Raw genomic sequence first — 144,179 nt, 5'->3', positions numbered from 1 at the left:
TTGCACCATAATAATGCAAATATAGACTAACCCTCACCCTTAACCTAACCTTAACATTAGACAAGTGTTCACTTTAGGATTCCAACAAAGCAAACTGTGTCAAAAGTGTGGAAGATGAATTGCCAGACCACCTGATTGCATATAGTACAATAAGTAGAATTTTGTGGGATACAGAATATTACACAACACCGGTCTACTTTATAACACAATTTGTGATTAACAAACAATTGTGTATTCAATACGCAAACAATTTGTGTATTCAAAGAGTGGAAACTCTTTCTATTTATGTATTCTGCTTCATGCATGGAAGGTTTTATTTATTTTTATATGCGCCCCGTCTATGCAGGCAACAACATCAGGAAAACCAGCAATCTGTAACAGCGAGTAGATTTATGCACCTATATCGAGTCGCCTACCAGGTTTTGAAAAGATCCGGTAGTGAAATACCTTAAAGCGATGCAAACCTGGGGCCATATTTATCATCCATAAAAACGTTACTGAAATTGTTCATATGCACAATTGAATCCTGATTTATCAGTCTTGCTTAAGGCATTCGTACGCACATTTTTAAGTAATAGGTGTTGATAAATCTGTTACTAAATGGGTTTGCATTTGGAATTTGGATTGAAAACACCCCCAATTAATCATATATGGTAAACTTAACTGTATAAAGTAATAATTTGAAGCTTCATGTTTCTGGTTTGACATTACGATGGCTAAGTACCGAAAAAACACAGCGGAAAGGCAAGAAGAAAACATTTTCAGACGCTGAGATAGAGGAAATAATATCAGTTCTAAAAGCAAAAAAACCTGTCCTATCAGTGGCATCATTGTAGAGACAGCGCTGACAGCGGTCTTGGAGGAAGGAGGAGACACAGATCTTCTGCAGGTGTCAAGTAAAGCAGATGCAGCTTTGTCCTCAACGAGCGCTCTCTTAAAAAATGCTAAGCCCTTTATCTTTAATATAAAATGCATTTTGTACTGTTCTTTATGCACTCTGTATATCAGAACATATATGTAGTGTCTTGCTAACATTTTATGTTGACTCCAAATGAAGTGTCTAAAATAATTGAAACACAATAGAAATGATCGGGAGTTGAAATTCTAAATGCAATTTGTATTTATTTGTTCATGCAGAGCAAGAGATGGCAAGGAACATGACATTGACTCCTGTCAAAGCAGAAACAGTTGCCTGTCCACCGGAGATGCCAGCCACGTCCTCTACCTGCCCTACCAGAGTTCTGTCAGACTGCTGAAAAAAGATGACAGTCCATCCGGACCAGCACATGTGTACCGCTCAGCACTGGGAGGAAATGGTGGAGAGCAAGGGACGCTCCAGAATGTTTATATGCAGGGATGTCCAGCGGTCTGACCAGGATCCGTGGACTCCTCTGCCTTCCCAGACAGTTCCCCAACCCAGATTGGAAGCGTCTGTCATCCCCACTTGGTGATTCAGTACTACTCCCATTTGCACACCTTTGAGCAGGTGAGAGGGAAACCTCCACCAGCATAGGGCTGCTGAGCATGCATAAGACACAGTCAGCCGAAGGTGTCTGTCGCGTTTGGCATTGAGGTGAAATGCATTGAGCGACGCTTGTAGCGGGCGTATGCAAAGCAGACCCAGCTGAATGGCCGAGATAGCAGCAACCATCAGACCAAGTAGTTTTTGGCACAATCTGAGGGTGACCTATGATTCTTGTTGAAACAGGGAGAGGCAACCCTGGATAGCTGCAAATCTCATCTGACAGGTATGTGCGCATCGTAGAAGAGTCCAGCCAGAGCCCCCAAGTACGTGGTGCACGCACTGGTGTAAGTCAACTATTTGCATCATTTATGGTGAGACCCAGCCTGACCAGATGCTCTGTCACAACCACCTTGTTGGCCAGTGCTCCCTCTCGTGACTGGAAACAGATTAACCGTTAATTAATCTGATCCCCTGCAGCCGCAGGGTAGCCAGGATAGCGTCCACACACTTTGAAAACATACGCGGAGCTAGGGAGAGGCCGAATGGCAGCACAGCAAACTTGTACGTGCTTCCCTGAAAGGAAAGAAGCAGATTTCTGTGCTCTGGACAAATGGGAACTAGAAAGTACGTGTCCCACAAGTCCACGGTGGTGAACCAGTCGCTCAGCCGGACAGGCTGGAGGATGTGATGGTGCATCAGCATTTGGAACCTCCTTTCTTTTAAGACCCCATTTAGGAGACTCAAGTCTAAGATGGGGCGAAAGCCGTCATCTTTCTTGGGTACCAGAAAGTACCTTGAGTAGTACCCCTCTTCGTGGGAGATGGGGTCTATGAGATGAATGTCTCGCTTGCACAGCAAGGCAGCCACTTTCTGAAGTACTGAGGTTTATAGATAGTCTGTCACAAAAGTGTTTGTGACACCTCAAAAGGGAGGAGGTCCCAAGCAAAACTGAAGTGCATAGCAGTTCAGGCCTGCTGAGGCTTGGGCTGGGCAGTTTGGGGAGTGTTTAGGGCGCTGGCCCTGAAAACGGCTCCTGTGACACTGGTTTGTGGACTGACCATGACCTGCATTCCCTCTGCCTGCTGGTTGGGCTTGGTTACCTGCTGATGTGTCCTGCCTTAGGTTAATCACCGTATGCAGAGGCACGGGGAGGGAGCAATTCCTGGTGTGATTTTTGCAATATCTCCTCCACAGCTGGCCCAAAAGTATGTCCTGTGGATATGGATGCGTCAAGAAGCGTGGCCTAATCTGCATCAGGGACTCTGACTTGTGTTAGCCACAGCTGTCTACGAGCCATGAATAAGCCAGCTAGGCTCCGGCCAAGGGCTTGCCCATGGGGACCGGTGATCTGCAGTAGTGTGCTGGATAGGAGAATCATAAGAACATAAGAACATAAGAAAGTTTACAAACGAGAGGAGGCCATTCGGCCCATCTTGCTCGTTTGGTTGTTAGTAGCTTATTGATCCCAAAATCTCATCAAGCAGCTTCTTGAAGGATCCCAGGGTGTCAGCTTCAACAACATTACTGGGGAGTTGATTCCAGACCCTCACAATTCTCTGTGTAAAAAAGTGTCTCCTATTTTCTGTTCTGAATGCCCCTTTTTCTAAACTCCATTTGTGACCCCTGGTCCTTGTTTCTTTTTTCAGGCTGAAAAAGTCCCTTGGGTTGACACTGTCAATACCTTTTAGAATTTTGAATGCTTGAATTAGGTCGCCACGTAGTCTTCTTTGTTCAAGACTGAACAGATTCAATTCTTTTAGCCTGTCTGCATATGACATGCCTTTTAAGCCCGGAATAATTCTGGTCGCTCTTCTTTGCACTCTTTCTAGAGCAGCAATATCTTTTTTATAGCGAGGTGACCAGAACTGCACACAATATTCAAGATGAGGTCTTACAAGTGCATTGTACAGTTTTAACATTACTTCCCTTGATTTAAATTCAACACTTTTCACAATGTATCCGAGCATCTTGTTAGCCTTTTTTATAGCTTCCCCACATTGCCTAGATGAAGACATTTCTGAGTCAACAAAAACTCCTAGGTCTTTTTCATAGATTCCTTCTCCAATTTCAATATCTCCCATATGATATTTATAATGTACATTTTTATTTCCTGCGTGCAGTACCTTACACTTTTCTCTATTAAATGTCATTTGCCATGTGTCTGCCCAGTTCTGAATCTTGTCTAGATCATTTTGAATGACCTTTGCTGCTGCAACAGTGTTTGCCACTCCTCCTACTTTTGTGTCGTCTGCAAATTTAACAAGTTTGCTTACTATACCAGAATCTAAATCATTAATGTAGATTAGGAATAGCAGAGGACCTAATACTGATCCCTGTGGTACACCACTGGTTACCACACTCCATTCTGAGGTTTTTCCTCTAATCAGTACTTTCTGTTTTCTACATGTTAACCACTCCCTAATCCATGTACATGTGTTTCCTTGAATCCCAACTGCGTTCAGTTTGAGAATTAATCTTTTGTGCGGGACTTTGTCAAAAGCTTTCTGGAAATCTAAATAAACCATGTCATATGCTTTGCAATTATCCATTATCGATGTTGCATCCTCAAAAAAATCAAGCAAGTTAGTTAGGCACGATCTCCCTTTCCTAAAACCATGTTGACTGTCTCCCAGTACCCTGTTACCATATAGGTAATTTTCCATTTTGGATCTTATTATAGTTTCCATAAGTTTGCATATAATAGAAGTCAGGCTTACTGGTCTGTAGTTACCTGGTTCAGTTTTGTTTCCCTTTTTGTGGATCGGTATTACGTTTGCAATTTTCCAGTCTGTCGGTACCACCCCTGTGTCAAGAGACTGCTGCATGATCTTGGTTAGCGGTTTGTAAATTACTTCTTTCATTTCTTTGAGTACTACTGGGAGGATCTCGTCCGGCCCAGGGGATTTGTTTATTTTAAGAGCTCCTAGTCCCTTTAACACTTCTGCCTCAGTTATGCTAAAGTTATTTAAAACTGGATAGGAACTGGATGACATGTGGGGCATGTTGTCAGTATCTTCCTTTGTAAAAACTTGTGAAAAGTAATCATTTAACATATTTGCTATTTTTTTTTCTTCCTCTACGATTTTGCCATTTGTATCTCTTAAACATTTAATCTCCTCTTTGAATGTTCTCTTGCTGTTGTAATATTGGAAAAACATTTTGGAATTGGTTTTAGCTCCCTTAGCAATGTTCATTTCTATTTCTCTCTTGGCCTTTCTAACTTCCTTTTTGACTTGCGTTTGCAGTTCCGTGTACTCTTTCTGCGTACTTTCTTTTCGGTCCTTTTTTAATGCTCTGTAAAGTGCCTTTTTTCGCTGAATATTTTTTTTAATTGATCTATTAAACCATTTTGGCAATTTAGTTTTACATTTAGATTTGTCTACTTTAGGGATATAATTGTTTTGCGCCTCTAGTACTACATTTTTGAAGAACAACCATCCTTCTTCTGTGGGTGTTTTCTCTATTTTACTCCAATCTACTTCTGTTAGTCTCTGTTTCATACCTTCATAGTTTGCTTTTCTAAAATTGTAAACCTTAACTTTAGTCTTTACTTTTGGGGATTTAAAAAACACTTCAAATGAGACCATGTTATGGTCTGAGTTTGCCAGTGGTTCTCTGACCTCTGTTTTAGTTATTCTATCTTCGTTATTTGAAAAGACTAAATCAAGGCATGCCTCCCCTCTAGTGGGTGCCTTCACAAATTGTGTTAGGAAGCAGTCATTTGTCATTTCCACCATTTCTATTTCATCCTTCGCGCTACCCACCGGATTTTCCCATTTTATTTGGGGGAAGTTGAAATCCCCCATTAGTATGGCTTCTCCTTTGCTACACACATTTCTAATGTCATTGTATAACAGATTATTGTGCTCACCGTCTGAATCTGGCGGTCTATAGCATGCTCCTATTATTATGCCTTTTGAATTTTTGTCTGTTATTCTGACCCATATTGATTCGGTTTTATTTTCTTTGTCCAGGTTTAACACCTGGGCTTCAAGACTGTTTCTTACGTATAGCGCTACCCCTCCTCCTCTTCTGTCCTGCCTGTCTTTCCTATACAGTGTATACCCACAAATATTATATTCGTCCCCATCACTCTCAGATAACCACGTTTCTGTAACACCTATCACATCATAGTTACCTGTTAGTGCAGTAGCTTCAAGTTCTAGAATTTTGTTTCTGATACTTCTAGCATTTAGATAAATACATTTAATGGTTGTCTTACCTGAGTTGTTGTTCTTGTTTTGATGCGGTCTCCCTTCTGTTTTTTTGTTGATTTCTCCCCCCTTCCTTTCTAGTTTAAATGCTTCCGAACCTGCTCGAGGATCTTTTCTCCGAGTAGACTAGTTCCCTTGTTATTTAAATGCAGTCCATCCCGTCTATACAGATAGTCCTCGTTGTAGAATGTGGTCCAATGATCAAGATAGGTGAAGCCTTCCCGTGTGCAATCAATTCCATGGCCACCGGCTCGAGGAACGGGGCCTCGTGCTGTACACCGTCCAAATAAGCACACTCGTCATATTAGTTAAGCAAGTTGCCTGAGCTTCTGCTGCGTAAGCTCACTTTAAATGTGTCTCCATCACCCTGCATTAAGGGTTTGGGCACCTGGGTCTCTAGCAAGACCTTAACCAGGGCCACGATGCTGGAGTCTACTGGGGGGAACCTGTCATGCCGAGCTTATCCGGTCCTGTTTTATTACGCTAGGATCCAAAGCTGGGTGATCCCAGGAGGAGAGTACTTCCTCCATGAAGTCTGGGAAAGCTGGGAACCTCTGACACTGAGGAGCCAGCTCCTGTGTCCGGAAAGCAGACTGACATGGTTCTGCCATTGACATCAAGGGGACCTGCTGCACGTCCCATGAGTGCCGAGACTGAGCTGGACAACGGGGTGGTATTGGCTTCTGAGGTACTGTCAAAGCCAGGTTCTTCCTCAGCAAGGGTCTCACCCACTTGCATTTCAGAGGAGAAAGGAGCTTCATCCCCCGTGGCCACTATGGATAGTGTATCCTCCTGCACCAGCTGAGGCAACCCATCCCACTCCCCTGTACTCCCTTGGGGGAGGGGGTGGGGGTATGGCAATTGGGGCTTCAGCAGGTCCTGAACAGGGACTTGTCCCTGGATCCCGGCGACCACGGAAGCCTCGGACACTATGGGCCTTGAGGTCCATAACTCAGGTCTTACAGGGAGAACGCTTCGAATCTTGACGAAGTGTGGAGATGGGGAGCGACTGTGGGCAGTCTGAGCATTAAGAATGTCCAGCAGGGTGTCCTGGGACAGGTCATCTGGGGCATCCAGAGCTGTGGAGGACACAGAGCCCACTCTCATGGTTCTTTCTAAACGAGCCTCTTTCAGTCGGGGAAAGTCAAGAGCCTTTTCGGAGATACTACAGAAGCCATCACATCTCGAGATCACATCCCTCTCGAGGGCCAAGGTGGCATGTCGAACGTCCAAGCACTGCGTGCAGAGGGCATGCTTGTCCTCCTGCAGGATGTTGCTATTGCAGGCCGTACAGCGATGGAACCCCGACATGGGCCTGTCATTGTGCATTAGCACTGAGGCACTGCTTGCACTGTGTTGAAGCACTGATAAGTACTAACGTAGTGTGTACACTCACTATCATTGCAGTAAGAGTATTAACACTGCACACCATGCGTCGAGTACCGTGGGCACCTTGTGCACAGCCTACCGTGCAATACCGTATGAACACTAGTGTAGTACCAATTTATGTGTGCACCATGCACTATGTACCGTGTATGTTGAGCCCCGTGCACACTGAGTATCCTGTTTTTCACTGGGTACCCTGCAGCACTGTGAGCTATACGCTAGGTTGAGAAGTGATTACGCAACGAGTGCAATGTGCACTGCGTGCAGTGCTTGCACCGTGCGTCCCAAGAGGCATGAGCAACAAGTACCGTGTACTGCATGCACTATGTACCGTGCAGCACCATGCGTTACCGCATTAGAGTGGTAGAGGTACTAGCATGTGTGCACCACATGCACTGGGCGTACCGAGCACTGCGCACTGAGTACTGAGAACACTAAGTGCACTGCATACCGTGCAGCATTATTGTGCACTACCGCTGAGGCGCTGGGCACCATGCGTCTCTTACACAATGTACTTACCCTAATTGTGTGGTGAACACACACACCTGGTCAGAGTGTATCATGTACTTGGGGGGGGGGGGGCAAGGCCAAAGCCGTGGTGGGCGAGTTTAAGCAGACTGTAAAACATGGAGAAAGATAGTAAAGGGAGAGAGAATACATCATTTGTTTACAAGGCCCAACTCACGAGGTGCACAGGCCTTCGCGGCCGGCAGGGTGTACTCGACATCGGGGATGCGACAAGGCCTAGCCCAGTGGAGGAAAGCGTGGCTGGAAGGGTCACTGAACAGTGAGCATATGGCAAAGCCTACCCCCGAAGAGGACACGTGTACTCTCAGGAAGAATAGACAATCATTCGCAAATAACTGCTCACATACAACAGACAGATATAAAGAGTGGCCTACAATGCAAGTGGGGAGGCCACTGAAAGACAGAAAGGCAAAAAGGACCTGGTCTTTTTTAAGTTGTTGATTCCAGGAAAGAGGCAAGCCGGCTTTCAGCACGAATGCAAGGGAAATACAACCAACTCAATTCGACTTGAGAAGCGCTTTTCTTGCAACATGCTCAGCTCAACACAGCTTGTACCATCTTGAGAGGGAAAAAGAGGAGGATCTTCCTGTGAGTGATGGTTTTATTCCCTCGGTGGGTGGGACTGAGTGCATCATCCCAGGAAAGGGCCTTTCGGCAGCTCTGGTATAGAGAGCTCAGCAATACCTACCCGAAGGGCAGGAATATCCCATACCTAATGTAGTAGTAGTGGTCATCTTCAAATTGAAAGGGAACGTTGTCACAAAATTAAGTGACATGACAGTTGTTTTGGAAGATTGGAATAAAAACATAAGGGAGCTTGTTAATTGTTTTTCACAGCTGTTACCAAAAAAAAATTAAAAAATGGTCACCAAGTGTTTTCTTTAAGGAAATTGGGTACATGTTTCCTTCTAATTTCAGACTTCTGTCAGTGTTGGTGATTAAATAGCTCTTAAGAAATCATGGATAACCACCGTATAAGGCTTTGGTTGGTGCAACGATACTCTTCACTTCAGAATAGGGGGTGCAATTCCCCTATTAATAGTAAATTGACTTTTAGTAAGGCTTTTTGGGAATAAGGACAATAAGAACCTAGCAAAGTTTTATACAGTGTTTATCTATAATTTAAATACTAGTTAATCACTAACAATACTAATATGCCTATTCCGTAATGTGTTAATGTGTTAAATCCATTGTAGCATACATTTTAAAATCGTCCTATTAATGCCAGGGAATCTGTCTATTGGTCTCGTTCTCAGGCATGGCGTCCTCATTATCCATGGTGTTTGCTGGTGGTGGGTTCAGCCTGTGGCTGAGTGCAATATTATGCAGCACAATGCATGCGAGGAAGCTTCTGCACACCTTCTCTGGCTTTACTGTAGTGTGCCTCCTGAGCAATGCAAACAACAAAACAACGTAATTTTTGAATTCCACAACAGCCCGTGACGAGCATGTGTGAATGATATCTTCTTTCTTAAGGGGTCTGTGGATTCATAAGTGATGTCATCAACCATAGCTTCAGTGGATATCCTCGATCCCCTGTGGGGGGGGGGGGGGGGGGGTTTGCTTATAACTAGTGACAAAGTACTATGCATTGTGACAAAGTAAATGTATTACATATCGTTATATATCACTTGCCAATGAGCCAGCTGTCTATCACTGCTCTGTTTTCTAGGCGATTGTCCACACTGCTGTATTGATGAATGGAGGAAGAATCATGGGTTCCGACTGGCCACTTAGCCACAACATTTTAATAGACAGAGTCGGGCGTCACATACAACCTGCACATTAATTGAGTGGTACTGCCTCCTGTTCAAGAAATTCAATTCATTCAATGTCGGTGCTTTAATTGCTATGTGGGTGCAGTCTACACCACAGATGGTATTGAGGAACCTAGCAATTTAATAAAAGTCTCTTTTTATTTCAATCTGCTGTCTGTCATATAAGGAAACTGAATGTATCTAGGACAGAGGACTGTCACAAAGATGGCTATAGTGGGGACGTCAGACCAGAAGAAACGCACAGTACTGCCAGAGGAAATGATAAATGGATGCGCTGCTGCATGGTTTATTCTTTCCAAAAAATAAAACATTTGTACAAAAACACTGACACCAAAACAGGACACGGCACTTGCGGCCAAAATAAATAGACAAACAAAAAGAGTAGACACTAACAAAACAGGGTGGACGAACGCTACACAAAACAAGTACGGTGCTCGTCCTTCCAGCACTCGTAGCAATTGATATAATTTACGTTTGTCGTTTCTCCTCTCTCTCTCTCTCTCTCTCTCTCTCTCTCTCTCTCTCTCTCTCTCTCTCTCTCTCTCTCTCCCATTCTCCACTCACCGAACACACAACCCCGAGTGAGTGAAAACATGCTGCTTTTATGCAGCTGTACCGAGACTTGATTGCTAATCAATCATTCAATTGGAGTCGCGGTACAACTGCAATTGAATTAATAAAGTGCAATTCCCTGTGCTGACATATTAAATTTTACTTGCACTTTAAGTGCTGTGCAATCCTCGTGCCTAAATACAAATATACATTTTAAACACTTGTGTTACACAGACCCGTTTATATCCCATGTACCGATGACTATACACCAACATTAAAACACCACACACAACATATACAGAAAATACACACAGGGGCGGGCACTTTGTCACATATATATGTACAATATAAATATATATACAATGCTGACAGCGGGGTGGCATACTCCTGCCACTCTTCTGCTGCTGGTGACAATGCTGGCAGCTTCCCAGCTGACAGCGGAAATGCTGTAGTCACTTGGGGGAAGTGATACCAGCAGGCATTCACCCTGTGCTGGTGGAAAGGGACCCAGCAGGCATTCACCCTCTGTTGGTGGAGGTGGCGGAGGCAGAGGCATCTCCTGCTGCTCTGCTCCTGCCGGTGGAGGTGGTGAAGGCGTGTAGTCTACCCTTGTTACAGGGGACTGGTGCGGCTCTCCCTCACTTGCAGGGGACTGGTGCGGCTCTCCCTCCTGCTCTGGAGACAGCGGTGTGACCTTTCCCTCTGACGCTGGAGACGGCAGCAATGGCTCCTTTCCCTCTGGCGCTGGAGACGGCTCCTCTCCCTGTGGCTCTGGAGGCAAAACCAGCAGGCATTCTTCCTCTGCTAGTGGAGACTTGGACGGTGGATGCTCTGCCTTCCTCTTCCCCTTTCGCCTTCTCTGCCTCTTCCTCACCTTCCTCTCCTGGGCAATGTTCCTCTTCTCCATACTGCGTAGGGCATATGGCTAACGTGTGCCCATAAGCCCCACAGCCAGGGCAAAACTCTGTTGCGAGGTTCTTTAAAAAAACCTCCTAGCTGATGGTGGGGGAAGACTGAGGTGGCGGCTGCTCCTCCCTCTCCTGATGGACAGGGCAGTGGGCCACGTAGTGCTCACCTCTGCAGATGGGGTATGGTTGGGGTAGCTGTCTGAGGGGGTACCAGGGGCAGTTGGTCCTAGAATGCCCAGGCTCAGCGCAGCAGTAGCACCTGGGCTGCTGTTCCTCCGGCTGGTGTTGTGGCTGCTGCCTTCTGCCCTTCTTTCCCATTTTTGTCCTCTTTTTTTTTTCACAAAAACACCTCTCCTGGTCTGACGCTTGGAGGCGCTGTTATCCCACGCAGGACACCATGTGTCACAAAGACAGCTGTAGTGGGGACGTCAGACCAGAGGAAATGATAAATGGATGCGTTGCTGCGCAGTTTATTCTTTCCAGAAAATAAAACAGTTGTACAAAAACACTGACACCAAAACACCAAAATAAATAGACAAACAAAATGAGTAGACACTAAAAAAACAGGGTGGATGAACGCTACACAAAACAAGTACGGTGCTGGTCCTTCCAGCACTCGTAGCAATTAATATAATTTACGTTTCTCATTTCTCCTCTCTCTCTCTCTCTCTCTCTCTCTCTCTCTCTCTCTCTCTCTCTCTCTCTCCTCCCGTTCTCCACTCACCGAACACACAACCCCGAGTGGTTGAAAATATGCAGCTTTTATGCAGCTGTACCGTGAATCGATTGCTAATCAATCATTCAATTGGAGTCGTGGTACAACTGCACATGAATTAATAAAGTGCAATTCCCCGTGCTCACATATTACATTTTACTTGCACGTGAAGTGCTGTGCAATCCTCATGCCTAGATACAAATATACATTTTAAACACTCGTGTTACACAGACCCGTTTATATCCCGTGTACCAATGACTAGACACCAACATTAAAACACCACATGCATACAAACACCACATGTATACAGAAAATACACACAGGGGTGGGCACTTTGTCACAAGGACAATGATGGAATCCAAAACCACTGGCATCAGTGTACTCAAAGAGGCTTATGAAATGCCAATTTGTCTCCGATCTGTCTTTGAAAGGCACCAGTGGCCAAAAAGCCAAGAGTAGAAAGGGCTTGTATGGGATGAGTGCGCTCGGTTGGTCTCTGTAGCCCATGACCCAACATATCGCACAATTCCAATGGGACTTCCTTGGGAAAGTGGTATCTTGTAAACTGTTTCAGTGCAAAGAAATCATAATGATCCTGTGTCAAAGTGGCTGCTGATAGTGAACAGGTGTATAGCTGGTGCAGTGCTGGTGCAATAATCCAGAGACCAAGAGACAACAAAGTATGGGTGAAATGGTTTGTTTATTATTTGTTTATAATCCAAGGGTCTGAAGATCAGACAGTAAATAATAATGAGCTTGCAATACACAACCATGTGTACTGGACAGCATTGAAAAAGGGTTGCAGTCCCATAAATAATACGCACAGTACTTAAACACACACAATTACACACGCAGACCATCACCAGTCCAAAGTGAGTGCTCTGAGTGCTTGTGGTGCAGTACAGCGACAGCGAGTGGAAGGCTTCCCAGCGACAGCGAGTGGAAGCGACAGCGAGTGGGAGAAGTACACGTGGAAAAGTACAGAGCAGTTTCGAAGCAGAAAGGAGAAATTGCATCTTGAATTGCTTTAATCAGAAAACAGAGGACATTGGGGAAACACAGCCGCGTGTGTTTTTCTGATAACAAACAAGCTGAAACTCGGAGCAGCTGATTCAAATTCAGCGCCGTTTTGAGACACGGGCGAGGGGAGGAGCCGACAGCACAGCAGAACAACGCAGTTAAACGAGGCAGTCTTCCCAGCGACAGCGAGTGGGAGAAGTACAGCGTGGAAAAGTACAGAGCAGTTTCGAAGCAGTTTGAAAGCAGGTTGACGGCTGCAGAAGAAACTAAACTTCCAAAAAAAAAACCCTCAACATGGTCTTCAGGCCAGTAATCTGTGACACCTGCTTGATGTGGGAAATCAGAGAAAACCCAGCGGAGCTAAACCAAGTGTGCGTAAAGTGCCGCGCGATCCAGGATTTGCATAAACTAGTAAGTATGCTAGAAATGGAGCTGGAAGAAGTGAGACAGCAACAGGATCTTGAGGAACTGGCACACCCACAATTCATGGAAGTCTGCATCACCCCTAACAGACTGAAAGCCACCAGGGAGATAGAAGGTCAGAACAGCTGGGTTCAGGTAGGCAGAAGCAGGGAAAAAAAGAAACTTCGTCAAACACCACCACCAGAAATCAAAACAACCAACAGATTTGAGTCACTTCAGAATTTTGATGAGCAGAACCAACAACAAGAGAATGAAAGGAACAACATCCAGGACCCTATTGACAGTGGTGACCAGACAGCAAAAAGAAGGGAGGTCATGATTGTTGGGGACTCCATATTGAGAAACACAGCAAGTTCAATTCGCAGTTTGGACCCCCTTACTACAACAGTGTGCTGCCTTCCGGGAGCCTCGGTCAAGCACATCACTGAGAACGTGGACAGGCTCCTAGAACGAACAGGAGACGACCCGGTAGTAGTCGTCCACATCGGTACAAACAACATTGGAAGAGACAGACCAAAATCCCTGCAAAATAAATTCAGAGAGCTAGGAAGGAAATTAAAAGAGAAAACCAAAACTGTGGTATTTTCTGGTATACTACCCGCACCTTGCAAAGGACCATATGGACAGCTGGAAATAATTAATCAAAACGCATGGCTGAAGACGTGGTGCACACGGGAAGGCTTCACCTATCTTGATCATTGGACCACATTCTACAACGAGGACTATCTGTATAGACGGGATGGACTGCATTTAAATAACAAGGGAACTAGTCTACTCGGAGAAAAGATCCTCGAGCAGGTTCGGAAGCATTTAAACTAGAAAGGAAGGGGGGAGAAATCAACAAAAAAACAGAAGGGAGACCGCATCAAAACAAGAACAACAACTCAGGTAAGACAACCATTAAATGTATTTATCTAAATGCTAGAAGTATCAGAAACAAAATTCTAGAACTTGAAGCTACTGCACTAACAGGTAACTATGATGTGATAGGTGTTACAGAAACGTGGTTGTCTGAGAGTGATGGGGACGAATATAATATTTGTGGGTATACACTGTATAGGAAAGACAGGCAGGACAGAAGAGGAGGAGGGGTAGCGCTATACATAAGAAACAGTCTTGAAGCCCAGGTGTTAAACCTGGACAAAGAAAATAAAACCGAATCAATATGGGTCAGAATAACAGACAAAAATTCAAAAGGCATAATAATAGGAGCATGCTATAGACCGCCAGATTCAGACGGTGAGCACAATAATCTGTTATACAATGACATTAGAAATGTGTGTAGCAAAGGAGAAGCCATACTAATGGGGGATTTCAACTTCCCCCAAATAAAATGGGAAAACCCGGTGGGTAGCGCGAAGGATGAAATAGAAATGGTGGAAATGACAAATGACTGCTTCCTAACACAATTTGTGAAGGCACCCACTAGAGGGGAGGCATGCCTTGATTTAGTCTTTTCAAATAACGAAGACAGAATAACTAAAACAGAGGTCAGAGAACCACTGGCAAACTCAGACCACAACATGGTCTCATTTGAAGTGTTTTTTAAATCCCCAAAAGTAAAGACTAAAGTTAAGGTTTACAATTTTAGAAAAGCAAACTATGAAGGCATGAAACAGAGACTAACAGAAGTAGATTGGAGTAAAATAGAGAAAACACCCACAGAAGAAGGATGGTTGTTCTTCAAAAATGTAGTACTAGAGGCGCAAAACAATTACATCCCTAAAGTAGACAAATCTAAATGTAAAACTAAATTGCCAAAATGGTTTAATAGATCAATTAAAAAAAATATTCAGCGAAAAAAGGCACTTTACAGAGCATTAAAAAAGGACCAAAAAGAAAGTACGCAGAAAGAGTACACAGAACTGCAAACGCAAGTCAAAAAGGAAGTTAGAAAGGCCAAGAGAGAAATAGAAATGAACATTGCTAAGGGAGCTAAAACCAATTCCAAAATGTTTTTCCAATATTACAACAGCAAGAGAACATTCAAAGAGGAGATTAAATGTTTAAGAGATACAAATGGCAAAATCGTAGATGAAGAAAAAAAAATAGCAAATATGTTAAATGATTACTTTTCACAAGTTTTTACAAAGGAAGATACTGACAACATGCCCCACATGTCATCCAGTTCCTATCCAGTTTTAAATAACTTTAGCATAACTGAGGCAGAAGTGTTAAAGGGACTAGGAGCTCTTAAAATAAACAAATCCCCTGGGCCGGATGAGATCCTCCCAGTAGTACTCAAAGAAATGAAAGAAGTAATTTACAAACCGCTAACCAAGATCATGCAGCAGTCTCTTGACACAGGGGTGGTACCGACAGACTGGAAAATTGCAAACGTAATACCGATCCACAAAAAGGGAAACAAAACTGAACCAGGTAACTACAGACCAGTAAGCCTGACTTCTATTATATGCAAACTTATGGAAACTATAATAAGATCCAAAATGGAAAATTACCTATATGGTAACAGAGTACTGGGAGACAGTCAACATGGTTTTAGGAAAGGGAGATCGTGCCTAACTAACTTGCTTGATTTTTTTGAGGATGCAACATCGATAATGGATAATTGCAAAGCATATGACATGGTTTATTTAGATTTCCAGAAAGCTTTTGACAAAGTCCCGCACAAAAGATTAATTCTCAAACTGAACGCAGTTGGGATTCAAGGAAACACATGTACATGGATTAGGGAGTGGTTAACATGTAGAAAACAGAAAGTACTGATTAGAGGAAAAACCTCAGAATGGAGTGTGGTAACCAGCGGTGTACCACAGGGATCAGTATTAGGTCCTCTGCTATTCCTAATCTACATTAATGATTTAGATTCTGGTATAGTAAGCAAACTTGTTAAATTTGCAGACGACACAAAAGTAGGAGGAGTGGCAAACACTGTTGCAGCAGCAAAGGTCATTCAAAATGATCTAGACAAGATTCAGAACTGGGCAGACACATGGCAAATGACATTTAATAGAGAAAAGTGTAAGGTACTGCACGCAGGAAATAAAAATGTACATTATAAATATCATATGGGAGATATTGAAATTGGAGAAGGAATCTATGAAAAAGACCTAGGAGTTTTTGTTGACTCAGAAATGTCTTCATCTAGGCAATGTGGGGAAGCTATAAAAAAGGCTAACAAGATGCTTGGATACATTGTGAAAAGTGTTGAATTTAAATCAAGGGAAGTAATGTTAAAACTGTACAATGCACTTGTAAGACCTCATCTTGAATATTGTGTGCAGTTCTGGTCACCTCGCTATAAAAAAGATATTGCTGCTCTAGAAAGAGTGCAAAGAAGAGCGACCAGAATTATTCCGGGCTTAAAAGGCATGTCATATGCAGACAGGCTAAAAGAATTGAATCTGTTCAGTCTTGAACAAAGAAGACTACGTGGCGACCTAATTCAAGCATTCAAAATTCTAAAAGGTATTGACAGTGTCGACGCAAGGGACTTTTTCAGCCTGAAAAAAGAAACAAGGACCAGGGGTCACAAATGGAGTTTAGAAAAAGGGGCATTCAGAACAGAAAATAGGAGACACTTTTTTACACAGAGAATTGTGAGGGTCTGGAATCAACTCCCCAGTAATGTTGTTGAAGCTGACACCCTGGGATCCTTCAAGAAGCTGCTTGATGAGATTTTGGGATCAATAAGCTACTAACAACCAAACGAGCAAGATGGGCCGAATGGCCTCCTCTCGTTTGTAAACTTTCTTATGTTCTTATGTTCTTATGTGCTTTTTTTTGTGACAACAGTGATAACAATGTTAATCTTGACTGAAGTGCAGTGTTGAGTGTCGGTTTGTGCTGGCCCTTGGAACAGCTCCGGATTTTTGTTTAGCTGTCTAGTGCTATAATCAGAAAACACAGACAGTTACTAAACAAACATGGACAAACAAACAAAAAACACTAATAACTATTTCCAATATGCTTTCACTGCATCTCTCTTGGTCCTTCCAGTTTCTAACCAAAAACCAAGCGAAGGATAAGATTAGCGTTTATTTGACCCCTTTTATGCTATCCCGCATGACCCCTTGGTAAACGATTCCAGCTGCGTCTATCATTTGCAGCTGCTACCTCGAATACCTTCCAGGTCAATATGTTCCTGCAACAAGTCTCGCTTCAATCCAGGCTGGCCGACTTCCCGACCTCAGAAACGAACTGTCAGGCCAGCCCGTCCAAAGACTTCTCCTTTCGCTATTTAGCACCCTCACAGGTCGAGAGGAAGATTTACAACCAGAACTAATTGCATTTCTGTCACATATGTCATGGAGGAACACTTGGCTGAACCTACCTTTCCCATTACTCTCCCCTCCCAGGAACAATAATCTGTATTTTGATGGTCCTTTCCCGCACGGTGTACCATATGGTACATGAAGGGCTGCAATGACAGATACCACCGAGTTATTCATCGTGCTTAACCACTTGAGTGAGGAGTGGTCTGTGACAAGATCAAATGAATGCCCCAGCAGGTCGTATCATAAAGAGTGAGTAGCCCATTTAATGGCCAAACACTCCTTTTCGACTAAGGAGTAGTTGCGTTCCCAAGGTAGCATCTTTTTACTGATGTACAGTATCGGGTGTTCTACTCCAGCTACCCTTTGGGACAAGACACCATTCAAACCTACATCTGATGCGTCGGTGTGGAGGATGAATCTCTTGGTGAAATTTAGTGTGATAAGAGTAGGGGCCTGGCAAAGTCTGTGCTTAATAGTATCAAACGCACCCTGACACTCAGCTGACCACTTAATTAAATATGGAGCACTCTTTTTGGTAAGTTCAACTAATGGGTTAACCACTGTGGCATACTCAAGGATAAAGCAGCAGTAATAACCAGCTAATCCCAGTAGTTACCTCACCTGAGTCTTGGTTTTGGGGATCGCTGCATCAACTAAAGCCTGGATTTTGGTGACTACGGGTCTCACCCTTCCATTCCCCATTAAAAATCCCAAATACTGAATTTCTATTTTGGCAAAATCACATTTCCCCAAGTTAGCTGTCAGCCGGGCAGCCCTTCGAGACTGAACGATGGCTGCAATCCTAGCCAAATGCTCCGTGGAGCTGTAAATAACCACGTCATCAATATACGCTGCTGCATACCATGTAGCTCAAGCGGCATGATTTTAAAGTGAACAGCCTTTCTGATGTTGAAAATGTTGCTTTCTCTCTAGAATTTTCGGTTAAGGGGATCTGCCAGTATCCCTTTGTCAGGTCTAGAGTGGAGAGAAACCTCGCTTTTCCTAGTCTACCTAGAAGTTCGTTGACCCGAGGCATAGAGTATGCATCGAACTTGACAATAGCGTTTGCCTTACTGAAATCTACGCAGAAGCGTTTGGTGCTATCTTTCTTGGCCACTATGACAATGGGACTGCACCACTCACTCCTGGAAGGTTCAATCACCCCAAGCTCGAGTATGTAGCATACCTCTTTGCGAACGCCACTTCGTTGACTTTCTGGGATCTGGTATGGTCTCTCTCTCACGATGACACCTGTTGGAGAGATAATGTCATATTCAACCAAATTAGTTCTGCCGGGCAAGTCAGAAAAAACATTGCTGAACTCCTCAATAAACTTACGTAGCTCCCGTTGCTGATCTGGAACCAATTGTTGAAATAATTCTTGTGCTAGGAGTCTGTGGACAGGGGCCTAAATCATCCTCTATATTGCCTGGGGCTATAAACCAGACCTCCCTTGCCTGCCAGGACTTTAATAAATTTACATGATAAATTTCACGTTCGTTACGGAGATCAGGCTGTCTAATTTCATAATTCACCTTCCCTATAGCCCAAATCACTTCATATGGCCCCTGCCATTTAGCATATAATTTTGATTCTAATGGGGGAAGTAGCAGCATTGCCTTCTCTTCTGGTCGAAAAGTTCGAATTTGTGCATTTTTGTTGTAATGCTGCTGCTGTCGGTGCTGAGCTGATCTGAAGTTGTCTTGGGCCAAACGACCGACCAAATCCAGGCGATCTCTGAGTAGGAGCACATGCTTCACTACATTTTTAGACGAACCTTTGTGCTCCTCCCACCCCTCTCTCAGCAAATCGAGGATACAGCGAGGCTGTCGGCTGTACAAGAGCTCAAAGGGGGAGAACCCTGTCGAACTCTATGGCACCTCTCTCACTGCAAAAAGGAGGTAAGGAAGAATCGATGCCCAATGTTTTTGCTCTTGCGTTAAAAACCGTCTCAACATCGACTTCAAGGTCTGATTAAAACGTTCCACCAAACCGTCCATCTGTGAATGATAAATAGACGTCCTGATGGGATGTATTTTTAATATTTTATATATTTGCTGTAACATTTTAGACAAAAAGTTGGTTCCGTGACCAGTCAAGATCTCCTTGGGAATCTCTACTCTGGCCATAATCTGCACTAACTTGGTGACTATTGCAGCGGCACTAGTGAATCTCAATGGAACTGCCTTTGGGTATCGTGTTGCATAATCTACCACTACTAATATATGCATACACCCAGAGTGAGAAGGTAGCAAAATTATTAAATGCTGAGCGGTACCAATCACTGAGCTCCGCCCAACTCCACCTCTCTGTCGTTTATTTCCTGGTTCCTGTTTCTGGTCTGATGTCCCCCACTCCAGCCATCTTTGTGACAATGCCACAGTGGTTAACCATGTAGTTGAACTCACCAAAAAGAGTGTGCCAAATTTAATTAAGTGGTCAGCTGAGTGTCAGGGGGAGTTCTGGTTGGAAATCTCTTTCCTGACCTGTGAGGGTACAAAATAACAAAAGTTAAAGTATTGAGACGGGCTGGCCTGACAGTTCATTTCCAGGATCAGGAAGTCAGTCAGCCTTGATGAAGGCGAGATTCCGTTGTAGGAACTTATTGACCTGGAAGGTAAACGAGGTAGCAGCTGCAAGCAATATAAGCAGCTGCAATCGTTTATCAAGTGATGATGTGTGATAGCATAAAGGGGGCAAGAAAATCAGTAATCTTTTCCTTCACTTGGTTCAAATTGAGAGGAACTGGAAGGACCGGGAGAGTTCCCAAAAAGAGAAAATTATTTGTGAGTGTTTGTTTGTTTGTTTTGTCTGTTATTAACTGTCTGTGTTTGTGAATCGCCAGCTAACATGGATCTGGAGCTGTTGCCAAGAGGCAGCACAAAACTGAATCAACCGGATCCCTAGTTAACTCAACCCAATTAAAGGGATAATTAAGGTCAGCTATTTGAATACTTTGATTAACAATCAGGTCTGATTTGGGCCAGCTCTGCTCAATATAAATCTGACTAACTTTGGCCCTTACCATCAGAGTGAAGCTGTCAGCACACAGGTTATAGAGGCACATCATGCCACGATCAAAAGAAATTCCTGAAGAGCCAAAAGAATTCCCCTCAGAGCCATATTCCAAAAGGAGAAAGTTTGGGACAGAGTGAATCATCCCAGGAGTGGCCGTCCTGCCAAAATCTCTCCAAGAGCAAGGTGTAAAATTGTCCAGGAAGTCACAAAGAGCCGTAGAACAACATCCATGGATCTGCATGCCTCCCTAGCCTTGGCTAAGTTCAGTGTTCATGAATCCACCATCAGAAAGAAGGATTTATGGCAGAGTAGGAAGGCGGAAACAACTGATCACTAAGAAGAACATGAACGCTCATCTCAAGTTTGCCAAAAAACACCTGGATGATCCTTAAGAGTTCTGGAACAATGTTCTATGGACAGATGAGTCAAAAGTGGAACTTTATCCAACATGGACCCTGTTATGTCTGGTGAAAACCAAACGCTGTACTCCACAGTAAGAATCTCATACCAATGGTCAAGCATGATGGTGGTAGTGTCATGATTTGGGGATTATTTGCTGCATCAGGACCTGGATGACTTGCCATCATTGAAGGAACCATGAATTCTGCTCTGTATCAGAGAATTTTACCGGAGAATGTCAGGCCATCCGTCCATGAACTGAAGCTAAAGCGCAGCTGGTTCTTGCAGCAAGACAATGATCCAAAACACACAAGCAAGTCTACATCAGAATGGTTGAAGAACAAGAAATTTAAAGTTTTGGAATGTCCGAGTCAAAGTCCAGACCTAAACCCCATTGAGATGTTGTGGCAGGACCTAAAACAAGCAGTTTATGCTCAAAACCCCGCAAATGTCATTGAGTTGAAGCAGTTCTGCATAAAGGAGTGGACCAAAATTCTTCCACAGTGCAGTGAGAGACTGATCAATAAGTACAGGAAGCATTTGGTTGCAGTTATTTCATGCATTAGTTTCTAAAGGTAGCATAACCAGTTATTGAGTCTAAGGGGGCGATTACTTTTTCACAATAAATAAATGAAATAAGTATCAACCTTTTGTGCAATTCCCAGAGATGTAGAGCACTTGTGGGTAGCTTTGCTTTGACTCTTCTCTCCAGTTCGTCCCATACAAGTTCTATGGGATTGAGGTCTGGAGACTGGGCAGGCCAGGTCATTAGATTGAGTTGTCCTTCACTTTCCTTCTTCGCCAGATAGTTCTTGCACAAATTTGAGGTGTGTTTCGGGTCATTATCTTGCTGAAGAATGAAGGACTGCCCAACTAGCCATAATCCTGATGGAATGGCATGCCTCTAAAGTATCCTATGATAGCCATGCTGGTTGAGCTTGCCATGGACTTGGTAAAGATCACCAACTCTGTCACCAGCAAAGCAACTCCCGACCATGACACTGCCTCCTCCATGCTTGACAGTTGGAACCACACATGCCGAACTCATGTACTCACCCTCTCTGCGTCTTACAAATACTTGGCGGTTGGACCCAAATATTTCAAACTCATTGGTCCATAAGACCGACTTCCACTCCTCAGATGTCCAGTTTCTGTGTTTTTTGGCCCAGGTAAGTCTCTTCTTCTTATTCTGCACTCGTTTCACAATGGTTTCTATGCAGCAATTCTTCCAGCTAGGTTAGATTCACGCAATCTCTTCTGATGTTGAAACATCTGTACTTCTATTAGCATTTAGCCGAGCTTGTATTTCAGGGGCAGTTAATCGCTGGTTTCGCAGACTTGTGACTTGAATTAACTTGTTCTCTGATTCTGAGGTCACCCTTGGCTGGCCTGTCCTCATGAGTGCCAGTTTCTTCAAATCGTTTGATGGTCTTGGCCACAGCAGTTACAGACATTTGTAAAGTTCCTGCGATTTGTCTTAAAGATTATCCTTTATTTCTTAAAGTAATGGCACACTTTTTTCTTTGCTTAACCGAGCGTATTTTGTCATTTTCTGCTCCCTTACATTCAGGAATGACAAACTTGTGCCTATGCAACCTATATTTATAGTAATCATGGACCCTCACCTGTTAACAATAATTGGTGACTAAAGGTTAATTAGGTAACATGCTAGTTAACTCAGAGAACATCTAACAAAGACACTTTTATACTTAGCCAGTGTTCTAACACAGTGTTATACACATTTCAGACTTTTAACTGACTTGGGCTTCAGACTGAAATCCCCTTGCTTTGGGTGAACATTTCATTAAAACGGACAATATTTACATTTTCATTCACTTATGATTATCAGCTTATATAAGTACGTGTATCATATAGTGAAATATTAAGTGTTTATAGACAAGTTTATACAGTTAAAAGCATAGATAATCATGAAAAACTTGGTTTCAAGCAGGTGTACTCAAACTTTTGACTGGTACTGTGTGTATATATATATATATATATATGTATATATATATATATATATATATATATATATATATATATAGGATATATAGTGGCGAGAGTGTATTAAATGGAATGTCCAGACAGTAATTTATGTGTACAGAAATAAAATAATTTATTTTTATTTTCTATACACAACACAAAAGGATTAAATAACAAACGAAAAACAAAGTGGTGTGAGGGAAGGAGTGCAGGGGTGAAATCCAAAACAAACTGTGATGACTCGTCTTTAATTTGTCTTCGTGGTGATCATAAACAAAAAAAAAGACAAAAGAAATGTTAGTATTTCAAAAAAACCCGCTGCACAAAACCAGTATCTCCCTTCACCCGTGACTCCTCCTACTTTTACTTTCGGACCAACCCCGAACACAGTAGTACGTTCCCTTTAGTATGTAATGTCCCGCCTCTGTAGTCAGTGGAACACCAATCCCCAACCGACACGTGTCCTTATCCTTCACTTGACTCCAGTGGCTGGAAGTTACATACTCGTACTTCCGCCCCTCACCAAGGTGCCGCCCCTCAAAAGATGACTTTTGCCATGGTCACGAGATCTTGGTAAGGGAAGTCCCGAGTTGGTTTGATGCCACCTACTGTCGGGAGGCTGAATCACAGACCGAAAACCCTTTGACTCATCACAATATATATGGCTATATATATATATATATATATATATATATATATATATATATATATACACAGTGGCTCTCAAAAGTATTCACCCCCCTTGGACTTTTCCACATTTTATTGTGTTACAACATGGAATCAAAAATGGATTTAACTGATCAACACAAAAAAGTCCATAATGTCAAAGTGAAAAATAAAATCTACAAATTGTTCTAAATTAATTAAAGTAAATAATTGATTGAAGTATTCACCCCCTTGAGTCAATTTTTGTTAGAGGCACCTTTGGCAGCAATTACAGCCATGAGTCTATTTGGATAAATCTCTACCAACTTTGCACATCTGGAAACTACAGTTTTTGCCCATTCTTCTTTGCAAAATTGCTCAAGCTCCGTCAAGTTGGATGGGGACCTTTGGTGAACAGCAATTTTCAACTATTTCCATATATTCTCAATTGGATTGCGGTCCAGGTTTTGACTGAGCCACTCCAGGACTTTGACATTTTTGTTTTTAAGCCAATCCAGTGTGGCTTTGACGGTATGTTTGGGGTTATTGCTCTGCTGGAAGATGAATCTTCTCCCAGTCGTTCACAACTCACATTCGACTCCTTTTGCGCACACACAGATCCATAATATAGTTCCCTTTCAAGTGGAATGACAACCAATGGGAAAAGCCTCTGACCGTCGATCACTGAGCATACATAAAAAAGCTGCCCTATCAGGGCCCTGCTGTAAAGAAGAAGTCCCTCCTACCTCCTGTTGAAGACGGACACCCTCACAGTAGCATATCGCCATTTTGTCTCTCACTTCATTGAGACAGGTCAGAGATTGCCTCGTCCTTTCTTTGTTCCAAAAATTGGTTGATTTGAATGGTTTCGACCTACAAATTGATACACACAGTAAGCTACTGTACATCTGATCGAGTGTTTTGAGATTGCCCATTGCCTTAGTCTGACGTCAGTAGTTTCTACTGATTAGAGTTGGTTTCGACCCCTCTATTTCAGATTGGTGATCAGCTTATTATTCTCTTCACTACCTCGTGTAGTTTAAATTTCCATTGCTGGAGCTATTGTGCTGTTTTAGGGTGACCCCGCGAGCTCATGGCACCATCCTCTATGCCGATTGACTTGGCCACATCTACTTTCCAGCTCGGGCCTACACACCCATCTCAAGCCTCGGGCTCTCCTAGAGCTGCCACGCTTCTCCTCGACGCCTACGCCGATTGACTCGGCTATATCAGCCCGGCATCAACCGCGCTCTCCTCGGTGCCGACCTCAACACCGACTTAACTCAACACATGGCTTGAACACCCTCCTCGGCTCCAGTTGAACATCTTCATGGCAGCACACGCTTTGCCTGGTCTGGGCTCTGTGCTGTTATCTCGATAAGACAGCATCCTGGAGACAGTCCAATCAGTTGTTTGTCTGCTATGGGTCCCGCTCTAGAGGTCAAGCCCTATCGAAGCAACGTCTAGCGCACTGGGTGGCTGATGCCATAAGCTTGGCATATGAATAGACGGGCTCCCCCATGCTGGAGGACATTACGGCCCATTCCACCAGGGGCCAAGAGACTTTGTGGGCTCTCTTTTATGACACCTCCTTGGATGAGCTTTACAATGCTGCTATATGGACAGGTAGTCAGACATTTGTGCATTTTTACCGCCTTGATGTTGCAAATCGAGCGAGGCCCTCTCTGGGCTCTAGGGTGTTGCAGGTGGCATGCCCTTAGGCATCATGAGGGCTTAGAGGCTGTCGCTGTGAGGCTGTACTGTCGGTAATCTGAAGCCATGACAGCTTTCGTAGAGCTTCCCATTCAGTAATGGTTGACATTCCACTTGAAAGATAACCCTGGTTCCCTGAAAAGAATGACAACCATTACCCTTCAAGGTTGTGTTCTCAGCTGACCTTCGATTTCGAAAGAAAATGGCCATATGCTACTGTTAGGACGTCTCTCTTCAGCAGGAGGTGGGAGGGACTTTCTCCTCACAACAGGGACTTATAGGGCAGCTTTTTTTTTATACATGCGCAGTGATTGACGGTCAGAAAGGCTCTTCCCATTCGGTAACGGTTGTCATTCTTTTTCAGGGAACCAGGGTTATGGAAATAACCTAACGTTATGCAGTTCACTAAATCAAAGCCATTTGTAAACAAATTTAGCCTTACAACCTATTGTTATGAAATAAAACAGCATGTAAAGACACGAGAATTGCACTAGCGGAAAATGCTCCTGGGTGATATCGATCGGACTCTCATTAAATACGCGTGCGCGAATTTACATGTGTTTGCATACGGGTCCCCAAGGGGGCTGAGACGCTTTGTTTGTAGCTGTAGGGCAGGAACTTGTTGCTTGGAGGGCGGGGCTTCGACTGGAGGTTTAACTCAGTAAAAGGAAGCAGTGGAATAATGAGCCTGGGCGCGCTGGACTGGAGAGATAAGGCATGAGATAGGAATTGATTACGTACAATAAAACCATCTCCACACACTAACACAAAGGGTTCAGAAGCTCAGGTCTCAGCGAAAGCTCCGGCACAGTGGACGTCTGAAGCAGTACCCGCTTGGAACTATTCGAAATTTGCAGAATCGGTGGAAAGCGTCGGGATGGTGGAGAACTCCGCTAACAGCAAGGGTCAAATGGTGAGTTTTTTCACAGTGCTGGAAAAAGAAAGGGGAAATGGCATCGACTCGCTCCCCGACCTTAGCAGAGCGAAATTAACAGGAGATTCGGGATAATAAATACGCAGAAACTCATGAATAGTTTGTGCAATTCTTGTTGAATTTATTTATACTCTCCGAGTTAAGTTTAAGCTAGATACGGTAGGCTACTTTGCATAATGTGTAACTTTTTGACCACCAAAATAATCATCGGGGTGTTGGACATTTATGAACCGCTGTGTGTGGGCTACTCAACAGTAACGTCGATCGCACTAAAATTTCTACAGCAGCAACATGAAATAAGCGCTTGATGAGTGCATATTTAATACTCCTAGCTGAACGAGGGCGTGCATGGAAATACAATGGGAAATGGCTTAAGTTTGGTTGTTAACTATGGAAACCGGAAAACATAAATTACATATAGATCCATATTCACTTGCACTAAGTAGTAAAACGAGTGAAAAGATCACCGACAGCCTTTTGAATACCGTAGACTATATAATTGTATTAAATGCACAATACACTATTTGTTTCCAGCGGTTAACAAACAAGGAAAACAATTTTGTTACAGTTAAAATGTGCATTTACTGTGAAGTGACTGACAGCTGTATTTGGTTCTAATTTTATAATCGATATCGGAGAATTAGATCGCGAAGCAATTTAAATTCCGTAACAACGCTGAGTCAGAGCTGTCCGCCTGATCAAATTGCGAATCATTTGAAGAAATTGGTTACCTGGAAACCACGCACGTTTTTTTTTAAACAATACGCTATTTTATTTCATTTACAATCGCGTGTTTAAAAACACACCTGGTGTTTAAATAATTGTTTGAAGATTTATGTTTTAGTTTAAACTACATTTCAAAACCAAATTGCTCTAGACGGGCATGCAATATACAAGCATATATGCAAAATACAAGCATTTGTTGTGTTTAGGCTTTCCCTTAAATCAGAAGCATGTTTTAAAGATACACCACACGGAAATGTATATAACTATAAAAAGTCAAATTGTTGCTTTGGGCTTGCATGACCAGTCATTTCTGTCTGTGCGTCTGGTGGCCAGTTTAAGAAACGGTATCTGACTGTTGCTGTATGTCGTGAGTCACTCTGCAGGCTTCCAACACTACGTTCGGTCTTATTTTGAAGTCCGCTCTACAGGGATGTGTAATTAAAAAAGTAGAGATTCCTTGAGGTAACATAACAAAGAAACAGGACTGTTTATGTTAGAAATGGAATTTGTAAGTCGTTTCTGATAATCGGCAATAACTACTCTTAATATTCTGTTAGCTCTGTCACTAAAGACAGTCACAGCGTATCGATTTCATGACATAACATAAAATGTAATTGGAATGCTTGCAAGAAAACGAAGCACGTTGTTGTGTCAACACGTGTCAGTAAAATACACAATTATCAACTTGTTATACAGAAAAACAAGTAAAAAAAAAAAAAAAAAAAAAAAAAAAAACGAACGTTGATAGATTTGCACCAAGTGTTTACATTGTACAAAAATACATTTTTGTTTTATGATAATACAAACTGTACAGTTTGTGTATTGTTTTTCAGTAGATAGGTGATAGAAATCAGAAGATTTATTTTTTTCTTTCATTTAACCTTTATCAGATAAGAAGATTGAGAACACATTATCATTTACAACAAGGATCTCGTCATGAGCCAAACATCCCCGCAGCACAAAGCAAACAAATACGACATAAAACAAATTAATAACACATTAACAAGTAAACACATGCATCAAACAATGCATTAAAAAAAAAAAACATCTTCCGAAAAACAAAACTGTAGTTTCAATTTGATTTGAAATTTATTCCAGTCATGAGCAGTCGCAATGTGAAATTAATTACACCCAAAAACAGTGGTCTTTGGGAAGAACCAATCTAATAAATGAATCTGGTCTTAAATTGTAAATTGAAGCAGAGAACTGTAATGGGTTGTGCAGATTTAGTGGGGTTTTCCCAGTCAGGGTTCTATAAACTATTGTAAGCCAGTGATCCAATCGCCTGGTGTGCAATGACGGCCATTCAACCATAATATATAGATTGCAGTGATGAGTAAGATAAGACGCACCAGTTATAAATCTTACAGCAGAATGGTATCCAAAGCAGCTTTCAAGGCCATTTTGTAGACAACATCACCATAGTCCAGTATTGGATGAACAGACATCTGGACTAGAGTCTACCTAGTGGAGCGTGTAAAACATGATTTATTATGAAAGAAAGAACCAGTTCTAGATTTAACTTTAGATTGCACTTTATCAATATGGGTTCTAAAAGACAAAGCACTGTCCAGCCAAATACTTAAATATGTGTAAATGGCTGTTTTGCTCTAATTCAGTCTTACTAGAAGTACAAATTTTGCAAACACTATTAATCATGTTTTTTCTATTGAAATGCTTGTTTAGTTTTATCAGTGTTCAGCAAAAGATGCAAGTCATAGAAGGCCTGTTGAATTTTATCAAAGCTAAGTTGCAAATCAGACATTACTAATGGCCGTGTAGGACCAACTAAATAAAAAATAGTGTCATCTCCATAAAGGTGAATATGAGAGTAACCTATTACCTGAGCAATATTAATATAAATTGAAAAAAGGGTAGGGCCCAATATAGACCCTTGAGGAACACCTTTAGTAAGTGCAGAATTGTGAAACAGATCTCAGATTTTACACACTGAGCTCTGCTTTGAAAATAATTCTGAAACCATACAAGATAATTAATATCAAAACCAATATCGCACAAGTTATTCAAAAGCACCATTTCAAGCACAGCTTTTTATTAACCATTTTATTACATTTTGTTCCTTACTATCGTCCTCTTATTTTTTTAGTACAGTAGCACCCTGTAATCTGATCTGCTGAATGATGTGTTCAGATGTTCAAGCTCGCATACAGTTCATTGTTATAAGTCTATATTGTCCTCATTTAAGAACATAAGAAAGTTTACAAATGAGAAGAGGCCATTCGGCCCATCTTGCTCGTTTGGTTGTTAGTAGCTTATTGATCCCAAAATCTCATCAAGCAGCTTCTTGAAGGATCCCAGGGTGTCAGCTTCAACAACATTACTGGGGAGTTGATTCCAGACCCTCACAATTCTCTGTGTAAAAAAGTGTCTCCTATTTTCTGTTCTGAATGCTCCTTTTTCTAAACTCCATTTGTGACCCCTGGTCCTTGTTTCTTTTTTCAGGCTGAAAAAGTCCCTTGGGTCGACACTGTCAATACCTTTTAGAATTTTGAATGCTTGAATTAGGTCGCCACGTAGTCTTCTTTGTTCAAGACTGAACAGATTCAATTCTTTTAGCCTGTCTGCATATGACATGCCTTTTAAGCCCGGAATAATTCTGGTCGCTCTTCTTTGCACTCTTTCTAGAGCAGCAATATCTTTTTTATAGCGAGGTGACCAGAACTGCACACAATATTCAAGATGAGGTCTTACAAGTGCATTGTACAGTTTTAACATTACTTCCCTTGATTTAAATTCAACACTTTTCACAATGTATCCGAGCATCTTGTTAGCCTTTTTTATAGCTTCCCCACATTGTCTAGATGAAGACATTTCTGAGTCAACAAAAACTCCTAGGTCTTTTTCATAGATTCCTTCTCCAATTTCAATATCTCCCATATGATATTTATAATGTACATTTTTATTTCCTGCGTGCAGTACCTTACACTTTTCTCTATTAAATGTCATTTGCCATGTGTCTGCCCAGTTCTGAATCTTGTCTAGATCATTTTGAATGACCTTTGCTGCTGCAACAGTGTTTGCCACTCCTCCTACTTTTGTGTCGTCTGCAAATTTAACAAGTTTGCTTACTATACCAGAATCTAAATCATTAATGTAGATTAGGAATAGCAGAGGACCTGATACTGATCCCTGTGGTACACCGCTGGTTACCACACTCCATTCTGAGGTTTTTCCTCTAATCAGTACTTTCTGTTTTCTACATGTTAACCACTCCCTAATCCATGTACATGTGTTTCCTTGAATCCCAACTGCGTTCAGTTTGAGAATTAATCTTTTGTGCGGGACTTTGTCAAAAGCTTTCTGGAAATCTAAATAAACCATGTCATATGCTTTGCAATTATCCATTATCGATGTTGCATCCTCAAAAAAATCAAGCAAGTTAGTTAGGCACGATCTCCCTTTCCTAAAACCATGTTGACTGTCTCCCAGTACCCTGTTACCATAAAGGTAATTTTCCATTTTGGATCTTCTTATAGTTTCCATAAGTTTGCATATAATAGAAGTCAGGCTTACTGGTCTGTAGTTACCTGGTTCAGTTTTGTTTTCCTTTTTGTGGATCGGTATTACGTTTGCAATTTTCCAGTCTGTCGGTACCACCCCTGTGTCAAGAGACTGCTGCATGATCTTGGTTAGCGGTTTGTAAATTACTTCTTTCATTTCTTTGAGTACTACTGGGAGGATCTCATCCGGCCCAGGGGATTTGTTTATTTTAAGAGCTCCTAGTCCCTTTAACACTTCTGCCTCAGTTATGCTAAAGTTATTTAAAACTGGATAGGAACTGGATGACATGTGGGGCATGTTGTCAGTATCTTCCTTTGTAAAAACTTGTGAAAAGTAATCATTTAACATATTTGCTATTTTTTTTTCTTCCTCTACGATTTTGCCATTTGTATCTCTTAAACATTTAATCTCCTCTTTGAATGTTCTCTTGCTGTTGTAATATTGGAAAAACATTTTGGAATTAGTTTTAGCTCCCTTAGCAATGTTCATTTCTATTTCTCTCTTGGCCTTTCTAACTTCCTTTTTGACTTGCGTTTGCAGTTCCGTGTACTCTTTCTGAGTACTTTCTTTTTGGTCTTTTTTTAATGCTCTGTAAAGTGCCTTTTTTCGCTGAATATTTTTTTTTATCTATTATTTCTGCAGCATGTTCCAGTATAAAGCTATTCCCACTTCCTGTGTTGTTGTGTGCATAACTGATGAGGTGTTTTTCTATTAAGTATATGTGTTAATTCAGATATTGACATAGAAAATGGTCTAACTTCAAACATATTTGCTAATGGCTTCACCATTACCCTGTCACCTGCTAAGTGTTTAAAACCAGCTCGGGACAAGTGAAATTAGTTTGCTGGTGTCAGCTTAGCAGTGCATATTGGCCCAGCACAGGAATAGGCAGTTCATGTCTGAATGTTGGAGTTCTGGGTTCAGACTTTGTAATTCTTTAGTATTATTTAGTATTCAGCAGTTCTGTTGGTTACCATTCTGCTACGTCAGATACTGCTTGCTACACTTGTCAAACCTCGTAGAGATGCTGATATGTTGTCCCCTTCTCGTTGTTCTCAGCCTGGTCTGACCCCTGAGGGATTGAGCATGGTATTGCCTGGAAGCCCTTCATTCTCCCCCCACCACGCAGGCGTCAAGCTGGAGGCGGTAATGGAGCAGCTCCAAAGGCAGCAGCAAGCCCGTCTGGAGATGGAGCACCAAGAGCGGAATGAGCGGCACGTTCGCGAGGCCCACATCAGATATGCCCAGCAGGTAGCAGCTCAGCAGGCCGTCCAAGCTGCAGTAAGGGCCTCGGGGAATCAGCTGCCTTCGGGACTCCTTCACAGGGGCCTGTCTGCGCTAGTGGTGGGGGGCCAGAGATCCTCAGATCAGAGCAGCGTGGACGAGGAGGTGGACGAGGAGAGGGGCCTAGAGTCTGGGGATGATGAGGAGGAGTTGGAACAGGATGAGGAGCTGGCAGAAGTGAGCGAGGAGGAGGAGGAGGAAGAAGAAGAAGTAGAAGAAGAAGAAGAAGGTAGTGGAGGTGGGGCTGTTGCGTTGGAATACCTCCGGAAACAGACCCTGGCTTTGCAGACGGTCCACAGACTGCTGCCCCCCACCCATCCGTCTCCCCCAGGCCCCCCTCCTCCCGTTGTAGAGGTAAAGCAGGAGCTGGGTGAGGAGAGCCACACTCCGGGGGAGCAGACATCAGGATCCCCGAGCGGGCAGCCAGACTGGAGCTACGATGAGCAGCTCAAACAGGTAAGAGAGCTTTGCTCAGTGTTTGCTCCAGGACTTACGCTGAGGGTCAATGTGGCCCCCTCTCAAAATGTTAGGGGGACATTTTCTTCAGTGAGCGGGTCAATATGTTTGATTCAGAACCAACCATCATTTCTTATTTTTGTTTGCTTTAAATATGCCAACAGAGTTTACTGACCTTTTGTTTCTGAAGAACAAAAAATAAAACTGTAAAGGTGTAGATACAACCAAGATGTCTCTACACTACTTGCTGTCACTTTTGGGGAAAATGTTGGGAAATGTGTCACAGTGATGCTGGTGTATCACTGAGTAAAGAGTATTCATTGTACGAAATCACTTTAGAACAGGGGTTTTCAATCTTTTTAAGCGCATACCCCTTTCCAAAAAATAAAGGCCACTGCGTACCCCCATCTGAGAGAGTCATAATAAAATGAAAACAGAAAAAAAGGTCTGTATAATATCATGATACAACAAAATGCACAAGCCTTGGAGTGTGTGATGGATACTATTATAAAAGTTACTGTATTATAATGGATATATATATATATATTATATATATACCACACACACACACACACACATATATATACACACACACACACACACACACACACACACACACACACACTTTTGGATAAAAGTAGTCCCTCAAACAGGTTTCTAGTTTTTTGAAACATCAACATAATTTTATTGTAATGACTAATTAATTAAAATCCACAAAGCTTCCGTGCTAGCCTCAATCACTCAGAAATGCCGTTTTTAATCTGACAGTATTTTGTCTTGATCGCCGTTTGCTAGTAATGTACTAGTATTGAGCCAACTATCCATGCTTTTTTCACATGATTGAAAGCCAAAAACTCTTACTCTCACACCAGACGTAACGGCTTGTCAAATTAGACCGCATGGCAATGCTTCAGTTTGTGATTGGCCATACATTCTGTATTTTGAAATGACCCAACAGTACTTAAGTTACAATAAACTAATTGGGTCATTGAAAAAAATAAATATTTATTTGCAGGCACAAACGCACACAGGAAATAAAATGGAGTTATGACTAGGCTTTTAGTTTTTTAAAATGCCTTTTTTTATCCCAAAGACAGACTGCAGTAACCACCCAACTGTTTATATGACATTTAAACAGGGCTTATTTCAAACGTACCTTTTTAATATATAAATTAACCATGTGTGCACTGAACGCTCTGTCACAGCACATCAGTCTGGTGTTAGAGATTAAATGTTGATTACAAGACAAATGTTTGCAATAGATTGGCAAGTGGTAACAAATAAAATGCATTGTCTGCCATTTCAGAATTGTTCCCAGTTTGAAAACCGCTGCATTAGAAAAAACCACATTACCAGCAGATACAGTTTAATATTAGTAGTATTTAAAGCCTTTGTCCTGACTGGTAAATTCATTCCTTACAGCTTCCCCTTCATTTTGACCATTTCCATATCAAAAACACACTTTTGTTCTTTGACATTTTTCATTCTTAGCCCCCAAGTAAATATTTTGGACAGGTTTCAAAACAATTTTTGCTTTATTTTTACAACACATCATGATATGATAAACGTGTGTATCTGCTTCAGGTATTGTATTTAATGGCCCGTTTTACACAGAACACTAAAAATAAAATGTCAAGTATACATTATGTATTTCGTTGGTTTTGTGGATTTGCTGTATTTTAACATTTTAATACTGCACATAATGGTAAAGTTTTGAAAATGCTACTTACCAAAACCGTGATTGCATATGAACTGTATTACATAATAATTATCTTTATTCCGATTCTGATGGTGTTTTCTCATTGCAAGATGTGTTGTAGGCATATATACAGTGCTGTATAAAATCGCATACACTGTATACTCTTTGATGTGTGTGCATGTGTGTTTATCATGCCATTATAGGCCTGTTGGCAAAATGGCCGAGAGACAGTTGGTGCTTAGCACATACTGAATTATTTTGGCCCAAACTTTTCGCATTTTTTGTCATAGAAAAGACAAATTTCACATATTTTAACGTTACTGTAGGCTACTTTTTTTTTTTTTAAATCAATTATGTGGTTTTTGTTTCACAAATCAACTGCACTTTGTCTATAAACTGTACTGTAGTACACATTTCTCCCATTCACTTGCTAGGTCATTCCATATCTCCAAACATCATTCAGCTGTTTTGTCTAGCAAATAGATTTAAGTTTACAGCAGGTGAATTTCACAGTATGTTTAAGAACTGATATAATAGCCTACATTTCAACAGTCACTGCCGAAGCTCATTATTAATTCTTCCAGAAGCAATGGTCGGGTGTAACAGGGATACAGGGTTATATTTGCACGGGCCATGTTGTTAACAAGCCTGATGTTGTTGTCCAGGCTTTACTGTGAAACTGACTGAGTGTGACCAGGGAGGGTGTGCACGCATTCTACTGGACTGGAGAACAATGGCACAGGAGTTTAATTATGAAAACGCAAGTGTAAACAAACAAGTAAAAAAGATTAGCCTGTTGTCAGACGTGTCATGTTAATACAAAATGGATTAATTTACTGCATATTGGTATTGCGTCTGGTCTGGGAATGGGGACGCGTTAAGAAAAATTCAGCGGGACATTTATTTCAGGGGCAGTGGCGCGGCCTGGTACGAACACTGTTTACTGAGTCTTCTGCAGGCACTTTGAAATTGTGATGGTAACAATATTTATTTTGACGTATCAGAGGGGAAACTTCGGGTTGAAACAATGAAAGGGTATGATGCAGAGGGTGGTCTTTACTGAGTTTACTAACAGGATTGCTATAATATCATTTGGGGGATAATTGTGTGCTCTTTTAAAGTCAGTAGGCCATTTTACTGTTCTTGTGGAATGATAAAGGCACCAAATTGTAGGCATTGAGTTCCAGTTTGTTTTTTGGTAATGTTTTAACAGAAGCGGAGCACCTCTTGACAAACTGATTCCTTTGAAATTACCGCAGAATTTTTTGTTTAGTTTACAGCTCGGGGAAATCTCTTCCGAGATATCTCATGGTCACCTGCAAAGTGCTTTAGTTGGTTCGAATTATTGTTTTCCATGAAAGTGTTAAATTCCCCTGCTGGGAGGAAGCGCTAATCCCTCTCCCTGTCCTGTCGGTGTTCTTTGTGTCAGGGCCGTGTTCTCCTGGGAGGCTGCTGCCTTTATAGCCAAAATCCTAGAAGTGTGGCTTGGCAGGCAGCCAGTTTGTGCTCTCGAGGTTACGGACCTTCCAGGGAGTGAGGGTACAGCAGCAGACTCCAAAGTACAAGTGAAATGTGGTTGGAGTGGATAGGAAGCAGCCTTATATCGATCAGCAGCAGAGAGATATTGAGGGTGGAGGGGGAATCTTTATCAAAAATTGTTGGTAGCTGTAGAAAAACATGGGAGTTTACAGTTTATCAGAACTCTTGAGTGGAGCATGTCTAGCTGAAACAGGGAGAGCAGAAAGTTTCACATGAGGGTGCTGAAAGCCTTTCCTGAAGGGCTGGGGCTTTTTGTTTAATGTCTATTTAGTAGCTTCCAATTACACTATTTTGGGGGATTGTTATTATATTTCCTTCAGTGCATTGTCAGCATGGCAGTTTAGGAGAAGGGCAACAGATGTCACATGCTTTGTGTCAGCCTCACAGAATGGGGAGGGGGTGATTTTGTCATTGATGTATGTCTTTTGACCTAAGCGCTGCCCTGAACAGCAGAGTAAATAATTGTTAAACAAGAGAGGAGACAAAGAAACCTTAGCGAGATGTTGTCAGTGAGTGCTGTCTGCACTGAGGCGTAGCACTAAAAGGCCTCTGGTTGGCAAGGCCTGATCTAGAAAAGGCCTTATTCTCTGTCCCCCTGGGAGAGCTGGGCAGTCCCTTTAGGTCTGTCTGACAGCCACCTTTCTATCCTTTCCCCTCTGATGAGGAAGAAGGGGATGGACCACGCTAATCCTGGATGATTAATAGGTTTTTAATCAACAAAATTGTGAGGTTGATTGTGTTGGATTTATAGGCCAAGGTCTTAATGTTGGTGGTCAGAGTGACACTTGGCCCTCGTAGTAGCTGTTTTAATTTTGGGAGGGTGATTGCCTCAAATCTCTTTAATTCTCTCCCCCACCCACCTCCCCCCTTTACCAAACTTACCGCCCTTGAAATGCAGTATGGTTTCTCCTCGCCGGTGGACTCCTTCGCCTCGTGGATAACTCGGTGGCTAGAAATGTATCTGTGAAGATTTTTATTAAATTAGATGGCTAATAAATTATTTTATAAAATATATTTGCACTGTTTGTGCAAATAACCATTTGTTAAAATAAAATGTATGTATGAAAAACATAAATTCACTGACAAATGTTCAATTTGATTTAAGATATTTAAAAAAGACTTTGCTGTTCAATTTATTAAGTCTCTTTTTAGTTTTTCTAACTTTAGCACTATTGAGTCTTTCATTGTTGTGAATAGTTTGACTGAAACACTGATTATTGAGGCTGACCTCGCATGCAATTTCACATGCAAATTTAAACAATTCAATCTGGTTCTAAAACCTTTAACACTGTTCATAGCCTCCCTTGTTGTCAGTGTTGCTGCTGGAAGGAAGGGGATGTATGGTATAAACTGTGCTCATGCTCCCCTCCCCCTATAATAAACACCCTGTTTGCAGACAGGATTGCAGGAAGTTGTTTCTCTCTGCAGGGGACAAGTGATTATTTCAAACCCCCCCATTAGCCTGCGGAAGGTAGTTCAAGACTTTTCACTCCTAATATGAAGACTAATAATGGTGGTGCAATGAAAATAACATTTAACTTGGAAGAAACTAATAATATGGCTTAACCATATGAAGACGCTGTGTGCATAATATCCGCGATGGCCATGGCATACCTTTTTTTATATGTCAGTAACACTTGACAATTTCTATTCCATTGTAAAATTACCTTGATGGAGCACTAATATGCGTTGATTGTCTTTAGTCTTTGTATTGTACTGGTCATTGTATACTTTTTTTTCCTTCCCAAGTGTTAACTAGCATCTGATTTGCTGGTCCCGTCCTGACCATTACAGCAAATCACCAGAGCTGGAACGGCAGTGGATGCTGGTATTGTTGCCATGCTCAAAGCCATCTTGCAGCTAATTCCCCCTCGCATTGTTGTGCACACGCGTTTACTTCATGTCAGTGATATTCAAATAATCTCATCTCTTGGAGGGAGGGGGGGAGGGGGATGGTGGTGAACATTGCTGTGAGCGGCACGCAGTACAATTATTGATAGTTTGTCGAACTATTCTATTTTATGTACTTGTGGCAAAGTGCCCGCCCCTGTGTGTATTTTGTGTTGTGTGTTAATGTTGGTGTATCGTCATTGGTACATTGGATATAAACAGGTCTGTGTAACACAAGTGTTTAAAATGTGTATTTGTATTTAGGCACGAGGATTGCACAGCACTTCACGTGCAAATAAAATGTAATAATATGTGAGCACGGGGAATTGCATTTATTATTAATTCACGTGCAGTTGTACTGAGACTCCAATTGAATGATTGATTAGCAATCAAGTCTCGGTACAGCTGCATAAAAGCTGCATGTTTTCACTCACTCAGGGTTGTGTGTTCGGGACTGGAGAATGGGGGGGGGAGAGAAGCGTAATTATAAATATCAATTGCTACAAGTGCTGGAAGCACCAGTACCATACTTGTTTTGTGTAGCGTTCATCCACCCTATTTTGTCAGTGTCTATCGTTTTGTTTGTCTATTTATTTGGGCCTCGCATGCCATGTGCTGTTTTTGTTACAAACCTTTTGTTTACTGTCTGTTCATTAATTAAATGCTGAGTGAGATCATTCGCTCAGCTCCACCAAACTCCACCTCTCTCTCTGTTTATTTCCGGTTTCCTGTTTCTGGTCTGACGTCCCCCACTCCGGCCGTCTTTGTGACACGTGGTGTGTGTGGGGGAAAAAAATAAAATAATAATAATAAAGAAATGGGGAGAAGAAGCGGGAGATGAAAGTGGCAGAAATGTCTGCAGGATGAAGAATAGGAACTAGAGCCCAGGAGGGAGGAGACAGAGCCTTTCCCGTCCTCTGAGGAGATGTTGGACTGGGTGTTGGACCCAGAGTGGAGCGAGGAAGACCTCCTACTGGTTGTTGACCTGCTGTGGGCCAGAGATGGAGAACGTTGGGAATGCTGGGAACAACATTTCTACCCAGTTCGCTTCGTGAATCCGGCAGCCGTGGTGATCAACTACTTGGCTGCTGATATGGGACTGCCCCAGCAGGTTGCATTCCAAGTGGGAGCCACGCCTACCTGCATCCTCATTGGGCTGAAGGGAGACGACTTGCAGCTCCTATCTCAACCAGCGGAGGAAGAATGCCTGCTGGTTTTGCCTCCAGCGCCAGAGGGAGAGGAGCCGTTAAGAGAGGAGGGAGAGCCGCACCAGTCCCCTGCATGTGAGGGAGAGCCGCACCAATCCCCTGCAAGTGAGTGAGAGCTGCACCAGTTCCCTGTAACAAGGGTAGACTACACGCAGCTCCCACTTCCATCGGCAGGAGATTACACACCTCCCACCTCCACCGCCAGGAGCTGCCTCTGCCTCTGCCACCTCCACTGCCAGGAGCAGAGCGGCAGGAGCTGCCTCTGCCTCCTCCACCGCCAGGAGCAGAGCGGCAGGAGCTGCCTCTGCCACCTCCACCGCCAGGAGCAGAGCGGCAGGAGCTGCCTCTGCCTCCGCCACCTCCACCGCCAGGAGCAGAGCGGCAGGAGCTGCCTCTGCCACCTCCACCGCCAGGAGCAGAGCGGCAGGAGCTGCCTCTGCCTCCGCCACCTCCACCAGCAGAGGATAAATGCCTGCTGGTATCATTTCCCCCACCAGCAGAGGATGAATGGCTGCAGGGGTCAGTGTGGCCGGAGCCCCACCAGAGGGAGCTGCCGGCTATAAAGGAGGGAGAGGTCAGGAGACCACCTTCCCCTGCAGCAGTTTCGCTGCCGGAGGTCTTGGGGGAGGTCTTGAGACCACCAACCCCAGCAGCTTTTCCGCTGCTGGACTTGCCCCGGCTGAAGGAGTCAGTCTGGGAGCTGTAAGCACGTCTGCTGACAGCCGTACCATTGGCAGCATTTCCGCTGCCAGTGGTACAGCGGGAGGAGAGATTCACCCCACTGTCCGCACGTCTGCTGACAGCATGGCCAATAGCAGCCTGGCTACTGGCAACATTGCTGGCCATCAACCCCTGTTCTTGGCCCAGGACTTTGAGCGAGATTTTGGGGATTTTAAGGGGGGAGGTGGCCATTGAGGCCATGTGTGCTTTGCACAAGGGAGGGTATATGTGGCAAAGTGTGTATTTTGTGTTGTGTATAGTCATTGGTACATGGGATATAAATGAGTCTGTGTAACACAAGTGTTTAAAATGTATATTTGTATTTAGGCACGAGGATTGCTCAGCACTTCACGTGTAAGTAAAATGTAATATGTGAGCATGGGGAATTGCTCTTTATTAATTCATGTGCAGTTGTACTGAGACTCCAATTGAATAATTAATTAGCAATCAAGTCTCGGTACAGCTGCATAAAAGCTGCATGTTTTCACTCACCCGGGGTTTTGTGTTCGGGAGTGGAGAATAGGGGAGAGAGAGAAGCGTAATTATAAGTATCAATTGCTACGAGTGCTGGAAGCACCAGCACTGTACGCGTTTTGTGTAGTGTTCGTCCACCCTGTTTTGTCAGTGTCTACTCGTTTTGTTTGTCTATTTATTTTGGCCTCACGTGCCATGTGCTGTTTTTGTTACAAACCTTTTATTTACTGTCTGTTGATTTATTAAATTGAGCGAGACCATTCGCTAAGCTCCACCAAACTCCACCCCTCTGTCGTTTATTTCCTGGGTCTTGTTTCTGGTCTGACGTCCCCCACTCCGGCTGTCTTTGTGACAGTACCTTATTAATCAATTGCTATTTGGAGGCTTGTCTGACAGCCCTAATGTACTTCTGTGGCCCATTTGGTCCCAGTTGATTAGGGCTGCTACGATTTTAAATCGATTTTTCGATCAATTCCATTCTTCGTTATATACATTGATATAGATACAGTACAATCGGTTCAATAATTACATTTGTATAATGCGCGTAGTTAATAACATTATTGAAGTTTATCAATGAAACTGCATCAAACGCCCTGCCTTGCTGTTTAAGTATTTCTGCCAGACAAGCGGTGGGTGTGTTCTTATTTTCCTGCTCGTGTTAACTAGCGTCTGGTTTGTTGGTCCCTTCTTGACCATCAGCGAATCAGTTTTGAAAATGTTTTGTAAGTACGCACCTCTGTGTATTCGATGTAAACAAACAAAGAAGCGTGCCACCTTGAATCCAGAGCAGGACGACAGGCTTGAATCCAGAGCAGGACAACAGGCTTGAATCCAGAGCAGGATGACAGGCTTGTATTCCTGGCAAACAGCCTGTAAATAAACTGTGCACATTGAAGAAAACTGACTATATATAGTTTGTCAGAACTGACATTTAATGAATATTTAACAATATTCAATAACGTTAAAAAAAAAAGTACCATTAATGATGTATGCATGTTGTGGTAAGTAAATCATCTTATTATGATTATGATGTTTTAGGCAGGGATTTCCACATTGTGTGTTTCAGAGTGTGAAGGTTAGGTGGTACAATATTAACAAGATGCAATATGAGATGCTGCAGCTGTCGCTGAACAAAAATGTTTTTCATAATCTCGTGTTTAGTTTATATAGATTACATTCCAAAGTACTGTAATATGCTTGGAATAAATATTTTAGTAACACTCCTGTAGTATATTAAAATTGCTTTAGGCTTATTGTGAATGTTGTGGGTTTTTTTTTTTTTTTTTTGTTTGTTTCTTTTTCCCCTCCTGACGCTACCAAGGCGTAATTACAACTCGCATTCATAAGCATTTACTTATCTGCAATGATATTAAAATACTCATGTCAGGGAAAGGAATGGAGCAGAAATATATGTGGGCGGTACAATTGTCCATATTTATTTGAACTATTCGATTTTGTGTGCCCAATTAATCAATTGGTATTTGGAGGCTTAACTGACAGCCCTACACGTGATCCTGTGCCTAGATGTGCCAGTGACCTTCCAGCAGTGGATAGCAGGGCCCTGTGATCTATGCACAGCTTTTAACCCATTAAGTGCCATTATCCTCATTTGAGGTCAGGCTACTTTGTACTTTTTTGGAGGATTTTTAACTGGCATCTACCTGTTATTTACCTTGTCTCTTTAACTCTATTGTTATGATAACTTACTCCAATTCTGTTAACTGCAAAAGTTACATCTAAATGTAATTGATCAAATTACATAAATACAGCTTGTGTTGTGATTTTTTTTTCAAAGAAATACCTTTTTTTTTTTTTTTACTGAATGGGGGAAAAAAAAAAAAAGGGGTTGCTGTATGTGTGTGTGTGTCTCATGTGGTTTGGTGTTTTTAGAGCCACTGTTGGCGTTTGCCTCAGTCTGTCATATCCTGGGCTCTGAGGCCCAGACCTCCCAAGAAGCACTGAGACAGGCCGCTGATGGGTAACTCCTTAATTTTCCTGGCATAGTGCTCAAATTATTGAATAAACTCCATGATCTGGCTGCCTGCCTGCCTGCCTGCCATCAGACATCTCCCAATATGAAAGTATTTATAAAGAGAGGAGGGGGAGCGGTGCTCCACTGTGGCGTACAGTTCTCATGACGGATTATGTAATCCTGGGTAGGGTTAGGGTTAGGGAGGAGGGGAGTGGTGCTCTGCTGTGGTGTATGGTTCTCATGACGGATTATGTAATCCTGGGTAGGGTTAGGGAGGAGGGGGGAGCGGTGCTCTGCTGTGGTGTACAGTTCTCATGACGGATTATGTAATCCTGGGTAGGGGTAGGGTTAGGGAGGAGGGGGAGCGGTGCTCTGCTGTGGTGTACAGTTCTCATAACGGATTATGTAATCCTGGGTAGGGTTAGGGAGGAGGGGAGCGGTGCTCTGTTGCGGTGTACAGTTCTCATAACGGATTATGTAATCCTGTGTAGGATTAGGGAGGAGAGGTAGTGGTGCTCCGGGAGGAGGGGGAGCAATGCTCCTCTGTGATGTGCAGTTCTCATGACAGGGATTATGTAATCCTAGGTAGCTCTAGAATTGGCAGTGGGGGTGGATTTAAACACAAACGAGATACATTATCATCTGCGCTCATTTTGGATCTGATTCCACACACCCCCACCTATGTACCACCCCTCTATCGCAACTGCTCTGACTCCACCTGTCTTTCCTAGTTCTTCATAAAAGGAATTTCTTTCTGAACAAAAATTCTAAAATCCATCCGCATTATATATTACTCCCCAGTTTTATTTTTTATAATACGGGTTACTGGAAGCTTCTTTTTCCATGAACTCAGAAATGATCCATTATGAGCTGTTCTCTGTTGCACTGTGCACAATATTGTAAACCCTCTTGGTAAGTTAGTTTAATGTCTCCGCTACGTAAACTCTTCCATGCTTTGCATGGTCAGGGTCCTAGTTACATTACAGACCTTCTCAGCCCTTGCATCCCTGGAAGACAGTTTAGATTCATCAAACTGTGGACTTCTAAAGTCTTTGGTTCCAAGGTGTGTTACTCTTGGTGGGAGTAGCTGTGTTGCCCCTTCTCTCTGGAACACTCTGCCCGGCTGAATTCGAGATTCCACATCGGTGTTTTAGACACATTTGTTCTCGGCAGCCTTTTTACAGTTATCCTGTGGGTTTGTTCTAAAAACTTTTAATTTTTTTGTAATTATTGATTTTATGATCTTAGCAGTTGGCTTTTATTTGTATTTGACCTGTTTTGAATGTATTTTTGAATTGAGTGTTTATTGTTTTGTTTTATTATTGTTATTACTGTGTTCCCGATTTAGTTTTTTCATATTGTGCAGCACCCTGAGACACCTTGGTGTGAAGGGTGCAATATCAAATTAAAGTTATTATTATTATTACTACTACTAGACTGAATTTCCAACATTCTGCCTTGTAAGTAGACGTAATTCATTAGCACTGACTCTGTCGTGTCAGTCTGTGCATTTAAACCTGAAATAGCACTCCACACAACCTGGCTTGTTTCTGTTGTTTAAAAAATGAGTACACAGCATGCTCAAGGTTCATTGGGCTGTAATAATAAAGTGCTTAATTAAGCTTAGTGGGGGATGGGGTGTTGTCCCTGTTTTTAGATTCTGCTGCCCCACCCAAAGGAAACATTCCAGACACAAATGAAAGCGTTAACTGGCGAATAGTTGGCATTCCCATCTAAGGCTTGATCAGTTATCGGGCACACCTCAGACTTCCTGTGTCTCTCAAGCTCTTGAGAGATGTGGGGGGAGGGTTTAAACTGAACAAATAAATAACAGTGTTAGTTGCGAGAGCTTCACTCAGGTACACCTGTGAACCTCTTTAGGTGTGCTGTTGCTGTGAGACTGTGTGACGGGTGTGTTCTCAATCTTGTTCTCTCTGTGCATCCAGATGGCTTCTGAAAGTCTTCCTGACCCACCGAATCTTAATGGAACATTCCAGATGGTGTTTCAAAATTCCCCAAATGCTCTGTAGGAACATGCACTTTGTAGTTTTCCTGAATTCCAGTTTCTGTTGGGGGTTAACATAAAACATTGGAGTTCTTATAGGTTTGATTAGGGAGTATCCTTTTGAAGGCATTGCCTTTCTCTCCCCTCTAGGCGTAACCTTGTAAAACAATATAAAGCTGGCTTTCAATTGAAAGGCTGGACAATCGTGAATGACTTGTAAATTGTTTTATTGTTTTTTTTAAAGCTTGAACTGCTACAGTCGTGAATTATTATACAAGATATGTGTTTTAAACCCTCTGCTTACTTTGACCCAACTTGTTCAGTACAATATGGTAAAATAGCCAATTATCTCTCATTTTTGGTCATATTTTTAATTGATATAATTCTGTTAAATAAATTTTTATAATTTCCTATAATTGCTGGCTAAAATCTAAAGGTATAGCACCACACAAAAGAAACTTAAAACACAACAGTGAAACTTGTGTCTTGCTGAATTGTCTAATTATTATTGTAATATGACACTGTCTGACTCCTGAAAAGAAAGTATGGACTGCATGTTAATATGTGAACCAGCTAAACATGATCTGCTCCTCCCGTTTGGTCACTGTGTATAATACTAGCAATGTATCTACTTTTTAATTGTATGTTCTATTCAAGTTTTCGAGTGCGTATTGAGATGGATGGGAATATCTTTAGCCTGTTTTTAGCCCAGGGGGATTCTAAAGGTTCTCCCTCAATTATCAAACTTCAGTTACATTTCTCAGATCCTAGTGTGATCGACAAGGTGGAGAAGAAGTTCAGTATCTCTGAGGAAGAGATTCAGCAGGACAAACGCTGGTGGCTGCTTGTTTAGCATAGCTGCCAATGACCAGTAAATCTGTTTGCTCTGGCTTCTGTACTGACACATTCAAAAGCTTCTTCAAACCTGGGCCTTTGTCTTTCTTATTTACAGAGGGGGCAGGGTGTGATGAAGGGCCATTTGGTGTAATTTCTTCCCAAGGTACTTTACTGTGTGGGTGAGGGTCTAATTGCAATGATTAATCTCCATTTTGTTGGTCCTTTGCCTGGGGATAGTAACCTTGGTTAGGCTTCAACAGGTGTGCAGAAAGCAGTATTGCTGCCATAAAAGCTTGTAGCTACATGCTCGTTGGCCAGTCGTCCCTTTGCTTCAGTTTGTATTCTGAAATCATGCCGTTTCATATGCCCACATGAAAAAGAACCCTAAGATACATTGATTGTACAAATGCCTTTAATATACTAACTAAAGTCACTTTTCCTCTAGCATAAATATTTTTTGTAGTACAGTACAATGGTGTTAATGTGTATTCAAGAGCTTTTCAATTTTACACAATCAATATACATGAAAAACTAAATTCTATATGATTGCAGAACTGTACATGTGGTTTGTACAGCATGCTTATTGTGGCACAGTACATCGTAATCATTTTTAAAATCTCCAGTGTTAGTTTTTTGTTTCAGTTCAGTGTTTCCTATGTATTCATCTTAACAAGCGTTGCAGGGCTTGTCTGTGTAAGATGTCTGTCTGGTGCAGCGGTTTTGTTTTCATAAGTTTGCCAAGTGGATTTTCAATACCTTAACTATTTCCACTTATATAAAATGTGGTTTTCTTTTATATGTTCTGTTTTATTCACTGATTATATTTACATAAATTTGCAAAAGTGGGATTTGCTTTAATAGTGCATTCATTACTAGTATGTTCTGCATTTAAAGGCTGATTGGGTGCATTTGAATGGTAGAAGTATATTACATTGTAAACCAGGAACACTGAATTTAAAAACCTTGTTTAAGATGTACAGTACTTCCACCAGCTTGCTCTTAATGAATATGGATACCTGGAGGCCCTGTCTTTCTCAAAGCAATCTCACTGCTTCTATACCAAGTCATGCACTAGTATTTCCTGCTGACTTCATGTGTCCTTTTATTGTCATTAAATGTATCTGTTTTATTTTTTATGATGTATCCTTCAGTTATCAGATAAGGGATACACTACCTCTACCCACAAATTAAATTGAACAGACTAAATGTTTGAACCATTTGGGTAAATGGTTGTTTACCAACTATTGACACATTCTCAATATAAATTAATTTGAAAAAGTATGCTGTTTTAGTATTTATCGTAACACGGTCTGGCATGTGGGTCTCCTGTTAAAATTCTCCAGAGTGGCTCCAAGATGGGTAGTGGAGACTACTGAACTCTTCCTCCGCGACCGACGTTTCAGAGTTCACATGGGTGACTGCTACAGCTCGTGGAGACGCCAGGTGAATGGACTCCCACAAGGCTCTGTGCTGTCACCAACTCTGTTTAACGTCTACATCAATGATATGCCTGTAACACAGTCACGCAAGTTCATTTACGTGGATTATATATGTCTCAGGTCTCAAAGCGGTTCATTCACGGAGGTCGAGTTGGTTCTGAACAAGGACCTGGAGGGCTTGGCGGTATACTTTAAACAATGGCGACTGCAGCCAAGCTCAACCAAGACAGTCTCCAGCGTCTTTCACCTCCACAATGTAAATGCCAAATGTGAGATCAATATCATCTTAAATGGGCAACGCATCTGACATGACCCGACACCGGTGTACCTCGGCGTGACTCTTGACAGAACATTAACCTACCATGATCACCTGAAAAAAATGGCAGCAAAGGTCAGTACCAGAAACAGTCTACTTTGTAAACTGGCTGGTTCAAGCTGGGATGCCAGTGCCCAGACACTGAAAACATCAGCACTTGCTCTGTGTTATTCCTCAGCCGAGTATTGTGCTCCGGTCTGGGCGCATTCATCCCTCACAGAGCTAATTGACATGCAGCTAAATACCACCATGCGCACAATTTCAGGAACTCTACGTCCTACTCCACTTCCATCGCTGCCAGAACATTCCTCCTCTGCATCTTCGTCGTCAGGAAGTGACAACAAAATTGCTGGTGAAAGTACAGGCAAACGACACCCTGCCACTTAACGAGGACATCTCCTCTCGCCCTGAAGTTCGTTTGTCATCCAGGCGACCCATCTGGCTAGATTAACCGCCTCTCGAAATGACAGCTAATTCGGCATGGAGTGTCGAGTGGTTCACAACTGACATTGTTAACCATTCCCTCGTAGCTGAGCCATTTGTCTGTCCCCCTGGCTTCGATCTGCCCCAAAGTTTGTGGACTTCACTGAACCGCTTCAGGACAGGGCAGGGTCAATGTGCTGCCAGCCTCGTTTGCTGGGGTCAAGTCACCGACCCTTCCTGCAGCTGTGGAGCCCGACAAACCATGTCACACATCGTCGACGACTGCCCACTGACCAAGTTCCCCGGTGGACTGCCGGCTTTGCACCTTGCTGATGATGATGCCGTTCAATGGCTTGTCACGACACGCATACGATAGAAGATGATTTATTGTAATATTTCTATTTGACTTCTGACTTCCGGTTGACAGTGGTTTCCACATGCATTATTTCAATTCAGGAGTTTATAATACATCAAGATACTACGAAATGTATTTTTAGGTGTAAGTTGGTTTCAGTCTTCACAGCGTGAATAAGTGATGGATCTATGAAGAAATACTGTTTATATCCCTATTAGTATAGTCTTACTCTAAGATTTCCAGAGCCTTTGACATTCCAGGTGGCGATTGTAAACTTAATGAATGAAAAACAGGCATCATCTATGTTGATATTTGGAGGCCTGGTAGCATTTTGTTAATTGCAAATTGTTTTACCAGATAGCCCTCTGAAGTCCACAGAGACAGAAGCTTCTACAATTTGGTGTTCTAAATCAAGCTTTTAAACTAGAACATCTTGAAAGCTTAGCTGTGCTGTACAAACACTGAGCAGTGGTTACTACTTTGCAAGTGTGATCAAAGGTCAGTTGTTTTCATTAACTGATAAATAAAATCCATTTGTTTTCTACTGTAATTCAGTGCTACAGTATAATCTGCATTTTGACAATATTGAAAGATTTAAGTAGAGTGGACTGTTAATTTATTTTCACTTAAAATAGTGCAATGTGGCAAATTGTAAACTCATGTGGAGGGAGGGGTGCCTGCTGTACACTCACACACCAGGAGTCAGATGGTGCAGAAATTCACAGGAGCCCCTGAATGAACAAGACTCTGGTTTAATTAGCTGGGAGTCTTCACAAGCACATTTCATGTGCTAGTGGCTTGATAGTGGAGGTTTCTGATTTCTAAACCAGACCTGTTCCAGATCCCTTTATTAAAACACTCTCAGGATTCTCCTTCAGAACTATGTTCATGTGTTTGTTTCCATGCACAAGATGCTTGTGAAAGGGGCTCTTTGATCAGGACTGAATAGTAAGCATCAATATTTGGGAAGCAGTTCTCTTTAATTCAGTTTCTATAAATAAGCTCCTTTTTGTTCACCGATTGAAGCAGACTCAGACTTTAGTAATTTGATGTGTCTTGTGCATTTTAGCATTGCCCAATCAGGTCTCTCTTCTGAAAACAACTGGAATTGATTCTCTTAAGTTGTGATGGGTCATTATTTGTGTTCTATGCAGTACTACGGTAGCTGCAAAAACTAATTTCTCTGTCTATGAAAGAAAAAACCACCTGCCCCAAGCACATTTTACTGGCCCAGTATAATGTTTATTGATAGTTTGTGTTACAACGTATGTTTTAAAAGAGGGCATGTAAACGCCTGCTGTACAGAGTTTAAATTAACTTCAATCGATCGGGTGGAAAAGGAAGAGCAGCTTTAAGAACTACTGCTGGACTCCAGTGATTTAACATTCTCAATAGTTGCTTTTGCAAAGAAAGTCTGACTCCTATCAACAGACAGCCACCAAGTAGACTATCGTTAAAAAGAAAATGTGATGAAATCATTTTGTTTCAATTTTACAATTGTACAATGCAACAGCATCATTTCTTTTTTTGTTACCAGTAGCCTATAGGCTAAAGTAAAAAAAAGTGTGCTAGGTATTCATTTGATTTTACTACTGTACTGTGTAGGCCTACTGTACAAATTAATATTTTTACATAATGTAACGTGTACCAGAGTCCTGTGCTGGTCTGAATTTTTTATTTATTTATTTTTCCCAACGCGCTTCCTGCCAAGACCTGATACTACAGGACATGACCCGACGCTGCAACACCGTCCTCTTACCCATAACCCGACCCTCTTTAATAAGACCTGTGACCCGACCCGAACTTGCAAGTGTTTGTCATTTACCTGCTGCCTGTGCTGACTGCCGCTTTCACATTCACACACAGACATCTCTGCCATTTTCCACAATAAGCTATACAGCGTGGTAGCTTTCTGTAGTGGTCTGGATATGTTTTAACACTGTAACATATTAACTATCTCTGCTTATTTTACTATAAAATACCTGTCTCTTCCTTTTATGACAAGTTGAAAGGAAGCTACACCTGTGCTTTCGCAGGGATGATGTACCAATTTTGTGGCTGTCATACACAAAAACGTGGTAGGTTTTACAAGCAACGAATCCAGTCGTGTATTATTTTTATTCGCTACGATTCCAAAATAATTCCATACCTGTCAAACTATTATCCACTACATGATAAAAACCCTGCACTATCTTTTGTTTCACCTCATTCACAAACAATTTTAATATCATAAGTAGACGTGATAAATGAATCTTGTGACATATCAAACAAGCGGCAATACAAACTGAGAACACTGTTTAGTCAGCTGACTCCTCCCTAATCATCTCCTACTTTAGTGCAGGAAATACATTTACCTTCTAATTCGTTATTTGGGAAGGTGTTATAGACGAAAGTTACATTTTCTGACCCGCACCTGAGCCCCAAACCGCCAAAAAAGTTAACTTTCTGTCACAAACCCGATGCCGGAGAACAGAGAACAGCTTCTTGTTTCAGGGACTGCTATACACACATTTATAGTGGGAATTTACATTGCGATTGAGTTTTACCCATATCATTCCCACCCACCAGCTCACCGTGTGTCCAGGATGAGCCTGCCAGGGGTTTGGTAGCCTCAGTCTTAGCACATCATAAAGTGTAACACTCTAATGGAGGGCTCCTCAGGGTGGCTTTTCTGATTGATTACAAGCATTCCCAATATGTTTAAGTTTTTAATATGTTTAATTCTAAAGTTTAGGAAGTTTAAACCCAATCTAACATCCCTAGAACTCCGGGATCGTCTCCTCGCTTTTCCTCTTCCCTGGCCCTTGTCTGAAGGAGCAGCCCAGCCTGGCTTATTCTTCAGAAGCTAAAATAAAAACTTAGTTATAATCGGGGATCCTAGTTTTCTGTAATAAAAAAATTAAATTCTCTGATTAAAAAAAAATAAATAAAAAAAAAATTCTGTGAGTAAAATAAAAGGGCTAAAAATGAGTTTTCCCTGCCACATTCATTATAAGACAACAAACAGTACTACTGGGCAACATTTAACACAGTAAGTATTTATTGTTGTTCTTGTCTCTCTTTTGTATTTTTTTTCGTATTTTAGTTCATAACTTTAATTATTCTTGAACTGTAACCTTCTATTACAGTGTAACATGTGTAAGTTGCTTTAGATAAATGTGTTTGCTAATTAAGTAAATAAATAAAATACAAATGGTTACACTTTCAAATTCTAACGGTAGCATATAAAATGAAAACAACAAGGGACGTAGAATGAAGCCCTGTGGAACACCACAGACAACTTCCGATAATGCCGATTTTACCTCTCCGATAGAGACAAACTGAAACCTATCGGACAGATTTGAACCAGGGTAGGACAAGGCCAGACAGTTCTACTGTGCCTTCAAGACGATTCACTAGGATGGAATGGTCTACAGTATCAAAGGCAGCACTTGGATCTAGAAGAATTAAAATTGAGGGACAGTATGAGTCAGTGCTTATCAGCAGATCATTCACAACTCGGACGAGGGCCGTCTCGGTGCAGCACAAAAACCAGACCAAAATTTCTTGAATACCATAAAGAGTTAGAAATTTTTATAATTGAATTGCAATAACTCTCTCTAGAACCTTATCTAAGAATAAGTAGAAGATTGGCCTATAGTTATTGAGGACTATAGGGTCCAAATTGTGTTTTAAGTATAGGCTTTACCACAGTTACCTTGGGTGCTGAGGGAATTATACCGGAGGAGTGTAACCCTAAATCCTCTCTTTGTAAACTAGGCTGTATTAATGCTGTAGGTGTAACCTCATTGTACGCAGGCACAGATGGAGGATGAATGGATTTAAAACAAAGTCATTAGCTGTAGAAGCTACTTTTAAAAGCGGTGATAAATTATTCAAACATGCAAACAGCTGCTTAGGGCTGGGGGAATCCTGAAGATGGGTTTGTGTGTGTGGAGAGGGGAGGTCCTGAAGATGGGTTTGTGTGTGTGTGGGGAGAGGGGAGGTCCTGAAGATGGGTGTCTGTGTGTGTGGAGGGGGGGCATACAAAGTAAAAGACCTCCCTCTCCCTTGGGTGATTGGAGGAAAGCTGACAAGCCAGGTTGGTGGATACATAAAACTTTAATTAAACACAGGATGTAAGATTGCACAAGTGACCTTTTTTTATACTTTTAAGCCCCTTAATGACAGGCAGGTTTGGAGAGTGTGGCTCCAATGCTTCGCACTGCCTTTACATTGCGATATAGGATTTCAACATACAGTCAGTTTAGTCAATTTAAGTTGCTTCAATTTACATTTCAAGTTTTTAAACCATAATTCTACAATACGATATCATTTAATATGGAAAACAAAATGCAAAATGAGCTCCTTTTTAAGTGTTAAGATCCTGCAGACCACACGATAATAAGACGTCTCTAGCATATTGAAAAGGTGAAGCTAATGCAAAGTCAAATTTACTGAGAGAAACAAACTGATAGAAATGTTTCTTCAAACTGTCTTTGGTTCTGTAGGGGCTTGCTAGGGTATATATCTTGTAGTTGTTGCACTTGCTTTTGTGTGGGTTGAATTGTTCTCTCCTAAGTAAGCTGTGTGGAAAATGTCTGTTCATTAACATTAAATATACTAGTCTATAATAAATGTGCAATATAAAAATATCTATATATTTTAAGAGTATAATTAGAATATGACAAAGGAGTCATTTAGACATTAGTAAAATTAAGTCACTAAAGCACAGTGAACCCCCTATAACATATTTGTAAAAACAAACCACAAACTAGAATTAAAGTTTCTGGGGAAACTTCTTCTGTGTTGTAAAATGTGAGCATTGACGTTGTTTGCCTATTCAACTGGTCACTTTAAAAGTGTAGTACAAGTGAATTCAAAGGCCATAATCAAGTTTTTTTTAAAAGGAATTGTAAGCTGTCAAAACAGTCTCTTGTCCATTTGACCTTGAACCAGAGGTCAAAGGTCAAGACATTTTTAGAAGGCTCTTAGTTGGTTTTCTATACGTGTTCAGTAGTAACCACGAGACTATCTGCAGTGTATAAGGAGATATAAGTTGTTTGTCCATGGAGAGGTCAAAGTCCAATACATTTTTGGGAAGGTCTTAGTTGGTTTCCTATACGTGTTAGTAAACATGGGTTTACATGCATTCTGTAAGGACATATAACCTGTCAAAACAGTGAATTGTTCAGTTTGACCATGAACGAGAGGTCAAAGACCAAGACATTTTCTGAAAGGTCTTAGTTGGTTTCCAATAAATAGTAATCATGGGTCTATACGCAGTCTATAAGGAGATACAGTGCCTATAGATAGTCTACACCCCCTTTCAAATTTTTCACCTTTTGTTGCATTATAGCCTGGAATTAAAATGCATTAAAATAACTTTTGTTTTCATTTATCTACACATCCTACTCACAACATCCAAGTGGAGAAAAATATTCTACAAATGATGTGTAGAAAATTTAATTAAAAATAAAAACTGAAATAGCTTGGTTGGATAAGTGTCCACCCCCTTCAAAATCATACACCAAGTTAAGTGGCCTCCACCTGTGTTAAATTGTAGTGATTCACAGGATTTCAGGATAAATTCAGCAGGTCCTGTAGGTTCCCTCTGTTGGGTAGTGTATTTCAAAGCAAAGACTCAACCATGAGCACCAAGGTGCTTTCACAAGAACTCTGTGACAAAGTTGTTGAAAGGCACAGATCAGGGGAAAAATATCAAAGGCCTTGAATATCCCTTGGAGCATGGTCAAGACGATTATTAAGAAGTGGAAGGTGTATGGCACTACCAAGACCCGGCCTAGATCAGGAACAAGCAAGAAAGAGACTGATCAGAGAGGCTACCAAGAGGTCAATGGCAACTTTGCAAGAGCTACAGGCTTTTATGGCCAAGACTGGCCAAAGTGTGCATGTGACAAGAATATGCCAAGCACTCCACAAATCTGGCCTGTATGGTAGGATGGCAAGAAAGAAGTAATTACTCAAGAAGGCCTACCTTGAATCCCAGTTTGAAGTATGCAAAAAAACACTCTGGAGATTCTACAGCCATGTGGCAAAATGTGTTGTGGTCTGTCGAAACTAAAACGGAACTTTTTGGCCTAAATGCAAAGCGTTATGTTTGGCGCAAACCCAACACAGTGCATCACCCACAGGACACCATCCCTACTGTGAAGCATGGTGGTGGCAGCATCATGTTATGGGATGTTTCTCATCGGCAGGGACTGGGGCACTTGTCAGGATAGAAGGGAAAATGAATGGACAAAGTACAGAGAAGTCCTTGAGGGAAACCTGCTGCCCTCTGCAAGAAAGCTGAAACCAGGACAGAAGTTCACCTTTCAGCATGACAGCAACCCAAAGTACACAGCTAAAGCTGCACTGGAGTGGATAAGGAACAAAAAGGTAAATGTCCTTGAGTGGCCCAGTCAGCACCCCGACCGATGTCCAATAGAAAATTTGTGGCATGACTTGAGGATTGCTGTCCATCAACGCTCCCCAAGGAACTTGACTGAGCTTGAACAGTTTTGTAAAGAAGAATGGTCAGAGGTGTGCAAAGTTGGTAGAGACCTATCCCAACAGACTCACAGCTGTAATTGCTGCCAAAGGTGCTTCCATCAAGTATTAACTCAGGGGGGTGGAGACTTATCCCATTATGATCTTTTCAGTTTTGTATTTTTAATATCATTTTGTTCTCTATAAAAACTTTTTTCCCCTTAACAGTGTGGAGTATGGTGTGTAGAAATCCTCATTTAAATGCATGAAACTGAGGCACTGACACAACAAAATGTGAAAAAAGTTCAAGGGGGTGTAGACTTTCTATAAGCACGTATAAGCTGTCAAAAGAATTTTAATATTCCAGTTTGATCATGAACGAGAGGTCAAAGTCCAAGACATTTTCTGAAATACGTGTTCAACCTGGGTCTGTATGCAGTCTGTAAGGAGATAAGCTCTCAACCATCGTGTGACCCTAAAAACAGGTAAAAGTTCAAAATAAAGGTTTTACATCAAGTTTTACATTTAGATTTGTCTCCCTAAAGTAGACAAATCTAAATGTAAAACTAAATTGCCAAAATGGTTTAATAGATCAATTAAAAAAAAATATTCAGCGAAAAAAGGCACTTTACAGAGCATTAAAAAAGGACCAAAAAGAAAGTACGCAGAAAGAGTACACGGAACTGCAAACGCAAGTCAAAAAGGAAGTTAGAAAGGCCAAGAGAGAAATAGAAATGAACATTGCTAAAGGAGCTAAAACCAATTCCAAAATGTTTTTCCAATATTACAACAGCAAGAGAACATTCAAAGAGGAGATTAAATGTTTAAGAGATACAAATGGCAAAATCATAGAGGAAGAAAAAAAAATAGCAAATATGTTAAATGATTACTTTTCACAAGTTTTTACAAAGGAAGATACTGACAACATGCCCCACATGTCATCCAGTTCCTATCCAGTTTTAAATAACTTTAGCATAACTGAGGCAGAAGTGTTAAAGGGACTAGGAGCTCTTAAAATAAACAAATCCCCTGGGCCGGATGAGATCCTCCCAGTAGTACTCAAAGAAATGAAAGAAGTAATTTACAAACCGCTAACCAAGATCATGCAGCAGTCTCTTGACACAGGGGTGGTACCGACAGACTGGAAAATTGCAAACGTAATACCGATCCACAAAAAGGGAAACAAAACTGAACCAGGTAACTACAGACCAGTAAGCCTGACTTCTATTATATGCAAACTTATGGAAACTATAATAAGATCCAAAATGGAAAATTACCTATATGGTAACAGGGTACTGGGAGACAGTCAACATGGTTTTAGGAAAGGGAGATCGTGCCTAACTAACTTGCTTGATTTTTTTGAGGATGCAACATCCATAATGGATAATTGCAAAGCATATGACATGGTTTATTTAGATTTCCAGAAAGCTTTTGACAAAGTCCCGCACAAAAGATTAATTCTCAAACTGAACGCAGTTGGGATTCAAGGAAACACATGTACATGGATTAGGGAGTGGTTAACATGTAGAAAACAGAAAGTACTGATTAGAGGAAAAACCTCAGAATGGAGTGTGGTAACCAGCGGTGTACCACAGGGATCAGTATTAGGTCCTCTGCTATTCCTAATCTACATTAATGATTTAGATTCTGGTATAGTAAGCAAACTTGTTAAATTTGCAGACGACACAAAAGTAGGAGGAGTGGCAAACACTGTTGCAGCAGCAAAGGTCATTCAAAATGATCTAGACAAGATTCAGAACTGGGCAGACACATGGCAAATGACATTTAATAGAGAAAAGTGTAAGGTACTGCACGCAGGAAATAAAAATGTACATTATAAATATCATATGGGAGATATTGAAATTGGAGAAGGAATCTATGAAAAAGACCTAGGAGTTTTTGTTGACTCAGAAATGTCTTCATCTAGACAATGTGGGGAAGCTATAAAAAAGGCTAACAAGATGCTCGGATACATTGTGAAAAGTGTTGAATTTAAATCAAGGGAAGTAATGTTAAAACTGTACAATGCACTAGTAAGACCTCATCTTGAATATTGTGTTCAGTTCTGGTCACCTCGCTATAAAAAAGATATTGCTGCTCTAGAAAGAGTGCAAAGAAGAGCGACCAGAATTATTCCGGGCTTAAAAGGCATGTCATATGCAGACAGGCTAAAAGAATTGAATCTGTTCAGTCTTGAACAAAGAAGACTACGTGGCGACCTAATTCAAGCATTCAAAATTCTAAAAGGTATTGACAGTGTCGACCCAAGGGACTTTTTCAGCCTGAAAAAAAAAACAAGGACCAGGGGTCACAAATGGAGTTTAGAAAAAGGGGCATTCAGAACAGAAAATAGGAGACACTTTTTTACACAGAGAATTGTGAGGGTCTGGAATCAACTCCCCAGTAATGTTGTTGAAGCTGACACCCTGGGATCCTTCAAGAAGCTGCTTGATGAGATTTTGGGATCAATAAGCTACTAACAACCAAACGAGCAAGATGGGCCGAATGGCCTCCTCTCGTTTGTAAACTTTCTTATGTTCTTATAGTATAACACAATATTGTAGATATCCATTATGCAGAGCTAGTTGTGATGGTACCTACATGCACAAATACAAGTGTCCTACACAACGTGGTTCCTGAGTTATAGCCATTCCAGTTTTTGTGGGTCAGCGCCTGAGACCCCCAAATCCATAAGTCCGATCGCCACCAAAGTAGTAGCGGTGGTAACTACAGATACAGTATAATAGATGTGCAAAGTTTCATATTGATTGGTTAAAAACTAGGAGGAACATGTGTTGACAAATTCATGTCTGAAGTGAATGCCCATGACTTGGTCTGGCAAGCACATTTCTTAGGGACTGCTGCCATCTGGCGGTGAAAATGAGAATTGCAGACAACTTTGAAATGTGTCAGCTTAGTGTATTAACTGAAGCACGTTAAAGACGTGTTAAACTTTGCAGATGCACATATAAGTGCCTGCTTGCTATTTTGGATGGGAGTGACAAATTTGAAACACTCTTGCGCGCCACGTGGAAATCCGTTAAATAGTAAACATGAGTCTATCTTTCAGTCGGTAAGGAGATATAAGCTGTCAAAAGCAGTCTATGTCCAGTTTGACCATGAACGAGAGGTCAAAGGTCAAAGCCAAGACCATTTCGTTATCAAGCTCTTAGTTGGTTTCATTATACATGTCTCAATAGTAAATATGAGTTTACTGCAGTTTTTAAGGAGATTCAAGCTGTTATAGCATTCAGTCGCACGGTCTGACCAGTAACGAAAGGTCAAAGTCTGGGACATTTTAGAAAGCTTTTGGTTGGTTTTCTTAGTAGTTTAATAGTAAATTACGAGTCTATCTGCAGTACTTAAGGAGATTTAAGAATATTAAGTGTTTAATTGTCTAGTTTGACAGAGTAATGAAAGGTCCAAAGGCCAAATTAAACAGTGAAGTTCTTAAAAATAGATTCAGTGAGTAAGTAGATTCAAGAAAATGCACAGAGTCCTTTTCTTCAGTCAGTTGCCAGGTTTATTGAAATATGCAGGGAGTCTGGTCCCAGGTACAGGACAAACAGAATACTCAAAATTACAATGTTTGCGTGACATTAAATACCCTTCTGTATAGATGGTCCACCTCCCCTTTCTCTGACATTAACCAATGGTCAAGGTAATTTAATTTATTGTGTGAGTGTTAATGTGTGTGTGTCTGTGTGTGTGGTCTAGTGTGACAACCTCTGAACTCAGTGCATTCTTCACACTCCTGGAGACAAAAGGTCCATACATCTGCCTTTTGTTATCTCCTTGCGACCCCCTTTGATGCCAGTGGCATTATCTCTTTTGATCTCTCTGAAGTCTTTAGAGCCTGTTCCCTTCTAGTCCACAGCATTGTTATCTCGTTAGCTTGCAGTCATTGTTGGGCAGTTTGTAGACGCATCGTCTCTATCAGTGGTTAGCAGTACATGCAATTTGAACCAAACAGTCTGCTATCTGCAATATTAGTCTCTTTTCAGAAAAGAACACCAGTATAGCTCTGCCAGTCCACATGCGTAGCAAACTGCTAATCAATTCTCAATCCATGTTTTCCAACATACCCTACTTTTAGAATATAAGATGGAGGGGGGTGACCCGCTACAACCATGTTGCTCACGTGATCCCGAGCCCTCAGATGTCCTCTTCTCTGGTTCGGAGTAGTCACATCAAGTAACGTGTTTGTATAATATATTATAGTGAAGCATGTTCCTTTATTCTAAGTCTCTCCATTATGCGTAGGTATCTACCTTGCTTTCTCTGTTTGTAATCTTTTATTGTACTACCTATTTCTCTTTGTGAAGCCAATTCTGGATATTGGTATGTTGCTCTGACCTTACACATTTAGGTGAATCATTGTTATTTTTAACTTGCATATGTCAAATTCCATCATTCTATAATCCAATATTCTAGCTCGACCATATCAATCTTAAAATGCACGTAAGATTGATTACAAACTAAAACTATGACTTAAAAATGATCACAATACATTGAACAAGTACTAAAATAGCGTGTGAATGCTTAACTATCTATATGTAACACATTAGTAGGTAAGTGTTTCTTTTCTCAGTTATAAAAAACCTTAATTATATCTCGTGATATTCTCTATACAATACCCCCACAAATATAATCATTTTGCACAACACTTCTACTGCTAACCTATTACAAATAATGTTAACATGAATTTCCCTTCATTCATTTTAGACATATACAACACTGAATCATTCAAATGTCACGTTCTTTTGAAAATGAATGTCCAGTATAGCTGACAATATTCTTCAGTAGCACAGCAGTTTTCAATGGTCTCATCCCATTCACAGCCCCTGCTGTATGATCAGTTGTTTCACCATTGTCTCCACCTGTGTCCCAATACTTGAATCTCCATCAGAATTATTTATTTTCCAAACCTAGAAGAAAAATCAAGTGCAATATTAATTCTTTTGATAACATCTGATTTCATTTAAACCTTCAATGGGGTTATTCTCTCCTTGAATTTTCTTTATTTCATCTGGGAATGTATAGGCTATTAAAGCAGTTTGTAACAGAGAAATATAATACTCGCTTCTTAAATCCAGTGATCTGTTTAAGCCTTTGTAAGCTTATTTATTTACAAGATCTCTACTGGTGTTTAAGTGCAAAGTCTTTTTATTTTTGTCTTATCACAAAACAGCTATTTCTGAGCACATCACCCAGAATCGAAAAAAAACTTCAAGTTAATATCTTTTATACAATCTTTATTGATTTGCACAAGTTTGTCCATAGTTTCATATGGAACTTTCCCAATTGGCACCCTAGCCATCCCCCATTTTTTTTTTTTTTTTTTATAAGCAACATTTGTTCCCCAATTTTAAATTGTAACCCTTTAGGTAGGGGCTTAGTCCTATGCTAATTGTGCACTACTTCGATTTGTGCTTATAATTGACAAAGAAACCCCTGTAGGGTGATAGTATACTAACACAGACAGCCTAATGTCAACCAAAGATTTTACACTTAGTTGCTGGTCTATTTAGTATACATTATCCCTCAGTGATATCTTGTATATGTAATAAAAAAAAACGTTATTGGTATTGGCTTATTCAATTTTCAATTTAATAACCCACCCTCTTGCAGCTGATAAAACAGTAGCCTATTAGGTAAGTTATTTAGTGTCTCTGTGTTAGTTTATCTGCCTGTAGCAAACAGATTCCTTTCTCTGTTTTTATTGTTTTTTAAATCAAGTTATAAAACCCTTTTCAAAAACATGTTAGTTTGATTAATATCACACCATGCATTTTCAAGAATTTACAAATAAATCTGTTAATTCTTGAAAAATAAGTTTCTAAATAAATCTGTTAATTCTTGAAAAATAAGTTTCTAAAAACTTTCCATAATCAGTGCTGCTGATTATCCAGTACCACTATCCACCAAGCCTACAGTCCTATACTGCACTGTAAAATCTCTTGTGCCAACATTCCTATTTCATTCTCATGTGATCTGTGGTTTCAAATATGTATTCATAGGTGATTCATAAAATTCACCCGTGTCTTAAACATAAAATTCACAAACAAACAAACACTTAACTTGCTTCATGAAAATATTTTTAATAAAATATTTCAAGGTTGATTTACTTAGTTTCAGATTTATTGATCTCCAAAAACATTTGTTTTCTTCCTAAGTGTTTTTTCAAGCAGTCAATGTAGCAGCAATCTCTACATTATCTCTCTCTCTCCCTCTCTGCACTTTCTTTTCTAGTTAACCCTTAGAAAAACAAAAAGCTCTTTGTATATCAATATAATCCAACACAAACTTTTTCATTGTTCCTTTGTATATTTGTGTTACTGTTTCAGTCCAAAGGTTGGCCATTCTTTTGCAGTCAAACAATTCATCCATTAACCTGGGTCTCTTTCCCTTATCAAACCCTCTTATGATCGGGGCAAGACAATAAGTATTCGTGCTGGTTCTTAGTACGTAGTTTTACTAAGAAGTTACTTTATCTCCACGCTTAAGCAAAATCAGAATTACTCAAACAATCATTAATAAACAACTTATTAGTACGTAGTTTTACTAAGAAGTTACTTTATCTCCACGCTTGAGCAAAATCAGAATTACTCAAACAATCATTAATAAACAACTTATTAGTACGTAGTTTTACTAAGAAGTTACTTTATCTCCAAGCTTAAGCAAAATCAAAATTACTCAAACAATCATTAATAAACAACTTATTAGTACGTAGTTTTACTAAGAAGTTACTTTATCTCCACGCTTGAGCAAAATCAGAATTACTCAAACAATCATTAATAAACAACTTCTTAATTACATTTTAATGTGACCTTTTAATTTTATTTTTATTTTTCCCTTTTTGCCATGTTTTAAAACATAGCCTATATTCCATATTCTCCAGTCATCCATTTGATGACTGTCAATATTAGATTTGAACATATTTGGAGTTGATCAGACAGACTCCCAACAAAACAAAACTAACAAAAAAAAAAAAAACACCACTTTTTAGTTTTGTCTTGTTGTTACCAATGTTCTTAACTGGAACTTACTGTCTGATTGTTCCTTATTTGTACCACCTAATGTGGACAGTTAAATAAGAGGCTTATCCTATTGCCCCCTTATCGTGACATATAAACCAAACAGTACAAACAAAGACAAAACAAGTGTAACAAATCTTCTCAAAAACAAACATAAAACATAAATCCGAGTATGCCCGTACCTGTTGAGCAATACAAGTCCGTGTAACTAGTCCAATAAACTCTACTGGCACGTCATAACACTACACGATTTACTCATGACTTTTTTTAGGATTCCAGAGGTCCTCTTTCATACCCAAAGTCCTAATAGTCAATACACTTTTAATTAAGCAGTCTTAACTAATTGTGTCCTCAATGTACATGAATTATCAAGTAGTCAAAAGTCCTCTTTCATACTTTACCCTTGATTCTCACTACATTCTAAAAACTGCATATAAAACAAAAAACCAGTAACTACTCACCAATGTACGTGGTTATATGTTCGATCTGAAGTCCTGATTCAAAGATTCTCCACACCGTCTGAGCTGAAAGTAGAAACAGTCTCCTTCTGTCTGCTTTGTCCTGGTCCTCTTCATGGGATACAGGCTTGCAAAAAAGGTTTCTCCGTAATCAAGTATCAACCCCCCGGTATTTGGAAAAAAAAAGTTTCAGGAAACAGTCCGCAGGTGGCTCGCCAATGAAGTACTTAAAAAAAAAAGATGGTGAGTAAGTAGATTCAAGAAAATGCACAGAGTCCTTTTCTTCAGTCAGTTGCCAGGTTTATTGAAATATGCAGGGAGTCTGGTCCCAGGTACAGGACAAACAGAATACTCAAAATTACAATGTTTGCGTGACATTAAATACCCTTCTGTATAGATGGTCCACCTCCCCTTTCTCTGACATTAACCAATGGTCAAGGTAATTTAATTTATTGTGTGAGTGTTAATGTGTGTGTGTCTGTGTGTGTGGTCTAGTGTGACAACCTCTGAACTTTCTTCACACTCCTGGAGACAAAAGGTCCATACATCTGCCTTTTGTTATCTCCTTGCGACCCCCATTGATGCCAGTGGGATTATCTCTTTTGATCTCTCTGAAGTCTTTAGAGCCTGTTCCCTTCTAGTCCACAGCATTGTTATCTCGTTAGCTTGCAGTCATTGTTGGGCAAGAAGCTTGTAGACGCAACGTCTCTATCAATTGTTAGCAGTACATGCAATTTGAACCAAACAGTCTGCTATCTGCAATATTAGTCTCTTTTCAGAAAAGAACACCAGTATAGCTCTGCCAGTCCACATGCGTAGCAAACCCCTAATCAATTCTCAATCCATGTTTTCCAACAATAGCATTTTTTGTCTGGTAGCATCGACAATTTCAAGTATTAGTGTTCATTGTCTTTTCGTACACTCGAAAGTTTCTTAAAAAGCACAAATAAAAAAAAAAAGTTTTACGGTTTTAAAAAATAGACCGAAATCTCTCAAGTATCCAGTGCCGTTCCTGTAAAAATGTCTAGTATGTTACCAAGGATATACTCAAGTTATGTTGAGACCCGTAGGGGAAGATTGTACTAATGTTAATTCTAGTGCAGAGAACGTCATAGAGACAATACCATACGTATCCGTATATGGGTTATGTATGATACCACATTCTTTTTGAGAAAAACCGATGGCATGGCTACCGTCATCTCTTCGTGGAGATGACATGTCTCGGGAGTGTCCACCCGATCGGCTACCTCAGTTCGAGGGCAGACATGACATGTCTCGGGAGTGTACAGCCCACCACAGGTCATATCTTCACTATAAGGCATGAGTGAGTCAGGTGACGTAAGGAAAGACTTACTATAAGGGTTGAACGAGCCAGTCCAAACTTGCTCGCTCAGGTTGTGACATGTGGGACTGTGTGTTACCGACGTCTAGTCTTTTGTTAGCTTACATAAATGTTGGAGTACACACACTGACAACCTGGTCGTACGGTACAAACTTAATTCCTCTTTCACAAATAGAGTGATGACATTCATGCAAATTTCCCTTTGACGAGATAAGACCAGCTCGACCATCAAGTAATTAAAGGGAAAATACTGTACGCTGGTGAAAATTTTGTTTTAGAATCAATAAAGATATTAAAATTTGTATCTACCGAACGACATTTTACTTTCTAGTAAGTTGGAAGACTTACATGGTAAAAATGTCCCGGTCGATGACCAGACAGTCATTCAACATTGAAAATCGTCACACCAACCTAGAAATAAATTCAGTAGAGTCTAACAGTTAATGACATTTGGTCAGAGCGTCAACTGTGACGAACCTAATATCTACAATGTATGAAACGACCGTAATTTTATAGTCTAGAACATTTGTACTTTGATAGTCCAGAAATATTGGTTTGTAACGTCCAAAGTGGCAGAGACACACTTTCCTTATATTTTGCCAAGTATAATGTGTTGACAAACAAAACATTTTACTTTCCCGCAGGTAACCACGGAAAATTATGTGGACGGGGGTATCAGGGACTAGGGTCCCGAAGTTCACCAGGAGAATATGTCACAGGACCCCCAAACACCGTTTCACGGGCGGGGGGGTCAACAAAAAAAAAACAATAGACAACACAATTACACCCACATGTCTGTAACCAGGTGCCTATCCATTGCCTAGAAACATTGCACATTGTTTTAAAATGTATATTTGTATTTAGGCATGAGGATTGCACAGCACTTCACGTGCAAGTAAAATGTAGTAATATGTGAGCATGGGGAATTGCACTTTATTAATTCACATTCAATTGTACCGAGACTCCAACTGAATGATTGATTAGCAATCGAGTCTCTGTACAGCTGCATAAAAGCTGCATGTTTTCACTCACTCTGGGTTGTGTGTTCGGTGAGTGGAGAATGGGATTGGAGACGGAGGTAAAAATAATAATAATAATTGTTAAAAGAAGCTCACCGTGTTTTGTCTGTATAGTCTGTTTTGTTTGTCTGTTTATTTTGGCTACCAGTGCCGTGTCCTGTGTTTTTTTGTTTGTTACAACCGTTTATTTTCTGGCTGTCTGTTCATTATTAAATGCTAATTGTAAAAAGCTCTCGTTTGTAACAGTAGAGTCGAGGTGGTGGTTGGGAGGTGTCCTGGTAGAGACAACACAAAGGACGCAAGACCAATTGTTGTGGGTGGGTGGAGGCCGGCAGAACACTGTCCCCACGTATTTCCCAATTAACCGCGAAACACTTTAAGATCCATAAACACCGATTATGGGATGTCTCTCGTCTGTGGCCACTAGACACGTCGTCCAGACACAAGTGTCCCTAGTGCGGTGTGTTACTCTTCCTACGGTCTAAGTTGTAGAAATGAGACTGAGAACGAAGATCTACTAAACTGAACGACCTTTACATTTTTGTCTGGATTTAGTAACATGACCTAAATTTTTTTATTGTCCTATGTACCTCTCTGATAGGTTATCTCCGTGTGTGAGCCTATCTGATAGGTTACACTTCGTGCGTGAGTCTCTTACTGTCCTGTCCACTGACTCCGGATCAGTAATTTAGACCCTCCGTCACACCAGATCACAAAGTCGACTCTCTGACCACGGTTAGGTCTAGTGGTTAGAGCTGAGGGACTGGGAGAGGATCAGGTGTGGTCTAGTGGTTAGAGCTGAGGGACTGGGAGGCAGTGTGGTCTAGTGGTTAGAGCTGAGGGACTGGGAAGCAGTGTGGTCTAGTGGTTAGAGCTGAGGGACTGGGAGGCAGTGTGGTCTAGTGGTTAGAGCTGAGGGACTGGGAGGCAGGGGGTGTGGTCTAGTGGTTAGAGCTGAGGGACTGGGAGGCAGTCTGGGCTAGTGGTCGATAGAGAAGCCATACTAATGGGGGATTTCAACTTCCCCCATATAAAATGGGAAAACCCGGTGGGTAGCGCGAAGGATGAAATAGAAATGGTGGAAATGACAAATGACTGCTTCCTAACACAATTTGTGAAGGCACCCACTAGAGGGGAGGCATGCCTTGATTTAGTCTTTTCAAATAACGAAGATAGAATAACTAAAACAGAGGTCAGAGAACCACTGGCAAACTCAGACCACAACATGGTCTCATTTGAAGTGTTTTTTAAATCCCCAAAAGTAAAGACTAAAGTTAAGGTTTACAATTTTAGAAAAGCAAACTATGAAGGTATGAAACAGAGACTAACAGAAGTAGATTGGAGTAAAATAGAGAAAACACCCACAGAAGAAGGATGGTTGTTCTTCAAAAATGTAGTACTAGAGGCGCAAAACAATTACATCCCTAAAGTAGACAAATCTAAATGTAAAACTAAATTGCCAAAATGGTTTAATAGATCAATTAAAAAAAATATTCAGCGAAAAAAGGCACTTTACAGAGCATTAAAAAAGGACCAAAAAGAAAGTACGCAGAAAGAGTACACGGAACTGCAAACGCAAGTCAAAAAGGAAGTTAGAAAGGCCAAGAGAGAAATAGAAATGAACATTGCTAAGGGAGCTAAAACCAATTCCAAAATGTTTTTCCAATATTACAACAGCAAGAGAACATTCAAAGAGGAGATTAAATGTTTAAGAGATACAAATGGCAAAATCGTAGAGGAAGAAAAAAAAATAGCAAATATGTTAAATGATTACTTTTCACAAGTTTTTACAAAGGAAGATACTGACAACATGCCCCACATGTCATCCAGTTCCTATCCAGTTTTAAATAACTTTAGCATAACTGAGGCAGAAGTGTTAAAGGGACTAGGAGCTCTTAAAATAAACAAATCCCCTGGGCCGGATGAGATCCTCCCAGTAGTACTCAAAGAAATGAAAGAAGTAATTTACAAACCGCTAACCAAGATCATGCAGCAGTCTCTTGACACAGGGGTGGTACCGACAGACTGGAAAATTGCAAACGTAATACCGATCCACAAAAAGGGAAACAAAACTGAACCAGGTAACTACAGACCAGTAAGCCTGACTTCTATTATATGCAAACTTATGGAAACTATAATAAGATCCAAAATGGAAAATTACCTATATGGTAACAGGGTACTGGGAGACAGTCAACATGGTTTTAGGAAAGGGAGATCGTGCCTAACTAACTTGCTTGATTTTTTTGAGGATGCAACATCGATAATGGATAATTGCAAAGCATATGACATGGTTTATTTAGATTTCCAGAAAGCTTTTGACAAAGTCCCGCACAAAAGATTAATTCTCAAACTGAACGCAGTTGGGATTCAAGGAAACACATGTACATGGATTAGGGAGTGGTTAACATGTAGAAAACAGAAAGTACTGATTAGAGGAAAAACCTCAGAATGGAGTGTGGTAACCAGTGGTGTACCACAGGGATCAGTATTAGGTCCTCTGCTATTCCTAATCTACATTAATGATTTAGATTCTGGTATAGTAAGCAAACTTGTTAAATTTGCAGACGACACAAAAGTAGGAGGAGTGGCAAACACTGTTGCAGCAGCAAAGGTCATTCAAAATGATCTAGACAAGATTCAGAACTGGGCAGACACATGGCAAATGACATTTAATAGAGAAAAGTGTAAGGTACTGCACGCAGGAAATAAAAATGTACATTATAAATATCATATGGGAGATATTGAAATTGGAGAAGGAATCTATGAAAAAGACCTAGGAGTTTTTGTTGACTCAGAAATGTCTTCATCTAGGCAATGTGGGGAAGCTATAAAAAAGGCTAACAAGATACTCGGATACATTGTGAAAAGTGTTGAATTTAAATCAAGGGAAGTAATGTTAAAACTGTACAATGCACTTGTAAGACCTCATCTTGAATATTGTGTGCAGTTCTGGTCACCTCGCTATAAAAAAGGTATTGCTGCTCTAGAAAGAGTGCAAAGAAAGAGCGACCAGAATTATTCCGGGTTTAAAAGGCATGTCATATGCAGACAGGCTAAAAGAATTGAATCTGTTCAGTCTTGAACAAAGAAGACTACGTGGCGACCTAATTCAAGCATTCAAAATTCTAAAAGGTATTGACAGTGTCGACCCAAGGGACTTTTTCAGCCTGAAAAAAGAAACAAGGACCAGGGGTCACAAATGGAGTTTAGAAAAAGGGGCATTCAGAACAGAAAATAGGAGACACTTTTTTACACAGAGAATTGTGAGGGTCTGGAATCAACTCCCCAGTAATGTTGTTGAAGCTGACACCCTGGGATCCTTCAAGAAGCTGCTTGATGAGATTTTGGGATCAATAAGCTACTAACAACCAAACGAGCAAGATGGGCCGAATGACCTCCTCTCGTTTGTAAACTTTCTTATGTTCTTATGTTCTTATGTAGAGCTGAAGGACTGGGACGCAGTGTGGTCTAGTGGTTAGGGTTGCCTTCATGGTCCTTGCAGTCAGACTGTATATGAGGATATGGGAAGGGGGTGGGGGGTGTATTGCGAGGCATCTTTATTGGAAAAGGACATGTGCCCTTTGCTGAGACATTAATAAAAATGCTTATTTTGATGGAAAGATGGAGGAGGTGAATTCTGACAGTAATTTACAAATCCAATAACAGCTGATTCGATTAAGGGAGTGGTCCTGTTCATAATCTTTCCAGCATTAAGCAGCTTTGGCCAGCAGGATTGATTTTTACAATTTTTCTCTTCCCGTTTGAATTTCTGATTTGCAAATACCTTGTGCCGCCCCTATCCTTTTTTTGTTGGAAAAAGATCCATTGAATTGCAGTCTCCATGATTGACACCTGACCTCAATCTACTGGTGCCATGGTTTACAATCTCGTCAGAAAACAATGGAAGGGGTCCGTCTGTATAACTACTGCTCTCTAGAATGTCAGAGCTGGGCTTGTCCTCACTTGCAGCCTTGACATTTCCATTTCCCTGAACAGGACAAGAGTCTGTGGGAGAGCTCAGTCTCTGTGCCTCTCTTTACAGGGGAGGGAGACTGCAAGAGCTCCAGTCAGGGAGGGAGGGGGGGATTGGAGTAACTGTGGCATTAGATTGAAGTGCTACTTTCTGTACACTTAAATCATTCTTCATCATTCTGCTTAAAATCAATTAAACCACGTAGACCAAACTTCAGATACACTGTAATTCCTTTATCGATGTAAACGATTGTATACTTCACAAACTTAATGTAATAAAATGATAACCTTTTAAACAAATTTGCCAGATTTGTAAATTAAAATGAAGCCTAGAATAGACCTTCAATATTAAGACCTCTCATCATTGACGCTATATGTCGTAGTTATTTTAATGAGTGTAGAGTCTTAACCTCAGTTCCACTGCTCTCCTTCTCTTCGACAATGAACCGTGCCTCACTGAGGCATCTCCTTCTCATAGCTCCATGTAATCTGTTGATTTGCTGTCATGCGTTTGCATGTGTTCCTCCACTCTGAAAGTGTCCTCCTTCTTTTCAGTTCATGAGTTTGCATGTGTTTCTCCACTCTGTATCCTCCTTCTTTCCCATTCAGAATGGGAGTCTGGCATGGAGCGATGAAGCTGATGGGGGCCGAGGAGGAGGAGGAGAGGCATCGCGAGACTTTGCCAAGGTTAGCCTTTCAGAGGATTTTTATTCATATTTAAAACTGTTTTAGCCTCCAGCTTCCTACAGTTCGAACGGTGGTAGTCTGAAATAGACCTTTACTCAGACCTTTGATCATTCATTTTTATTTAAATCATACTGAAAACTGCCGTACTGTACAGAAGAGACACTTTTGTTTGTTCAGTAGAAGGTTGTGGTAAAATTTAGCTCCCAAATCAAACATTCAGACATTTCGGTAGTCTCGGGCAAAAGATTTTTTGTTTTCTTCTTTTTTTTTTTTTTTATTTGTTTTTTATAAGGAAACAAATTTCAGGCACAAAGTTTTGGGTATATAACTAATGTTTCAATATAGTAACTGCTTGTAGTCTGGTTGTGTCAGTGAGTTGCTTTAGTGTGTGGAATATCCCTATTCCTAAAGCACTGATATTGCCTTTTTCAGTCTGACATGGCTTTGTTTTGCTGCAGTCTATTAATAATGCTGTTTCATTCATTACGTAGGTTAGATGGGATTCTTCTGTGCTAGACAAAAAGTCCAACGACTTTGACAGGGAAGGACAGAAAATGGTAAATGAGTTATTGTGTTAAAGAAACCTAACCAAGTCTCTTAAAATCCTCTCCCATTTCTTATTCGCTCTGGCAAGTTTAAAGGGTGCTTCCTGTGTTGCAGGTCAGTTTTACTCTAATAGCGCAGCAGATTATTGAACACAATTAAAGGGGTACTTGTATGAAAGTTGTTCACACGAATAAGAAATAAGGAAATGGATTCCAAAGACTTGGTTAGCACTGTTTGTTTTATATTCTTTTGTAAGAGTATCACTGGATACCCTCTCACTGCCCCCATCCACCAATTTTGAGTCATTTCAGACACATTGATCACATTCTTGTCCAAGCCCTTTCTCCAGCTGTAATGAAAATCCCATTTTTGCCCGAGGGTGTTGCTAACTGTGTCGATCTGCTATGTAATTTTCTACTACTGAACAAAGGGTTCAGGCAGGTATAATCCTTTTGGAATAGCACTGTTCAATTATAGTTCAGAATGAATCTGGGACTATGCATGAGCCCCCATTTGAGAGTTATTGATTTCAGTGCATTGCGCTGGAGCCCCATTGAGAGTTATTGATTTCAGTACAATGCACTGGAGCCCCATTGAAAGTTACTGAGTTCAGTTCAATGCACTGTGCAGCTGGAGACATGCTTCTGCAGGTGTGGAAGAGCTCCCCCTGCTTGTGCTACATTTACATCCTTTTATGTAAAGATTCTGTTTTAATTGTTCTTTAATACAATGTGCAACAAAGCAATAGAAGTCAGTATTCGTTACAGTTGTTTTTCTTTTTTGGCTCTCTGCAGCTTTATGAACTCGACGGCGATCCCAAGAGGAAAGAGTTCTTGGATGATCTCTTCACCTTCATGCAGAAGAGAGGTAGGATCACAAGGACCACTTTGTGCTAGTGGATTCTTATTATCAATGTATGTCCGTAAGAGAAATCCTTGTTTGTTTATTTAAAAAGCTTGGTAGAACCCCCAAAATAGAAAAGAGACGAAATAAAGGAACAATTTAATGGTGGCTTTAAACTAAAGCTGAAGAAAACAAAACACTGCTGGGAATCGTTTTTTAGTAGTAGTTCAGACTTTGAATAAAGGACCCTTCTATTAATGAAAATGGATCTTGAAATTCCTCTTCAGTTGTGTGCTCTTAAGGAGCGTTGTCTGAGTAAATTTTTGGCCAGTTGCAAATCTAATGCTGAGCGCAAACATACCAGACTGAAGAGTCTTTTGGAGCTGTAATTGGCCTGTTATCCAGAAGTAGCCCTGAAGTCTAAGTCCTGCCTGACCCCTGACCTGGTGAAAATTGCTTAATCTGAGCACTAGGGACCAGTCTGCGGGCTGAGTGCGCTTGTCTTCCTGGGATGAATGGAGCTGGCAGACACTACTATGACCAGATAGCATGTTGGGGATGAACACACTCAGTGAAAGCAGGCTGGTTCCAATGACAGCTTTATCTTGGGTTCCCATGTGGCACCTGGGGGCCCCCAGGGACGTATCCTCCTTGTACGGGTGGGGAGTTGGGGGCTGGCTGGAAGGAAGTCTTTGCAGTGGTCAGATTGACTGACAGGGGGCTGCACTTACTGTGTGGGTGGCGGAGAATAAGCACATTTAGAGCCACATAAATATTCCACTGAAACTGCTGCTTCACAGTTTGACACCTTTTGTGTTCTGCCTCATTAAAAACATAAAATTGTAAAAGAAGGATATAGACTATTTCCCCTGTAAATACACAGAAATGATGGTTAGCAAGAATTTAATGCAAAATTCAGAAATTAAGTATTGTAGTGTTGGCTGGCTTCCACCTAGTTCTGGTACAAATGCTTGATTTTAAGGAAGGATCAGAATACTTGCAGTGGTTTCCATCAGAACCACAAATATCTGTCCTATAAAGCAGCACAGCTTTTTACAAATACACAGAATTAATCCTGTCGGTTGAAGCTTGGGTTTTTTCATTTGTAGTCATTCTGTTTTAGCCTGTCTCCTTCTTCTCCTTCTTCTTTTTTTAGTTATTTTTTTAATATAGCTATGGTAAAGGGATTCAAGTGGCAGATGGATTGGTGCAATTAGCCCATTCTTTCCTGACCCCAGTGAGGGTCCCTGCCTTTGTTAGCCCAGGAGGGGTGATTGATACTGTATCAATGAGGAAAGCATTATCGCAAACAACAGAGGAGGCTTGTTAGAAGAAACTGGCCTCATAACTGGGGCCGGCCCTTCTGAGCCATTGTAATGCTAATTACATAATGGGAATATTAGTCAAAGTGACCCGTGTTGATGGAAAGTGGGGACAATATTTTAAGGAAGCGTCAATTTAGGTATTTTATCTTGCAGGTTGTGTTTTTTTTTTTTTTCTTTGCTTCCCCCAACAATCTAAGCATTAAGAGTACACCTACAGAAGTTTGAAAGCCAGATATGAGCAGTGCTTATGTTGTGGGAATTACAATGACAGATGACTTTGTTAGTGGCACTCACTCCGTGGGTATCATGTGTCCTGTACAATAACAAGGTTAACTGAGCTGGGCCTTTTTAAACATTTATTGATCGTGACAAAGAGCCACAATATTCATTTAGATGTCTTGATGGGCCATTTTAAATTGCCCACCCATTTAAATTTGGGTTTGCCATATGTAACTGGTTTAATGAAAATATAATTTGGATTAGAGTTGCTATATCCAGCTAATTACGTAATTACAATGTGTTTGCAGGCATTTGGACGTGATGCAAATCTTCAGTCAGATTTTAATAATTGCGGTAGAGATGCCCAAATCTGCATCAAATTTTAATAAGCACTGCATATTGGTATATATAAGAAACATTGCTTTAGGTCTTAAGCAGCTAAGGTTGCGCTACATGCTTCAGTAAACAATGTGGTCTTTCAGGTTGTTTGTGGAATGGCTAAACGAGCAGCAGTAATAGTAACATGAGTTGTTAATAGTTGAATAGTAACTGCATTGTTTAAGCCTGTTGTCGTGGCAGTTTGCCTTACCAGTGTGTTCATCTTTATCAGCACGTGACAAATCAAGTGCTCAGTCTGTTTGACCCGTTACCTGGAGATGGCTTATTATAGCTGCTCATTCAGACAGGTTTGCTGTGGTGTATGGTTTAACTACTTTCAGTGTATCCTTGGTTACTTTAAAAGTAAATACTTTATACTTGAATTACTTGATACTTTAACTTGAAAACATGACTTCAGTGTGAAGGTGCAGATCCCAGTCTGATGCAATAGGAGTTCGCTGTTCCTGTTAAAATGCTAATATACCAGTTACTCCTCATTCAGGTAGCACATTGGGAATAGCTGACACTATTTTATAGTGAAGACAAAACAATAAGCCTGATCTTTTGAAACTCTTACAATTTATTGACCAAATGCTGTCCTGAATATTTTTGTTGTTTGATTGTGGGCATTTTAAATTTGTTAATGAAACAAAGCATGCAGTTGTACGTGGGTGGAAAGGGTGGTAATCCCCCTGAATGGATTTGAATAAAGCAGAAGGATTCTGTGTTTGAATTGGATTGACCAGCCCCCCAGGCAATGGCAAAGTGAGTGAGGGAGGGGTTTCTCCACTCTGACTACTTCGTAGTCCTGACTCATCGCTGGCCACTTTTTAATGATTAATGTGTACCCAGTCTCCCCCAGTCCTACACTGCGGGACAGTTTACTGAGGCAGTATTGAGAGTTGTGTTTTAGTTACTGCGAGGTAGGAATGGTAATTGATGCACAGTAAAGTGTAGTTCCTTACCCCTCTTTACTTCATGCCTGTGCTCTAGGAAGGGCACTGGAAGGGAGTGGTATAAATGTTGAATATTGGATGCATTTTTGTATAACGTAGGTTTTAATAAAGTTTTATTTTTATTTTTAGTACTGTCTTTTTAATTCCGTAAAATTAAGAAGACAGTTAAAATCATACATCCTTTAGGTTCCTGAGGTTGCGTCAGTGCTCTACAGCAGACATTCTGTCAACACGTTATGTAGGGGTCGCCGCGATGTCCTGCAATACCAATTGTTTTTTTATTTTTTTAAAGTTACTTGTTTCTTCATGATTTAACTTAACTTTTTTATTTGTCCTGTGGAATTATTACTATTCCCCAATGAAATGGCTGTAAACTCAACTGTATACCATCTTCCAACAATTTCTCAATTGCCAAATTCACAAAGAAAAACATGGCCTGACATGATTTCATTACTCAGAGTGCTTCCCTAGTAAGCAATGCTAAACGAACTAAATGGTGCTATCCGACTCGACGCAAAGTAATAATGTACTGAATGAACCCAGTGGCTCAGATCTAGAATTAGTCCCATGATTTAATTTCAAGCCTGAGTATTGTGTTTCTGTGCTCCTGGTCAGTATACTGTAGATCAGGGCAGAGCAATTCTCTTCCTAATCATGGGGAGTGTCCCAACAGTGGCAGAAGCTGAAACCTGATCGCCTTGTTCCCCATGGGGGAGAGGGGGTCGGGGGGGAGCTGTTGCAGTAAGTATTTGAAGGTAGGAGATCAGATGAAGAGGGCCCCTGTCACACAGCAGATGATTAATGTGCCTCTGAAATCTGGCCACTCACTATGATATGGGGAGTGACAGACAGCGGACTATAAATTGAGTGCTGTGCTTTCTGTGTGAGGCTGTTGAAATGAAAAGGGAACGTGGAGGGGTGAAGGACAGTGGAGCCGGGGGAGTGATTGTATTTATATTGAAACCTAACCTCTTAATTTCCCTGTGGAAATGGCACATCCATCACTGAGGAAAGGGAGCCTGACAGCTGAAACCTGTGTAGCACAGGGAAGCTCTTCACTGGGGCAGGAATCCCCTGAACCTGGAGTGTAGCTGAGTCAGGATGGAGTGCGTCACACACACCCTTAGGGGGAAGAGCCCCGATTGTAACCCCCGATTTGTCACTTGATTGGGCTATAAAATAACAAACACTTATAGTGGCTTAGTCTGTCTGCGTGTGTGTCTGTACATTTTTACATATGGGTCCGTTTCCAATAGGCTCTGTAACATTTTTCTTTATTATGAAAAGTTATTTTATTGAGAAATGTTTTTAAGTATTTGGTACATTACACACACACACACACACACACATAAAACATAACTGCATTATATTTACTTTAATTAGGCTGTATTTAAGAGTCTTGACAAGCAGTGCACATGCATGAAGCAAACCCTGGTATTTGTGACATGGTTGCAGACATCATTTACCTTCAATTTAAGAAACATTTTCAATGTGTTATTTTACTGAAAATGAACACAATATGCTGTTTTGTTTTTCTTGCATGTTGGAGCTGCAGATGATCACCGTTCAGGTTGTCAACTTACATACGGTGTCAGTAATTACACTACAAAGGAATCATAATTTTTGCTGAATGTAATTATCTGTACTCAGAATGCAGAGCATCTTTTAAATTGTTTTATAAAATGTGTTTTGTTGATTTCTCATAAAATAGAAGTTTATTTATATCCAAAATAACAATATTTTAATGTACTCCCTGTTTGTGTCAATGTCAAAACGGGAAAGATCTGCACACCAGTTTGTTAAAAATGTCCATACTTAATAATGCTCCAATCCAGGACTTTACAACAGTCACCAAGTTTATTTTTTTTAATGGATTTGTATAATGTCTTTAAGCAGGAGTCTGTTTTACAGAGATACATTCCACATTGGTGTCCAGTGGTTACGCCTGTTGGTTTGAAACCCAGGTCCACAAAAAAAAAAAAATAAATTGGGGGGCGCGGGGGGGTGGGGTGGAGGAGAAGGAGAACAGTTATGTTTGTAATTGAATAATAACGGTAAGAAAAACAAGGGTATTGTCTATGTTAAATGAATACATTGTTATAAATATTGCTTTTGATTTATTATTACAAAAGAAAAGATACATTAAGCCATATTCCCACTGAAAAAGCAGGACCAGCGCTGGGACTGATGCTGCACTTCATTTTCTAAATTCATCATTTACTCACATCAATATTGCCGGTTCAGAGTCTGCAATTTGGAGGCGTACACAGAAGGAGGGCATTCGGATATACATCATTTGCTAGTATTCAGCACTGTGATCAAAACAATGATGCCTTTTGGTACCTGCTGTGGTATGCGTGATATGTTTCACTATACTTTTTGAATATCACAATAGACTAATGAAAAGATTGGAAGACTGTGGCAAAGTGCCCACCCCTGTGTGTGTATTGTGTTATATGATGTATGTTAATGTTGGTGTATAGTCATTGGTACACTGGATATAAACTTGTCTGTGTAACACAAGTGTTTAAAATGTATATTTGTATGTAGGCATGAGGATTGCACAGCACTTCACGTGCAAGTAAAAAGTAATAATATGTGAGCACGGGGAATTGCACTTTATTAATTCACGTGCAGTTTACCGCGACTCCAGTTGAATGATTGATTAGCAATCGAGTCTCGGTACAGCTGCATAAAAGCAGCATGTTTTAAAGGCAAAGTTCTCTGCGGAGATTCATCCAAAGTTACAGGACGCCATTAGTATTTTTTTGAGAAACAAAGACATTTTTGCTTACACATATTGTCATCTTATTTATCAAAGTGTATTGCAGACAGTATTTTTTTGTTTAAAAAGCTGACATTTATCATAATGTTTATTTACGTTTTATTATAAATTTTATCTTCAGGAAATTGCACGTTGTAGTTTTTTTTAACATAAATATTTTAAAAACATTATTTTGTCTGTAGAATTTATGTCTATGCATAGTACAATCACCACTACTTGCCAAATGTGGTTTTCTTTTAAAAAATGTTGTTCGTGAACATACTGTGGCGTAAGCAAATAAGTATTTATGTAGGCTCACTTTAAGAGTTAGATTATTTTCAAGGTAAATTGTTCAGTGACTGAACCTTTTCAACAAATTGAGTGGGAGTTTTACAAAAGGGCATTCAGAATAGAAAATAGGAGGCACTTTTTTACACAGAGAATTGTGAGGGTCTGGAATCAACTCCCCAGTAATGTTGTTGAAGCTGACACCCTGGGATCCTTCAAGAAGCTGCTTGATGAGATTTTGGGATCAATAAGCTACTAACAACCAAACGAGCAAGATGGGCCGAATGGCCTCCTCTCGTTTGTAAACTTTCTTATGTTCTTAAGTTCCCTGGGGAGCATTGATGGTCAGCAGTCTTCAAGTCATGCTACATATTTTTGATTGGATTAAGGTCGGGGCTCTGCCTGGGCCACTCAATGATATTTACCTTTTTGTTCCTTAGCCACTCCAGTGTAGCTTTGGTTGTGTGCTTTGGGTGGTTGTCATGCTGAAAGGTGAACTTCAGTCCCAACTTCAGCTTTCTTGCAGAGGGCAGCAGCCCCATTCTATCCTGACAAGTGCCCCAGTCCCTGCCAATGGGAAACATCCCCATAACAGGATGCTGCCACCACCATGTTTCACAGTAGGGATGGTATTCTTTGGATGATGCGCTATGTTGGGTTTGCGCCAAACATAACACTTTGCACTTAGGCCAAAAAGTTCCACTTTAGTTGTGTTTGCCATATGGCTACAGAATCACTTGAGTGTTTTTTCTTTTGCATACTTCAAACTGGATTCAAGGTGGACTTTCTTGAGTAATGGCTACTTTCTTGCCACCCTACCGTACAGGTCAGGTTTGTGGAGTGCTTGGGATATTGTCACATGCACAATAAAATAAAAGTCTGTTTGGTTCCTAGAGGAACTTCTGAATTTATCCTGAAATCATGTGACTCGCTACAGTTTAACACAGGTGGAGGCCACCAAACTTGGTGTGTGATTTTGAAGGCGATTGGTTACACCTGAGCTAATTTAGGATTGCTATTACAAGGGGGTGGACACTTATCCAACCAAGCTATTGGAAGTTGTGGGATAGGAATGAAAATGAAAAAAAAAAAAACAAACTATTTTAATGCATTTTAATTACAGGCTACAAGGCAACACAAGGTGAAAATTTTGAAAGGGGTATAGACTTTTCTATAGGCACTGTGTTTGTGTATGTAGATGTGTGTTCCGTACTATACACTGTGTTTGTGTATGTAGATGTGTGTATAAATTTATTATATATATTATATATATATAATATATATATATATATATATATATATATATATATATATATAATATATATATTGTAAAGTAAGAATGCTTTCAAAAATAGACATGTTAATAGATTATATTTATCAATTAACTAAATGCAAAGTGAGTGAACAGAAGAAAAATCTAAATCAAATCCATATTTGGTGTGACCACCCGTTGCCTTCAGAACAGCATCAGTTCTTCTAGGTACACTTGCACAAAGTCAGGGATTTTGTAGGCATATAGTCAGGTGTACGATTAAACAATTATACCAAACAGGTGCTAATGATTATCATTTCAATATGTAGTTTGAAACACAATCATTAACTGAAACAGAAACAGCTGTGTAGGAGGAATAAAACTGGATAAAACAAGGCCAAGCAACTCCACTATGCATGAAAACACAGGAACTGGGGTGCAGAAAAATGGCAGTAGGTGCTCTGGACTGATGAGTCAAAATTTGAAATATTTGGCTGCAGCAGAAGGTAGTTTGTTCGCCGAAGGGCTGGAGAGCGGTACACGAATGAGTGTCTGCAGGCAACAGTGAAGCATGGTGGAGGTTCCTTGCAAGTTTGGAGCTGCATTTCTGCAAATGGAGTTGGGGATTTGGTCAGAATTAATGGTCTCCTCAATGCTGAGAAGTACAGGCAGATACTTATCCATCATGCAATACCATCAGGGAGGCATCTGATTGGCCCCAAATTTATTCTGCAGCATGACAACAACCCCAAACATACAGAGAAAGTCATTAAGAACTATCTTCAGTGTAAAGAAGAACAAGGAGTCCTGGAAGTGATGGTATGACCCCCACAGAGTCCTGATCTCAACATCATCGAGTCTGTCTGGGATTACATGAAGAGGGAGAAGCAACTGAGGCTGCCTAAATCCACAGAAGAACTGTTTTTAGTTCTCCAAGATGTTTGGGCCAACCTACCTGCCGAGTTCCTTCAAAAACTGTGTGCAAGTGTATCTAGAAGAATTGATGCTGTTTTGAAGGCAAAGGGTGGTCACACCAAATACGGATTTGATGTAGATTTTTCTTCTGTTCACTCACTTTGCATTTTGTTAATTGATAAATATAATATATTAACCTGTCTGTTTTTGAAAGCATTCTTACTTTACAACACTTTTGCACGGTACTGTGTGTGTGTGTGTGTGTGTGTGTGTGTGTGTGTGTATATATATATATAATGACACACACGCACACTCGCTACCGGTCAAAAGTTTAAGAACACCACCATTTTCCCAGTTTTTATTGAAATTTAAACAGTTCAAGTCCAGTGAATAACCTGAAATGGTACAAAGGTAAGCGGTAAACTAACAGAGGTTAAAGAAAAAGTTTAGGTTACCAAAAACTGAAAAATAATGTACATTTCAGAGTTATACAAAAAGGCCTTTTTCAGGGAACAAGTAATGGGTTAACAACTTACAGCTGTTCTGCAGCAGTGGAAGTGAATTAAGCCTTGAAAGTTGATGCTAACAATTCCTACAGGTGTTCCAACTTTTGTTGATTACTTACTAACCTGTATAAAAGCAGTGTTGGAACAGACTGTGTTACTACACCCTCTTTATTATCTGGACAGTATTCTACTGCAGAAAGTAGTATTTCTGTCATAATGGCGAGAAAAAGGAAATTAACAAAGGAAGACAGACAGACCATTATAACCCTTAAAAAAGTGTAGGTCTTTCCTTTAGAGAAATTGCAAAGAAAGCCAAGGTGTCAGTGAGTACAGTTTCCTACACCATCAAAAGGCACTTGGAAACTGGAGGAAACTCTGACCTGAAGAGGTCTGGCAGACCCAAAGCCACAGCAGAATCAGATGACAAGTTTCTGAGAGTCAACAGCTTGCGTGATAGGCGGCTCACAGGACAACAACTTCAAGCACAGCTTAACACTGATCGAAGTAAGCAAGTCTCAATTTTAACTGTGAAGAGAAGACTTTGAGCTACAGGTTTGACAGGTTACTCAACTGCCACTCGGCAGTAAGAATGCGATTGCTAAATTGGCAAAATAAGAAAAAGATGCTTGCCTGGGCCATGAAGCACTGCCAGTGGACTACTGAAGACTGGAAGAAGGAATTATGGACTGATGAATCAAAATTTGAAATCTTCGGTTCATCACGCAGGGTTTTTGTACGCCGTCGAGTAGGTGAAAGGATGGTTCCTTGGTGTTTGACACAAACTGTCAAACATGGAGGAGGAAGCGTGATGGTCTGGGGCTCTTTTGCTGGATCTAGAGTCGGTGACTTTGACAGAGTGAGTGGCACCCTGAACCAAAACAGCTACCACAGCATTTTGCAGTGTGATGCAATACCCTCTGTTATACGTCTAGTTGGTCAGGGGTTCATCCTACAGCAAGATAATGACCAAAAACATACCTCCAGGTTATGTCAGAACTACCTTAGATAAAAAGAACAAGACATTGTGCTTCAAATCATGGAATGGCCAGCACAGTCTCCAGACTTAAACCCCATCGAGCTGGTTTGTGAAAGGGTGAAAGAAAAGCAACCTAAAAGTGCAACACATTTGTGGGAACTTCTGCAACAGTGTTGGGAAGAACTTTCCGAACAATATTTGATTTCCTTTGTAGAAAGAATGCCACAAGTGTGTTCAGCTGTTATATCTGAAAAAGGTGGCTACTTTGAGTCAAAAATTTAGATTAAATTTTGTTAAACAAAACTATTCTATGATTTATTTTTTATCTCCAATTGTTTATTTTTTCTATGCTTTAATTTCAGAGTACATTGAGACATTATAAATTTCAATAAAAACTGGAAAAATGGAGGTGTTCTTTTGAATGTCTCAATGTACTCATGCACTTGGTCAGGGGTCTGAATACTTTTGCAGGGTTGTGTGTGTGTGTATATATATGTATATGTATTGTGTGTGTGTGTGTGTGTGTGTGTATATATATATATATATATATATATATATATATATATATATATATATATATATATATAATATATATATATATATATATATATATATACAGTACCAGTCAAGTTTGAGTACACCTGCTTGAAACCAGGTGTTTCATGATTATCTATGCTTTTAACTGTATAAACTTGTCTATAAACACTTAATATTTCATTATATGATGTGTTCTTATATAAGTTGATAATCATAAGTGAATTGCATTCAGAAATTTAATTTTTAAATGAAATGAAAAGCCCAAGTCAGTTATAAGTCTGAAATGTGTATAACATGGTGTTAGAACACTGGCCTAAGTATAAAAATGTCTTTGTTAGATGTTCTCTGAGTTAACTAGCATGTTACCTAATTAACCTTTTGTCATCAATTATTGTTAACAGGTAAGGGTCCATGATTACTATAAATATAGGTAGCATAGGCACAAGTTTGTCATTCCTGGATGTAAGGGAGCAGAAAATGACAAAATACGCACAGTTAAGCAAAGAAAAAAGTCTGTCATTACTTAAGAAATGAAGGTCAATCTTTAAAACAAATCGCAAGAACTTTACAAGTGTCTGTAACTGCTGTGGCCAAGACCATCAAACAATTTGAAGAAACTGGCACTCATAAGGACCGAACAAGGTCAGGCAGACCAAGGGTGACCTCAGAATCAGAGAACAAGTAAATTCGAGTCACAAGTCTGCGAAACCGGTGATTTAACTGCCCCTGAAATACAAGCTCAGCTAAATGCTACTAGAAGTACAGATGTTTCATCATCAACTGTTCGGAGGAGATTGCGTGAAGCTGGCCTAGCTGGAAGAATTGCTGCATAGAAACCATTGTGAAGCCAGTGCAGAAAAAGAGGAAGAGACTTGCCTGGGCCAAAAAACACAGAAACTGGACGTTTTGAGGACTGGAAGTCAGTCTTATGGACCGTTGAGTCAAAATTTGAAATATTTGGGTCCAACCGCCGAGTATTTGTAAGACGCAGAGAGGGTGAGCGCATGAGTCCTGCATGTGTGGTTCCCACTGTCAAGCATGGAGGAGACAGTGTCATGGTCGGGGGTATGCTTTGCTGGTGACAGAGTTGGTGATCTTTACCAAGTCCATGGCAAGCTCAACCAGCATGGCTATCGTAGCATACTTCTGAGGCATGCCATTCCATCAGGATTATGGCTAGTTGGGCAGTCCTTCATTCTTCAGCAAGATAATGACCCGAAACACACCTCAAATTTGTGCAAGATCTATCTGGCAAAGAAGGAAAGACCTCAATCCCGTAGAATTTGTATAGGACGAACTGGACAGAAGTTAAAGCAAAGCTTCCCACAAGTGCCCTACATCTCTGGGAATTGCTGCAGAAGAGCTAGGAAGATCGGGTGATTTCCTTCTGAAACTTGTTAACCCACTGCCTCGTGTTTGTGAGGCTGTTATTAAGGCAAAGGGTGGCTATTTTGAGGAATCCAAGATTTAGAGACAATTTTCTTGAACATTGCTTTGATACTCCTTATGTTTTGTTTTGTGTATTGTAACATGTTTTCATTTTCAAGTATTTACAGAAACATATGATGTAAAACATTGTCAATTATTATAAAAATAAAAAAAAAACTAGTTTCCAGCAAGTGTACTCAAACTTTGACTCAAACTGACTGGTACTGTATATTTTTGCGATCTCCGTTCCTGCAGGCAGGCGCCTCGCACAGAACGAGGCAATCCACACACAGGTGGAGGGTGTATATGTCTTTTGTATGTGATTGTTACCTACCTGCCCTGCTGCTGCCTTCCCCCATGCATGCTACACTCTCCCCTATCAGCCTCATGTCCGCCCCGGACTTGCTCACCAGGCTACAGTCCGACGAGTGCGTGCCAAGTACCTGCGTCCACTTCTGACACCAGTGTAGCGTTGTCAAGAAGGACACAGAACAGAGTTGCTTTAAGTAAACACTTGGTTTATTCTCACACAAATAAATGGAACAAAATAACCAGTTTAAACAACAATCTAGATTCTTGTAACAGTTCCTTCTCCAGGCTAACCCGAAGGTCCAGCTCATAGCCCCTTTTAAAGGGGAGCTGGAGGGAGGCAGTGCCCACCCCAGCCATCCGCACATGGCTGGAAATACCCTGCCTGACAGTTGGAGAGGGAAAATACAGGCAGATGGCGATGAGGAAACTTCAGCCCAGGGACCCTGGAAAGTCCCTGCTAGAAGAAGTGGACGGCACCCGCCATTACACAGCCCCCCCCCCCTCCTAGTCCTCGTCGTCCCGAGAGGCTCTTCAATCTAGGAAACTGCAGGGTCTGGTTCTCTCCCTCTATGGCCTTGGTGTAACAGCTCTGCAGGGTAGCTGTTGGACTTGGAGAGTCCTCTGGTGAGGTGACTCCAACAGGCAGGCAGGCCGCAGAGTTGACCAGCAGGTGCGTCCACGGTTCTCTGCACATCGCTGGCCGTTTCACGGTAGGGAGCAAGCCGGTCGCGATGGTGCACCACCCTCCGGCCAATGTGGAGAATCTGGACCCGGTAGATTACCTCTCCCAGAGGTTCCAACACTTGACGGGGCCCATCCAGGTGCTGTCCGGTTTTGGGCAATGGCCCCACCTGCAATGGGGCTGGAATACCCAAATCAGCTCCCCTGCCCGAAACTGCCTCCCCTTTACCCGAGTGTCATAGTTCCGTTTCTGGCAGCAGCCTGTTCCTGGAGTTGCACTCGGGCAAAGTCATGGGCAGTGTCCAGCTGCTTCTGGAGCCTCCAGGCATACTCGGGTCCAGGGGGAAGTACCTTTATGTCAGGTGGCCGGCCGAACACCAACGTGATAAGGGGTTCTCGGCTCCCTACCCATTTGGTGGATTCCTGCACTGAGGGCCGGCACACCAGGAGGACCAGGGGCAGCTGCAAGTCCCAATCCAGCTGGTGCTTGGCGGTGGTGATGGCCAACTGGGTTGCCAACGTCCGGATAAATCGCTCCACCAATCCATCGCTTTGAGGATGTAATGGAGTGATCCAGGTTTTGTGGATCCCCAGCCAAAGGCACATTTCTACTATGACCCAGGACTCGAAGTTCCGCCCCTGGTCCGAGTGGATCTCCAGTGGGACCCCGAACCTGCATAAGAACCCCTCCAGCAGTGCTTCTGCTACCGTCACTGCCTCCTGGTTTGGCAGGGCGTGGCTTTGGGTCATTTCTTTAAGTAGTCCACCGCAACCAACAAGAAGCGGTTTCCTCTCTCAGAACGGGGAAAGGGGCCCAGGATGTCGACCCCAACCCGCTCCACAGCGCTGCCAACGAGAAACTGCTGGAGAGGAGGACGGTATTGAGCCGCTGGTCCCTTCTTAGCAGTGTAGTTGCCACAACAGCGGCAGTAGTCCTCCACATTGCGGCGGCATCGCTGTTTGAGTCACCGCAATGTTTTGTTGACTCCAAAGTGGCCCGTACCAGGGGTGCCATGGTGAGACTGCTGTCCTGTCGCAGCCTCCCATCAGCGCTGCAGCACACCATCTGGGACCACAATGCAGGGCGACTTTGACCAGAACCCCTTGATGGCCATGGAATGCAAGGCGATGGCCTCCCAAGGAGGGTGCACCGCCGTTGATCGCTCCACTGCAACACGTGGATGATGTCGGGATGCCTGAACGTCATCATGTGGAACTGCCACAGACCGTTCCGGGTGAAAAAGGCAGTCTTTGGATGGGCTTTAGGCGTAAGGGCGACTTGCCAGTAGCCACTTCGCAGGTCTAGGGACGTGAATCAGGATGATGTAGCCACCAGGTCCATGGACTCGTCAATGCGGAGAAGGGGGTAATAGTCCTTCCTAGTCGCCCTGTTCAGCCGCCGGCAGTCAACACAAAACCTCCACTTGCCGTTTATTTTATGCACCATGACTATCGGGGCCGTCTAAGGGCTTGTTATATAACCTCATATCTTACACATTTGACAACTAAAGCAATGAATGCAATGAAGTACACTTTAAATTTTGACCTTGAATTTTGTTCCCACTTATGGTACTGAGTATTGGATACTGACCCATATACAGTATTTGTAAAGCTGGTTTTCCATCGTGTGCTGCTTATTCCTATTGTGGCTGTAGGTTATGGTGATCTGCTTGTTTATGATCCCTGTAGGTTCTGGTGGTCTGCTTGTTTATGATCCCTGTAGCTCTAATGTTAACGTATTTGCTATACTGGAAGATGTTTTTGTTTTTTTTAATTTAACTGTAGTTAAGCAGGTTGTTCTTATAATATCATACATAGAGGTAGATGTACTAAGATGGGCCAGTTGCAGTGCAAACATATCGCAGTTTGCTTTATCGTTACGACAATTTGCAAAGAGCACATTTTGTTGTATGTACTAAGAAAAAAATATGTTAATGAAGAGAGCCGCAATATATTAATTTAACTAGTGAGACCTCTAGCGAAGGTTAGTTGAGTTGTGGTTTGCTGCAGCAGAGGGTGCCCGAAGGATAACGTCTATACATGCAAGGGTGCAAGAATCAAAATAACATTTTTTTATCAACCTTTATTTTACTAGGTAAGCACATTGAGATTAATTCAAATTCAAACTGGGTTTATTAGCATAACAGGAGTGTTGCCAAAGCACTTCAACACAAATGTTACATGAAATAAAATATAATATCAAATGCACACAATACACTATATAACACAATTTTTGTTCCAGTACCAGTCTCTGCATGGATTCGAACTCAACCACTCTTCACATGACATCTGCTGTACAGCTGTTCTCTGTCTATTGATTACTTTAACAGACCTAGAAATTGTGCTTCTGAGCTAATGTCTTTATCTGTCAATCTGTGTGGTCATTGATTTTAACAGCTGTAGCTCTGTATTAAATAAGCAGGAGGAGGATTGATCAACAGCTATAGATCTGTATTAAATAAGCAGGGGGAGCACCAGTGACACAATGAATATGCACAGTTCTGGTCACTGGAGGAGTCCGACTCCTCCCACACATGGAATCAATGGGAACGCGTTTTCCTTGTTACAAGCCAGCTTCTATTTTGTAAAGTGAGCAGACCTAGTAGGAAAGGGGAGCAGAGTACTGAATTCTGGTGAAGTAATTAATGGCACAGGGACTTGATTAACTAAAGGTCACCTTCTTAGTCTTGAAAATGGACCACTCCACTCTAAAACCCGTTATGGGCAATGGGTATAAAGATTCACGGTCAAAATCTGAAATTACACGTGCAGTAATAATACATACAGAACACGCGCCACTGAAGTACCATTTCTATTTGAATGAACTCCTGGGCGGTTCTTTTCATTTGGTAGCATTACTGAATACAATAGGCTTTTGAGTTGAAGGCCGTGTTCCTTGTATCTGTTGCGGTTTTAGATCATTAAAATAGATCCAACTATGTAAGATCAACAGAGGGGGGTGAGTTTCAAAACTGAAGTGCTGAACTAGGGATTGTCTGGAACAATTCATCAACATGAATGAAATCCCCTCTCGGCTGAATTGGAAAATGAATAGATTCAAAAATCAAAGGGTGGCTTCCTAGAAATCTTTAAACTGAATCTACCATTCCTAGTATAGTGTGTGTGTATTCTATAATTAGTTTTTGTAGTACTTGCTCTGAACATGATCTGGCTGTTGTGGTTATGGGTGTTTTAAAAGTAGAATGACCATCTCCACACATGAAATAGCAATCCTCTAAAGTAACGATTGAGTGGTTTTTCTTGGCAGACGTTTTTTCAGCATCTCAAATCAACTGAAATGTCTGCCTTGACTTTCTCATCTCTTCTATCTGTGTTCTGATGCATTAGCTTGTAGTTAAGTCTAACTAGTCTGCATTCTGTTTTTCCTATGGTCTAAATGGAGTGTCCCTGTCTTACAGACTGTCTGTAATCAAGTCATTGTTTTCAGTGGGCCACTTTGTTTTTGTGACTTGTTTTTTAACAAAAAAATCGACGTGCATCGGCAAGCCGACTCTACAATTTTGTCTGATACTCAGTGGATTCTGATACTAGATTCTGTTAAAAAAAAAAAAAAAAAAAAAAGTTCAGGACAAAATACGCTTTTTATTCAAAAATCTCTTATCCGGGCTGTCCAAGGTATGGCTCTGTAGCCATATACAGTATGGCTTACTGAGCTTCATAATGTAGCTCTGTGGAAGTGTCACTGAACTTCAGTCTGGCTCTGGAAGTGTCACTGAGCTTCAGTCTGTGGAAGTGTCACTGAGCGTCCTAATGTGGCTCTGTGGAAGTGTCGCTGAGCTTCATAATTGTGGCTCTGAGGAAGTGTCGCTGAGCTTCATAATGTGGCTCTGTGGAAGTGTCGCTGAGCTTCATAATGTGGCTCTGGAAGTGTCACTGAGCTTCAATGTGGCTCTGTGGAAGTGTCACTGAGCTTCAATGTGGCTCTGTGGAAGTGTCACTGAGCTTAAGCCTGTGGAAGTGTCACTGAGCTTCAGTTTGGCTCTGTGGAAGTGTCACTGAGCTTCAGTCTGGCTCTATGGAAGTATCCTGCTGAAGGTTTGAAAAGACTGCAAGGTCTTGGGTAACAGCTAGTACAGTGAAAATGTACCATGCTGCTGTAAACAAGTCAATGAGTAGAAAACTGCTAGAGCTATGCCAGAGTGGATTTCATACTGTTTATTCAACTTTGTAGTAAACCAAACTTTTCTTTAGTGATTTTGTTTGTTTGGTTTGGTTGGTTGGGCAGCTTAAATTTTAAATGCCACTCAAAAAGGGGATTGTTGTTTAAAAATTCCTAGACTTTCTAGTGCCATTCATGTTGGTAAGTTACAGTAAACTCAGCTATTGTAAATAAATTTAAAAAGGCAGCATTATGAGTTCAATTTAATTTACCAGGCCTGATTCCCAATACATGACAAAACCAACTTTATAGTCTGACTGATAATCAGGGTGAAACAGACTGGAAGGAACAGCTGCTTTCCTAAATAGAAAAGTTTACGTTTTTAAAACAAGGAGGCCTTGAAATTAGTCATCACGTTATGATTTTGTAATTTTAATGTTGATCTTATTAAAGAAATATTGATATCTATGTCAGCTGTGGAGGTTACAACTCTTCTCTCTCTCTGTTTTATATAGAGATTTTCACTTATTTAGTAATACCGACAATGCAATTATACCAAACCCAACTGGGCAGCTTACCCATGTGTGCTGCCCAGCAAGCACAGTACAAAGTATCATAGAATATCACATTACAGAATACACTATGTAACACAATTTTTGTTCCTGGGTAATAAGTGTTATTTCCTAATTGCTTATGCCTCAAAAGTATAGAAAATGGCTATTATTCCCCACAAACTTTGCTTTTGTGACCAGGACAGTGATATTTAAAAATATCACTATTTCCAATGAGAAAACGGGGAAATGTGTGTCTTTTCGTTCACGTAAAGTCAGAAAAAGACAACATATGAATCCAAATTAACATGTATTTATACTAAAGTAATACAAAAATGACTACAAAAGATTTAGAAGTGAGTAGTTTTTCGAGATTTACGATTATACTGTAAATACAGTATAATCGTAAATCAAAAAAAACTACGGATACATTTAAGAGTAGAAGCCTATGCAAGATCCAGGAAGTAGTTCTAATTAAGAGGAGTAGTAGAATATGAAGCAGTTCAGTGCAAGTACTAGTACAGTAGCGTGCCACGTAGTCCAGTATGGTCGAGAGTTGTGAGGTTTACGATGCTGTCTGAACAGGTGTGTCTTGAGGAGGTGCCGGAAGGCGGTCAGGGACTGAGCAGTCATTGGGCCAATTTACATGAGTGTTTTCGGTGACTCGCGAAATAAACGTGGACTTGGTACATTTTTTGAGTTTTACATGTAACGCTTTTCATTTTCCTCAGAACACCTACTTTTCCCTGATCGCTATGCAAATGAAGGAGAGGGGGAGGGGGGTCAGATTTAAATTAGCTATGCTGACGACCCCTTAGATTCTCATGCTGCTTAACTGTGAAAGTCCCCAAAATAACGTTTACGTGAGCAGAGAACAGCTTCACAAGAAAGAATCCACGTGTCATTGTGTGTGATGTAAGTGGTTATTAAAGATCTGATTTGCTGATGCATAGGGCCTCTTTTTTTTTTTTTTTTTTTTTTTTTAAATACCTTGGGGGGGGGGGGGGGAGGGATCTTTTTATTAATATAAATTGGGCCAAATCCGAGTGGTGGCTGAACAGGTGTTTGGGCTATTGAAAGGGGGGGAGGTGGTGCATACTACTGAAGTGAACCACAAGTTTGTTCCCCAAATGATTACTGCCTACTGTATCCTGCACAATCTGTGCCAGGACCGTAAGGATGTGTTCAGGCAAGCAGAGGAACAGCTACCTCAGCATCCATCAAGAACTGTACAACAGCAATATGAACAGTCCTGCTATTAGAAAAGCTATTTGCAAAAAAAGCTAAGAAAAGCTAAGTGTATTCTGAAGTGCTGCACAGTAGCTTTAATCACCTGAATTCACAAGCCCACGATGCAGTTTATCAAACAGTTTTAGTAACAGTTTTAAACAGAAGCTTGGTAAGTACAATCTGCATGATACTTTACAAACACATTTAGATCTATGTATGATTAGCATTGTGCAAAGTTTTAGGGAAGACAGAGAAACAAGTGGGGTTATCTGCAACATCAATCTGATAAGGAAAATACTAGAAACGAAACATTAACTTCCCTGCTGCCATCTTTGGACTATGATAACTTACGAATCCACATGTGAATTTTCTAGCAGCTTTAGGAAAGGACTTGAACGAGTTAATTAACATTTTCACAAGAACCTCGTGTTTACATGTGTAAGTGGACGTTGATTTCACAAGCATTTCCTGGAATCTCACATGAAAATGTGACTTTCTCGTTTAAATACGTAGTACCTTTTGTGGGCCTGTTTCACAAGTTTTTCCAGCCAACCTGCATGTGCATTGCACTCATGTAAACTGGCCCATTGCTGAAAGAGTTGCTTGTCTGTCAATCTGAGTACATCCAGTTCTGTGTTTTTTTAACTTGGCTCTTTTGACATTGACAGCAGGAATTCTCTTCAGTGCTCTTTGCATATTTTTCCAGCCATCTGTTTTTAGTGTCCCTTTCAACAGTACTGCAGCAGTTTTACAGCTCAAGTTTTGCATAGTGGTGGTTTGACTGTTAGATACACCACTGCTCCCCAACTTAATTTATTCTGCTCCATGCCTACGTTCTCATCCATTTTATACAGAATGAAGTATAAACCTGTTTTTAATTGGTTATTTATTCTCTTGCATGATAAGCGTTGAACATATGGGCACTGATTTTATATTCATACAGAGAGCAGAGCTGCTTCACATACTGAACTGACGAGAGAGCAGAGCTGCGTCATGTACTGAACTGACAAGCGAGAGCAGAGCTGATGAGAGAGCAGAGCTGCTTCACATACTGAACTGACGAGAGAGCAGAGCTGCTTCATGTACTGAACTGACAAGCGAGAGCTGAACTGACGAGAGAGCAGAGCTGCGTCATGTACTGAACTGACAAGCGAGAGCAGAGCTGATGAGAGAGCAGAGCTGCTTCACATACTGAACTGACGAGAGAGCAGAGCTGCTTCATGTACTGAACTGACGAGAGAGCAGAGCTGCTTTATGTAACGAACTGATGAGAGAGCAGAGCTGCTTCATGTACTGAACTGACGAGAGCAGAGCTACTTCACGTACTGAACTGACGAGAGAGCAGAGCTGCATCACGTACTGAACTGACGAGAGAGCAGAGCTGCATCACATACTGAACTGACGAGAGAGCAGAGCTACTTCACGTACTGAACTGATGAGAGAGCAGAGCTGCTTCATGTACTGAATTGACGAGAGCAGAGCTGCTTTACGTACTGAACTGATGAGAGAGCAGAGCTGATTTATGTAACGAACTGACGAGAGAGCAGAGCTGCTTCATGTACTGAACTGATGAGAACAGAGCTGCTTCACGTACTGAACTGACAAGCGAGAACAGAGCTGCTTCACATACTGAACTGACAAGCGAGAGCAGAGCTGCTTCACGTACCGAACTGACGAGAGAGCAGAGCTGATTTACATACTGAACTGACGAGAGAGCAGAGCTGCTTCCTCCCATACTGAACTGACGAGAGAGAGCAGAGATGCTACCTCACATAATTAACTGATGCAGAAAGACAAGCCAATTAGCAAACTACTTCTACTGGATAGAAAAGTCAATGTCCTTCAATTACACATTTTGATGAAATTTAAAACCATGTTAAGAACAAACAGATTGTGCTACTGTGATCTGTTTCTACCCATGCATTCGTTTGTGCAGTGCTTACTGTTGTTCATAGTAGGGATGCGGACCGGACCAGGTTCTGTGAGTGGTCAGATCCAAATCTATGGAAGTCCAGAACAGAGAGTGGACCGGTATGTGGCTGGTCCATCGCACAAACACTGGGACAGGAAGCTTTTTTTTTCTCTCTGTTTTAAAAAGATTGGAACTGGTGCAATGAAGAAAACACTGCATACGGCAATAAAACACTGCATACTCCTAAAACATCTCAGCCATGGAACACTGTAGGTCTTTCAGAGTTGTCATTGCCCTCTTGGTGGCTTCTCTGACCAATGCCCTTCTTACCTGGCTGCTCAGTTTGGGAGGACGGCCTGCTCTAAGCAGATTCTAGGTGGTGCTGTATACCTTCCACTTCTTAATGATCGACTTGATTGTGCTCCAAGGGATATTCAGTGCCTTTGAAATCTTTTTATACCCCTCCCCTGATCTGTGCCTTGCCACAACTTTATCCCGAAGTTGTTTTAAAGCTCCTTGGTCTTCATAGTAGTATCTTTGCTTTAAATACACTACCAACTGTGGGACCTTCCAGAGACAGGTGTATTTAATCTGAAATCATGTGAACCACTTTTATTGCACACAGATGGACTCCATTTAACTTACTGTGTGAATTCTGAAGGCAGTTGGTTGCACCTGAGCTTATTTAGAAGTGTCATAGCAACTGGGGTGAATACTTATCTAATGAAGATTTTTCAGGTTTTTATTTTTAATTGATTTGTTTTTTCACACACACACACACACACACACATACACCCCCCTCCCCTCCCCTCCCAATTTTTTCACAAATTAAAAGTTGAGTAAGTTGTGTATAGGCACTGTATGTGCTGTGGACAAAGTTGAGACCACCCAACTCTCTTTGTATGTGATTAAAACCAAACTCCCTCAGTATTAGTCGTCAATTGGATGCAAGTGAATTAATCCACCAGGCCCTTAGCTTCTACTTTTTATTATATTGCTTAAGTGGTATTAAATGTTGGTGCATATTTGGTAGTGTAAATTTTCCAGAGTGTATGCCTTGTTGGTCAGATTAGGAGCTACTGTACCAAATATACATGGCAATCAGTGCGTGTGAATCCAATGTTTTTTGTTTAAGCTGTGTTGTGGGGTACAGGCCCTGCCCTTTTTGATGACTCTGCCTTTTGGCTGTTCTGAACGGAGAGCAATCTGCTGACTCCTGTGTTTGCTGTGTAGTTTAGTGGCATTGAACAGGGAGCAGTTTGCTTTCTGTCATTGTGCAGTGTGGCAGGCCTGCCAGCTCAGCTGTTTCCTGTGCACAGACTCTGGATTGAGCCCCTTGCACCGCTGCCTGTTGGTGACTTCATCATTGGAACTGGCTACTCAACATTAATGATATTTCTTTTCACACAAGCCCTTTTTTTTTTTTTTATAGACTGCAACAACAAAAACTGTCACCTGAGAGAAGCCAGCTCCCTTTTGGGGAAGCCAGCTCACTTTTAGAGAACTGGGATTATACAGCACAAGTGCAGTACCAATTCTTTGAGGAAAGCACTGCAGAGTACTTGTTTTTGTTGTAGTACAAAGCGATTATTGCAATAAACCAGTGTAATATAGTATAACCAACCCAGTGTCCACCTAGACTCTCGTCAGTACATTGTATAGAGGACTTTTTCAGTGCTCGCTGTGGAAGATATCTCGTATATAAACTAAAAGGATATTCATAACAATGACTTCTTCATTTTAACCCTATTGTATACATATGCTGGGGGCCAGACAATGCATGATTTCCACGAATGTTGAACTTCATGCTTATTTGAACTCTGCTCTCGCCAAGATAAGCAACTACTAAGACATAGCTTTGCAGTAAACTAATGTTATCCATCTGCATTTCCATCCATTTGCGTTGTTTTCCATCTGATGTAGATATCCTTCTGTCTGGTGTTGATTGCTGAAGTGTAATGCTGGCTCCAGGGATCAGCTCATTTTGCCTCCCCAGTGCAACAGCACACACAACGGCTGCGATGCTGGCTCCAGGGATCAACCCAGTACGCTCTCTCCAGCGCATCAGCATGACAACCGTCTGGATTGAGCTAAGTAGGGTACATCTCTGGGGTCTTTAAGTGGGCACCTTCCATCCTCGGTGTTTCGTTGACTAGCCCACAACACCTCAAGAGGGCTCAACAGTGATTCTGGCGTCCCAGCATCACCCCCCTCCATCCCCCACTCAGCTCAGCCCAGCTTACTTACCTGTACATCAGCGTTGCTTTCTTTCTATTGTGCTTGAGATCCCCATCCAGAATCTTTCCGTCTTAAAACAGCCAGTTGCTGCTCCTTTCTGCTGATTCAGATAAGTTCTTCACTGCGTGGCGTAACTCTTGGCCACTGAACCCGACGTCTCTGAGAAACCGGGTTGTAGAGTGTGCCACAAATCCTCCACTACCCACCTCCACTGGGTAAACTCGGACTCTCCATCCTCACTGTTCAGCTTCAGCAGCTAGTTGAGCATACCGAAGTTTCTTCCTCTCATACGCCTCATCTACAGGATCTTCCCATGGCACTGTTAACTCTACCAGATGAACAAGGCGTGCTGATCCTGACCACAAGACAATGTCTGGTCGAAGGTTAGTGGTGGCAATATCAGGTGTAAAAATAAGCCGGTGACCAACATCTGCCAGCATCTTCCAGTCTCTAGCAGCTTCCAGTTGTCCTGAGCGAGGCTTGGTTTTAACACCTTTTCTTAGTGGTTGCTCTCCTGGACGGAGGAATATTGTCTTTTGTGTGTAGTGCTTTGATGGAACTGATGGCAACTTATTGGTCAGGTTACGCTTGTCTTTCAATGCTAAGGCTAAACATCACAGCTCCTGTTCATGTTGCCAAGTAAACTGTCCTTGGCTAAGACCCACTTTACATCCTGTCAAAATGTGCCTTAATGTTGCAAGTAATGAACACAAAGGACATGAGGGATCCTCACCCACCCAGAGGTTTAGGTTCTGTGGTGATGGGAGAACATCATTAGCTGATCTGATGAGGAAACTGATCCTGCTCTGTTCCATTGTCCACAGGTCTTGCCAGCCGATCTTGCATTGTTCCACACTCTCCCATCTCATCCATTCTCCCTATTTGGCCTGGGAAACGGCCTTTACACACCTGATCCTCTCTTCCTGCTTTGGCACCTCATTGACTATCAGCTTCCTTCGTTGAGCCGGGGTTGCCTTTTGCCATGTAGAAGGAGCTGAACTGAGACCATTTTACCTTGAATTATAGAGATGCTCCTTGATTTAGTGGGCTTGAATTGCATTTGTGCCCATTCAATGTTATTGGTTAATTTGACCAATAACCGATTAGTGCAGGCTACTGTTGTAGTCATTGTTGTCATGTCATCCATGTTTGCTCAAATTGGTGGTAGTCGTATTCCAGAAGCCAAGCGCTCTCCTCCCACTACCCATTTTGATGTCCTTATAATTATTTCCATTGCCATGATAAAAGCCAGTGGAGAAATGGTACATCCTGCCATTATTCAAACTTCTAGGCATTGCCATGTAGTGCTGAATTCAGAAATTGAAAAACTAAATTGCAAATTCCCAAAGTAGGCTTTCACTAAATTTGTTATTGTCATCGATATGCTGAAAAAATCAAATGCTGCCCAAAGAAGTTCATGTGGCACTGAACCATATGCCTTAGCCAAATCCAGGCATGTCACATGGAGCTCCTTCCTCTCCTTTTTTGCCAAGTGAATTTGTTGCCAGGTTACGCTGATGTGTTCTAATCATCCTGGGAAACCTGGAATGCCTGCTTTTTGTACTGAAGTGTCAATGAAGCAGTTCTTTAATATGTAGGTTGATAATCTCTGAGCAATAATGCTGAAGAAAATCCTACCTTCTATGTTTAATAGGGAAATAGGATGAAACTGACGATGCTTGTAGAATCCTTTTCTTTTGGTATAAAGACTCCACCTGCTCGGCGCCATGCTTCTGGTACAACCTGTTTTTCCCATGCCACTTTCTTCAGTTTCCACAGGATTTGTAGAACTCCAGAAGCACTCTTGTACACTCTGTTTGGAACTCTATTAGGCCCTGGAGATGATGATGCCCTTGCTTTTTTCACAACTTGCTCTACTTTCCACAGGTGCACAGTCCTCCATCGGGTGGATTGACAGGTGGAATATCTGAAGGAATTTACACAGGCTCCTGCCTTTTTGAATCTGTGTGTGTTTCCTCCAAATATCTCTCCATCTTAAACTTAGATGATTTTAGTGTGCCATTTTTCTCGCTGGTGAATATCTTCTTTACAAATTTGAATGTATCTTTATAAAAGTTAGTTCTCACACGCTCTTTCTTTTTGTTGTGCTTCCATAGGCGCTCAGCTCTGTGCGGTGTTGGAAGGTTATCTTTTATGACCCTTTGTAACAGATTGAGTCCCTCCTTCTGACTTTTTTCTGCTTTTTTCCATTGCTTCCTCAACTGCCTTCTTTCTCTAAGTGTTCTATCTCCTGCTGCCATCCAGACTTTCCAGGAATAGTTTGTACTTTTTCCTTCCTTTTTTCAATTCGTAGATGATGTCCCCAAATTTATCCAGCTTTTTTTCAAGTTTTTCATGTTCCATTTAACCTTTCCAAAGTAAAACAGAGATCCATGTTTACTGTGTCCCACGCAGTTTTCTCACAAGCTCTTGGCCATTTAACTCCAGGCTTGTGTCTGTTGAGGTTCTTTTCTCTCTTACGCTGGTTCGTCTGACCGGGTTCGAAAGGATCATTAGGTTTATCACTAGTTGTATCCAAGTCCTCCTCACGTCTATGACAGGGGTGCTGATATCCTGCGAACTGTGGTTTGCTTCCTGTCGCTGGATTTCATTCGACTGACTTCGTAAGAAGTACTGATCAATACGAGGCCCTTGCCCCTTCTCCCTCAAGCATTTCATTCTCCCTTGATGAATCTTCAAACCCCTGACCGTTGTCGACTTGCTCCAGCCGCAGACACAAACCTGGAGTTCCATATCTTTGCTAACTGCAGATCTTGTGAAGTACTCTCCATTCTCATACAAGTAATGTATACCAACATTTCTCATCCAGATGTTTCAAGAAGCACAAGTGCTAGAATGGGTCTTTGCTAAACTTATCCCATTTATCTGCAAATAACAGTTTAAAAAGACTTTTTTTTTTTTTTTTTAAATCCTGTGCTACTGTAACCACATGTCAGCTGGTATATTTTTTTCCTTCTGTTGCTATTCTCTTTTGTGAAATTACCATGGTTCTTGATAACTCAACTTAATGAAGCTTCCAATATCAAGACAATTAATGGCTGTGTATCAGATGTGTAGCCCGCTAATGGACACTGAGAGGAATTTCAAGAGTGCGGTGTCTCTCTGGACCAGCTTTATTGAAATGCTTGAAGATCTCAACAGTGCTTAACAACAATCCATTCAGGAGTTGTAGTTTTTGTTGTAACAAATACATTTTAATTGATGATTTTATTCCAGACAAATATCCTTGCTCGTACGCACCTCTTTCCTTCCATTGAGTCTTGAGCAGCATCTCAAGCGTTTTAATAGAGCATGTAAATACAGAATATTTAAAAATGTTCTGTATTTTGAGAAATGTGCATGACACAGTCTTCTTGTAAATGAAATGCTGTCCGCGTTATTGAAATGTCTAGTGTCAGACCTGGTGCACATGAAAGGTGTACAGCCAAGAGCAGCACCCCGATATCCAGTTTGGATATGATGGGATTTCTACGGGGTGTTTATTTGATGCCTCATGACATTCACTTCTTATAAACTGGCTCTCAATCTGCAACAGTGCTGCTGTGTAAAATGTAGGCTGTTTGGATTAGAGAGAGAAGCATTAGTCAAAGCCTGCTTAACCCCTAATGATGACAGCAGCTTGGGCTCCATTCAAAGGGGCAGCATTGTGGTTTGCAGGCACCTCTTGCTGGCTAATCTGACACGCTTGGATGTTCCTTAAAGACCGGTATTGTTTTAGTAGGGTGGGGTTGCGCTGTTGCATGCAAGCTTGTTGCTGTTTATACAAATTAATCATGGAATTAAATTTTTTGGGTGCTCTTGGCAACTGTCGAACAGATAAACAAAGACTGGTATAAAAAGGTACGAGTCTATTTTGGTTAAGCTGTTGCATTTTAAGAAACTCGTGCTCACTACAGTAAACAGATTTGAATCTGTATTTTGATTTAAAGTCTAAACCTCTGGTTGTGTTTTCATTGGGCAATATTTTATACAGCAACCCCCCCCCCCCCCCCCCCCCCCCCCAAGAAAAGCATCTGTTTGAAACTGCATCCCCTGACTCTGCAGATCCAAATTCAATGCAAGGTTATTCATTTCCTGTATCCTTTAATGTCCTGTACCCGTGTCTGGGAGGAGTGCTGTCATTCTCAATTATTTAAAGAATCCCAGTAATGTAGAATCAGCGATATTTAATTTACTGCTATGGCCTCAAGGACTGCCATTCATTATTAAAGGCCTTTAATGTGGGCAGCTGTTTTACTCTAAAAATAGGTCAGAGGTCAGATGTAGTGACCTCATTTTTACAGAGACGGAGGCTGAGTTACAGCGTGCCGAACAGGGGAGGAATGACGTTGCTTGTCATTCCTTTTTAAGAGGTTAAAATGTGCCTTGTTTTGTGTATTGAAGATTCAGCCGTGAAGCTTGTAGACCCAGACCTCCAGTGAGCTTCACTGCCTGTGTCACAGTGTGAGAGGGCTAGCTCTTGCTCCCTGAATCTCTGTAGGAGGTGCAGTTAGCTGGGAGAGCGCTAAATAAAAATTAAAAAGGATCACAAGGGGGTTTGTCCGCTAGGCCTGAGGCACCTCCCCATGGAATAGTGACCTCTGACCTCGGCAGTCATTAATCATTAATCACGGTGTGCCAGATCATGGTAATCTGCCCTGACAGGTGACAGAATGTGAAAGTTGTCAGGGAAGGTAGCCAATCAGCCAGTTTTCATATATCGGAAGCCAGTGTCTATTGGCTGCTCTCAGTTTTCAGTAACCAATTAGCTACAGTGTCTAGTTCTGTTATCCTTTACAGTAGCAGTGGTCCTATTTTAGATGAACAGGCGGTGGCTCTCTGTGTTTCATTGCCAGTGTGTGCTGACCACCATCCTATGGCATCCAGTCAGCACCAGAGTGTCATTTCAGTTGCAAATTAGCAATGGCTCGCTAGGCCCAGATAACAGCACTGTGGTAAAGCCAGAGCTGTCCTGTTGAGAGACAGGGCTGGTGTTGGATTCAGGGGGATTTATTTGTCAAAATTGGGTGTGTGAACAGTTTGGACTAATAGTCTTGTACTCTATTTTCAAAATTAATTCACAGACTTCATATATACATTTTCTAGAAGCCTAAATGCAAAGAAATTGACTCTCACCCCATATCCATACAGTGAAGGTTTCATACACTCTTCATTCTGCCTTTATCCCCAGTACTGGCTGAAATGAAAGCGCAATCCATGATACCGCTTCTCTTATCTTTATCAGAAGTGATTGCACTTCAATTGGGGCATTGACACAGGTCAATAAAACTGCAGTGACCTCTGAACTGGGTTCTGTTGAACTAATTATTTAATGTACAATTGATATCCAATACTCCATTAGAAAGCAGTTGTCTTCAATAAAGGGGCCTGGCATTTAGATTTATGTCTTAGACCTGTCTGTCAAATTCTGTTGGATCTACTGTAATATAGGTGACACACATTTTTCTCTTTTAAAAGGAGATATTGTAAGCACCCATTAGAACTAAATTAAAACATACGCAGTTTCACAAAGCCTATAAGCCAATGTTTTGATTTTAAAGCATCAATAAAACTTAGCAATAGGATGCTAAATTTAAAATGAAGTAATTAATTTTGCTGTTGGTCTCTTGCTCTCGGTCTCGCTTGTGCTCTGCTCTGCTGTGTTCGCTTTTGGTGTGGATGAATGCTCTCCTGTTTGTGCTCTGCTCTGCTGTGCTCACTCTTGGTGTGGATGAATGCCCTCCTGTTTGTGCTGTGCGCTGCTCGCTCTTGGTGTGGATGAATGCCCTCATATTTGTGCTCGACTCTGCTTGCTCTTGGTGTGGATGAATGCCCTCATACTTGTGCTCGACTCTGCTTGCTCTTGGTGTGGATGAATGCCCTCAAGCTTGTGCTCTGCTCTGCTCGCTCTTAGTGTGGATGAATGCCCTCATGCTTGTGCTGTGTTTGCTCTTGGTGTAGATGAATGCCCTCATGCTTGTGCTGTGCTCTGCTCTGCGTGTTCATGGTGTGGATGAATGCCCTCATACTTGTGCTCAGCTCTGTTTGCTCTTGGTGTGGATGAATGTCCTCTTGCCTGTGCTCTGCTCTGCTTGCTCTTGGTGTGGATGAATGCCCTCATACTTGTGCTCGGCTCTGCTTGCTCTTGGTGTGGATGAATACCCTCATGCTTGTGCTCTGTTCTGCTTGCTCTTGGTGTGGATGAATGCCCTCATTCTTGTGCTGTGCTCTGCTCGCTCTTGGTTTGGATGAATTCCCCATGCTTGTGTTCTGCTCTGCTATGCCTGTTCTTAGTGTGGATGAATGCCCTCTTGCCTGTGCTCTGCTCTGCCCGCTCTTGGTGTGGATGATTGCCCTATTGCCTGTGCTCTGCTCTGCTCGTTCTTGGTGTGGATGAATGCCCTCTTGCTTGTGCTCTGCTCTGCTCGCTCTTGGTGTGGATGAATGTCCTCTTGCCTGTGCTCTGCTCTGCTTGCTCTTGGTGTGGATGAATGCCCTCTTGCTTGTGCTCTGCTCTGCTCGCTCTTGGTGTGGATGATTGCCCTATTGCCTGTGCTCTGCTCTGCTCGTTCTTGGTGTGGATGAATGCCCCCATTATTGTGCTCTGCTCTGCTCGCTCATAGTGTGGATGAATGTCCTCTTGCCTGTGCTCTGCTCTGCTTGCTCTTGGTGTGGATGAATGCCCTCTTGCTTGTGCTCTGCTCTGCTCGCTCTTGGTGTGGATGAATGCCCTCATGCTTGTGCTCTTCTGTGCTCGCTCTTGGTGTGGATGAATGCCCTCTTGCTTGTGCTCTGCTCTGCTCGCTCATGGTGTGGATGAATGCCCTCATGCTTGTGCTCTTCTGTGCTCGCTCTTGGTGTGGATGAATGCCCTCCTGTTTGTGCTCTGCTCTGCTCGCTCATGGTGTGGATGAATGCCCTCATGTTTGTGCTCTGCTCTGCTCGCTCATGGTGTGGATGAATGCCCTCATGCTTGTGCTCTGCTCTGCCTTCTCTTGGTGTGGGTGAATGCCCTCTTGCTAGTGCTCTGCTCTGCTAGCTCATGGTGTGGATGAATGCCCTCATGCTCACCCCCTGCTCTGCTTGCTCTGCAGGCACTCCGGTGAACAGAATTCCCATCATGGCGAAGCAGGTCCTGGACTTGTACACACTCTACAAGCTGGTGACGGAGAAGGGAGGACTGGTGGAGGTGATCAACAAAAAGATCTGGAGGGAGATCACCAAGGGACTCAGCCTGCCCACTTCAATAACTAGCGCTGCCTTCACTCTCCGGACACAGTACGGCAAGCCATTATTCACATGATCTGAGTCACGCATGACAAATCACTGTTACAGATCACCTTGTTGTCCATTGTATGGATCTGGAACGGAGCATAGAACACGGTTGTAAAGGTTATAAAGTAGTTCATGAGTACAATCTTCCTTTTTGCCATTTGCAAGGAGTTTGCAAGCAGACAGTACCCGAACTGCACGAGATCTCGTATAACAAAATTAACTTATTTTTACTCCTCTTTCTGTAGCAGCTAACTTGTATGAAATTACGGGGGGTGTTATAGCTCAGTCACACTGAACCAAAACTACATAATATTCAATTGTGACAAATTTACAGAAATTAAGCATGAAATCGTTTTACTTAATACATAGTAGTCATTTAGAAATTTCTTGTCCCACAGCCTTGTTTAATAATTAAAATGTGATTCCTGAGGGAATTTTTACCACTAATCTTCCACAACAGAAACCAGACCTGGTTGGCTAGCCGGTTTGTTTATATTAAGGTAGTAGACACACAAGCTTCCTCCTTGGTGAAGCTTTCTGGCCGTCTCTGAGCTTAATTTGTAAACAAATTAATAAAACTACTTAATGCAGGCACTGAGCAACATTCGTGAATTCACATTGATACATGTTGAATGGGTGAAGTTTGTCCATATTGATCAAGTGTTTTCCCTATTGGAATTTCAGACTGCCCTATCCTTTCAGTGTTATTAGATGGGTGGTAATCCTGTTTTTTAACACAATTGTCCAGAGTAGTTGTAGTTCTTTCCATATTGTGAAGGCAGTAGTATTGTATTTTCCCATCTGACCTCAGTGTAACCTATTGTGAGGCTCGCTCCTGCTTGTACCCCAAAACCAACTTTACAATGAGATGCCAGACAGACACTCCATTTAAATGCAAACAATAGCTGCCTTATTTACAGTGCTGCTTTAGTGCAATATCTTTATCTGCCAGCATCCGTCGGAGAAGCTTGCGTTGCTATAAAAACAGAGCTAGTGCCGGGAAAGAAGCAAACCCATCCCTGTGTGTTCCCAGGGAGGGATTTCACTGCAGCTGCAAGATTCCAAAAGGCTGTGGAGCTAACAAATCCATTCCATAAATCCAGGGCACATGCTTTCATTACAGAGTTCTCAAGTGTAGTTTTAAAATAAATACATTTTATATAAACATGTATTCCTATTTTGAAATGTGACAACCGGTTCTACACTGGGTTAATGAAATGCGTTTGCAAGCCATGCTTTCAGATAATGTTGGTAACTGGAAGGTGACGGTGTCTTCAAATCTTCTTTCCTGTTTTGGGTCCCCTATTGCCTGAGAAGTGTAGTACCAGAGACCATGTTTTAAAGTGAAAATACATGTTTGCAATAACATTCGTTCCCTTCAAAACTGCACATTTGAGACCTGTGTAACTAATGGAAGTGCAAAATAGGTCATGTCTGTGGAATTATTATGCTGACAACAACAACTTTTACTGAAATTTAGAAATGAAGATCCCAGAGGGATACACATAGCTTTATTATCCCCTGGTGACTGGATATAGTGGAGATGTCCATACCTGGGGGATTCACAGAGCTTTATTATCCCCTGGTGACTGGATATAGTGGAGATGTCCATACCTGGGGGATTCACAGAGCTTTATTATCCCCTGGTGACTGGGTATAGTGGAGGTGTCCATACCTGAGGGATGTACAGAGCTTTATTATCCTCTGGTGACTTGGGTATAGTGGAGATGTCCATAGAACTACTTTAGGTCATTCGATAGCAATTACGAGAATCGGGATATATGCAGATAAGAGCACTCTCTTTTTCGTGGTAGTGCTGAGCTCAGTGTGTGTCTGAGTGTGACTCTCTCTCCTCTGCAGTGTATGAAGTGCTGAACCCTGTGTGTGTGTGTGTGTGTGTGTGTGTGTGTGTGTGCGTGCGCGAGACTCTCCCTTCTCTGCAGTATATGAAGTGCTGAGCTCTGCGTGTGTGTGTGTGTGAGACTCTCCCTCCTCTGCAGTATATGAAGTGCTGAGCTCTGTGTGTGTGTGTGTGACTCTCCCTCCTCTGCAGTATATGAAGTGCTGAGCTCATTGTGTGTGTGTGTGACTCTCCCTCCTCTGCAGTATATGAAGTGCTGAGCTCATTGTGTGTGTGTGTGAGTGTGAGAGTGTGACTCCCTCCTCTGCAGTATATGAAGTGCTGAGCTCAGAGTTGTGTCTGGCTGTACCTCCTCCGCAGGTATATGAAGTACCTCTACCCCTACGAGTGTGAAAAGAAAGGCCTCAGCTCTCCGGTGGAGCTGCAGGCTGCCATCGACAGCAACAGACGGGAAGGCCGGCGGCCGAGCTACACCTCTACTCTCTTCGGCTACTCCCCAACACCCTCCGGGACCCCGCACATCCTGTCTTCCCCTAAAATGCACCTCCCCACTGTGGGGGCAAACAACGGGCTGCACCTCTCCCCCGGCCAGCCTATAAAGAAAGGTACTGTCCCAAGGGTTGCTTCAGACATTCAGTGCAGTGCTGTCCTATCCGAGCTGGTGACCAAGGGGCCTGATTGAATTTAAGGTGCTGAATGTCAGTCCACTATTTAACCCTTTGCGTTCCTATGTTGGACCAGGTCCAACATTTACAATTTTCCCTTTCCATTCCGATGTCGGACCCTGTCCGACCTTATCAAAAAGACGTAAAGCACAGGGGTCTAGTCACTTTTTCTCCGGAAAAAGCCGAGAAAATCTTTCAATGGCAGAGTGAGACCGATAGGAGCCGAATGAAGCCGAAAAAAAAAAGGCTGTATCTGATAGCCCCATGCGCCACAGAGGTAACACGGACATAAAACAAAGGAGATAGCTGCTTCTGCATAACATTTGCAGAGCTTTTTAAGATTTAAGTTATAGTAATAAAATAATGACTTTGATCACATTATTGAGGAGTTTGGTGATAAAACGAGTGATCAGGAGAGAATTTATTAGTATGCACGTCTATAAAGAGGTATATGAAAAATACAGCGAACAAGGGGTGGGGCTTGGCTGTAGATACAGTACTGAGTGTCTGTTTGCGATTCAATGCCTTTTAAACCTGTTTTACTCTGAAAAAAATATAAATTTTAAACAGCGTGTGTAAAATAAACAGTGTGTGTGAAAATAAATTGGACCTGACGTGCCTGACAAGTGTTGAATAAATAAATGGACCGCTAAGGGTTAATGTCAACAATACATTTGAAACTGAGGAATTTTTCAGTAGTGTCTCCCAGATGTCACACGCAATATCTTATTTAGAGACAGTTTGAACTAAAATAATAATAAGTATACAAACCTTGTACAGTATTTTAAGTTAGTGTTTAGGGAAGGAAATGCCACTGTGTGTTTTTCCTAAATACAGTAGATTTACTCTGGAGTAAGTTTGTCATTGTTGAGTGTTTCACCTAAAAATGAAACCAGAACTCTGCTGCACTTTGACCAGCTGTAGCTTGACCGCTGAGTTGGTTTAACGCGCGCTCTCTCCCAAGAAGACGGGATGTCAGCCGTGCTGCTGTCGAGCCGCCTTCCCATGGCCATGGCACTGGGCCACCAGCAGATGGCAGGCTTGGCCCGAGCTGCCACGCTCGAGCAGCTGCGGGAGAAGCTTGAGACGGGCGAGCCCCCGGAGAGGAAGATGGCACGGGTAGCAGAGGAGCAACAGCGACTCATCCAGCATGCCTTCCAGCAGAACCTCCTTGCCATGGCAACGCAGATGCCAATGAACATCAGAATCAACAACCGTGGTGAGTCTCGGATAAATAACCCTGCAGTTAGACTCAATATAATAAGGGGGCTGGTCATGGCATATTCAAATCACTACAAACTTTGTTATTAAAATGTATGTCCTTTTTTCTAAATTCAGTGCCTCATACTACCAAGTCAAACAATGTGTATAACTTTTACTAAAACTACTTACGCCCACGTACACACACACATCTCTGAACGTTACCTAGTCGCTGGTGTTAAGAAACGATCCTGGCACTCATGTTCCATCTCTCCCTACAGAAGACAGCAGCAAGCAGGGCATGGCGTTGAGCATTTCAGCGAGTGGCACGCACAGCATCAGCATGTCAGTGGAGGTTAATGGCACCGTCTTCTCCGGTAAGGCTTACTGAAGCTGACAGGGCTGAGGTGAGGACTCGGAGGGCTACAGGGGGACCCGTCTCCTCTCCCAGCTGTTCTAGCTGCTTTTCAATTGGTTCCTGTTTAAATCCGTTACACCCTTTTAATAGAGAGACAACATGGGGGCAATGACCAGTGCTGACTTGACCGGAGTTCCCCAATACCTTAATATGGATTTAAAGCAAAAAAAAAACAAAAAAAACAGCACACCCAAAATATTTGAAACGTCAGGTTGTATTTACTATGTATGAAAATAAGTGAAGTGAGAGTTGACAGAACTAGGAGTTCGTTATTGCATTTTAACTTTTTTATTCTCTATATTGTGTACATGCACAACATATATTACATTGTGGTATATTGCATTAATAACTATTTCATCGTTAAGGATATTGAAAAAGATTTTTTAGAAGAAACATTTGTCATTGCAGTTTTGTTATTAGTATTTCCTAATTTTTCACTTGCTGGTCCTCTCTCCAGGTGTCTTGTTTGCTCAGAAGCCGGCAGCAGCAGCAGCCCCAGGTCCGAGTGGCGGTTTCGGGATCCTCTCTTCCTCTCACAGTCCCACCTCCTCCAAGGCGCCCAGCTCTGCAGAACTCTCCACCAGTGGCTCCCCCTAGAGGCCACACCTTGCAGGGGGGGTGTTAGTGTAGAAAGGGTGAGAGGGGGAGGGGAGGGGGGACGCAAGGATTTGTTGGCAGTTCTCTATAAAAATATATATATATATTATATTAACCATGGCAGGGATTTACAGACTTGCACAACTATTACCTCATCAACTCGTCTGACCTGTCTGTCTTCATAGATGCACAGCCAAAAGATGGGCGAATTGAACTTGAAGATTTTTTATTGTTGTTTTTCTATATTACATACCTCAACCATTTTGCAATGCTAATACCTCAATGGGCTGTAGTTTACAATGACTGTTTATCGAATCTCTTCTTAGTATTACAAGTGCTCTTTAAACTGGAGGAGAGCGGGGCTGCATATCTCAGACCCAGCCACCATTAACAGCCTCTCATTTCCAGTGCTCGGCCAGCCCTGCAAGAGCCAACACAACTCTTTGAAAAGCATAGGAGTTGAATTCAGGTCCTAAAACCAATGCTGCGTCAACTGCAACTCCTCTGATTTTGAAGAGAACCCAAAATGCACCTTAACCAGAACACCCTTGCCATGAGTGAGGAGACCCAGGTCTTCGGGTTCACAGTGCAGCGTGCTGTCTCTCTCGTATCGTAGCATATAGGCTTGCATGAGTGAGGAGACCCTGGTCTTTGGGTTCACAGTGCAGCGTTCTGTCTCTCTCGTATCGTAGCATACAGGCTTGCATGAGTGAGGAGACCCTGGTCTTCGGGTTCACAGTGCAGCTTGCTGTCTCTCTCGTATCGTAGCATGCAGGCACCACTTTCTGCTTAGCTTGGTCAGCTAGCCTCATAAATCTAGTAACCAGACTGCCATGTTTGTGGATCCAGCAGGTTTATTAGTGTGGTTAAGGTGCTTTTTAGGGGGACTGGGAGCTTTATAAAACTGTAAATCAGTGTGCAGCTACAGTTCAAATTGAACTGTTTCCCTTGTTCTGCTTTACCAGAAAAGGTCGTCTCAGGAATATGCTGGTACATTTACATTTTTTAAAATATTGGGCTATAAAAATATTTCCTACCGCATAGTCACTTACAGAGCTATTCAAGTATATCTCTCTGACGTTGTGGCCAAATTTTATTTTTCTCTCTATCTTTCTATCTTTCTGATCAGTTTGACGTTCTTTATAATGCTTGTTGAATTTGTAATGTACTTGTTGATGTTTATTGAAAACCAAAGAAGACAAAAAAAAAAAAAAGATAACCTGCCCCACACTTCAAATGGGAGCTCATTCAGACTTCAGTATGGATTCATGTTTGTAGTTGATTTCATAATGGCAGGACTGCTGGAAGCTCCTTTGTTGGATTGTGTAACATTTGAAGATTTGGGGGTGTTGTATGCAGTATCACAGTTGCCAGTATTTTAGATGCAACTTAGCCAGTCTGCTTGTGAATGACTCGGTCTTGCACAGTTAAGTACTAAAGATATGGGATCTTCATAAACAAAATACCTCAATGTCTGCAAGAAAGCAGGGCCTTGTGTGGCTTCATTTGACAGCTGAGGGTGTCGGGGGAGCTCAGTGCCTTCAAGGGTCTTGAAGAAAAGGTGGTCAGAAGGTGGTTATTAGTAAAAGCTAAATCTCCTTTACAAGTATTAAATCATGGCTAGAAAACTTTACATCTATGGCCAAAAGTTTTCCATCACCTAAAATTTTAGAATTGAGCAATTAAAGCAAAACCAAAAAAAAATAAATTTACAATTTTAATATTTCTTTTAACATTATGTAAATCAAAGAAACCACAATGATATTGCAAAAGTACCGGAAGCTATAATAGTAGTACAGTATTTCATGTTAGATTTTGAAATGTCATATTTTTCAATTTTTGCCAGTTTTTCTTTAGGTAAATAGAAAACTACAAAGAGGTATATATTTCAATATGTTAACGTAACATTATTCAACAGGTTTCATTTGACTTTATAAAGTAAAATTATTAGTGAATTCTGTAGAGTGATGCAAAACCTTTGGCCTTAGTATCACTGTCACTTTGTATAGCTCTATGAAAGGTGCTTGTTTTTTGTGTTCTGCATTTAAGCGATTTGGCTTAAAAATATACTGATTTATTCAATGCTGCAAATTCTTGTAAATAAGTTGCCTACTATTACCGTATCCAGTACATATAAACATGCATAATTAGGAAGGCTTCAAGCCGCTGCATAGGGCTAATTCAGAAAGTCACATTGGGGAGGTGGTGGGTTATACCTTTTTGAGTTCAGACCATTATTTATTTAGTTAGGAATATTTATGCTACATTTCTATCTGCTGCTGGGAGCGGTTTGATTGGAAATCTACACTAGACGGATCAAACTGGTTTGAATTGGGGTCCGTCAGCTCCAGTGAGGATAGAAACCTGTCTGCATTGCACTCTAATGGGGGTTGATCTGAAAATGGCTCCCCGCGATGGGTACTGGATGCAACACACAGCAGGAATAAACAACCGAGAACCACATCGCTATGAAAACTTTATTCCTGCGTGTAGATGGTATCTGATCGGATGTATTCCTTTGTATAGAGTGGTATCTGATCTGAAGCAGTTTCTAGTTTTGTATCCTTGCTTAATGGTGCGATGGAAACATGCCCCTGTACACACACACACACAGCTCCAATAAAGATGCGACTGATGGACTCACCTTTATCACTGATACAATGGGGACGCTACAGGACATCTCGCCCCCAATGCTAATTCACTAGGAGTTAGGATTCAAACCCCTGGCTCAGCAGGGACACTTACTCACAAGCTTAGGATTCCTTTCCTGAGGGCAGAGATGATATAAAGCTACCCACAGGATCCCAGTACCTCGACCACCAGACACCTTGACACTGCAGTCTCAGGGAAGCTAGGAAGCCATTGAAATGACTTGGAGAAGCTCAGGGACAACAAAGACACTTCAGGCGGGCCGACTGCTTAGTATTTGTATCGCTGCATTCTTTTAATGTTGTTTACCTTGTGTGCTTAAATGTGATCGTATATCGTGGTGTGCGTTTTAAAGAGAAAAAAGATGTTGAGTGCAAAACTGAGCACAACAGAAAAAATAACTGACTTTGTATTTTCTATTTTGGTTTCTTTGTGTAAAGGGAGCTAAAGGTCTGGTTTGTAGGTATGCATGGGTGTGTTTTTTTTTTTATTTTATTTTCTCCATAATTTTTTAAAACCTCTAAAAATCGGGTTGTCACCTATCATCAGATGTACTATTGCATTGACAGCTATGAATGTGTTCATCTGATGTACGATTTCATTGACAGCTATGAATCTGTTCACAAACTAGCTCCTGTGTGTGATGGTTACATTGTGCATCAAAGATCAATTAATGCCATGAAAGGATGTTTGCTAACTTTTCTAATCATGTAGAATTAACTGTGACAGTGATACTTTACCCAAAGATGCTGTGTGCGTGTGCGTGTGCGTGTGCGTGTGTGTGTGCGTGTGTATTTTAAAGCCTGGAAATAAAACCCATTGTGTACTAGCTGTATTTCTGTCTAGATCAGACTGAAATATTTTAATATATTATACATACCCACTTTATCACCCACCACCTCTCTTTTTGAAACCTGATTGAAGAGCATTCTGTGTTTTGTTTTTTTCATGTATGGTATATTAAGGGTGCACAAGTTAATAGCCATTAAAACACAGTGGTGTGAGCTCCTTTTTTGTTTGTGGGTTTTGTGCTTGATTTTTTCTTTTTTTATTCTCTAAGTCAAGTTATTGGAGAATAACGTTGTGAATGCTTGTGAATCTGGTTTGTGATGTAATTGTAAAGCGTATTTAAAAGGGGAGCACTTTTTTCTCCTGAAGAAGTGATATTACACGTTCAGTTTTGTTTGCATTGGAAATACAAGGCTGTGGTACTCAGGGGTTACAATATGTATTTCATTATAAAGTTTTACCTTTATTTCTACCCGGATCTTGTATGGTTATTTTCTGTGTGTGTTTGTCATTTTCATATTTTTAAAAGCTAACAACTCGCATGGTGTACATGACTGTTAGTGACCACCCACCCAACACCATTGTTTTCCAGTTGTGATGTGTATGACTGACCAATAGAGGTCAGTGGTCAACTGGTATAAATGGAAATAGCATGCCACTAATGAATTGCTTTTGTTTTTTTTATCCCCTTACTGTTTTACTATTTTATGATGCTTCATGTCATTCTGAGTGGTTCTGGGTTCTTTTGCTCCAGTGTTATGTGATCATGCCAGGTTCTCTGCCAGAGTTGAAAGGTCACTCTGTCACATGATTTGAATGGAATGAAGATGGCTGTTCAGTTCCTGGGTCTTCAGAATCTCCGGACAAACTCAAAGCAGCTGGAAGGCAGGTAAAGGATAAAGAATAACTCAATTATTGCTGGTATATTGCAAATATCTCACTGATTGCAAACATTGTAAAACAGTGAAGAGAATGTAATTAAGCGAATACATTGACATGTGGTTCTACTTCCTCGGTTAATCCTATTGCATCATTATTCACCATAAACCAATAACTTCCCAGTCCAAAGAGCAATGACATGACAGTCAACAGAAGGGCTAGCTCAAGTCAGGCAGTGAAGGGTATGTCAGATTGTACATCAGCTGCTAAGAGGCACCCATTACACTGGACAGTGGCATTATCAGAGGAATGCACTGTACTAGAAATAAAGTTTCTAAGTTGTAATAGATAGACAAATATCAAGACACATCTTAGTGCTCTAAGGTTCAGTGAAATGATTGTGAATCAAATATAACACCAATCAATGTAAACAACTTGTTTCACAGACCCTGGCTCATGCTAGTCTCGGACTAGCTAATGATATTCTAGGTTATGTCTAGTCCAAGGTTAGAGCTAGTCTGGGTCTGAAACCAGCTGTAAAAATGAAAGATGATCTGAAACTGTGAACCTAACATTTACCCAAGTCTCTCTGTTGAGGCTTAATAACGTTCCGATACATGCTGTTGGAAGAGATCAGTATTAACATGCATCACAGAGTAAAAGATCATTACAAACAAATATTACTTGAACAGACTTGCTTAAAATCAATGCTGCTTCCAGCTTTCTTTTGAGTGTTTAACTGAACACATTAAGTAATTCTCATCTTCACTTGTTTACTTAAAGGACAAGGGGCTATAAGATGGGATTTGTGAGTAAAAGTGAACATTGCAGTCTTTTACTATGTATCTTGTCATAATACTAAACACATGGCCTGAAGCCTGGAGGTGTTAAAGATGGCACAGAGGTAAGAACAATGAGAAACATTGCACCGGTGAGCCTGCATAGGGTTCAATACACAACTGGAAAGAATGTGTCAATAGACAGGTTCATAGGTTTGCATAGCCTCTGTGGTAGTTCCATTGAAGGTGAATGAACTGCCAGAGTAAGTATTCCAATGTTGCCCATCTTACAGACCGTTGTCCTTTTAAGGATAATCGAAGTTTGAACAGATATAGTTACCAAACCTGAAATAAACAACCCAGACATTTGAATAGGCAGGAGGTTCACTGTATTTAAATCCGTGACACGCCCTGTCGTTCATTTTCATTTACTACTCTGCAACAGGGAAATGTTTAAAGGGTGCCATCCAGTGGTGTTGTCAGAGCTGCAGCAACTGCACAAGTGTGCAACTTTACCTGTGTGAACTCCATAATGGAGGTATCACCACTGAACAGTCTTCCACAATCGAACTTAGTCTTTAGGGTCCTTATATAAAATGTATACAATGTGGACATTAGTACACCGATTTGTATCTGTCTGTCTGTCATGAGTTTGCACTTGTAATTGTAATTACTCTAATTTGTTTTTTGTTTTAACGCACAAGTTAGTTAAGTAGCTGAGAGATCAGTTGTAATGAAAACAAGCAGACACAGCGAGTCCCCAGGACCAAGGTTGGGAAGCCTTGTTATAGACTATATCGGCCAATTAGTCTATATTGGTATTGACAGCAAAACAAAAGGGAACTTGGGCCAAAGTGGCAGGTCACTGTTCTTCAGGCTCTTAGTTCTACTGTATGTTTGGCACAGAACTAAAACTGAAGAGTAAGTCTAGACCTCATCAAAGGAACCTCTGCACAGCTCAATAAACTGGAACTGAAAGGAGAAGCTGTCTGCGCTCTCGGTCTCTAAAGCTTTTGCCGTTGAGATCAGTTAGGAGAACTACACCATGTACATTTCACAATGTAATAAGATCACATGCCACAGGAGTCATTTATGTTCATTGCAACTGAGCGGAGGGGAGGGGGGCTTTTAGGTAATACTTTTAAAGATGCCATACAGTATTTCTCTTTAGAAAAGTTGTTACGATCCATATTGGACTACATTTGTAAATAGAATGTGTTATAACAAAAACCTAAGAAAACATCTGTTTTGCTTCCAGTTGACTGCTTTGGTGGAAGCCTGTGTCTAATGTTTAACACTTTCAGCACTGCAGATCTGTATAGACAAACAGCGGCACTGCAATGGCTCTGTACAGTGCCAATGGTAGGACCCATTGGTGCAATGACTGGGGTTACATTGTACAGTTCTACCCTGAGTGTGGCTTAAAAGAAATTTCACAAAACAAGCAGCAATGCTAAAGTGGATCACCTGGTACTACACTACTAGTCCAAGCATCTAATGGTCATGATAATTACAGGATCTGTCCTCTTCTCATGCTGTCGTATTCAGCATTGAATGCAACTTGAAGACAGAACATGACATATGCAATTCATTTCATTATTTAAACTTGAATACCCTAATATTACAAAGCACAAAGAACATGACCTGTGCAATTCATTTCATTATTTAAACTTGAATACCTTGATATTACACTGCACGCAGAACATGACCTTGCCTGTGCAGTTCATTTCATTGTTCATTTTGGGATGTGTGTGAGAATGTAAGGCGCTATGTAGGGCACCAAAGCAACTACTACATGAATGTTTAAGTCAAGGCTCGCAAAGTACAATCCATGGTGATTACAGATTGTATTTCTACTGCGCTGGCTTTGAATTCTCATATCCATGGTGATTACAGCTTGCATCTCTCCTACGCTGGCTTTGAATTCTCATATCCATGGTGATTACAGATTGCATCTCTACTGCGCTGGCTTTGAATTCTCATATCCATGGTGATTACAGCTTGCATCTCTCCTACGCTGGCTTTGAATTCTCATATCCATGGTGATTACAGCTTGCATCTCTCCTAATTCTCATATCGCTGGCTTTGAATTCTCATATCCATGGTGATTACAGATTGCATCTCTACTGCGCTGGCTTTGAATTCTCATATCCATGGTGATTACAGATTGCATCTCTACTGCGCTGGCTTTGAATTCTCATATTGTTAAGAGGACATGCAGATGCTTGATCTTTAGAGACAAAATATGGCAAGTTCCTCTTGAGCGGTCACATTCTTTTGAAAGCTATTCTGATCAAGACATTTTAACAGAAAGAATACAAAGAGGTGATGACACACTTACCCAGACATTTTTCTTAGAATTCTCAGTGTGTACTTTTTATAAAATTCTGACCGCCTTTTTTGCAAAAAAAAAAAAAAAAAAAAATAGAACCACTGAAAGTATATATAATTGAGGTTCTCACACTAAAGTTAGACTGTCCTCGATATAAACCTTGTGAAAACCTCCCTACAACAGCTAGGAGTGACTGACTAGAGACTTGCATGATATTGGCATTGCAGAGATCAATATTCATTTAGCCAGTTTTGTATACTGCTTAAAATATTGTGGAATCCATCTAATATAGTGTGTAACAAACTTTGCTCTCATGGTTTATGTTTCCAGAAACACTTGATGCAACAAAAACCTTGTAATTTGCTGCAGACTATCATATATCTTTGAACAGACACATTTAGTTTTACTTTGAATGAAGACTCCCATTGCATACCAGTTTCCTCCAGTCCAGGTTTTACTACAAGCTTTATTAGTCAGAGTGTATAAGTAACGCCTGACGCTTTGAAGTTTGTTGTAAACCTGTCTCGGGATAAAAAGGACAGGGTCAAGTGGAGATGTTTCAGGTTTTTTGTTGTAACAATAGCCATTGATAACACTGTTTAATAGCTTGCTTCTCATTTTACACGATCCTGAACTAGCATTTAAATAATGGAGCTAAATGAACACATCTGAGCCTCAGCAACAGGTGCTGAGATAATGAGATACAAAGCCAGTGAAGCCAGTGAAGTCAGTGAAGCAAGGTAATTGAAAACCAGCCTGTTTATTTTAAAAAAATAAACCTTGCTGCTGAAGTTCTGTTATACTTCAGTCTAATGTTTAAAATACTGCGAGCCTTGTCATTCTTAAGCTTTATTAGGTTGATATAATTAATACAGTTTTCAGATTATACAGAAATTATAAACATATTTAGAAAATTTTGAATAATCGAATTTACAAGATACTGCAACATGTTACATTGCACTCTACAGAGCTGTCTCGGTCACCATGCTCACCCCTGCACGAGCCTACAGTTCACATCCGCAGTGCTGGTGAGGTGTGCAGGGCTCTTCAGAGCTGTCTCGGTCACCCCTGCACAAGCCTACAGTTCACACCTGCAGTGCTGCCTGCTGAATGACTTTCCTGGTGAGATTTTCAGCACCCAACCTTGACTTTTGAAGTGCTAGTGTACTGTTCAGGAAAGGTCCGACCCAGCAGCTGGTACCTCTTCAAACAAGCATAAAGTCTTTCACAGGCAGTCTATCTGTCGGGTACAGATTATGCACTGCTCAACATTGATTTACCTTCTATACTGACTTTCCCATTGCACCCATGGAAAAAGCACCACTAGTTACGATGAAAGAACTATACAGGTGTTTTCCCTTGTGTGATCACAAATGACCATGCTAATATGAAGGGGTTTTCAGTGTCAATCACCATAATCATATGAAGGGGTTTTCAGTGTCAATCACCATGCTAATTGGAAGGGGTTTTCAGTGTCAATCGCCACGTTAATAGGAAGGGGTTTTCAGTGTAAATCAACATGATAGTAGGCCATTCGTCCATTCCCCAATACCAGACTTGTCTGATCACCTGTTTTGGACCTATAGCATCAAGATGCCAGTTTAGACTCAATCTAAGTAAAAGTATTCCATCAATACAGCCTAGAGATGAGCAGATATTAAACAGAACATTGACATTTACATATATTTCTGTCTTTAAATGTGTATCCCTCTGTGACTATACGCATTTACTTTATCATGTTTTTTGTTTCAGGGAATTTGCAAGTAAATTATTCATAACTTAATTACTGTACATTTTTAAGCATTTGTAGGACTTTGCTACCTGCAATCATGTATTGTATGGTACTTGTTGTGTTCTAGAGGCTTGTCTCGTCTCCCGTTTCCTAGCCGCTTCAGTATATACTGGATAGATACAGTAATGCATTACAATGTGGGATTAAATGTAAGTTAGCTGGTTAACACTGTATTATTCTAATGACTGTCGCTAACCAGTGAACATGCTGAAATACTTCTCTTAGGGGCCACAGAATAAGTAATAACAGAAAGATATCCTTTAGTTGTGTTAGAAAACAGTTCTGCTTTTTCTACAAAAAGCTGTCAATAAACTTCATATTTTTTTCAATTAAAAGTATAAACTTATTGTGGGTCAAAATGTTTCAGAAACTTGAGAGCTGGATGAATAAAGCATGGTCTTCTGATGTGACAATGCTTGTATTTATGTATTTACTAATATTATACGTTTGATAAACTCTGTCATTATGGCTTTGTGGCTGAGTTCTGCTTCTAAACCATTACATCTTTCATCAGATTCTGGAGGACCCAACACTTCTGTTTTTTGTGAAATTTACATTTCCTTCTCCACAAAAACTGTGTGAAAAAGTAACTCCTGAGCGTGATATTCAGCTGTAGAGTAGCAACTGTCCCCTTGCTTTTGACATGATTCAGGCCAGGGCCAGGTTAATCCTTCATGGGGTACTAGTCAAACTAGTCAACTGTGTACTAGGGGGTACTCTGTGATTGGTAGTTTTTACTTTCAATCAGAAGACAAGGAACGGAATCCTGAAGAGTGCCATCCCAACCCGTGAACATTTTTCCATCCTGTCCCACCAGAATTTTCCCCATCCTGTACTCTTCAGTACACATTTTTTTTTCATTCCCTTCCCATCCGGCCCATTATATTTAAGAAAAGGAGAAGAAACGGATGTCTTTAACCTCTCGCTGTATGACATACCTTTCAGGTAGGATATTTTTCGGGTTACCCTTTTTTTTCTTGTTTTTCATCCTCATCCTGTTCCCAGTTGAATTTAATTGTCATTCACTACTTCCATATTACCTATTACAAGAATAACAAGAACCACACAAATCGTTTTATTCTGCATAATGTGTTGATAACAGAAAAAAAAAAGAACTCAAGTGACACAGCCGTTTGAGTTTCACTCCAACTTGAACTCCCAATAAGTTTCATTCATCCAATTATTTGTGGAGTTTGACATATTTAAAATTAATTTTGTTTTATTAGTTTTTTAATGGTCTTGAAGCAAACAAGGTACAATACCTATAAAACAGTTTGAGGCCTGAACTGGTGTTAAATGTGTTCAATAATACCATAAAGATTTTTAATAAAATGTGTATAATGCAGATGATATTCAAAATTATAGGAGTACATTTAATTAACAGTCAACTGTTTAGTGGCCATTTTCACTCCATAGATTCAAGGAATGCAACCACAGTACTGCAAGCTATGTTGTAATTAGCTGGACTCGAATTTCAGTACAGCTTTGCACTTGTTACACTCATGATCTTTCATTGACATATACTCTCATGAAAGAGGCCCAGAGGCACTGCTTTGTCGTGAATTGTTTGGTAAGAGATTCTGTCACTTATAATCTGGACAAGTTCTTGGATACTTGATTTAGATAACTCTGTTTTTTATTTGTTAGACCACTAATTATGAAGTTAATTCATGCTAGTTGCAATCAACTATAGAAAGATGCAGTGGTGTTGAATTGAATGGGTGGGCCAGTGACATCACTAAATGGGATGTATCAATTGAAATGAGTGTCATTAATACAAAGGTATACAGTTCACAGCTGTCAGGGTTTGTTCTAGCGGTTTATGATGTCACAGAAACCCTTGATTTAGGTATTTTCTTGTAATGCATGGCAGACCATATACAAATACTCTATCCTGATTGGTCAAAACAGGTCACATGGGGGCGTCTATTACAGCATGTCACCATGGGTCGGCACTTCTTTTTAAAAAAGGGCAATGATTTAAGGCAGACTCATTTGTGCTGTCATGATGAAAATGGGCAGTAATATTTTACTTTACAATGTTGAACAAACCAAGAATTACAAGTATAGCTAATCAAATAAAGAAAAACTGCACTTTCAGTGGCAACATTTATAAATCGCTTTTTTATGTTTTTGTTTTTTTAAATAAAGTTACTGTATATGGAACTATTTTTTCTTAGCTTTAGGCAGAAGGGTATTTTAATAAAAATTAATTTGTTAATTTTTAAAAAATGTTTTTTTTTTTTTTTCCAATTTCATAAGCATAATAAGGCCCTTCAGGTTGTGTGATATACTCTAATATAATCATGCCTTGGGAGGTTGCAATGCACTCGGGGCGTGCTGGTATTAGAGAATATCACACACCCTGTCATGCCTTATTGCTTACATATAGTCTAACAATTACTGGGATGTGGATTTCTCTTTGATAAACAGCTAAGGGTGAGCAAGAGTACACCTTTGATCTAATCGTCCCTTGTTTGTCTGAACACACACGAGAAAAGAAAGGCACTGATGAGATACCTTGAACCCACAGCAGGTGTAATTCACTATTCTGGTGCCTCTCTGTTTTTCCTTTCCTTTGAATGAAGAGAACAGTCTCTGTTTATTGCCATGATCAATAGTAGTATGTGCACTGTAGTCACAAATCAAACATGTTTCTATGTAACTATATCAAAGGTACTTTATGCACCACAGATAATTCATGGTATCCTAGCACTAATAAAATGAATTTGGGTAGGACGTTCACTTTAACTGTAGCGATTTGGGTTTGTAGAGAGGTGGGCATCACTGTTCACCTCTCCTTGTCTCCCTTCACCTTTTAGTGTTTTAAGACGAGCTATTTTTGACAATGGATTGGAGGGAGGGTTGTATATCAATGCCCAAACAGGTAAATTGTGTTCTGACTGGAGTGATGGGAGGCAGGATGACTATCTGTGATTGCATTAAGAGGCATCAGGGTAGATTTTGTCCAGTTATTGTTATAGCTTGATAAGTCACTGATCGCTGATAATATTTTAGGGATAGCATTTTGAATATCCACAATAGAATATCATCTGCGTACAATGATATAGTGTGGTTTGATGCTTTAAACTTAATGGGAGACACCAGAGGTTCAAGAGAAAGAGCAAATAACATAGGCGATAAAGGGCAGCCTTGTTGGCTTCTCCTGAGGATATTAAAGGATTCAGCTTGTAAACCACCAGACAAGACCATAGCAGATGGATTGGTATACATTGTACACATCAAATTAATAAAATGGTCGCTGAAACTGAATATACATTTCCCCATATATTTTTCTAGACGTTAAAGTTCTAGAATACAGCTTCATGTCTGAGTTAATAAAGAGATTATTTGCACTCTCAGTGAGATATTTCTCTTTTCTTTTAGGTATCAGAGAAATTACAGCAGTATTGAGGTCACAATGAAGTACACCTTTCTTGGCTGCTGAGTATAATGCGTTAAGCCGGGCTGGGCCGAGTATATCCCAAAACAACAACAGTTCTGGGGAGATGCCGTCAAGTCCTAGTGTCTTGCCTTTTTTAAACTCTCCATAGCTGGATTGTTCACTGAGCTCCTGTTATTTTTTAAAAACTCCACAATTTGATTTTAAACAAACTCTGGGTTGTGTAATAGTTATACTGAATTGCAAGCATGTTGATTTTTGCGCTGTAGGGCAGAATTGAAATTCACATTGTGTAGGGTTGTGATTGGAGAGAATCGCAGGAAGCACTGTTATTGTATTGGCAGACATAACAAAATCAGGTGAAGACAGAATACAGTCTATTCTTGAGTGTGTTTTATGATGCAAGAAAAAACAAGTGTATTTTTTTCCAGAAGGGTTTTGTAGATGCCAGATGTCTAAAGTATGTAAGTCCTGTGTTAGTCGATTTAATGCTGGGACGCTGATTTCTGCGAACCAGAAAAGGCAACGTTTGAGATGCCTTGTTGCAAATCAAAAACAGGATTCATATCTCCTCCAATAATAATAACGCCCATTGTTTTCAAACCGTCACTAGATGTAGCAGTGACTTTGTAAAATGTATTTTGTAATCGGAGAGTATCTGTTACGTATATTACACCCTGACAGTGTGTAATAATGAATAAAGATGTTGGAGAGGTTAATGTTCATTGCCAAGTCAGGTTTATTCCTGAAACATAACAATGAAGACTCAAACAGATAAGTGTGGATATCATCAGTCAGTCAGCAGCAATCCGTCAGTCTCTTGTTGCACTGGGTTTATATCTCTCATTATTGTTATTAAAACCCATATGTGGCAAAGTGCCCCGCCCCTGGGCTATTTATTTGTGTTGTATGTTACGTGTAGTGTGTTACTGTTGGTGTATAGTCATTGGTACATGGGATATAAAGGAGTCTGTGTAACACAAGTGGTTTAAAATGTATATTTGTATTTAGGCATGAGGATTGCACAGCACTTCACGTGCAGGTAAAATGTAATAATATGCGAGCACGGGGAATTGCATTTTCTTAATTCACACGCAGTTGTACCGAGACACCAATTGAATTATTGATTAGCAATCGAGTCTCGTACACTCATTCGGGGTTGTGTGTTCGGCAGTGGAGAACGGGAGAGAGAGAGGAGAAACGTAAAGTAAATTATATCAATTGCTACGAATGCTGGAAGGACCTTCACCGAACTTGTTTTGTGTAGCGTTAGTCCAACCTGTTTTGTTAGTGTCTACTCATTTTGTTTGTCTATTTATTTTGGCTGCAAGTGCCGTGTCCTGTTTTGGAGTCAGTGTTTTTGTACAACTGTTTTATTTTCTCGTAATACTAAACCGCGCAACAGCGCATTCATTCATTATTTTACTCGCAGTGCTGTGTATTCATTTCTGGTCTGACGTCTTTGTGACACTGTATAATGTAACTTTGACAAACTTCCAAAGTAAGTCACTGCATAACCTAGTTTACTAATCAACTGTAACTCATTCACCAGTTCCCACTAACATAATATGACCATTAGCCTCATTCCGCATGCTCTAGTCATCAGTATAGCGATTTCCATATGCCTAAAATGGCCGCCACATGTTACAGCCGCCTGACAGCTGCGGCGATCCTCAGACATATGGCAGGACCATGGCTGCACTGAACGCAGCGTACTGGTGGCCACACTGTTTACATTTGCGGCAATGCTGCTCCTTGCTTTCTACATTCCGTTCTAAAGCAATGCATATCTCAAGCACATTTATTTGATTCCCGATCTCTATTCCCGACAACGTAAAACTATGCATCAACAATAGCAGTCTATTTTAACATAGCACTTGCCATGTGGGTCAGGTCCCATTCATTTTACTTACTACCCACTGTCAGCTGTATCGCATAAATCCAACTGCTTAATTATGTAACTATAACAATCAATGGAAACATTATTTACATATTTGACTTGTGGGGAAACTCATATTACTATTTTAACAGGGAGTCTTACCTGAAACATAACAATGGAGAATCAAACAGGTAAGTGTGGATACCATCAGTCAGTCAGCAGCAATCAGTCAGTCTCTTGTTGCACTGGGCTCACCACACTCTGGTAATCCTGTGCTATAGGAAGTGCTCTCTCATGGCCTCCATACCTCTACAGACACTACCGTCACCCAGCTCATGGATGTTTTTGCCCTTCATGATTAGCAAGAACACCCAGCTACCCCCTGCATTAGTCAGAGACATTCCCCAGGTCTCCCTTTCCAGCAATGCTGCTCTGATACAGTCTGCTACTGCCTCGCTGTCTAACCTCTGGTGAAGTTGGGACTCTTGCGTTCTGACTTCTCACTACCAAAGGTTTGCCCAACACCTCATAAGTCAGCATCTTCAGGGGATGACTTTGGCGTTTTAGTCTTGCAAATGTGGTGTTCTCCCGATCTTCTGTTTCCTCAGTCCCGATTTCTCCTTCCATCTCCTGCAGATCCTCTGAATCCTCCTCCATAGCTTCTGTTTTCGATTCTTCATGCAGATTTTCATGTGACGGTGTCGGATCTCTCTTACTGCGTGTTGCAGGGTAGCTGGTGTGGACTCTTCCGCATCGGAATTGAGCATCAGTGTGTCCGGTGGTTCCAAAACCTGCCATACCACTCTCCCCTCAAGGGCCTAGTCCTCACTCTCACTATCAGGGCTCACTGTCCTCTCTGTGCAATCTTTTCTTGTCCTCCGTTCCAGCTGCCTTTCCTGTCCCTGTTGCCTCAAGTGTAGCCATGTTTCAAGGTTCTCTACCGGAAGGAAATCGCAGGGCAGCAGAAGGTTGCGGTAGAGGATCCCCGCCCTGCCTGTACAATTTTCGGATATCACATCATACACCATACTATCATCGCCCTTCTGCCCTCAGACTATATAAACCTGGTCCTCCCAGTATGAGCGGATTTTTTCCGGACCTCCTCTTTCAATTACATTCCTGACCGAAACACAACCACCCAATGGCAGCTCTGCTCCATAGATCTTCCTATTGCAGTTTCTTTCTTCAAGCCGCTTCCTGGGCTGAATACTTGTTGACTATTTCATAGGCTTCCTTCATCCTAGTCTTCCAGTTTTCGACATAGTTGCTGTATGACTCCTCTATGCCTGTCCCACCTAGCCCAAACATCAGATCTATGGGAAGTCGAGATGACCGTCCATACAGCAGGTAGAAGGGTGAGAACCCTGTCGCCTCATTTCAGGTGCAGTTATATGCATGAAGTACTCTAGACAGCGAGGTCTTCCAATCCTGTTTCTGCTGCACTGTCAGGGTCCTAAGCATCCCAAGCAATATGTCATTAAATCGTTCTTGCCATTACCGAGTGGGTGGTAAACTGTGGTATGAGAGCCCCTAATGCCACTACACTGCTTCAGCTGGGCCTTTAGCCGATTGTCAAACTCCCATCCCATGTCATGGTGGATGTGTGTGGAAAACCGAACCTTAGGGCAAAGTCATTGAACATCTTGCTGACTACTGTCTTGACCGACTTGTTCATCGTGGCATAGGCCTGAGCGAAGCGTGTGTAGTGGTCTATTACATCCAGTATGTACACATACCCTCCTCTGCATTGCTCCAGGTGGAGGAAGTCAATCGACACTAGCTCAAATGGGTAGGTGGTCTTGATGGATGTCAGGGGGCTTGAGTGATGCAAGATGGTTTCTTTTTTTGTTTTTAAACACTCGCACTTCTTGTTGCATCTTGGGCCACAAGAACCACTCTCTGATTAAACTCAATGTCCTTTCAATCCCGAGATGGTCGATGTCCTGATGGAGCTCCCAATACACTAAAGGCTTGTACCAGCTGGGCAACACAAGCTGGGTCCGGTGGGCGGACTTCAGGATGAGCAGATCTTTCTCGTTGTCTTGTAGCCTTGGCCATTCTCTCAAAAACATCCTCACTCCCTTGCTCTCCATTTTTCCCGCATTTGTACCTTTGCGCTCCCCACGGATTTTGTACTTCAACACTCGGCTGATCACCGGGTCATCTTTCTGGGCCCTTCTGATTTCATCTGGTGGGAATGACTGGATAGTGGTGGGTAGCTTGTCCGGTGCCTCCTGGGATGTACTGGCCCTTAAGGCTACTGCACTCAGAAGTGGGGATGTATCTCTTGGTGGTGGCGCTCTCAAACATGGCTCCGATTACCTCTTTACTCAGCTCATCTAATATGCAAAGCAATCCAACAGTATCGACATTTGCATGGCCAGGGCGGTACTTGACCGTGAAGTTGAAATCGACCAGCTCGCCACCCACTTCTGGCCGGTGGTATTAAGTTTAGCAGTAGTGAGCATTTAGTTGAGCCGGTTGTTGTCCGTATAGACCGTAAATGAGGGGGCATGATAGAGGTAGTCTCAGAACAGCTCACATATGGCCCACTCCAATGCCAGGAACTCCAATTTCCCTGAGTGTAAGTTGTACTTCTTTTCTGCAGGTGAGAGGGTTCTCGACCCATAGGCCATCACACAGAGTTATTATACCATGTCGCTGGTATAATACAGGTCCCAGTCCTTCCTGCGAGGCATCACAGTGGAGGAAAAATAACTGGTTGAGATCCGGATAACCTAGTACTGGAGGTTTCGTCAGGCAGTCCGCTAACTGTTCGAGGACATACTGATGTGTCTCCATCCATTCAATGGATCACCTGCTCGGTAGATGGCCTTGGCCTCCCCCCGCTGTATGCCCTTCCCAGGGTCGTTTCTTTGCTCCCAATGATGTCTGTCCTGTTTGTTTCACCATCTGTGGGCCTGCAAGAAGGCCGCAAAGGGGTTTTGCAATGCGCAAGAAGTTTGAAATGTATGCCCTATAGTAAGACAAGAAACCTAAGATCTTCAGCAGTTCCCCCACTGTAGGTGGCCTCTTGTTCTTCAGTGTCTGGACTGGGGCTATCTCTGTGGGGTCCACGGTGTAGCCTTCTGCTGATACTACTCTCCCCAAGAACCTCACCTTGCGCCAGAACAACTTGCATTTCCTGGGAAACAGCTTTACTCCATGTTCCTGGTATCGCTTAAGTTCAGCTTGGATGTGACGTACATGATCCTGAAATGTCTTGCTATGGACCAGGTTGTCGTCCAAGTAGGGTAGAGAGATCTCATTGTGGAGGCCCCTCAGTATGATGTTACAATGTGTCGTGTTGAACATGGGGATGGTTGTTGTTGGAAAGCTCCCTCTGCTCACTGTCACCAATTTTATCCCACCTTTTAATCCAAAAGGCAACTCTTGGGGTACAAACAACATATCTTCCATCTAACTGGCCCAGAGGTATGTAGCATCTGATGTTGGTCACCTGACCCGGCAGAATAATCATATCCTTGTTGCCTGTTCTCACTGGACATCTCTTGTTCTGTACACTGCTCACCTTTGTCAGCTGGACCAGTGCGTCTGCAGCCTCAAGATCCAAGGAGAGAGCATCACTCAAATACCCCAGATGGCTTTGGCACCCCCTCGCCGCCTCCTCGGAATTCCTCGATCATGTTTATACCGAATGATGGGGTCTTCTGCCATGTTTGGACTGGAAACCAACATTGGAACTCTCAGCTTCCAGCTTCAGTGTGTGGGGCTGTCCAACTGGAACTAAACCTCTATCCACCCAATTAATGAATTCTCAGACTGGTTTGCTGCATAGCCCACTAGGATAAGGGGCCCCAGAATTTTTTCCACTGATTGTATTTGTGTACTCAGCAGAAACTGTCTTCTCCATTTCTCATTAAGGAGGCTGACCTGTGCCCCTGTGTCCCAAAGGGCATTAGTGGGCTTACCGTCGAGGAGACAATGCACTAAAAATCTCTGGCCAATCAGTGTCAGGAGCTTCTTGTTGTGCTGGGTAGTACCAGGGCTGATCTGCTTGGGGGGTTCCTATCCTCCCCCACCAACTCCAACTAATTGATGGTGGTGCACACTATGGACTGCCTCTGATCCCCTGGCTGTTCTGTGAGTTTCATGCTTCCTGGGTGTTCCTTGGGCTCAGGTTTCTGGGTTACTGCTGGCCCTCTCACAGCGGCCTCGCCCCGTTTCCCAGCGGCTGGCCGAATCTTCTGCATCCCCATTACAGGTGTCCTGCTTGCCCGATTCGAAAACAGTGGTCACACACCTGTTCTGTACCAGCCTCCCAGCATACTGTACAGCCTCGTTACTGCCCTCTTCTTCTCCCTGGTGATGTGTTGGCTCTCATTGCCGCTGTCAGCATTTCCAAGATCTGTGCCAGCTCTGCTTTCAGCTCTTGTACCATCACCCAGGCCTTTGCCTCTGCAACCATGTTTTCCTGAGTTTTTACACCTTTGTGTGTCCCACTGAGGGTGGGCGATTCTCCTTTCCAGTGTCCCTTGCTCTCAGGCTCGTTCTTTCCCTCAGCCTGTAGCTCTGTCACTTGACAACTCTGGGCTGCAACCTGGTGGGCTTTACATTTTTGCTGTTGTCCCTCTTCCGGTTGTTTGCTTCACCAGTTTTCGCTATCAGAACCTCATCAGTGACAGCAAGGTCATCCAGATACAGCTTCAAAATGAACTTGATGCTGTCAATTTACAATCCCGTACTGACTGTCCTCAGGAACTTCCTCTGGATCAGCTCTGGCTTGAACGACTCCTCTGACCCATCCTCTGTTCCTGCAGTATTAAGCCTTTCTTGAAGCTTAATGACCCGGAACAGAAAACTCTGTGGTGCCTCCTTGGGCCCCTGTGCTGTGCTGAGTAGCTTCTGCTATAACTCTGTGGCATCCTCTTTATGGTAATACCCCTTCAGGATGGTCTTCAGTTGGCTCAGTGTTAAGTTTTTCCTGGATTCTAGCATATCTCAGAGACTTAGACCAGGGCTATCTCCAACTCTGTGTGTTCTTTTCGGAGGCCTGTCTCTATCCTGCGTCGCAGGTTGGCGTAAGTAAGCTTGTCCTGCTGACCTTCTTCACCAATCTGTCCCTGAATCTTAAATTCCCTCCGAATGGTCATTTCTGGGATGCCCTTAGCACTTAGAACAGGTGCAGATGTTGTTGCTGTACTGGTCTGATTCAACTGCTCCATTTTCTCATGGAGGACCTTGATTGCTTTTTCCAGTGTCTCTCAGGACTCCTTGGATGTATTGACAAGTTGTCTCCTCATCTCCCTGATTCTCCACTTCCTCTAGTACCTTTTCTGCTACACACCTACTTTTCCCACTACTGTCTTTCTCCTCAGTTGGGAAGCACTTCAGGTGTCTGCAGACATTGATCAGCTGGTCCATCGACAGCCTGTTCAGCACTTTGGTGGCCTGCTCTTGTTGTTCTTTGTCAGGATGTGGAGGGTGATGTGGTGTAGGTGCAGTCCAAACAAAACAAAAGTCTCAAATTACGTTTTTAACCCGCAGGGCCTTTTAAAATTTGAGGCAAGTTATTTTAGAAAGCTACAAAACAAATTGTCAATACCAACAGGTACGCAAAACAAATAATAAGTGCAGGTTTAGACGTGTGTGATGGGGTGGTGAGGTAGGGTTTGGTGATGTGCCTCTTGGTTCCAGATGCAGTGGTTGTCCATGAGTTTCAGTTCCAGCTCCAAGGGCTCCCGGTGCTGTCTGTGATAAGGAAACAGCTTCCAGCTCATTACGCACCAACCTCCAAAAGACAAGGGAAGTATTCAGCAAGTGTGTTTCCTAAATACTACCAGACTCCTCCCTGAGATCAGCATGTCACAGCCTCCAGTCCAATCGCTGCAAACACAGCTGATCACAGTAAAGAAATCCTGGTTCTCCACAGATTTGCCCCACAGAAAGATGGCCTACTTCCAGTCTAACTTCCACCCCTACGATGACCTTTGAACCGGTGCATCTCCTGTTGGATATAATTCTAGCCTAGCTTAGCGCCTTCTCAGGTCAAGAGGGAGATTTCCAGCTCAGATTCATTTTTGCCCTGTCACATTCTTCCAGGCTCATCTTGAAACAACAACGCTGGTCTCACTGGAGTGGGTTCCCTTACAAAAATACTGCAGTAGTACTGATGTATAAATGCAATATTTTGGATGCAATTATACTACAGTATTTTAATAGTACTGCAGTATAACTGCGTCAAATATTATTGCATCTATACTGCAGTACTACTGCAGTATTTTTTTTACTTCATTACTGCAGTATTTTTGCCTTATTGCAAATAACCTTCAACAGTGTAGTACCTTAACATTGTGCTTATGCCCTGCAGTATGAATGCAGGATCATTGCAGTTTCTTTTCTGCAGTATGAATGCAGGACCATTGCAGTTTCTCTACTACAGTATGAATGCAGTACCATTGAAGTTTCTCTACTGCAGAATGAATGAGTAATTTTGTAATACCTGTGTATGTCAACAGTAATAACACATTTTTTCCCCCAATTACTGTATTTATTTGTAAACTGAAGAACATGTTCACATATAATAAAATGGGGTTTATAAAACAGCAGAAAGCAGAAACTTGAATTATTAAAAACATGGTATAATGACAAACAATAATTAATATTAACAATTACATGTAATATTAATTACAGTACATGTGAAGCCATCTTGGAAACCGAGCACAGTGGACTGCAATTTAATAATGTAAAAAAGTGGTCAGGATGTCAAAAGAAAAATAATAAAAACAATACACACACACACACACCTTACTTAAACAGTTGTAGCAACATATGTAACACACACACACCCCCCCACACACAAAATAACTGGAGTTACCCCCTTAATACTTATATTTAGGTTTAAGGTTTAAGGCTGTTTTTATTTCTGCTGCATATGAAAAAAGATACTCTAAAAATGAGCCATTTATATTTCTGCAATACCTTTCATTACACAAATTTGAAAGAACACATTGCAACCTCATAACATTAGAAAGTTTCTGCAAAGCATCTACTGTAACATACTTGAAGTATATTCATGAGCATGCATGTGAAGGTGTGAATGTATTTGCTATTTTTAAACTGGATTAATACTGCGTTCACCTGCCATGTTTTTTTGCTTAGCTTCATTGCATATAAAATTAAACAAATTATTTATCAATTATTTTAGAAATATGTACATGATATGCGTGTGCTCTGATCCTTATTTTAATTTTTTTGTATATCATACCTTATTTAATAAATTATTTCCTTTTTTTCCAAAGTTTGTCTTTGTTGTTTAATTTAGTTCTTATCACAGCTTTAATTGTGCTGTTCTCTACATTAAATCTTTGGCTGATGTGCGCTATAGGAATAATAAAAAAAATAATATTATATTTAAAGCCATAGAATGATAATGGTTAATAAACAGGGTATTTTAACGATATACTATTAAACAGGGTATTTTAACAAATTGTTATACATAAGAGAGGAGAGCAGAGGAAGAGAGAGAGAGCGAGAGAGAGGTACTCTCTCTCTCTCTCTCTCTCTCTCTCTCTCTCTCTATATATATATATATATATATATATATATATATATATATATATATATATATATATATATATACACACACACACACACACACACACACACATAGATGCAACATGTAAAGAATGTATAATCTCAGAAATGTCATTTTATATAGGAAAATTTGATAGCCTTTAGATATTTATTGGGTATTGCATAACTACTTTACATTTTCATGTTTTAAAGAGTTAGTTGAATATCTATCAACCTTTTTTTTTATGTCATCAAGAATGAATTCTTATCACCTTTGTAGTTTTTATACTAAATAAGTACAGACCCCTGTGTTTTTTTTTGCTACCTATATAGAATTTATTTTCACCAAGCAATAGCTTGTTTCACATGGGGCTTACCAAATATGTAGCCCTTAATATCTCGTGCACAGCGGTGTCAGTACTAAAACAGGCAATGTTAGTATGGCCTACTCTGGGCCCAAATCAAAAATTTAACCCACCCACTAATCACAAACTACCAACCTGGTAGTGATGGCGACTTTATTGCTTGTCAGATGGTTATTGCATCAACCCCAGAAGGAATCTGTCATTTGTACTGGGCTTGTAATTTGTGATTAGGGTCAAAACTTTGACCCACCCGTTAAAAGCAAATTACAAGCACAGTACAAATGGCGGCTTCCTTTTTAATTCATGGCTTCTACGGCAGAAAGATAATAATTATGAAAGGTATACCTGTATGCATTGCAATTTACATATAAGACTGATTTAATAATTATGTATTTATTATAAGTATAGATAATGATGCTGTATTAGATCATTTCATACAAAAGCTACAAATAAAAGTATATATTTACCAATTACTTTTTCCATTGTATTGGTTGGAAGCTGTGGTTTTATCTGTACTTCCTTTGCATTGACTGCATTCCTTCCATTTAAAGAATGTGTAGCCAACATTTCATGTCCAAATACAGTTACCTTAAGTTCTGCTGTGAATTTTTTGTAGTCTGTTGCTTGAATTCTATTGTACAGTGATCTTTTCACTCAAAGATCACGATCTTCCTCCTAAAATATTGAATACATATTAAATTAATATTTTACTTATCAGTATCAGATTTTATAAATCTGTTTAAATCGTCAACAATTTAAGAACTAGCAGAAAATTCTGAAATGGGTCAGTTAAACAGTTCATTAAAGTGTTTAAGAGCACAGCTGAAACATTTTCAGGCCTCTCGGACGAAAGTTGTCCCCTTTCGTCTTATATTCTTATTATTAAACATAAGCAGGATAACACTGAATAAATAAATTAAGTGGTGTGTAAAATAATAAAATACGTAATATATAATATGATACCAGTATAACTTACTGCGCTTATAAAATGGATCAACCAACATTACAAAAGAAAACCCTAAAAAAAAAAAAAAAAAAAAAACATGTTTTAATTAACAAAAAAAGTAATTTTTATTAAATATCCTTCCACCTCTGCCTGAACTTAGAACAAAATAGTCCCTTAAAACATACCCCCCCCCCAAAAAAAATGCATTAATTAAAAATTAATTTCAGATGTTGAATTGAACATTGCCATTGAAAGTGCAGTTTTGATTCGATAATATTCTTGCTTTATTCATTACATTTTAAAGTAAAATATTACTGCCCATTTTCATCATGACACAGCACAAAGAGTCTGTCTTTAAATCACACAGACCTTTCCTCACCAGACCTGCAATAGTATCAGCTGTGAATGCCTGTTTTTTTGTTTTTTGTTTTTTTTTAATAATCCTTTGTTATCCGGGGTAGTAACAGGAGGTATCCATAATAGATTTGTGCTACAGCTTCACAGTGGCGAGAAAGAATTTGCATGGAATATCTGGTTACTTATCAAACTGACTGCAATTTACAGCTTGGTAACGTGGATAACTACTGGACCAGTGTTAAGAAACAATTTTAAACAATGCAGGGCACAGCAGAAGACATGATACCCTTGTACCTGGACACAATTAAAAGGTATGAGTGGAACCGTCGAGATGAATTTATAAATGTTCAGCATCAGATCACACAGCTACGAAGGGGGTGGGTCCAGTGGCAGCAGGCAGGCAGACTGAAGAATGGACAGCGGGAGCAACGGCAACAAAACACCTTTTAACCCCAAAGTCCCTTTTAAGAGGGATCCAAATCTTTTGTGAAAAGCTGAAAGTTTAAGAGATATTTTTAAACTATTTATTTTTCAAAATGGGATAGGGAAACTCCGTAGTTCAGGGAGAAGGAACAGAGCGATCAAAATGGCGAGTTTTGAATTTATTTGAATACTTACTTTTGCTTTTTTTTCCACTACTTTAATTAATCATTGGTGTCCGGTTAAAATGTATTTAATATCTCATGTACACTTCAGTTTCCCAAAAGTTCAACATTTACAAAAATCTCATCAGTCATGTTTATTGCGATGAATTCCAATATGTCTGCCGTTTTTGTTTTTAAATTCTAGTGTATGGATATCTGCCAGTGATTTGCCCGTTTTTGAAAAAAGTGCTGACCCATGGTGATATGCTGTAATATCAACACCCCCATGTGACCTGTTTTGACCAATCAGGATAGAGTATTTAAAATACCCATTTTATAATTGCCTATAAAACCCTATTCTTAAAACACTGTAACAGCAATGATTACATCCACATAAGAATGTGATTATAAAAAACAAACCTCAGTGCATAACATACAATTAATCATGAGTTACATTAAGAAAGCCATTGCCAAATATGCTGATAAATTTAAATTCCTTCAAATAATTCTCAGGTCAATTCTTCTTTATAATAAATGTCATGAAATTGAATCTCTCTTGTCCCATCTAAAATGAAAGTGGATAGATTTCTGATGGAAACACTGTTTTTACTATTATTCCAAATTCTACAAGCTGAAAATCCCAATACCCACCCCAACACTAATTTTATGCATTTACAGAAATATTTATGTGTTGCACTAGGGTTGACTTTGCAGTTCCAGTCTAAAAATACAACAAATGCCTTATCTCATTGTGCTTTCTTTTGTGACACCTTTTAACAGAATCCATACTCTGATGGTGTATTGCTGCTGAATTCGATTTTTTTTTGTTTTCATCTTTTTGGAGCGTGTCTTCCTACATCAAGAAATCAAAATATCACCATATTTTGTAAATATTTTCCATAAAGATTAATGTCATGGATTAATTCTTGGAAAAAACTGAGTAGAGGGCTGGATGTGCTCAAGTTGCCATCACTGTCAAAAGTTTGCATTTCTGCTTTAGGAGAAAAGTTACTAAAACAATTTAGCTCAGATAAATTTAGTGTAAAGTGATTAGTTAACATTAATGAACAAAACGATATATATATATATTATATACTATATATATATATATATATATATATATATATATATATATATATCCCAGAAATTTTCCATATGCACAAAAAGCTTATTTCTCTCAAATTTTGTGCACAAATTTGTTTACATCCCGGTTAGTGAGCATTTCTCCTTTGCCAAGATAATCCATCCACCTGACAGGTGTGGCATATCAAAAAGCTAATTAAACAGCATGATCATTACACAGGTAAACCTTGTGCTGGGGACAATAAAAGGCCACTCTAAAATGTGCAGTTTTGTCACACAACACAATGCCACAGATGTCTGAAGTTTTGAGGGAGCGTGTAATTGGCATGTTGACTGCAGGAATGTCCACCAGAGCTGTTGCCAGAGAACTGAATGTTCATTTCTCTACTATAAGCTGCCTCCAACGTTGTTTTAGAGAATTTGGCAGTACGTCCAACCGGCCTCACAACCGCAGACCACGTATAACCACACCAGCCCAGGACCTCCACATCCGGCTTCTTCACCTGCGGAATCATCTGAAACCAGCCACTCGGACAGCTGATGAAACTGTGGGTTTGCACAACCGAAGAATTTCTGCACAAACTGTGAGAAACCATCTCAGGGAAGCTCATCTGCATGCCTGTCGTCTTCACCAGGGTCTTGACCTGACTGCAGTTCAGCTATGTAACCGATTTCAGTGGGCAAATGCTCACTTTCGATTGCCACTGGCACGCTGGAAAAATGTGCTCTTCACGGATGAATCCTGGTTTCAACTGTAATGGGCAGATGGCAGACAGCTTGTTTGGCGTTGTGTGGGCTAGTTGTTTGCTAATGTCAACGTTGTGAACAGAGTGCCCCATGGTGCCCTTGGTTTTATGGTATAGGCAGGCATAAGCTATGGACAACGAACACGGTTGCATTTTATCGATGGCAATTTGAATGCACAGAGATACCGTGATGAGATCCTGAGGCCCATTGTCGTGCCATTAATCCGCCGCCATCACCCCATATTTCAGCATGATAATGCACGGCCCCATGTCACAAGGATCTGTAAACAATTCCTGGAAGCTGAAAATGTCTCAGTTATTCCATGGCCTGCATACTCATAGACATGTCAACCATTGAGCATGTTTGGGATTTTCTGGATCGACGTGTAGGACAGCGTGTTCCAGTTCCTACCAATATCCAGCAACTTCGCACAGCCATTGAAGAGGAGTGGGACAACATTCCACAGACCACAATCAACAGCCTGATCAACTTTATGCGAAGGAGATATGTCGCACTGTGTGAGGCAAATGATGGTCACACCAGATACTGACTGGTTTTCTGATCCAAATTTTGATTTAGATTTAATTTGTTTGTTCTATGCTTTCATTTCAGAATACATTGAGACATTAAACTGCGTAAATTTCAATAAAAACTGGAAAAATTGAGGTGTTCTAAAATTTTTGACCGGCAGTATGTGTGTGTGTGTGTGTGTATATATATATATATATATATATATATATATATATATATATAATATATATATATATAATATATATATATATAATATATATATACACACAACTAAATTGTATCACACAGCATGGATATTTCTTCCCCAGATTTCACTCGCCAGTTGACCGCAACTTCTTCATCTCTCTTCCATTCATTCAAGTTCATTAGTCAGCTTTATCGGTTCAACATCTTTTAAGTCATATATGTGACATGTGGGACGATTTCTCAAAATAGAAATCCAAAAGAACAAAATGCGAGACTCGTCTTTGTTTTGTCCATTCCTTTGTCTACTTATCCAGATCAGTCTCAAATTAAAACAGCCGTTACCATTTAACACAAGAAGATGTTAGCTCGCGCAACAGTGACAAATGCGACCCGCGAGGGCAGAGGGCACTCTTCGCTTATTCCTGCCCAAGAAAACATACTGAGATAATTAACTAATCCATGTTTCTATTTATTACTTATTTATTATTATATTACTATGTCTGCCATTGTACTACACTGCACTCCGATATATTGTATTATAATAATACAGAACATATTTCCATTACAGCATAATTTCACATTCACAGTACACAAAATAACATTACTTTCATATTTCCATTACAGCATATATTTTTGCTTCATGATTGAGTCCTAGGTTTGTCTCGCAGAGGTTGGTTCACGCTATTTATCACTTTCTGAACTTCTCTCCTGGCTGTACTCACCAATGTTACACCCTGACAGTTTGGTAATAATGAATAAAGACACTGGAGAGGTCAATGTTCATTCCCAAGTCAGCTTTATTTCTGTTTCGTAACAATGGAGAATCAAACAGGTAAGTGTGGATACCATCAGTCAGTCAGCAGCTATCCATCAGTCTCTATTGCACTGGGTTTATATCTCTGCTGACAATGTCTTCACGGTGATTGCACCCCCCCCCCCCCCCCAGCTACTGGAGGCTGTATTCCACCGCTTCCCTTACACATGTAAGTGTGATTCTTTTAAAAATGCCAAAACCAGGTTTGTTTGGCATAAAATGTCTTGACACTTAGCACGTTTATTTGGGCTGTTTAAACCTCTTAAATTCCAGGATATAGTTGATAATTTAACCATTTTCAAAAACTAGACCAGGAATTGTACAGAAAAAGTCAAATATTTTCTCTGGGGGTCAAAATTCCAGCACAATGGGAGATACTGTGCCATCAGCTGATCGAAAGTACATTTACCATATATCAACATTAGGAAAATAAACCATTTTCTGTTAGTCAAACATTTTTTTTTCTTTTTTCTTATCAGTATATGTAATTTTCATTTTCTCTGCTATTTTTTCAGTCTGTTTTTTCTTTTTCTTTAAGTTTCTTTAAAACTTTTTTTCTACATATTTCTCTTTGTTGATGATTCCTATTTTGCACTCTTTGGTTGATCACATCTTTAGTAAGGATCCCTGTGTAAAATGTGTTAATGTTGACTGCTTGTTAACTACACACTGGTACCGAATGAGAAATGAGGAATATGTTTGGTTATATAAAGGTAGTTTAAGCAAATAGTGGTGAAGGTGGAACGTAATGAAAGTAAATGAAGTAAAGAAAGTAAAGGAACGGGGTAAGAACTGAGAGGGGACACTTTTTAAATTGGATGAATTGTTTAAAGTTTAAGAAAGGCTGAATCAGAAAGCCCGCAGGGTGATAGGAGGAGTGCGCACTTGGATTTAAAGGACTGCAGGGTATAGGAGGAGTGTGCGCTCGGATTTGAAGGACTGCAGGGTATAGGAGGAGTGCATGCTTGGATTTGAAGGACTGTAGGGTATAGGATGAGTGCACACTTGGATTTGAAGGACTGTAGGGTATAGGTGGAGTGTATGCTCGGATTTGAAAGCCTGGTCTCTTGCTGGATTGGATTACTTCATTTCCTATATTTTTGCAACTTTCGCTGTTGTTTTTGGTTTATTTTTATTATTTTTAAAATTCTTGTGGACTGAAATATTTGCAGTAAATTTGCTGTCTATTCTTCTTTGGTTTTAAGAGCAGTGATTGGAATACTTAATTTTTTTTATTTGGACAAATATTTTTGATCCAGTTATTTACCATTTTTTTGGATTGGAATTTTTTCTTTGTTTGTTTGTTCTGTCAGCATGTTATTTTTATGCCAGTTTTAATCTGATTCCCTCTATTTAAATTATTGAAATTCCTTTTCTGTGTTGTCTCTCCTGTTCGAGGACTGAGATGTGGGTCTAGATAAAGAACCTGAAAAGAGACAGCAGAGGTTAACCCTTTGCGGTCCATTTATTCAGCGCTCGTCAGGCGTGTCAGATCCAATTTATTTTCACATGCACTGTTTATTTTACATGTGTTGTTTAAAATATATATTTTTCAGAGTAAAACAGGTTTAAAAGGCATTGAATCACAAAAGGATACTCAGTATGGTATCTCCAGCCAAGCCCCATCCCTTGTTTGCTGTATTTTTCACATACCTCTTTATAGACGTGCATACTGATAAATCCTCTCCTGATCACTAATTTATCACCAAACTCCTCAATAATGCATTTCAAGTCATTATTTTGTTACTATAACATCTCAAAAAGCTCTGCAAATGTCTGTGATATTCTTTGAGCACTGGATGCGGAGGCAACTATCTCCTTTGGTCAGTTATTTTATTATCATTGTGTCATGACAAATCCCCCCCCCCCCTGCCCGCAATAAAGATTGACCAAATTTATTAATTGACGTTAAAAACTACAGCACTATCGATTGGGTGTCGGTAAAAAGAGACAAAATGAGTCAAAATGTTCTCAAATTTGGTTCAGGTTTTTCAGTGTTATTAATGGTTACTGCTAAGATATGCAATGCATATTTGTGAAAGGGTGGAAGCCTGCACACGGGGAATTATGTATATTTGATAAGTTATTGTAAATATTATATGGATTTGTGAAAATAGATTAATTGAATTATTTAATTGTGATGACGCTCCGTTTGGGTCCACTACCTGTCTGCGTGGAGCAACAGCTGAAAGCAATCAGCTGTTCCAGCAGGCAGGTGGGCGTGTCTCAGCCTAGCGTCAGTATAAAATCAGAACGATCACTAGGATCGGGGCTGCTGCCAGGCCTGCTGTTTTCACAGAACCTTTCATTTATAGTTTGTCATATTGGGTTTTATTTTTAGTGTTTGTACAGTCTTGTACCGTCCTCAGTGCACTACCATTACTGGTAGCATCACATGACATTATTGTTTACTTTGTGTATTAAGTAAATCCTGTGCACCTGTGTTGGCATAAAAACGTCAATCTCCCTACCTCAGTCTCTAGAATATTCTCCTCAGCCGCCTGAGGCACCTATACCAGGACACTACCACAATACTATACATACATGCACACAAGGTTTAATTACCATTATATATTGTAAGTAAACCATATTTTACTGTAAAGGTTATGTATTTAGTTAGACGCTGATCAATGCAGGGCTTGAATTTCAGTGCAGGATTGCGGGAATCGTGTTTTCCAAGTTGCTCCAGCATATCTGCAGTTTTCAGTGTGGGAAAATCATGCAAAGATATTTTAAGACACCAAGCTACTGTATTTTTCACCCAATTTAGAATGCCTGAAACGCTACAACAATCTCTAAAGAAGTGGGTGTCAGTGACGAAAGCACTGAGTCGCATTTTGAGTAGTTCTGGTTAAAATAAATAAATAAAAGTAGTGCTGGATATTTTAAGTGCCACAAGATGTTATTCTCTCGTATATGCCTCTCGTCCGCTATCTTTAACCCTTTGCAGTCCATTTATTCAGCGCTTGTCACATGTCAGGTACAATTTATTTTCACACGAGTTGTTTAATTTTTTTTTTTTCAGAGTAAAACAGGTTTAAAACGCATTGCATGGCAAAACAACATCAGTACTGCATCTCCAGCCAAGCCCCACCCCTTGTTCACTGTATTTTTCACATACCTCTTTATAGACTTGCATCCTGATAAATCCTCTCCTGATAACTCGTTTTATCACCAAACTCCTCAATAATGCGATCCAAGGTATTATTTTATTAGTACAACATCTCAAAAAGCTCTGCAAATGTCCGTAATATTCTTTGAGCGCTGGATGCGGAAGCAGTTATCTCCTTTGTTTGTGTCCATCTTATCTCTGTGGTGCAGCTGCTTGCTCTATTGCTCACACAGCCCTTTTTATTGGCTTCATTCAGCTCCTATTGGTCTCACTAGGCCATTGAATGGTTTTCTTAGCTTTTTCTGGAGAAAAATTGACTAGACCTGTTCTTTAAGTCTTTTTTATGACTGAAAAAGGAAAATCGTAATATCAGACCTGGTCCAACATAGCACTGCAAAGGGTTAATGATTATAGAAACACAGTACACTGCAGTAAGTAAACAGTTTTTAAAAAAAAAAAACAATATTAAGTCTATCTAGATGTTTTGCAAGAGGTGACTTTCGCTTTAATTCTTAAAACTCAGCCCCTTTCATTTTCGGGCGACTCATTTGTCTCATTTGATGTGAATTTTAAAACCCAAAAAGTAATGACTAAAGCTAAGGTTTGCAATTATATACTATACAAGGTATGAAACAGAGACTAACAGAAGTAGACTGGAGTAAAATAGAGATAAAACAGAAAAAGGTGGCTTTTTAAAAAATAAAAATAGTATTAGAGGCGCAAAACAATTACATATAAAGTAGACAAATAAAAAACTAAAACAAAATGGCCAAAATGGTTTAACAGATCAATAGAAAAAAATATTCCGCGAAAAAAGGCACTTCACAGAGTGTTTAAAAGGGACCAAAAACAAAGTACACAGAAAGATTGCACAGAAAGGCCAAGAATGAGGTAGAAATGAACATTGCTGAGGGGGCTAAAACCATTTCCAATATGTTTGGAAGAGGGGGTTAAATGTCTAAGAGATACAAATGGCAAAATCATAGATGAAGAGAAAAAAATAGCAAATATATTAAATGATTACTTTTCACAATATTTTACGAAGGAGGATACGGTGTCCCACATGTAAACCTGTTCCTATCCTGTTTTAAATGACTTTAGCATAACCGAGGCAGAAGTGTTAAAGGGACTAGGAGCTTTTAAAATAAAGAAATCCCATGGGCTGGATGAGATCCTTCCAATAGTACTCAAAGAAATGAAAGAAGTTATTTACAAACCACTAAACATGCAGTCTCTCAGGGGCTGTACCAACAGACTGGAAAATTGCAAACGTAATACTGATCCACAAATAGGGAAACAAAACCAAACCAGGTAACAACAGACCAGTAACCTGACTTGTATTATATGCAAACTTATGGAAACTATAATAAGATCCAAAATGGAATATTTCCTATATGGTAACAGTATCCTGGGAGACAGTCAACATGGTTTTAGGATCAACATTTTTTTGTCTAACTAACCTGCTTGATTTTTACGAGGATGCAACATTGACAATGGATAATTGCAAAGCATATGACATAGTTTATATAGATTTCCAGAAAGCTTTTGACAAAGTTCTGCATAATTCTCAGTGTTTAATATGTGGAAAACGATAGGTTGCATATGCAACCCCGGTTCCCTGAAATTAAAAATAACCATCAAGGTATGGGATATTGCCGTCAGGCAGTAGGATTGGCTGAGCTTTATAGCAAAGCTGCCGATAGGCCTTCGCGCGAGCTGACGTGTAAGCCCGCCCCCCTGGGAGCTTACAATACGCAGCGCGCAGAGACTCTCTTCCTCTTTTGCTCTTCAGGCCGTGAAGGCTTCCGGAGCGACCTCGCGGCTTGATGGTTATTTTCTCTTTCAGGAAACCGGGGTTGCATTCGTAACCTATCATTCCCTTTCAATTCGAAAATAACCATCAAGGTATGGGAACAGTGTACCCAAGCCGTCTTAGCACCCCACGGCCGCGGTAGGTGCTGTGGTGGTGTTTTTCACCACTGATGCTCCTGTTGGCACTTAGGCTGGAAGGGCTTATGCGGCCACATCTTCGCCATCTGCTGAAATGCCTCCCAGGTTTTAGCAGATCACTGCAGCATCTCCTCTACCGCTGGATCAAACGTGTGCCCCGGTGTGATGGGGGCGTCTAGCAACGGGGCCTTGTTAGGCTCTTGTACTCTCGCCTGCGAGAACCAGAGCTGCCTTCTGGCGACCACTAGGGATGCAATGCTCCTGCCCTGGGCCCGAGCATTTAGCTGGGCTATTTTAACCAGGAATTGAGTGATTAATGCCAATTCCGCCCTCAGAGACGCTGAAAGGTGCTCAAGGACATTGGACAGTCTGACTGCCTCTGTAGCCACTGCATAGCCCTTTTTTAAATGAACCTCTGTGATCCTGCACTGTCGATTAGGACATGCAGGGTCCTTAGTTAGGCCGAAAAGTGTCGGTGTTTTGACCAGGGCCACGAAGGTGACATCAACTGGTGGAAAAGACGCCAGTCCCGCCTCACTTGCTCCCTGCATGGAAAACGTGGAAGCTTTCCGCGAAGTTGCCAGTGAAGAGTCTGGGGCCCCCCAGGTCGATTGCACCTCCTTAATAAAGTCCGGGAAGGCTGGGAGAGTCCTGGGCTGTGGAAACCGCACAGACAGCGACTCAAACAGCGACCTCTGAGGTAATTCCACAGTTGGCCACTCAATTCCTAAGTGGCGAGTTGCTCGCTCCACCAGTGACCACAAGGGGTCATTGGTGTCCAACACCTCCAACTCAGTGTCCTGCTTTGAGCTGTGAGAGATTAGTTCAGCCTCCAAACTATCCTCCTCAATGGGAGGCTCACTTTGTGATGCATCCCTAGAGATCGCATCTGCGTCCCAAACCCTCTGGGGTTGTTGGGCGACTGGGGCGGGCAGAGCCGGTTGGATGAGGAGTGATTGCTGACCCATCATTACATCCATAAACTGGGACATCTTGGACATGAGCTCAGCCATGTCTGACCTGTCCCCATGGCGTCTGTCCCGGCGAGGGGAACGAGAGCGTCCCCTATGACGGGGTGAAATGGAGCGAGACCGTGACTGGCGAGGGCGCTCCCTGCAAGGGGAGGGGCCTCTGTGTCGGATAGACGGGCTACGGGAACGTTCCCGAGCACGTCTATGCTCTGGGGATCTCTGACCAGCTGTAAGCTGGGAGGGGCTCCTCGATAGCTGTAATTTTACAGGCTGTGTAGATGACGAAGGAGCAGACACCGTGCAGGACGACCCAGAGGAAGGGGAGTGGCTCCCCACTGCTTTCCTCACCCTCTAGCGAAGAGTGCATTGTTGAAAATTAGCACACAGTGAAGAAAACAATCTGTCTGCCAAGGCAGACGCGGCATGCTCTGGTCCCAGGCATGCCACACAGTCCTCATGTGGGTCGCTCGCTGGCAATTTAGCCTGGCAGGTGACGCAACGATGAAACCCAGACGTGGTGTCTTGATCAATGCGCGAAACGAAGAGGTGCATGTACCGAGCGGCGAGGCGTTGGTGCACCGAACGTCGAACGCTGAAGCATCAAGCGTCGAGGTGCATGTACTGTGTGCGCAGAGTGTTGAGCTGAGCGTCGAGGTGTTAATGCACCGAGCATCGAGCGCGGAAGTGTCGAGTGTCGAGGTGCGTGCGCTGAGCGTGGGAGCGCCAAACGTCGAGGTGTGTGCTCCGAGCATCGAGGTATTAATGCACCGAGTGTCAAGGTACATGCACCGAGCATCAAGGTATTAATGCACCGAGCGTCGAGATACTAATCAAACGCGGAAGCGTCGAGCATCAAGGCACATGGGGCGAGCATTGAGGTGCGTGCACCTAGCGTCGATGCGCGGAGCGTCGAACGTGGAAGCGTCGAGAGCCGAGGTGCCGAGCATTGAAGCGCCGAGCGTCGAGGTGTGTGCGCAGAGCGTCGAAGCGGCGAGCGTCGAGGTGCGTGCACCGAGCATCAAGGCATCAATGCGGCGAGCGTCGAACATGGAAGCGTCGACCGCCGAAGCGTCGAGCATCGAGGTGCCTGCGTCGAGCATCGAGGTGCCTGCGTCGAGCATCGAGGTGCCTGCGTCGAGCATCGAGGTGCCTGCGTCGAGCATCGAGGTGCCTGCGTCGAGCATCGAGGTGCCAAGCCCCAAGTGCCGAGGCACTAAGCACAGAGCATCGAAGCGCTGCTCCGAAGCGGCGAGGCGCTGACACTAGAAACGCCTAAGCGCGTGTACTGAGCGTAAAGACGCTATGCACTAGACGCCGAAGCGTCAGCTGACCCGCAGAGCGGAGACGCTAAGTGCTAGTACAGTGTCTTGGTCTTAAAAGACAATGGAGCTGTGCTATACTTACCTGTTTGTAAGGGGCAATGAAAGTTGTCGTTGGCGGTAGTCTTCCTTCTTTTTTTTTTTTTTGAGAAACTGCAGCCGCACTGAGTGCAGATAGTATTAGCGTAGCTACCGAAGACAGCGACCACGTGGTGAGATGGACGCAATCTGCGGGTGGTAGTTTAAGAGTGGCTGCACGTAGCAGGCTAAACTCCGGGTCTTGCGAGAGCGAGACCGAGGCTTCAAATTGCATGGCCTTACAGGTGAGCAACGTGTCCTCTAAACTCTATTCAAAACCTGTTAGTGAGAATAGGCATGCAAAAACCCAACAAAATATATATAACAAAAATATATATATATATCAATAAAATGAAAGAATAAGGAAGACGGAGGGCCAACGCGGAAAGAATGCGATGCCGAAGCAAAGTGTGAAAAAAAAGAGAAAATATATATAATTAATATATATTTATATAGCGCTCAAAGGAGCAAACACTGAAATAAACTCAGAGAAGGGGCGGTAGCCAGCTTCTCAAGCTCAAGGTTGTCGAGTACAATCAGTGAAAGTAAATCTCGCAGAGAGAACTTACGTGCTCAGAGTCCTACAGAGGCTGAAGGCAAAAGAGGAAGAGAGTCTCCGCGTGCTGCGTAAGCTCCCAGGGGGGCGGACTTACACGTCAGCTCACGCGGAGGCCTATTGCCAGCTTTGCTATAAAGCTCAGCCAATCCCTACTGCCTAATGGCAATATCCCATACCTTGATGGTTATTTTCAAATTGAAAGGGAACAGAAAGTACTGAGTACAGGAGAATCCAAGGACGGTGCTAGGATTTACTGGGCCCTGGTGCAAAAGTGTAAAGTAGACACCCCTACCCCCTGTCCCCCATAAAAAAAAAAAAATAAAATAAATAAATGAGTACAAATCGTGTGATTTTTGGGGCATTCAAAGTCAGTTTCTTTAGCGGAACAGGTTTATGTTTCATTATTTCAACTCTTAGATCTTGGTAACAGATTTGATTTCCTTTACATGAGAATAATGTTAAAATGTCATGCTGATTTGAACTCAGCTCTTGCCAAGGTAAGCACCAACTAAGACGTAGCTTTACAGTAAACTAACGTAATCTAGCATCTCCATCCATTTGTGTTGCTTTCCATCTGATGATGTAAATATCCTTCTGTCTGGTGTTGATGGCTGAGGTGTAATGTCGGCTCCGGGGATCAGTTTATTTTGCCTCCCCAGAGCATCAGCAAAAAGAAAGACTGCGATGCTGGCTCTGGAGATCAACCACAGTGCGGTCTCTCCAGTGCATCAGCATGACAAACATCTGGATTGAGCTAAGTAGGGTACATCTCTGGGGTCTTCAAGTGGGCACCTTCCATCCTTTTGTCGACTAGCCCACAACACCTCAAGAGGGCTCAACAGTGATTCTGGTGTCCCAGCATCACCCCCCTCCATCTCCCACTCAACACAGCCCAACTTACTTACACATGCATTAGCGTTGCTTTCTTCCTATTGTGCTTCAGATCCCCATCCAGAATCTCAACCACAGCCAGTTGCTGCTCCTTTCTTCACTGTGCGACGCAACTCTTGGCCACTGAATAAGACAACCGGGTTGTAGAGTGTGCCACAAATCCTCGACAACCCACCTCCACTGGGTAAACCCAGACTCTCCATTCTCGCTGTTCCACTTAAGCAGCTAGTTGAGTATATCGAGTTTCTTCCTCTCATATGCCTCATCCACAGCATCTTCCCATGGCACTGTTAACTCTACTAGATGAACAAGGCATGCTGATCCAGACCACGACAATGTCTGGTCGAAGGTTAGTGGTAGAAAAATAAGCCGTTGACCAACATCTGCCAGCATTTTCCAGTCTCTAGCAGCTTTCAGTTGTCCTGGGCTAGGCTTGGTTTTAACACCTTTTCTTGGTGGTTGCTCTTCTGGAGCTAGGATTATTGTCTTTTGTGTGCAATGCTTTGATGGAACTGGTGGCAACTTATTGGTCAGGTTCCGCTTGTCTTCCAATGCTATGGCCAAACATCGCAGCACCTGGTCATGGCGCAAGGTAAACTGCCCTTGGCTAAAACCCACCTTACGTCCTATCAAAATGTGCCTTAGTGTTGCAGGTGATCAACACAAAGGACATGAGGGATCATCACTCACCCAAAGCTTTAGGTTCTGTGGTGATGGGAGAACATTATATATTGATCTGATGAGGAAACTGATCCTGCTCTGTTCCATTGTCCATAGGTCTTGCCAACTGATCGTGCGTTCTTCCACACTTTCCCATCTCATCCTTTCTCCCTGCTTGGCCTTGGAAATGGCCTTTACACTCCTCATTCTCTCCTCCTGCTTTTGCACCTCATTGACTACCAGCTTCCTCCATTGAGCTGGAGTTGCCTTGTGCCATGTAGGAGGAGCTGAACTGAGACCAAGCTGAACTTGCCCCATAATATCACTGATTTGAAGGTCAACCTTAGCATCTTCCACAGCTTTCCTTGCCGCCCACTTTCTTCCAGTTTTCAACACAGGTGCTGCCTCTCTTACGCATCTGTCTCGTGAATCTACTAATGTCATTTGCAGACTGACTTTGGCAAACTTAAAATCCTCGGTTAGAGCTGAGACTGGTAGCTGCAGTATTCCTTTACCAAAAAGTCCCACTCTGCTGAGGCAGCGTGGAACTCCCAACCATTTCCTGACGTATGAACTGATTAAAGCTTCTAGCTTCTCAACTGTTGCCAAGGAAATCACGTACACAGTCAGTGGCCACAGCAGTCTTGGCAGTAGACCAAACTGAAAGCACTAGAGTTTCAGTTTGCCCGGTAAAGCACGGCTGTCTATGCTCTTCAAAATTCCACTGCTTGTTGTCTAACTTCTCCCAAACAAACTGTGTCCTTTAGATTCCCTTCCTACCATCTCCCAAAATCTTTCACTGGCTTCTCAGACACTGTTGTTATTACCTCACCGTTAAAGTAAAACCTTTTATCTACTACTTTACCTTTAATTATAGAGATGCTCCTTGATTTCGTGGGCTTGAATTGCATTCGTGCCCATTCAATGTTATTGGTTAATTTGACCAATAACCGATTAGTGCAGGCCACTGTTGTAGTCATTGTTGTCATGTCATCCATGTATGCTCGAATTGGTAGTAGTCGCATTCCAGAAGCCAAGCACTCTCCTCCCACCACCCATTTTGATGCCCTAATAATTACTTCCATTGCCATGGTAAAAGCCAGTGGAGAAATGGTACATCCTGCCATTATTCCAACATCTAGGCATTGCCATGTAGTTGAAAAACTAAATTGCAAATCGCCAAAGTAGGCTTTAACTAAATTTGTTATTATCAGTGGTACGCTGAAAAAAATCTAATGCTGCCCAAAGAAGTTCATGTGGCACTGACAACAAATCCAGGAATGTCACATGGAGCTCCTTCCTCTTCTTTTTTTGCTGATTGAATTTGTTGTCAGATTACATTGATGTGTTCTAAGCATCCTGGAAAACCTGCAATGCCTGCTTTTTGTACTCAAGTGTTAATGAAGCAGTTCTTTATAGGTAGATTGACAATCTCTGAGCAATAATGCTGAAGAAAATCTTGCCTTCTAGGTTTAATCGGGAAATAGGACGAAACTTATAGATGCTTGTAGAATCTTTTTCTTTTGGTATAAAGACTCCACCTGCTCGGCGCCATGCTATATATATATATATATATATATATATATATATATATATATATATATATATATATATATATATATATAATATATATATAATATAACATGGTTTGTTAAAATAAATGTGTATAAATCTAGAGATGTTGTATTTCATGGTGTACAACTGTTAGGACAACTTTGAATTTTACTATAATTTCCTTAAAATTTTAATTATTTTTGATTTGTTACATGCATGCAGTACAAACTATCCAGTAGTTAAAAACACATAAATGAAAACAGTGAAAAACAGGCAGAAATAGGGTTTGCTGTTTTTTTTTTGCTGTTCCCAAATTGCCCAACGCTCCCCATCTTGGGCCCACAGAAGGTTGATCACCTTCGGGAGGTCTCTTTCCAGGCCACCGTCAGGGTCCGTCAGCCAGTTCCAGATCTCCCTCGATGGTGGCCCTCGAGCAAGCAGGACTTCTCCCACCAACACTAGAGATGGAACCAACAGACACTCTCCCTCTGCTGGTGGAGACTTGGGCTGTGGATGCTCCGACTCCCCCTTTGCGGGCTGTGGATGCACTGACTCCTCCCTCTTGGGCTGTGGACGTTCAGCCTCCTTCCATGCAGGCTGTGGAGGTGAAACCAGCAGGCATTCTTCCTCTGCTGGTGGAGACTTGGGCTGTGGACGTTTTGCCTTCCTCTTCTCGGGCTGTGGACGCACCGACTCCCCCTTTGTGGGCTGTAGACACCTGTATTCCCCCCTTCTGGGTGCTGGATACTCAGGCTCCTCCCACTCAGGCGTAGGACGTTCGGGCTCCTCCCCCTCAGGCGTAGGGCAACTGGTATCCTCATCCTCTGGCTGCTGTTCTGAGCAGTTCTCCTCCTCATGCCCATAAACAATGCACATAGTGCACCAACTTGGCTCCCTCTGCTTCCGCCTCACCTTTCCCCTTCTCTATCTCCTTCTCCTCATCTTCCTCTCCTGGGCCAGTTCCTCCTCTCCCTCTTGGTAGGGGCAGACAGCCACCACTTGCCCATATGAACCGCAGGCAAGGCACCAGCCAACAGTGCAGCCATCTCTCCAGCCTTCCATTTTTTTATTTTTTAAAAAAAAAATTTCCAAAAAAAACACTGCGGTTCCCGCGCTGGTCTGTGTCTAGGAGGAGCTGGTAATCCCACGATGACACACACGTAACAAAGACAGCTGTAGTGGGTGATGTTAGACCAAAAACCAGGAAATAAACAACAGTGAGGTGGAGTTTTGCTTGCACTCAGCATTTAACGAATGAACAGAACAGTAAATAAAAAGTTGTATCAAACAAAAACACAGGATATGGCACTTTCGCCAAATTAAAGAGACAAACAAAACGGACTACACAGACAAACACTGTGAGCTGATATTATGATTTACTTTAACTATTATTTTTACCTCCGTCTCCAATCCCGTTCTCCACTCACCAAACACACAACCCTGAGTGAGTGAAAACATGCTGCTTTTATGCAGCTGTACCGAGACTCGATTACTAATCAATCGATCAATTTTAGTCTCGGTACAACTGCACGTGAATTAATAAAAGTGCAATTCCCCGTGCTCACATATTACATTTTACCTGCACGTGAAGTGCTGTGCAATCCTCGTGCCTAAATAAAAATATACATTTTTCTTGTAACCCATAGTACATCCCATGTACCAATGACTATA

General features: G+C 41.4%; 1 protein-coding gene across 4 annotated transcripts; it reads left to right on the top strand.

The window, feature by feature from the left end:
• Positions 1-25,652: 25,652 nt before the first annotated feature.
• Positions 25,653-105,455, top strand: LOC121294287 (AT-rich interactive domain-containing protein 3B-like). Of its 4 annotated transcripts, none has more exons than XM_041217858.1 (10): positions 25,653-25,898; positions 31,227-31,907; positions 67,693-67,770; positions 68,262-68,327; positions 69,111-69,183; positions 98,842-99,025; positions 101,244-101,488; positions 102,516-102,767; positions 103,030-103,125; positions 103,624-105,455. In XM_041217858.1, the coding sequence occupies exons 1-10, from the start codon at positions 25,863-25,865 to the stop codon at positions 103,761-103,763; spliced, it is 1,851 nt and encodes a 616-aa protein (XP_041073792.1). In that variant the 5' UTR covers positions 25,653-25,862; the 3' UTR covers positions 103,764-105,455. The 4 variants fall into 4 exon arrangements, with proteins under 4 accessions (XP_041073792.1, XP_041073793.1, XP_041073791.1 ...); XM_041217859.1 differs by having other exon boundaries at positions 102,513-102,767; positions 103,033-103,125; XM_041217857.1 differs by having other exon boundaries at positions 102,513-102,767.
• Positions 105,456-144,179: the final 38,724 nt, after the last annotated feature.

The sequence above is a fragment of the Polyodon spathula genome, chromosome 19 (genome assembly GCF_017654505.1).
Source record: "Polyodon spathula isolate WHYD16114869_AA chromosome 19, ASM1765450v1, whole genome shotgun sequence".
NCBI lineage: Eukaryota > Metazoa > Chordata > Actinopteri > Acipenseriformes > Polyodontidae > Polyodon > Polyodon spathula.
Note: the sequence above shows the minus strand (reverse complement) of the source record. Positions and strands in the feature narration are given on the sequence as shown.

Coding starts and splice junctions, on each gene's coding strand:
- LOC121294287 (XM_041217857.1), top strand. CDS start 25,863: ATGGTGGAGAACTCCGCTAACAGCAAGGGTCAAATG. Junction 25,899..31,226: donor CTAACAGCAAGGGTCAAATG/GTGAGTTTTTTC, acceptor CGTTGTTCTCAG/CCTGGTCTGACCCCTGAGGG. Junction 103,126..103,623: donor TAATGGCACCGTCTTCTCCG/GTAAGGCTTACT, acceptor TCCTCTCTCCAG/GTGTCTTGTTTGCTCAGAAG.